This window comes from Aquarana catesbeiana, linkage group LG05, assembly GCF_042186555.1.
Source record: "Aquarana catesbeiana isolate 2022-GZ linkage group LG05, ASM4218655v1, whole genome shotgun sequence".
Taxonomy (NCBI): domain Eukaryota; kingdom Metazoa; phylum Chordata; class Amphibia; order Anura; family Ranidae; genus Aquarana; species Aquarana catesbeiana.
In genome coordinates, this window is record NC_133328.1 from 373979721 (window position 1) to 374123899 (window position 144179).

General features: G+C 43.5%; 1 protein-coding gene across 5 annotated transcripts; it reads left to right on the top strand.

Moving 5' to 3' along the window:
• The first annotated feature begins 7216 nt into the window (after positions 1-7216).
• On the top strand, positions 7217-85271 carry PRP4K (pre-mRNA processing factor kinase PRP4K). Of its 5 annotated transcripts, XR_012244482.1 has the most exons (18): positions 7217-7367; positions 30958-32124; positions 44634-44804; positions 54429-54587; positions 59271-59352; positions 59564-59771; positions 59883-59956; positions 60283-60373; positions 64931-65078; positions 66086-66223; positions 66305-66458; positions 68646-68760; positions 71767-71918; positions 73565-73651; positions 75612-77236; positions 77718-77788; positions 78514-78556; positions 85152-85271. XR_012244482.1 is itself a non-coding variant. In XM_073630983.1 (15 exons), the coding sequence occupies exons 1-15, from the start codon at positions 7333-7335 to the stop codon at positions 75813-75815; spliced, it is 2985 nt and encodes a 994-aa protein (XP_073487084.1). In that variant the 5' UTR covers positions 7217-7332; the 3' UTR covers positions 75816-77624. The 5 variants fall into 5 exon arrangements, 1 of the variants encoding a protein (XP_073487084.1); XR_012244480.1 differs by having other exon boundaries at positions 77718-78556; XR_012244481.1 differs by having other exon boundaries at positions 78514-85271.
• Positions 85272-144179: the final 58908 nt, after the last annotated feature.

Below are 144179 nucleotides of genomic sequence, written 5' to 3' on the forward strand. Positions count from 1 at the left end.
CCTTTCTGACACTTTTTGATTACATGAAAAAATTATTTTTTTTTGCAAGAAAATTACTTTGAACCCCCACACATTATATATTTTTTTAAAGCAAATGCCCTACAGATTAAAATGGTGGGTGTTTAATTTTTTTTTTTCACACAGTATTTGCGCAGCGATTTTTCAAACGCATTTTTTGGGGAAAAAACACACTTTTTTACATTTTAATGCACTAAAACACACTATATTGCCCAAATGTTTGATGAAATAAAAAAGATGATCTTAGGCCGAGTACATGGATACCAAACATGACATGCTTTACAATTGCGCACAAACGTGCAGTGGCAACAAAATAAATACATTTTTAAAAGCCTTTAAAAGCCTTTACAGGTTACCACTTTAGATTTACAGAGGAGGTCTACTGCTAAAATTACTGCCCTCGATCTGACCGTCGCGGTGATACCTCACATGCATGGTGCAATTGCTGTTTACATTTGACGCCAGACTGACGCTTGCGTTCGCCTTAGCGCGAGAGCAGGGGGGACAGGGGTGCTTTTTTTTTTTTTTTTTTTTTTTTTTTATTATTTTTTTGCTTTTTTATCTTATTTTAAAACTGTTCCTTTCATTTTTTTTTTTTTTTAATCATTTTTACTGTTATCTCAGGGAATGTAAATATCCCCTATGATAGCAATAGGTAGTGACAGGTACTCTTTTTTGAAAAAATTGGGGTCTATTAGACCCTAGATTTCTCCTCTGCCCTCAAAGCATCTGACCACACCAAGATCGGTGTGATAAAATGCTTCCCCAATTTCCCAATGGCGCTATTTACATCCGGCGAAATCTAAGTCATAAAATGCTCGTAGCTTCCGGTTTCTTAGGCCATAGAGATGTTTGGAGCCACTCTCGTCTCTGATCAGCTCTATGGTCAGCTGGCTGAATCACCGGCTGCATTCTCAGGTTCCCTGTTGAGACAGGAGAGCCAGAGAAAAACACGGAAGACGATGGGGGGGGGGGGGCATTCTCTCTGCTTGTAAAAGCAGTCTAGAGGCTAATTAGCCGCTAGGATTGCTTTTACATGAAAGCCGACCGCTGGCTGAAAAGAATGATACCAAGATGATACCTAAACCTGCAAGCATCATTCTGGTATAACCACTCAAAGTCGTGAATGCTGTACCTGAAGACAAAAATATGGCTAACAATAAAGCACAGTAAACGGTAAAGTATAAAAAACTGCATACCTGAAAAGCAAACATGATAAAACATAATAACAATAAAACATTGCAGAATAGAATACAGTAAAAAAGAGCAGAACAATAGAGAGAATAGAGAGAGAGAGAATAGAGAGAGAACAATAAAACGACAACTATTATTTTTTATTTTATATTTTTGTTTGTGTTTTTTTTTTTTACACTTTTTTTGTAACTGTACCTTTTGTAACTGTAACCGGTTCCAGGTTCGGGTCTCTCAAAATGCGATGGCATCTTGGGAGACCCTGTGAAAGTGTGTCCTAGTCTGTGCAATGCTGTACCCTACGCTAATACTCAGCTAGTGAATGGTAGCGTTCAAAACATTCACCAATGCAAAGACCAGGATTGTCAGGACAGGAGGGACAATAATAGCGGGTGTCACGCCTATATCCGCGCTTACTGCAGACACGACATCTTTTTTGGGGGGTTCGCTGGGTAGGGGTACTCGGGAGGACATAAAAATGCCTCTCATGCAGCCGACTGCATTTGGTTGGGGATGTGAATGGGGGAAGTATGGGCGCTGCAGAAGTGGTGGGTTCCCAATTAGGATTGGCGAATGCAGCAGGAAGGGCACTATGGGCACGACGGGCCTGTGTTTGTCTTCTTGGTGGCAGCGGGACACTACTTGTGCTTGCCACCTCACCAGCTTGAACTGCACTTATGGGACTCGCCACGTCACCAAGTGTTACTGCAGTGCTGGTTTGACTACGACCGGGGTGTACTAGGCCGCTGGCGCTTGCCAGTTCACCAAAACGCTACCAAAAAAACTGTTAACGATCGCAGGGATCAGGCCTGACTCTGCGAACGCTGCAGTTATGTGTTTAGTGTTTTGTAAGTGACAGTGATCGATCGATACTGCACTTGGGTGGGCTGGGCGGAGGGACAAAACGCAGGTGCTAGCAGGTATCTGGGCTGATCCCACTAACACTGCGTTTTTGGGAACCCTAAACTGCTGGGGATGCTAGTATAGATCTGATCGGATCAGATATTGATCAGTTCAGATACTATACCACTAAGGGAGGTGTATGCTGCGTGCGTGGGTGTTAGCGCTACTGGCACTAACCTGACGCTGCCTGGGGCTGGTGCTTGCCAGTTCACCAAAACGCTACCAAAAAAACTGTTAGCGATCACAGGGATCAGGCCTGACTCTGCGAACGCTGCAGTTATGCGTTTAGTGTTTTTTTAAGTGACAGTGATCGATCGATACTGCACTTGGGTGGGCTGGGCTGGGCCAGGCGGAGGGGCAAAACGCAGGTGCTAGCAGGTATCTGGGCTGATCCCGCTAACACTGCGTTTTTGGGAATCCTAAACTGCTGGGGACGCTAGTATAGATCTGATCGGATCAGATATTGATGCGTTCAGATACTATACCACTAAGGGAGGTGTACGGTGCGTGGGTGTTAGCGCTACTGGCACTAACCTGACGCTGCCTGGGGCTGGTGCTTGCCATTTCACCAAAACGCTACCAAAAAAACTGTTAGCGATCGCAGGGATCAGGCCTGACTCTGCGAACGCTGCAGTTATGCGTTTAGTGTTTTGTAAGTGACCGTGATCGATCGATACTGCACTTGGGTGGGCTGGGCCGAGCCGGGCGGAGGGGCAAAACGCAGGTGCTAGCAGGTATCTGGGCTGATCCCGCTAACACTGTGTTTTTGGGAACCCTAAACTGCTGGGGACGCTAGTATAGATCTGATCGGATCAGATATTGATCCGTACAGATACTATACCACTAAGGGAGGCGTATGCTGCGTGCGTGGGTGTTAGCAGTACTGGCGCTAATCTGACGCTGCCTGGGGCGACGCATATCACCGCCGGGCGATCAGGGGGCTAAATCTTTATTCGGTAATAAACGGCGGGTGCCCTGACACTATAAAAAATAAACAAACTAACCAGCGTCACCCGTAACGGTTATACAGTGATCAGTGGTGAAAGGGTTAACTAGGGGGCAATCAAGGGGTTAAAACATTTATTAGGTAGTATATGGGGGTCCCTGTCGCTATAAAACGCTGACGGCGAACCTAAATATTTACCTCACTAACTAGCGTCACCAGCGACACTAATACAGCGATCAGAAAAATGATCGCTTAGCGACACTGGTGACAGGGGGTGATCAAGGGGTTAAAACTTTATTAGGGGGGGTTAGGGGGGTACCCTAGACCTACAGGGGGCCTAACACTCACTGCCCTGACACTAACTGTCACAAACTGACACCAATACAGTAATCAGAAAAAAAAAAAAAAAAAAAAAAAAAAACCTGCTTGGTGTCAGTTTGTGACAGGGGGGGGGGGGGGTGATTGGGGGGGGATCGGGGGGCGATCGGGGGGGGGGATCGGGGTGATTTGTGTGCCTGGCATGTTCTACTGTGTGTGTGTGTGTTGTGCACTCACATTTCAGTCTTCTCTCCTCGGCCCGGAACGGAAAATACCGAGCCGAGGAGAGATGACATCATTTCCTCTGCCTCTGTGTACAATACAGAGGCAGGGAAATGATCCCATTGGCTGGGAGCGATCGCGAGGGGGGGGCCACGAATGGATGGCCTCCCCCTCACCTCCGATCGCCGGGGGACATTTGCCGACCGCCGCAGGCACCGGGGGGGGGTCCGATCGGACCCCCCACCCGCGGGCAGGCAAGGACGTACATGTAAGTCCTTTTGCCTGCCCGTGCCATTCTGCCGACGTATATAGTCGTGCGGCGGTCGGCAAGTGGTTAACCACTTCAGCCCTGGAAGATTTTACCCCCTTCCTGACCAGAGCACTTTTTGCGATACGGCACTGCGTCGCTTTAGCTGACAATTGCGCGGTTGTGCGATGTTGTAACCAAACAAAATTCACGTCCTTTTTTTCCCACAAATAGAGATTTCTTTTGGTGGTATTTGATCACCTCTGCAGTTTTTATTTTTTGCACTATAAACAAAAAAAGAGCGACAACTTTGAAAAAAAAGCAATATTTTTAACTTTTTTCTATAATAAATCTCCTCAATAAGCATATATTGATTGGTTTGCGCAAAAGTTATAGCGTCTACAAAATAGGGGATAGTTTTATGGCATTTTTATTATCATCATTTTTTGTTTTATTAGTAATGGTGGTGATCTGTGATTTTTATTGTGACTGCGACATTATGGTAGACACTTTTGACACTATTTTGGGAACAGCGTCATTTATACAGCGATCAGTGCTACAAAAATGCTAGGGAGGTGTTCTAACTGTAGGGGGGGATGGGCTACCACTGACTTGACAGCGATCACTGCTCCCGATCACAGGGAGCAGTGATCTCTGTCATGTCACTAGGCAGAACGGGGAAATGCCTTGTTTACATAGGCATCTACCTGTTCTACCTCTCTACACAGCAATCGCTGGCCACCAGCGAAGATCAAGTTCCCGGGCCTACCTGTGCCATTCTGCCAACGTATATCTGCGTGCGGCGGTCGGCAAGCGGTTAAAGGTAAAGGTTTTTTTATTCAGCAGTCACTGGACTGTGAAAAATTGGGTTTAAAATTGCACTGGCAGATTTCTGACAGCCAGGACAGTGCTACATGTTAGCTATCTTAGATAGAAGCAAAACAATGCCTTTAGCTGACAAAGATGGTATCTCCTGTTTTTATGTAGCACTGTCCTGACTATAAGAGATTTGGCAGTGCAGTTTAACCCCTTCCCGCCGACCAAACGCACATATGCGTCCTCGGCTTTCCGGGGTTATACCGGGATGATGCCCGCAGCTGCAGGCATCATCCCGGTACCGTTGTTTTCAGCGGGCGATCGGCTACCCGAATATAACAACCGATGCAGCTAAAAGCCGCTCGGCTGTTATACCGGAGGAGCGGGAGGGGACATCCCCCCCCTCCCGCCGCCTCCCGCCGCTGTTACCGGGCCTCCCGTGCGATCGGGAGGCCCGGTGTCCATTCGGGAATCTCCGGCGGCTGGGGGCGGGCTGGAACAAAGCTGTGAGCGGCTTCGTTCCAGCCTTCTAATTGTAAACGCGGAAGCGACGTCATGACGTCACTTCCCGTTTACTCGGCTGCCAATGGCGCCGAATTTAAAAAAGTACACAGTATTCAGAATCGCCGTTTTCGGCGATCTGAATACTTTGAAGTGTAAAGGAGGGATCGGGGGTCTTTTAGACCCCCGATCCCTCCATAAAGAGTACCTGTCACCACATATTACTGTCACAAGGGATGTTTACATTGCTTGTGACAGCAATAAAAGTAAAAAAAAAAAAAAAATGTTTAAACACAATTTATAAAAGTACAAAAATAAATAAAATAAATAAATAAATAAAAAAAAAATTTTTTAAAGCGACCCCGTCCCCGCGAGCTCGCGCAGCGAAGAAAACGCATACGGAAGTCGCGCCCGCATATGTAAACGGTGTTCAAACCACACATGTGAGGTATCGCCGCGATCGTCAGAGCGAGAGCAATAATTCTAGCCCTAGATCTCCTCTGTAGCTCAAACCTGGTAACCGTAAAAAATTTTTAAAGCGTCGCCTATGGAAATTCATAGGTACCGTAGTTCGTCGCCATTCCACGAGTGCGTGCAATTATAAAGGGTGACATGTTTGGTATCTATTTACTCGGCGTAACATCATCTTTCACATTATACAAAAAAATTGGGGTAACTTTACTGTTTGGATTTTTTAAAATTCATGAAAGTGTCACTTTTCCAAAAATTTGCGTTTAAAACACCGCTGCACAAATACAGTGTGATAAAAAATATTGCAACAATCGCCATTTTATTCTTTAGACTCTCTTCTAAAAAAATATATATAATGTTTGGGGGTTCTAAGTAATTTTCTAGCAAAAAATACGGATTTTAACTTGTAAACACCAAATTTCAAAAATAGGCTTAGTCATGAAAGGGTTAAACTCAATCTCTCCCAGTCACTCCTCGCTGACACATCACTAAGGCCCCTTTTAAACGGCGAGTCCAATCTGGTCTGCCTGTCAGTTTTTCAGGTGGACCTGATGGGAAGGTCCATGCATCCTTATGGACAGGCGGATGTAAACAGACTAGATTTAACCACACCCCCTTTAAGCCACACCCAATATTTAGCGTAATTGAAGCCACGCCCATTGTTGCCGTGGTAAGCCGCACATTTTTTAAACTTAAAGCGGTGTTCCACCCACACCGCCAAAAAAAAAAAATATTAAAAGCCAGCAGCTACAAATACTGCAGCTGCTGACTTTTAATACATGGCCACTTACCTGTCCCAGGGTCCAGCGATGTCGGCAGGCGACGCCGAGAACCCGCTCGGTTCGGTTAGGTGAGGGAATCAGGAAGTGAAGCGTTGCGGCTTCACTTCCCGGTTCCCTACTGCGCATGCGCGAGTCGCGCTGCACGTCCCAAGTGGTCCCCGCTCTCTCCTGGGAGCTGTGTGTTCCCAGCAGACAGCGCGGTCGGGACGGGAAGAGGCATAGACTCCCATGGGAGTCTATGTCGGAAGTGGGTGCAAATACCTGTATTAGCCAGGTATCTGCACCCCCCTCCCCCCTGAAAGGTGCCAAATGTGACACCGGAGGGAGGGAGGGTTCCGAAAAGCGGAAGTTCCATTTTTGTGTGCCCCGCCCCTAATTACCACACTGCTCCACCTACACTGTCTTTCAGCAAAAAAAAAAAAATGGCCCTAAATTTTTGGGGGAAATGTTGGCAACTATGCTGGTGTGAATGGGCCTTTGACCAATTCATACAATAAAAAGGGAGAAAGATAATAAACTTCAGCTACTTGTATGGGTTGTCCTTCAGGATTGTACACACTACAAGGGGTGTCAAACTCGCGGCCCTTCAGCTGTTGCAGAACTACAAGTCCCATCATGCCTTTGCCTGTGGGAGTGATGTTTGTAACTGTCAGCCTTGCAATGCCTCATGGGACTTGTAGTTCCGCAACAGCTGAAGGGCCACCAGTTTGACACCTGTAGGTTAACATGTAAACCTGCGCCCCCGGGCTTCAAAAAATGCACAAACATGTGTCATGTAAAGAACTAAATGAAAAAAAAAATGCCATCCAGTACCAACCACGGGAGGAAGTTGTCTGAGGAGAGCGGAAGTGACGTGTGGCCGCCGCTTCCGGTCCCGTAACCTCGCCTCCTCCGAAGCTGGGAACTCGGAGAGGAAAATGGCCGCTGTGGATTCAGAGCTGCGCGAGCCAGAGTAAGAACCGAGGGAGCGGGCACGGTGTGGGGTTGGCTTGTTTAGTGCGGCGTCCATATTGTGTGGGTGGCAGTATGTGTGTAGGAAGGAGGGTGCAGGGGCTCTACAGTTCACCTTCCCGGCTCTCCTGTAGACGAGGGGGGCCCGCACACGGTATAAAGGCGATCCCCTGTACACGGCCTGACCCCGGACAGAGCAGGGTGGAGCTTATAGAGTGCCCACACCTGTCACTGGTGTGGGGGGGCGGACTAGGTGGTGCCTCTGTCACGTGGTCACCCAGTGTATACTAAGGGCAGCTAATACAGGAGCGCAGTCTTCATGTGTGATCATATCATCTGTAAGCAAGGCTGATCCCTGGGGGACACATTTCTAGAGGTCCCACTCACATACGTTCTATCATACCCACAAAATACCATGCACACCACATGTGAGTGGAAGAACACATGTATTTCATAGGCCGGTGATCACCTCCAGGCGTCAGATGTCACCTTCCTGCTGTCACATCACTGTCTCCTGATTGGTTGTTGTGGATTTCTTCAGTTGAAGCATGACTATGTATCTGTCATCCTTTATCACTACTTATATCCTCTGCCTAGTAGTGGGGGACTTGATGTGCAGTTGCTTCAGCCTGGGTTCACACTTGTGTGGTGCGGGAAACCCGCATGTGACAGGAATCGCACCACATTCTTATTAAAATCGCATACCATTCTTGGCAGTGTGATTTGAGCCTATTCATTTGAAGGGCTCAGTTCGCACTAGAACTGCACGATTCTGGCTAAATGAGAATCATGATTTTTTTTACTTAGAAGGTAGATCACGATTCTCTTGGCGTAACATCATCTTTCACATTAAAACAAAAAAAAAATTGGGCTAACTTTATAACTTTACTGTTTTTTTTTTTTTTTTTATTCATTGAAGTGTATTTTTCCCCAAAAATTGCTTTTGAAAGACCGCTGGGCAAATACAATTTGACATAAAATATTGCAGAAATTGCCATTTTATTCCCTAGGGTCTCTGCTAAAATATATATAATGTTTGGGGGTTCCAAGTCATTTTCTAGAAAAAAATATTGATTTTAACTTAAGTGTCAGAAAAAGATTTAGACTTTAAGTGGTTAAACTTCCTGCATTTACTGTTAAAAACTTGGCAGACTGCCCAGATTTTTTCTTTACACAGAAGTTTATCCCTTTGATCTAAGAAGGAAGAGTTACAATATTTCATGTTGAAAACTTGGCAGACTGCCCAGATGTTTTCTTTTGACAGCTGAGTGAGCAGATAAGTCTCTCCACTTGTTATATGAAAGAATCCTCAAACTCTGCAATAGAGATTGTCAGGGGGGTTGAATCGAGATCACGATTTTTTAACGATTAATTGTGGAGCTCTAGTTTGCACCAAACGAAAAAGTTGTAGGTGGTTTTTTTTTTTTTGGCCACAATGTAATCGGATCTCATGGGTGTTCACACCCCCGTGATCCGATTCTTGCAATCGCTCTGTGTTTTGCGCGGGGTCATTTAACATTGAGACCGGTGACAGAGTTGACGTAGTGCATTTTTAATGCGGTGCGGGAAACGCTCCTGATTTGCTGCGTTTCCCACATATCTATGTGAACCTGGGGCTAAAGTGGTTGTAAACCTCTGACATGAAATCTGAAGAAAGCATATCCTTCTACAACAGCCTTTTTCAGGGTTCCTTCAGGTTTCTTTAGGGGTGCCTTTGGTAAAATGCCTAAAATTACTCAAAAGTTGTATACAAGCCAGTGGGTGGATCAAGCCTAGCTTTTATTTCCACAAAGCCACAGGTTTTTATTGTTCACCATTAAAGTGGAGGTCCACCGACTGCAGAGAAAAAATTAAAAACCAGCAGATCTACATACTGCAGCTGCTGGCTTTTAATAATAGAACACATGCATGTCCTGGAGTCCAGCGTTGTCGGCACCACAGCTGATGTTTCCATCAGCTGTCGGGTGCTGCCACCGCCATTGCGTGTAAGGGAACCCAACAGTGTAGCCTTATGGTGTAATGCCGGGAACCCTACTGTGCATGCGTGAGGCTCCGCTCCTCTCTCCTACTGGCCCGGCAACAGGGGGAGGAGGAGGAAGCCGAGCGGTGATGTTAATATCTGGGGCTGTGGCTCCTGAAAGAGCGGTGATGTTAATATCCGGGGCTGTGGCTCCCGGAAGACGGGTATCCTGTTGTTACCCCCAAAGGCGCCAACTGTGGGACCGGGGAGGGCGGGGGGGGAACAAATGAACGGAAGTTCCACTTTTGGGTGGAACTCCGCTTTAACCACATTCTAGCCGCCGGTGTCCTAACAACCAATGATGTAATTGGTTGATAAGGAGGATGTCGGGCACCTGCACAGCATCCTTGTTTGCCCTTTTCCATCAGCACTGGGGTCATATTAGCTGAGGGAGAAGAGAAACCCTGGAATACTAGTCAGTACCAGTTTGGACATGTGTATTTGCATAGGAAGAATAAATCACCTCTAATGTTGGGTGTCATACATATGTGGATGTTGCTGCGTTATGAAAAACTGTTATGCCTCGTACACACGGTCGGAATATTGATCGAACATTCCGACAACAAAATCCTAGGATTTTTTCCGACGGATGTTGGCTCAAACTTGTCTTGCATACACACGGTCACACAAAGTTGTCGGAAAATCCGATCACTCTGAACACGGTGACGTAAAACACGTACGTCGGGACTATAAACGGGGCAGTAGCCAATAGCTTTCATCTCTTTATTTATTCTGAGCATGCGTGGCACTTTGTGCGTCGAATTTGTGTACACACGATCGGAATTTCCGACAACGGATTTTGTTGTCGGAAAATTTTATGGCCTGCTCTCAAACTTTGTGTGTTGGAAAATCCGATGGAAAATGTGTGATGAAGCCCACACACGGTCGGAATTTCCGACAACAAGGTCCTATCACAAATTTTCAGTTGGAAAATCCGACCGTGTGTACAGGGCATAAGTCTGGCTTTTTACATTTGGAATGGGGTGCAGAATTTTGATGGACAGAAAAAATGTCAAGAAACACTGCTCTATAGTGTGTACTTGTCTCAATCTAGAGCGCTTAGATCCAGTTCACACAAGAACGTGGTGTGGAAAACCCATGTCCCATGCACGTTTCCCACACCGCATTCAAAACGCACTGTAGTTGTGATCTGCAGCGGGTGTGATCAAGTTAATGACATCCCAAATGCAGGTCACAAACACAATGCGTTTGCTCACACCGAATCACATGATACAGAAGTACCACGTGATCCGGGTTGCAGTGAGTTTCCAAAAGTAGTACATGCACTACTTTTGGTGCTGTGTGACTTCCGGCCCACTCAAAACGAATGGGCTGAAATTGCACCACACAGAACTGCATGTGAATCGCACATAAACAATGTATAATGTGTAGCCAGCTTAACTCTAAAGCCGTGTACACACGACTGGACTTTTCGACAGCAAAGGTCAGACGGAACGAATCCGCCGGACAATTCGATCGTGTGTGGGCTTCATCGGACCTTTGTTGTCGAAAAATCAGACGGACTTTAGAAATAAAACAACATGTTTCAAATCTTTCCAATGGACTCGAGTCCAGTCGAAAAATCAGTTTGTCTGTATGCTAATCCGACGGACAAACTGCGCAAGGGCAGCTATTGGCTACTGTCTATGAACTTCCTTATTCTAGTCCGGTTGTACGTCATCATGTTCGAATCAGTTGGACTTTTGTGTGATCGTGTATAGGCAAGTCCGTTGAAAAGTCCTTCAGAGTTCAGTCCATTGAAAGTCCGCTCGTGTGTACACGGCATAAGGCTGCATTCACACCTGAGCGTTTCAAAGTCGCGTTTTTGATAAAAATCTATTTAAACCAGATTTTTTTTTTTAAATTAAAAAAAATCATTGATTTATATCCACCCTGGTTGAAGGTAAATCTAAAGGAAATTTAACAGGAAAATTGTATAGTGTGTAGCCAGCTTAACTCTAAGGCTGCATTCACAGCTCATAAAACGCCCCAAAAAAGCCTGAAAAACGCCCAACAAGTAAAATCCCATTCATTTCCATGGTACCTGTTCACCTGTTCACCTGAAGCAAAATGCCTGAAAAATGCCCTAAGCTCAGAAAAAGTACATGAGATTCTTTGGGGCAGGTTACAAACGTTTTTCATTTTTTTACGTTGGTGACCCTTTGACCTGTACCAAATCGCGGTATAACTCATGACTTTGAAACGCTCAAGTGTGAATGCGGCCTTAAGGCCAAATAAATACCTGCACAAAGTGTCACGCTACAGCATAGAGTTGCCCTATGCGCAGCAAACGCTCCAAAATAGCTCCTGCACTTTTTTTTTTTTTTTTTTGCAGTGGGCATTGTGCATTTTTAATTTAACTCTTACCAGTGTATGAGGCGGCAATAAGAATTAATGGCACCACAAGTGCACATTGGTTTATGCATTTTTCGTGAAGATGTGCAGAAACACTGGTCTACGCATGTTCCCAGAACACCAAGGTGTGAACGGAGCCTAAAGCCTCGTACACACGATCCGATTGTTGGCCAACAGAGCGTCAGACTTTTGTCTGAAGGGCGTGTGCTTGGATTTTGTCTTGCATACTAACATCACACAATTGTCGGCCAACAAACACGAACGTAGTGACGTACTACGTGGAATTTCAACTCTTAAGCGCCACCCTTTGGGCACCTTCTGCTAATGTCGTGTTTGGTGAGCATTGATTCCGAGCATGCGTGTTTGTACTTTGGACTTTTGTGTGACGGACTTGTGTACAGACGATATGAAAATCTGACAACAGACCGTTGTCCGCCAAAAATTTACTAGCCTTCCATCCAACATTTGTTGGCAGAAAGTTGGACAACAATTGTCTGAAGGAGCGTACCAACGGTCAGATTTTAGGTAGTCTGTCATCACACAATTCCCTCCTGAAAATCCGATCATGTGTGCGAGGCTTTAGAGTTTATAAAGGGTCTTGCTTGTATTCAAAGCAGAACTAAACCATTGGATTCCACACTGTCGTATACTCGCCTAACTTTTTCCAGGAGCCAGGTTTTCAGCCTGTTTGGCTGATCGGAATGGAGTGTCTCCCATGGATGCTCACAGGAGTCATTTGTACTGGCACTGTGTACTTTCAGTAGAAGAGGAACAGGTAGGTATGTTTGCTTGATTGCAGAAGGTATGTTTGCTTGGTTTACGGGTTTTAAATATTGCTTACATTGAGCTGAATGACCCTAGGAATACAGCCCTGAATGTTAGTAACGCTTTGGAGCAGCATACAGCAGCTGTTTGTTTCAGGGTCTTGATTTTGACAGATGGCTGTCATCTGTGAATGCTAGGGATCAGAGTATGCCCAGTCTTTACACTTAATGGACAAAAGCACCAATGCGCATAAATTGTCAGGAGCTGTCATCAGGTGGCAAACTGCATGCACGTATAACATTTCTTCCATATTGAAAACAAAAGAAATAATAGAGTGCCTAGTCCTTACAAAGTGTGTAAGGGCTCATTCACACTAGCCCACATGGTAAAATGTGTAATGCCGCGTACACACGAGCGGACTTTCTATCCTACTTGGTCCGGCACACTTTCCGACGGACTTTGTCCGCCAGGTGCGCCGGACTTTAAAACAGACGGACTTGCCCACACACGCCGGGACTTTCCGGCGGGCTAAGTCCGCCCGTCTTTCCGACGGACTTTCGCCGGAGTTCCGGCGGACTTTCAGAATGAACGGACTTGCCCACACACGGACAAGTCCGTTCATTTTGAACGTGACTCAGGTGCGACGGGACTAGAAAAGGATGTCAATCTTGCCGCTTTTATCGGCGAGATTGACACCTTACTAGCCCCGTCGCGGGGCATACCAGGCCCTTAGGTCTGGTATGGATTATAAAGGGGAACCCCGCTACGCCGAAAAAACGGCGTGGGGTCCCCCTAAAATCCATACCAGACCCCGATCCGAGCACGCAGCCTGGCCGGTCAGGAAAGGGGGTGGGGACGAGCGAGCGCCCCCCCCCCCTCCTGAACCGTACCAGGCCGCATGCCCTCAACATGGGGGTGGGTGCTTTGGGGGAGGGGGGCGCCCTGCGCCCCCCCCCCCCCCCCAAAGCACCTTGTCCCCATGTTGATGAGGACAAGGGCCTCTTCCCGACAACCCTGGCCGTTGGTTGTCGGGGTCTGCGGGCGGGGGCTTATCGGAATCTGGGAGCCCCCTTTAATAAGGGGGCCCCCAGATCCCGGCCCCCCACCCTATGTAAATGAGTATGGGGTACATGGTACCCCTACCCATTTACCTAGGAAAAAAGTGTAAGTAATAAAACACACTACACAGGTTTTTAAAATATTTTATTAAACAGCTCCGGGGGGGGGGGGGGATCCTGACCGGGGTTCCCCTTTATAAGCCAAGAAGCCCAGAAGTCCGGACCTCCGCTCGCAATAGAGCTACATGAAGACAGCGGAGGGGCCGGCCGAAGACCTGCGACACCGGGAGAAGAGGCCGGAGAGCGGAGAAGAACCAACCGGACGCCGGGAGAAGATGAAGCGGAGGGACCCCCGAAGCCGGAAGAAGACCCCCGAAGCCGGAGGAAGATCCCCCCCCCCCCCGGAGCTGTTTAATAAAATATTTTAAAAACCTGTGTAGTGTGTTTTATTACTTACACTTTTTTCCTAGGTAAATGGGTAGGGGTACCATGTACCCCATACTCATTTACATAGGGTGGGGGGCCGGGATCTGGGGGCCCCCTTATTAAAGGGGGCTCCCAGATTCCGATAAGCCCCCGCCCGCAGACCCCGACAACCAACGGCCAGGGTTGTCGGGAAGAGGCCCTTGTCCTCATCAACATGGGGACAAGGTGCTTTGGGGGGGGGGGGCGCAGGGCGCCCCCCTCCCCCAAAGCACCCACCCCCATGTTGAGGGCATGCGGCCTGGTACGGTTCAGGAGGGGGGGGGCGCTCGCTCGTCCCCACCCCCTTTCCTGACCGGCCAGGCTGCGTGCTCGGATCGGGGTCTGGTATGGATTTTAGGGGGACCCCACGCCGTTTTTTCGGCGTAGCGGGGTTCCCCTTTATAATCCATACCAGACCTAAGGGCCTGGTATGCCCCGCGCTCGCCGCAATAGGAAGATTTGTTTTTCCTATTGCAGCGAGCGCGAGATGCAATACCATCCCCTCGTGTCGTATTTGGTCTGTCGGACCAGCCTACACACGAGCGGGCTTTCCGTCGGACCAGCACACACACGAGCGGACTTTCCGCCCGAAACTGAGTCCGACGGAAAGATTTGAAACTTTCTTCAAATCTAGGTCCGGCGGGCTTTTGGGAAGAAGTCCGCCGGAAAAGTCCGCCGCCGCCCACACACGGGCGGATTGTCCGGCACACTCTGGTCCGCCGGACCAAGTATGCCGGAAAGTCCGACCGTGTGTACGCGGCATTAGAGTGGTGCTCTGTGTTGTTACAACGTAAAGTAGGACTAAACCATTCTATCCCTAACAGCCAAGGAAGCTGCTATCTTAGCCTCTGTTTGCTCTACAGTTACAAAGGCTCTGCACATGATCAGCTATGACACCAGCCATTTGATGGCCTGACAGTTTGGTTTACAGCTAACGTAACCACACTAGTAACTGTAACAGATATAAAACTTGCCTTAAAGCTGAATTCCAGGAATTCAGCAACTTTGTAAAAAGTGCAGGCACACTGAGTTGGGCTAGGTTCACATCTGTGCAGGTGGTTCCTGCTGCGGGTCCACATCTGTTCCTGCAGCTGCAACCACCCGCACAGAAAAAAACATGCTGGATGCATTTGGGTGCCATTAATCCACTGCACTTGCAAATGAATATGCTGCTATACCTGTGTAAAACACGTCTCGCTGAGCCGCATATGTGTGAACCTAGCCTTAAAGGGGTTGTAAAGGCAGTGCTCACAATCGCTGCCGGCCCCTCTGCTAGAATAACATGTACTATACAGTGTATGCCGTTTTTTTAAATTCTTCTTCTAAATTCCTTATTGCTCCTCGCCAAGCAGCGCCCATTGCTGTTTTTCTTCAATGTATGTAGTACAAAGGAAGGGGCCAAGATATCCCTCTGACGTCTGCTGGGCGGTCATGTGACCTCCCCCTGTAGTGCATACATTGGAGGAAGACAGCGACGGGCCGCTGATCGGCGAGGAACATTAAGGAATTTAGAAGAAGAATTGAAAAAAACGGCATAAAGTGTATAGTACATGTTATTCTAGCGGAGGGGTTGGCAGTGATTGTGAGCAGTAATTATACTGCTCAGAACGGTGCTAGAAGGGGAGGGGCTGCTCACACACAGAGCTGACAGGTGGGGAGAGCCGAGAGAAGAGCTGCGGATGACGGAGACACGTAAACCGACCACGGTGTCAGGGCTCAGCAGCCATGATAAACTGTGGTCAGTTTACAGGGGGGAGTGCAGGATCAGCCAGGTATTTTAGATGATAGAAGGGGCCAAATGACACAGCACAAGCACTGTGCTGTTTAACATGCTTTAAAGAAACAGGATCCCTTTGTTACCCTAAAAAAAAAACAAAAAAAAAAAAACTTTTAAGTCCAAGGAGATTCATGGCATCTTTTCTCTTATTTATATCTGGTAGGTTTGTGACTGCCGGAGCATACACTGATGCTCGGGACTGTGAGAGAGGAGAAAGGCACACAAACTACTAGCTATGCCCGCCCCTCCTTTCTGCTGCCCATCCATAAAAACATTTGTCTTTTGAGAATTAGTTCACATAATACAAAGGCTTCTGTGATAGGGCAGGAGGAGGAGAGGGGCAGGCATAGCACTGACTCAAATGTTAACCGCTTGCCGCACTGCGGCTGTCATATGACGGCCACGCGGCGCGGCTCTCGTTCTGGCAGGGCGTCATATTTCGGCCCTCCATTTAAACAGGGAATGCGTGCATCCCTGTTCCTTCGGTGGCGGCGTGTCACAGAGACAACGTTCGCCACTGAGGGGAGTGAACAGCCATTGGGCATGGCTGTTTACCACGTGATCGGCCATGATGAAGTCACGGCCGATCACGGATGGTACCGCCCCACTTTGCACAGCGCATGATCTCGAGCGCGAACGTCGATGGCGGCCTGTTCCCGGGAACACTGCTCGTCACTGACGCTGGTAAACAGCCATTGGCCGGCGGCTGTTTACCACGTGATCAGCTGTGATCCTTTCACAGCCAATCACTAGATGTCAACAAACCGCGGTAACGAGATGTTACCGAGTTCTCCTCCTCACCGATCGTGTGTGAGAAGGAGATTGCAGTAACATCTCCTTACCGCTTACAGTGTACACCAATCACACTGATTGCCCCCCCAATAAAGAGGACCTGTCACAGTCCATCAGAGTACCTGTCACAGTCCATCAGAGTACCTGTCACAGTCCATATGAGTACCGAGTACCTGTCACTGCCCTTCAGAGTACCCGAATACCAGTCACCAGCCCATCACAGTACCCGAGTAGCTGTCACCAGGCCATCAGAGTACCCGAGTACCTATTTTGCAGCCCATGCCTCATAGAATATACATTGGGGTGTTTGCTTTCCAAAATGGGATCATTTTGTGGGCAGTTCCATTGTCCTGGTGCTCCAAGGCCTTCAAAAGTGTAATAGGTGGTTGGGAAATGAGATGTGTCATTTATGCTGGTAGAACGCCTGAAGGTGCTACTTCAGTGTTGGTCCTTTGTATGTGGTCAGGCTATGTTAAATTCTCACACATGTGGTATTGCCATACTCTGGAAGAGTAGCAGAATGTATTTTATGGTGTAATTTGTTGTATGTATATGCTGTGTGTGAGAAATAACCTGATAATTTGACAATTTTGTAAAAAAAAAATATTAATTTTGCAAAGAATTGTGGGAAAAAAATTACATCTTAAAAAAACTCACCATGCTACTTTCTTAATACCTTGGAATGTCTCCTTTCTAAAAGGGGTCATTTTGGGGGTATTTGTACTTTTCTGACTTGTTAGTGTCTCAAGAAATGAGATTCACCTGATGTACTGAAGGCCTGATCAGATGTGATCAATTTTCAGTGATTTGCACCATAGTTTGTAGACCCTATAACTTTCACAAAGACCAAATAATATATAACAATTTGGGTTATTTTTACCAAAGATATGTAGCAGTATAAATTTTGGCTAAAATTTATGAAGAAAAATGACTAGCAAAATGTTATGACAGAAACAAAGAAAAAGGCATTTTTTCACAAAATTTACGGTCTTTTTTTATTTATAGCACAAAAAATAAAAAACCCACTAGTGATTAACCACTAAGCCACCGCCCACCGTCATATGACGGCGGGACGAGGCTTCTGTTGTTCTGGGCGGATGTCAAATGACGTGATCGCCCTCCCGAGCCACTAGGCGGCGCACGCATGCCCGCTGCGTCGATCGGGACCCGGTGCGCGTGCCCGGCGGCCGCGATGTCCGCCGGGCACCCGCGATTGCCGGGTAACAGAGCAGGACCGTGGATCTGTGCATGTAAACACAGATCCACGTCCTGTCAGAGAGGAGAGGAGACCGATGGTGTGTCCCTTGTACATAGGGACACCGATCAGTCTCCTCCCCTAGTGAGTCCCCTCCTACCACAGTTAGAATCACCTCCCTAGGTCATACATTAACCCCTCGATCGCCCCCTAGTGTTAACCCCTTCCCTGCCAGTCACATTTACACAGTAATCAATGCATTTTTATAGCACGGATCGCTGTATAAATGTGAATGGTCCCAAAAATGTGTCAAAAGTGTCCAATATGTCCGCTGCAATATCGCAGTCACAATAAAAATCGCAGATCGGCGCCATTACTAGTAAAAAATAAATAAATAAAAATGCTATAAATCTATCTCCTATTTTGTAGACGCTATAACTTTTGCGCAAACCAATCAATATACGCTTATCGCGATTTTTTTTTTTTTTACCAAAAATATGTAGAAAAATACGTATCGACCTAAACTGAGGAAAAAATTTGTTAAAAAAAATAAATAAATAAATAATTGGATATTTATTATAGCAAAAAGTAAAAAAATATTGTGTTTTTTCAAAATTGTCCCTATTCTTTTGTTTATTACGCGATAAATAAAAAACACAGAGGTGATAAAATACCACCAAAATAAAGCTCTATTTGTGGGGGAAAAATGATAAAAACTTCATTAGGGTGCAGTGTAACATGACCGCGCAATTGTCATTCAAAGTGCGACAGCGCTGAAAAATGGCTTGGGCAGGAAGGGGGTGAAAGTGCCCTGTATTGAGGTGGTTAAAAACCACCAAAAGAAAGCTTTATTTGTGTGAAAAAAAGGACACAAGCTTCATATGGGTACAGTGTTGCATGACTAATTGTCATTCAAACTGTGAGAGCGCTGAAAGCTGAAAATTGGACTGGGCAGGAAGGGGGTGTAAGTGCCCTGTATTGAGGTGGTTAAAGATGCTGAGACCTGAAGGATCAGTGTCAGGCTCCCGGAAATAGAACAATAGCCATCTTCTGCGAGTGCAATAAAACTATCAGATGTAAATAATAGAGATAAGCCCGAGAGATGTCATGCACCTTGTTGGAGTTAGAGGAGTTCCACTCAAAAGTGGAACTTCCGCTTATCCATTTGGCACCTTTCAGGGGGGAAACGGGTAACTGTTTTTGACAGCTACTCTTGCCCACTTCTGGGAGACGGGGCCGCGGCCCCATCTCTCGGTAGTTCAGCTCCCTCCTCCACCACTGGACCAATTAGAAAATACAGCACGCTTCATGCATGCGCAGTACTCAACCAACTGTGAAGCCAAACTGTCCCTTAACCGGAATGGCAGGGTGCTGACATCGAGGGCTCCCTGGACAGGTAAGTGTCCATATATTAAAAGTCAGCAGCTGCAGTATTGTAGCTGCTGATTTTTAATTGTTTCGTGGGGGTGAGCTGGACCTCCTCTTTAACTCCATGGTGTGCCTTCACTATTTACAAAGGAGCTGAATTACTGGACTTCAGCTTTAAAGTGGTTGTTTTTGTAGTTTTTTTGGGGCTAAAATAATAAACATGTTATATTTACCTGCTCTGTGCAGTGGTATTGCATAGAGCAGCCCCAAACCTCCTCTTCTGGGTTCCCCTGCCAGTGCTCTGTTTCTCCTCTTTTATGTCTGCCCCCATGGCAAGCTGTGTACTATTGGGGCGCGCACACAGTGCAGCCCGGTCCCATCTCCTGCTTCTTCCCAACAAGATTTGATTGAAAGCAGCACCAGCCAATGGCTCCCACTTCTGCCTCTGTGTCCAGTGAGGAGAGGGTCAGAGACCAGCACTGCAGCAGATGGGCACAACGCTAGGTTGAGATGGGACTTGGTTAAGTACATTGGAGGGTGATACAACTACAGTACTGGGACATTTTTTACGTTAAAGTGGAACTTTAGTCAGAAAATTAAGTCATGCTAGATCACTTCAGACGGGCTCCTTTTGCAGGTATACCTACGTAATACGTTAAAAATAAATGCCTATACTGTTTAAAATCCAGTAATACACGGTCTCACCCTGCTCTGCACATGCTCAGTTGCTCTCCATTTTAAGGCACTGCTGAATTTGTAGAGGCTGATCTGCTGACAGCCTTGAAGCAGAATTAAACCATCCTATCCTTTACAGCCAAGGAAGCTGCTTCAGTTTGATCTGCCACTGCCATGGTGCTGCACATGTGATCAGTTATGAGACCAGCCATTTGATGGTTTGACAGTTGGTTGAGGACACAAGCAGAAATTACAGTTCGCAATCCCGGCATTTCAGGAATGTAACAGTTTTTTTGAAACATTTAAATTGATGAGTTTAGTTTCACCTTATGATTTACTGCTGTTCAGGGGCTGTGGGCTTCAGCAAAATGGCAGCCTCCAGCAAGAAGAAACAGGTGCAATGCTGGAGGCAATTTACGGCACTGACTAATTTTGGTAGCATAATTATTAACCACGTCACGCGTAACGACGTACCCGTACGTCGGTACTTTGACGCTAAATGCCGGGGATAGCTGCCATAACCCCCTGTATTTTTGAGAACGCCGTGCGTTTCTCTTTAAGATAAAAGTGGTCTCCGCGGCAGATTCACCGCAAGATCACTTTTATAGGTGGAGGGAGAGGTGCCCACCCCCTCCCGCCGCGATCTGGTCGTCTCCACCGCAATCTGGACCCACCGGTAGCGGCGGAGACGATCGCGTCCTTGCTCGTGGATGCCTGGCTGCCAGATGGCCCCAGCTTGGCTCCATTTTGCTTATTTTTTTCAAGTGACCTTTTTTTTTTAATTGCATTTTAGTGTAAATATGAGATCTGAGATCTTTTTGACCCCAGATCTCATATTTAGGAGGTCCTGTCATGCTTTTTTTTTCTATTACAAGGGATGTGCCTTGTAATAGGAATAAAAGGGACCCCAAAATTATTTTTTTAAAGCGTCCCGTCCCAACGAGCTCGCGCGCAGAAGCGAACACATACGTGAGTAGTGGGCGCATATGAAAACGGTGTTCAAACTACACATGTGAGGTACCACAACGATCGTTATAGCAAGAGCAATAATTCTAGCCCTAGACCTCCTCTGTAGCTCAAAACATGCAACCTGTAGAAATTTTTAAACCTCGCCAATGGAGATTTTTAAGGGTAAAAGTTTGTCGCCATTCCAGGAGCGGGCACAATTTTGAAGCGTAACATGTTTGGTATCAATTTACTCGGCGTAACATTATCTTTCACAATATAAAAAAATTGGGATAACGTGGAATGTATGTTCCTTGCTAAAGAACATGTTGTTTTTTTTTGTTTTTTTTTATCAAGTTGTTATGGGTAAAGTTCTACTTTTAATGTAGGGAATGCATTAAGAAAAAAAAGTAATTGAAACCAGTTTAAATGTAGCTGTTTTGGAAAACTGTTAAAAAGGGGGTTTAGCTCCACTTGTAATGACATTTAATTTAAAGTGGGGTTCCGGCCGGGAAAAAAAAAAAAAAACACTGTAGCTCCTGACTTTAAATAAGCACACTTACCTGTCCTGGGTGCCCGCAATGTCGGCCGCCCGAGGTCGACCTGTCCCTCGGGTCTCGGTCCCGGCACTGCCATCCTAACTAAGGGAAACGGGCAGTGGAGCCATACGGCTTCACTGCCCGTTTCCTACTGCACATGCGCGAGTCGCGCAGTGCTTTGTGAATGGGACGCGATGTCTTGTGGGACACACACAGTTCTCATAACACACCGTGCCCCATTCTCCAGAAGACAATGCGGGGAGGAGAAGACTGAACATCACCGTGCAGTAGGAAGAGGCAGATTAGGAAGACTGCCTAGCAACAGCCATTTCAAGTGAGTTAAATTTTTTTATTTTTTTAGGGATTTTTTTGATGCAATTTTTTTTTTTTTTTGTGGTGGACCTCCACTTTAAATCCATGCACGGCAGTGCAGTGACATACTGTGAATTTACTTCCCCACACATGTATGGCAGGAAAAAGGACACCTTGAAAACAACTGGTTTCTAATTTCCCTGGCTTTGAGGCTGCATTGATCTGGATGTATATATGGGCATGCAAGCTCAACAGAGTTGATGAACGAGCCTCAATAGTTTATTCTAAAAAAAAAAAACCTTCACTGTTGGGTTAAAATAGACACGGCCAAGTTCATGGAATATTCACTTATAACGTAACGCTGACTCCAGCCAACAATACATAATATGGCTAACCCTTTTCCAGGGCCACACCACCCTCACCAGAGTCTGAAGCTTTATCTAAAAATCCTTTGTTATTGCTGCGTACCTGTGACATCCAACCTCACCACTTGTCCTGGTTAACAATTGTAACTGGAGGAATCCAACATTTTAAAGTGATATTAAACCCAAAACTGAAAATGTAATACAGTATATTGCAGCTAACCAATCATTCGATGTAGTGGCTGCATTCGTTCGCTTTTCCCTCTGTTTTCACCTAGTGATCTGGCCAGTAACTTACCTTCTGTATTACACTCTGGATGAAGGAGCACAGCAGACAGCAGCATTGTTAATCTGGGAAAAGGGGAGTGTAAAGCCTCATACACATGATAGGACTTTATACAAACTTTCCCTTTGATTTTTGTACAAAGGGCGTTGGACAAAAGTTTGTATTCCATACACACGGCAGAACTTTTTCAGCCAACTTTCACCAAATCATGTGTTTTTTTTCCAGCTCTTTACCACCACCCTTTGGTCAACTTCTGTATTGTTGTCTAATATTGTGTCAATCTCGCCACTTTTATCGGCGAGATTGCCACCTTGCGAGCCGGGTTCACACTGGTGCGGGGATCCGACTTGGATCCCCGCCAATGCGAAGCACTGTGTTTGGTATGAATCTTGAGGGGGAACTCCACGCCAAATTTTAAATGAAAAACCGGCATGAGTTCCCCTCCAGGGGCATACCAGGCCCTTAAGTCTGGTATGGATTTTAAGGGGAGCCACTACGCCGAAAAAACAGCATGGGGGTCCCCCCAAAATCCATACCAGACCCTTATCCGAGCACGCAGCCCGGCCGGACAGGAAAGGGGGTGGGGACGAGCGAGCGCCCCCCCCCCCCCCTGAACTGTACCAGGCAGCATGCCCTCAACATGGGGGGGTGGGTGCTTTGGGGGAGGGGACACCCTGTGATCCCGCCCCCCACCCTATGTGAATGAGTATGGGTTACATCGTACCCCTACCCATTCACCTAGGGAAAAAAGTGTCAATAAAAAAAAAAACGCACTACACAGGTTTTTATAGTAATTTATTAGACAGCTCCGGGGCCGGATCTCACGGGGCATGCTGGGACTGTGACATCATAAGGGGGTGTGGTCATGTCATCCGATGACCACGCCTCCTTATGACATCACCGTCCTAGCATGCCCCGGGACTGTGATGTCATAAGGGGGCGGGGTCACGCCTATATAAGTCATTGCGGAACGCTCACACACCATTACAGCGGGAGAGAGCGTCGTGTCAACATCGGAAGAAAAGAAGAGGGTATAAGACCGGGCCACCGCTAGCAAAAGAGCGGCAGAAGATAGTGGAGGAGTCAGCAGAAGAACCAGACACTGGGAGAAGAGGCCAGAGAGAGCGGAGAAGAACCGGACACCGAGAGAAGACGCCGGAGAGACCCCCGAAGTCGGAAGACGACCCAGGAGCTGCCCAATAAATTATTTGTGTAGTGTGTTGTTTGACATTTTTTTTCCCTTAGGTGAATGGTTAGGGGTACAATGTACCCCATACTCATTCACAAAGGGGGGGGGGCCGGGATCTGGGGGCCCCCTTATTAAAGGGGGCCTCCGGATTCCGATAAGCCCCTCGCCCGCAGACCCCGACAACCAACGGCCAAGGTTGTCGGGAAGAGGCCCTTGTCTTCATCAACATGGGGACTAGGGTGGGGCAGGGCAGGCCACCCCCCTCCCCCAAAGCACCCACCCACCCCCCATGGTACGGTTCAGGAGGGGGGGGGGCACTCGCTTGTCCCCACCCCCTTTCCTGACCGGCCGGGCTGCGTGCTCGGATAAGGGTCTGGTATGGATTTTGGGGGGGCTCCCACGCAGTTTTTTCAGCGTAGGGGGTTCCCCTTAAAACCCATACCAGACCGAAGGGCCTGGTATTCCCCCAGAGGGGAATTCCCTCTCGCGCCCGCCGCAGTAGGAAAATTTGTTTTTCCTATTGCAGCCAGCGCGAGATGTACAGTACCCTGGCGCCAAGAACCAGCGCGATGGGATCGCGCTGGAAACATTCTTGCGACTGCATACTGTAGTTTGTACAAAAGTCCAGTGGTTTTGTGTGCACACGATCGGACTTTGCTCCATCTGACTTTTGTTCCCGGAAAGTTTGTGCGTTTGCATAGCCAACAAAAGTCCGATGGAAACAGAAAAAGTTTGTTCGACACACGGTCGGATATTGCTCCAAAACAGCTAATTTGCATGTTTGTTGTCAAAAAGTCCGATCGTGTTCACGGGCCTTTAGATGGACTAGCAGATTTAGATCTAGAAACGAACAAATTGAACCCAAACTCCAGTTTACACTGCAGTTACACAAGCAGTTTTTGGATAAAGGTTTTACATAAAAGCTGATCATTGTAAATAATTTGTTAAATGGTTTGTCTCGCCCTTGGAAAATGATACATCTGCAAAAGAGCTTGTTCTTTTAGCTGCTTAAGGGCCGCCCCATGTACATACACTGTGGCAGGGCAGCCCTTAAGCGCAAAATCACTAACCTGTGCGTGATTGTTTTCTTCGGCTCTGGGGAGCACGCACGCACGCACGCGTGCTGCTGGAGTCCTGCTGTGATTGGACACAGCAGGAGCCAATCAGCGGGTCCAGCTGACCAGATGTCCGCCGGAAACCCGTCCAATCGTTCCGATATAGGCAGATTGCCGTTCTGCTACGGTAGTAAGAAAGCCAGAGATCTTTTGTTTCTGCTAAGCAGGAACACGGATCTCTGTCTGTCTTCAGCTAAACCATCCTCCACACAGTAAGAAAGCACTCCCAGGTAAGTTAACCCTTTGATCTCCCCTGATGTTAACCCCTTCCCTGCCAGGTCATTAGTGCAGTGACAGTGCATTTTTTTTGCACTGATCACTGTCTTGGTGTCGCTGGTCCCAAAAAAGAGTCAATAGTGTCAGATTTGTACGCCACAATGTCGCAGTCCCGCTAAAAATTACTGATTGCTGCCATTACTAGTAAAAAAAAAATAAAGTCCACAAATCTATCCCATAGTTTGTAGATGCTATAACTTTTGGGCAAACCAATCAATATACGCTTATTGTGGTTTTTTTTTTTCCAAAAATTTGTAGCAGAATACATATTGGCCTAAACTGAGGAAATTGATAAAGAAATTAAATTTTTTTTATTGGATATGTTTTATATCATAAAATAAAAAATATTGTTTTCTTTTTTCAAAATTGTCGTTTCTTTGTTTATGGCGCGAAAAACAAAAAATGCACAGGTGATTAAGTACCACCAAAAGAAAGCTCTATTTGTGGGAAAAAAAGGACATCAATTTTATTACAGTGTCGCACGACCGCGCAATTGTCAGTTAATGCAATGGTCAGGAAGGGAGTAAACCTTCCGGTGCTGAAATGGTTAAAAAAAAGACTTACTGGCCAGATCACCAGACAAAAATAAAGGGCAAAAAAAGCCTAAAAAAAAACGAATGCAGCTACCACATCTAAGAATTGGTAAGCTGCAATATATTAAATGCTTACTTTTGGGTTTAATACTGCTTTAAGGACAAACATGTTTTGATATCAGAGTTGATATTTCCATTCAACAGCAAAAAAAAAAAAAAACCTCAGAGCTTCTAACTCTTTTCCTTTGAAAGTTAAAGTTTTGATTGGAGTTAAACTATAAGGCCATATTCACATAGGCACGCAAGCAATGTGATCTGGGAATTATCAATTTTAATCTTCCCAGATTGCTTTTTCCTGGGTTTAGATGTTCCTGCTTAGAAAGCGAGTTTAGCTACATTGAGACACATTAACATGCATTTAGAGCTTTTAATCAGATCCAACACATAGAACTCCTTTTTCTCTAAACACAGCTAACCTGCCTGCCCCTAAGACCCCTTCACACTGATGCAGTTTTCAGGTGTTTTAGTGCTAGAAATAGCACCTGTAAAGCACCTGAAAACTGCCTCCCGTTCTCTGCAATGGGTGCTTTCACACCCGGGCAGTGCACTTGCGGGATGCAAATGCATCACTAAAATGAGCAGCGCTGTACCACGTACCCAGTGTGAAAGTCTCCGCTATGCTCCGTTTCTGATGACTGAGGAAAACCCTACTTTTCCATCCATCATCGGATAAAAACAGACTCTACGGTCCTTCTTTATTCGATCCCACATAGAGGATAGCAGCGCTCTGACAGGTCGGTCCCTGCACAGTGTGCAGAGACCGACCTGTCATCCGCCTGCTCAGCAGGAATCGAAGGAGCGATCCCCCGCTGAGCAAAGCGGAGTCCGTACATGGACACATCCGTGTGGAAGGGCCCTTAAAGTTGAAAAATGCAGCAACACTAAAAGGTTAGTTTTGGCTTTTATTTTACGTTCTGTCCTGGGACCAATCCTATTTATTTTGTTCATAAACGACCTGGAGGATGATATAAACATCTCAAGCTCAGTATTTGCGGACGACACTAAGCTAAGCGGGGCAATAACTTCTCTGCAGGATGTGGAAACCTTGCAAGTAGATCTGAACAAATTAATGGGGTTGGCAACTACATGGCAAATGAGGTTTAATATAGAAAAATGTAAAATAATGCATTTGGGTGGCAAAAATATGAATGCAATCTATACACTGGGGGGAGAACCTCTGGGGGAATCTAGGATGGAAAAGGACCTGGGGGTCCTAGTAGATGATAGGCTCAGTAATGGCATGCAATGCCAAGCTGCTGAAAGCAAAGCCAACAGAATATTGGCTTGCATTAAAAAGGGGATCAACTCCAGAGATAAAATGATAATTCTCCCACTCTACAAGACTCTGGTCCGGTCGTACCTAGAGTATGCTGTCCAGTTCTGGGCACTAGTCCTCAGGAAGGATGTACTGGAAATGGAGCGAGTACAGAGAAGGGCAACAAAGGTGATAAAGGGACTGGAGGACCTTGGTTATGAGGAAAGGTTATGCGCACTGAACTTATTCTCTCTGGAGAGGAGACACTTGAGAGGGTATATGATTTCACTGTACAAATACCGTATGGGTGACCTCACAATAGGGTTAAAAGAGAATTTTATAAGACACATGGCCATTCACTTAAATTGCGTAGAGGGTTCTTTACTGTAAGAGCGGTTAGGATGTGAAATTCCCTTCCGCAGGTGGTGGTTTCAGCGGGGAGCATCGGTAGGTTCATTAGATAAGCACCTGAATGACCACAACATACAGGGATATACAATGTAATACTGATATATAATCACACTCACATGGGTTGGACTTGTGTCTTTTTTCAACCTCGCCTATTACGTTTGACTCTTTCGCAGGGTGTATAAAAATCAATCAATTTTTTTTAAATTCAGATTTTTTTGATTTTGATCAAATTTATTTTAATAAAATGCTTTGGGAGTAAAAATCTATTTAAAGATAGTTTTCTATTTAAGATACATTAATAATTTAGTTTATTCAGCATGAAATGGAGCTTAGTTATGTAGCATGAGGCTGTATATTCTGCAATATTTACATTTTTGTTAAACTCATTCAATGAATCCAAGCTCTGCAAGCTGAGATAACATGCACTGCATTGATGCATTCACACAATTTCACAGTAACCATGAGATAAAACAAAGTTCAGGAATATCCCTTTATCTCATTGTTTTGCAAATCTATGTACACTACAAACTGTATGATTGAACAAGTTCTGATATCGCTGTTTTAAAAACCTGACAACTTATTATTCTAAATAGGAGACCTTCATTTTGTTTGCAAATATTTAAAGATTTTAACTACTAGCAAGAGTTACTTACTCCTTTTTAAGGAGCACCTGTCATCTCAGATCCATCATGGCAGCGCCTGTTGGCGGGCATTCACTTACCTGCTGCCACCATGTCTCTCACCTTGTTGTGTCACTGCCGCATCACCAGCCGTGCCTTTATAGTGAATGGGACTGTCAACAGCGGGTCAGAGGAGGAGCCGCTGCAGGACAGAGATGACAGTTGCGCTTTAAAAATTATGATTTAAATTGAGTTGATTTAAATCAAGGCTTTTTACTAGTTATTTAAATCACTAGTAAACATTAAATTCCACCCTGCTCTTTCACACACCCCCCTTTTTTTTTTTTTTTGTACAGGTGTTAAAATACACATTTTAGACCCAAAGTTAAAATCCCCAAGCATATATTTTCTAAAAGCAGAGACTGAAAAATAAAATGGTGGTAGTTTGTGATTTTTACACTAAGGCCCCTTTCATACGGGAGCCGCCATGAGGCGGAATCTGCTTTCTCAGCAGGGGACCTATCCGATGATCCCTGCTGAGCACCAGACGGATGGCGGGTCCGTGTCTGCTCTGCTATGCAGAATACATATCTGCTATGCAAAGCAGACACAGTCCCACTCTCCTCTGTGGGGCAATGGAATGGAAATGGACCGCCTCGCCGTTTCCATCCAATCTGACAGACGGATGGAGAATAGGACCACCATTCTTCTGTTTTTGGCAGACAGGATCGCATGGTGGTGGGTGTCTGCGGGCATGTGTCTGATGACATCCACTGCTCCATAGAAGTAACTGGAGGGTCTGATCAGATCGGATTGCTCGTCTGAAAGGGGCCTAAAACCCTGTACACACTTTGACAAAAAATTGGGCGATTGATCAGCTGGTTCTTCTCTGTTTCACAGCAAGTTGTAACTGAAGATAGAAATAATGTACGAAAATTCTCGTATGACAAAGGCTTTTTCTTTTTTTATTGTTTCTGATCATGCGCAGTCTTTCGTATCTGATGCTTCTCATACGAAAACGGTACGCATAAATGAAAATCATTCAATTTTTTTTTTAAGATTCAGCAGGGATCAGCTGAATTTCGATCCATCTATGGCTGCTCCCGCTAGAGAAGAGTCAGTCTAACAACTGGCTTCTTTTGAACTGTAATGTTGGAAAATTTCCAATCAGCGGCTGCAGAGCTGATCATTGTATTCTGACAGTGATGGAGTCCTGTTGTTAGAATACAGTAGCACAACGTGGAGGATTCCTTCATCCACCTGTAATGTGTAATAATGTGTATTTTTTAAATTTTTTTTTTGATCAGCTGGCTGGTCAAATGAAACAATCCATCTATGGCCAGCTTTACACTCCACATTTATTTTAGTAGAAACTTAATTGTCACTGTGGCAAAAAGAGGGCATATTTACTTAAAAATTTGACAGATATTGTAACCTTTCCTTACTATATGAAAACTGAAAAAACATTTGGCTTTATATAAACTTTACTATTGTCATAAGTATTTTAGTCTTCTTTTTCCAGGGAGGGGTTGAAAGCAATCAGGTGCCTGCATAGCCACCGGATTGCTTCCATCTGACAGCTGTCAGTCAGCTTTTCAGACATACACTTGTGTAAAGTCCCATGCTGTCAGGTCTGTATGATTACAGACCTGGCTGTAAAAGTGTTAAACCAATGCCATTGGATACGCTATTTTTATTTTAATCCAGATACCTTTTTTATGCTTTACCCAGTTCCCTTTAATTCTTGCAGGTTTGTACATAGCACCGTAAAGCATTCTTTAAACATGGTGAAGATATTAACATGTCTCATTCCATCACATATCCCAAAAAATAAGATTATTTCGCATTTCAGAGCAGCGGGCAGGGCCATGCAAATCATTGCATTGCATCGCAATAAAACCAGATGCACATTCAGAACTGCTGGGGTATAGTGCAAATATAGTCTAATAACTGCATACAGCAGTTTGGAAAAATTAGATGTAAGAATACATTTTCTTTATGGGATATGTGATGGAATAAGAGAGTTACTGTGCTGCGTGCTGATTTAGGGGGACTGTCCTTCCCACTGTAATCTGTATAGTTATAATGTCTTGTTGGGTCCCAAACCCTGCCTTTAAAAGCCATAGTTTCCATACACTGCACTTATGATGGCCAAAAAGCCTGAAACGGCTGTATGAAGTTTGGAATAAATGGATTTTTAATATTCGGTTATATTTGTACTACACACCAGCAGCGTTTGATAAGCATCTGATGGGGTGATTTGCATGGCTGTGCTCACTGTCTTGAAAGATGAAATAATCCTCTTATTTTTGACGTGTGATGGAATAAGACATGTGAATACCCTGTACTGATTAGAGTAAGGCTTTTTTGATTGCTTTGCTCCCTTCTCATTGTAACTTTTGTGGTTATACATGCTATTTGTACATAACCATGAAATTTAATTAAAGTGGTTGTAAAGGCAGATAGTGTTTTTGTTTTTTTAACCTTACTACATTCCATGCTCTAAGGTAAAAAACCTTCTACATACAGCTCTCACTGCAGCCCCCCAACACTTACCTGAGCTCCATCTCAATCCAGCCATGTGCACTAGAGCCGAGGCTCTCCCAGTTCTCTTGCTCCTGCTTGGCTCCCGCTGCTGTCAATCAGAGACAATAAGGAAGGGGCGGGGCCGAGCCCCGCTTTGTGTGTCTTTGGCCCCTTTCACATGGGGTGGATCCGTCTGAGTGGAATTCGCCTGCTCAGTGGGGATCTCTCCGCTGATCCCTGCTGAGCAGGCAAATGACAGGTCCGTGTCCACTCCGCTATGCAGAGCAGACAAGGACAGAGCCCGCTTTCCTCTATGGGGCAGTCGGATAGAAATGGACTGCATTTCCATCCGATTGTCATCCAACCCGCTGGATGGATGGCGAACGTATCGCCATACGTATGTTTTCAGCTAATTTTGTTGGGTCTGATGCCTGGCGGTGTCTGCAGACATCCGCCGCCCCATAATAGAGGACAATGGGTTGAAAAACTGACCGATATGGGGTCACTCGGTGGTGGTGGTGGTGGGGGGTGCAGGTGAGTAGAACATGTTTGTTTAAAAAAAATTATATATATAATGCTTTACAATTACTTTGATATTTTTTAACAGCAGTTTTAAGTTGTAAGAGCAGTTTTTTAAGCTTTTAACTTGTTTAGCGGTAATGTAACTGAGATGTGTTGATCTTGCCTTACAGAATGGAAGATGGTGATATATCTGAAAGAAGCGTTGATGAAAATGGTGAAGTATCAGAAGAAGATCAGCCTCAGATTGTTCAAATTATTAAGCACAATAAACACAAGAAAAAGAAACACAAGCATCGGAGCAAGCATAAAAAACACAAACACTCTCCTGAAGAGGACAAAGATAAAAAACACAAACATAAACATAAGCATAAGAAGCATAAACGGAAAAATGATGATGGCAAAGATGACATTTTACCCTTAAAAAGAGCAGAGCTTGAAGACTTTGCATTGCTGGAGGACCTTGAAAAGCAAAGAGCTTTGATTAAAGCAGAGCTTGATAACGAGTTAATGGAAGGTAAAGTGCATTCTGGCATGGGCTTGATATTGCAGGGGTACAATTCAGGGTCTGAAGAAGGAGAGATTATTAATGAAAAAATTCGCAATGGCAAAAGAGTCTCCACCAAGTCAAACCTAAAAGCAAAACAGGATCTTTACTCAAAAAATACTTCTAAAAAAAGGTCTAGGAGCAAGTCCAAAGAGAAGACCAAGCACAGGACAGAAAAGAAAAAACCTAAAGCTAACTCTGAAGCTGTTAAAGAAAAACCACCTAGGAGTAGGTCCAAGGAACGGCGAAAATCTAAAAGTCCCTCTAAAAGGAATCGATCCCAGGAGCAGCCAAAAAAGTCACCAGCGTTGCGAAGGCAATCCGCTGAAAAAAATATTAGGTCTAAGTCCCCCCCTGAGGATAGAGTCAAAACAAGAGACAAGAAGAAATCGCCTGTAGCTACTGAAAACAGAGTAAAAGATCGTAGTAGGAAGTCTAAATCTCCTTTGCCAAGGCGAAGCAAATCCAAAGAGAGGAGGTCAAAGTCTAAAGAGCACAAACCCAGAAGGTCTGAGTCCGAGAAGGAAAAGAAGCTCCTTCCCAAGTCACCTTCAAAAGATGCCTCTTCTGGCAAGGAAAACCGCTCACCAGTACGCCGACCAGCCCAAAATTCAAGGAGTCTAACTCCTAATCAGCGTGATTGGACTTTAATGTATAATAGATCCCCACCTCCTCATGATAGGAAAACGAAACCATCACCCTCTCGAACACAGTCCTCTCCAAGGAGAGCAAAGAGCAAATCTATAGAAAGGAAAAGATGGGAACCAGAGAGAAGGCGCTTGTCTTCACCTAGGTAAACAAATTTATGCTTTGGTTACATTTATGAAAGTGGTGAATGACAATTTAACTTGACACTGGACACTTTACAGAGTAGTATATGATATGCTATTCCAGGATAAACTTGGCAGTCCCTGAAGAGACACCAGGGAAGTGATGTCACCCAACCAGCAGATGCAGTTCAGTCCATACTGAATTGTACCTGTTAATTGGATATCATTGGTCCTTCAGTGGCTGTTGATCCTCCATGCAGACCCACTGAGGGAAGTGAGGATGTGGTTTTCTGATACTCCAAAGCAGTGTTTCTCAACTCCACTCCTCAAGGCGCCCCAACAGATCATGTTTTCAGGCTTCCCATTATTTTGCACAGGTAATTTGATCAGTTTCACTGCCTTAGTAATTACCACAACTGTTTCATCTGAGGGAAATCCTGAAAACATGACCTGTTGAGGCGCCTTGAGGACTGGAGTTGAGAAATGCTGCTCCAAAGAACACCTGACTGAAAATTTTGATTTTGGGTAGAATTAAAGAACTTCACATATCTTCTTTAATTGAGAACTGGGCAACAGGATACACATCCTACATGAGAGCAGTCCAATGAGCAAATGTGACTGCTCCCATCTATATAAATTTACCAGCTAAGCTTAACGATTTGACATATGACATCCTCCCCACGGGCTGTGCTGCAGAGCTAACAGATCAGTGTACCAGCCCTTTGCCAATACCATGTGATCGCGGTGACCAGCCACAGCAGATCACATGATAATTGTACACAATGGATGGCTTCCATTCATGCCATTCATTGTGTACTATAGTGTTTATAGTGTATTAGTCTCAGTGATTACATGGTACAGACAGGGCCAATCACAGCCCATCTGTACCATGTGATTAGCTGTGGCTAATCACAATAGTAAACACTCAATGAATGGATTTCATTCAGTAAAAATGGTTGTTTATAACAGTGATATTCACTGTTAAAAGCAATCATAGTGTGCAAAAATAAAAAAAAGTACTCATCACCTCCCAATAGTAGTACAGTGTTACTACAGCGTCGCATGACCGCGCAATTGTCAGTTAAAGTGACGCAGTGCCGTATCGCAAAAAATTGTCTGGTCATTGAGCAGCCAAATCTTCCGGGGCTGAAGTGGTTAAAGTCCTATGTTTGCAGCTACAGCATCTTCTGGAGATCAGTCTGATTTCCAGAAGGGAGCTGTAGACTACTTTGCGGATGGAGGGAAGCATTTGGTTGGTGACAACTGTAGGTGGTTTCCAATGAAATGGTTGACATTATTAACCCCATCACTGCCACACATTTACAGTTGAGCAGTAAAAGGATGAAATAAAATGAACAGATTGTCCTGTCTGTAGAAAGGAATCTGCACAGGTGTAGAGATGTTCAGTCAGTTCTATTTACTGATCTGCAGTGGTAGTGCAGAGGCCGTCGTCCTAGTCCCTGGGCTCACCTAGTTCCTCTTTGAGACCAGGGACCAGCATCATTAGAAGATACAGAGGCTCTTTAGGATAAAGTGAGAATCTATAGTGTCAGGCCCATATAAATTACTGTCATGGAGAGTGCCAACCCTTAATTGAAATAGTAGGAAAAGGGAAATTGTATTGGATTAGGGCATTAAGTGGTCTCCTCCAGACAGATAAGTCATATTAATATTATATTGTTTATTGAAAAATAGACAATAGAAACATTAAGATGAAAAAATAGGGGAGTGACACATGCCCCTATACATAAAACCAATGGTGTGTATACAACATTTCGTACAGATATATTACATAGAAGTATTATAGAAAGGTATTTGAAGGGGCGGGACTTTGAGTGAAGCACACGGATGCAGTAAAGAAATGAATTAAGAAGTGGTTTATTAAATGAGTCAATTTTTTTAGAACATAGATTGAAAATACATTGCATATAGTATGTCATTGTTTCAAGATGAATCATCACATATAGATACATTATCATATTATAAAACAGTATTTTACAGATACACAGGTCACGTAATAACATGATTAATTGTATTGTAGAAATACTCATAAAAGTAGCTAGCGCATTAAAGCGTCATTAGAAATAATAGTGGAGATAAGATAAGTTGGAAAATAATTAAAAAAAAACTTGCATCTGGACTCTAGTAGAAAATGTAAGGCAGTATTTTACAGTTGCACGGGTCACATAAGGACGTGATTAATTGCAGTGTAGATAATACTGAAATCTGTAAAAGGATGCATTAAAGCATCACATTAGGAAAAAAGGAGAAATAATACTTGGTGGAGAAGAACGGCCGTAGTGAATTCATGAATGGGTGGTTGTAACGGTAGTTGTTAGCTCTACGCCTTTCGGGACCTTTAAGTCACTCGTCAGGAGCAAGACCGTAATAAACATCTGAGAAGATAAAAGTAATGGTGGGGACATTGTCATATTCAGAAAAGTGGGTGGGCAAATGCAGGGAATGTGCAACATCCCCTCACACATCCATGCATTTGTACTTACTACTTACATGCGTGTGATTGCACAGAGGGGGGAGCACAGCCCTGCAAGTCAACTCGGCCACTAATGTCAGTCCCGGAGCTGAGGGGACCTGTCCAGGCAGCATAAACCCGCAGCGACAGCATCCCTATGGTACAAGTGGAAAAGTGAGGATGAAGAATGGGTGAAAGAGGGAAAAAGAAATAAACTAGCCCCAATGTAGGGACCTGCTAAAGGAGGGAGGGCTAGTGGATGTAGTGCACAGGGAATGAAGGAGGGTGTAAGTGAAACATAAGGTGGAGCAGGAAGTGAAAAGAGTGGGAACTAGGTGAGGTAAAGGGGTAAAGTGCTGAAGGGGAACAAAGAAATAAAGAATAATGAAAAGAAAAAAAAGAGGAAAATGAGAGAAAAGACAAGAGACGAGGGGGGGGGGTGGAAGAGGAATGGGAGAGGGGGATGAAACTGGATGTGGTAAAAGGAAGTAAAAGGTAAAGGGTGAATTACCTGGTGCAGGTGAGATTGGGCCAATGTGCCAAAGGAAACGATGTGATAAGGGGAAGAGTGGAAGGTGCAGGTGCAGGTAGCAGTAAGGGGGGAAGCCCCAGCAGGGATAGCCAACCCAGACCGTCCCCCAACGTCATGCTACTAGGCAGGAAGGGGAGCGGGGGACACACCAGATGCCTGGCCGCCAAACCCAGCGTGTCCAGCCATGGGCGCCAACCAGAAATCCCCGCTGCTCAGGTGGTTAAACATGCCAGCTAATAAATAGGCGTCTCAGAGGCGCCGACCAGCTGACAGTCAGGCATGACGCTGACGAGCAGTGAGGGAAACCCCGCCCACCCATTCAAATACCTTTCTATAATACTTAACGGGATGGAGGATGGGATGTAGTCGGCCCCCCATCCTCATTCAAAGTCCCACCTTTTCATCCCTTCATTACATAGAAGTAGCCAACATGTTTTGAGGTATATGTGTCCGCTTCTTCAGGTCTTGCTTTCTTTGTAGCGATCTCAAAATCTTAAAACCGTCCAGGGTATCCAGATTAGAGGGAGACCAGAACAGGAACCACAACACGGGTGAAGACCATATAACCAGAGGGACAACCTCAATGAACTTTGGCTAAGACATATCCTTTACTTATATCAAAAGCACAGACCAAACTCTATAATGGGTTGGACTCGCAAAACACACATCCAAGGAGGATCCATTGTGATAAATTGTCAAGTCCATCCCGAAAAGTATTGTAAACAGGTATCACGTAGGATTCCCCCATGTAAAAATATAAAGAAGGGAAAATGTCCTTCAGTGGGATTCGCCCAGTGTGGAAGTGTTCTGGGTCTCCCAAATAGGGCTGCAACTAACGATTATTTTCTTAATCGATTAGTTGGCCGATTATTGTTTCGATTAATCGATTAATGGGCTAATAACCTTAAGTTTTGTGTATAATTTAGTTAAATATGTAAAGTTTTTAAAAAAAGGGAATTTATTCTTAAATATTTCTGTGCAGTGGTAAATATAAATAACCAACTATATGGTTAGGGAGTAAAATCTCTAATCCACTCTGAGAATAACAGACAGAAGAGATATACTGTATGTACTATTAGAGGTTGAATCTAGTAAATATCATCAGACTCAGATCAAATTTTTTTAAAAGAAAAAAAGTTAGACTGTTTTGCAGATTTTCAAACAGAACTGTAACATTATATGCTGGCCATAGAAAAACAACGTCTTCCTTAAAAAAAAAAAAAAAAAAATTAATTTTAAGAACGTTCATTCGATTTTCTAATCATTAGTGGGGTCAAATCGATGTTTGTTTTCAACCACAGTGATGGGAAAATTAAGAAATAATAGAAAACTTCTTGGTGAAAGAAATTTTCAGACAGTGTATGTGGTTTTTGTTTAGAAATTACATTCGTTTTAAAACCGAATGAATGTTAAAAGCAAGTGAAAATTTCAAACAACATTCTTTCATTCAACGAATCTACAAAGATTTTTCATTTGAATATTCTCGTCTGAAAATTGATCCGTGTATAGCCAGCTTGCAGTTTGCTTTTGATCTGTTTCTGCAGTGCTTTTTGCTGTGCGTTTTGATTTTTTGCGCACATGATTTTGCTGCGTTTTGCATTTTTCCTTTTTTTTTTTTTTTAATGCCCTTTTTTTGGCCAAATTTGTTGTTGGGCAAATTAAAAAAAAAACAAATTGCTGCAAAAACGCACTACATGCTTTCTGTAGCTTGTCCATTGAAGTATATTGAACCAAAAAAACACAGTTTTGCGTTGAAAAAAGTCCTTCATCCTTTCCAAATACGCAGCAGTTGAAAAGAGCATAGATATGAACGTTAAATGAACTGTGGTGCGTTTCTGCAAAAAGCACCAAAAAACACATGGATGGGAACCAGGCCTAAGACGTTTAGTAACATAATGAGGTTAAAAAAAAATGGCCCTTTATAGTAGGGCTGGGGAAAAAATCAATTTAAATCTTGAATCGAGTTGAGAGGTCAAATCGATTCAAAATTTAAGCAAATCGATTTTTTTAGATTTTTTTTTTTTCAGCATGCTGGTCCTGAGGTGCTGTGGGCATGAGTTTTTAGGCGAGGCCGCAGCTTCGGCCTAGTCCGCGGCTTTGGCCGGACGCCGCGGACTATGCCAAAGCCGCAGCCTCGCCTAAAAACTCATGCCCGCAGTGCCTCAGGACCGGCGCTGACACCACGCCAGTCCTGAGGAGCTGGCGGCAAGGAGTTTTTAGATGAGGCCGCAGCTTCGGCCTAGTCCGCGAGGCCGGACGCCGCGGACTAGGCTGAAGCCGCGGCCCTGCCTAAAAGCTCATGCCTGCAGCGCCTCAGGACCGGCGCGGTTTCCAAAGAAAAAAAAAAACTCGATTCAAATCGTGAATCGAGTTTTTTTTTTTTTAAGAGAATCGAAGATTTTTTTTTTTTTTTCTTTTTTTTTAGAAAATCTCCCAGCCCTACTTTATAGTAAAAAAAAAAAAAAAAAAGCAAATAATTGCTACTGTAAGGGGTTCATTTTTTTTTTTTTACTGTGCAACAGTGAAAGTAATATTTACAGTAGCGATTATTTGCTCTTTTTGTACTCTAAAGGGCTAATTTTAGTTTTTTTTAACCCCATTATGTTACTGGCCGATTAATCGATTATGAAAATACTAATCGATTAATTTCATAATCGATTAGTTTTCCAATAATTGTTTAGTTGTTTCGCCCTACTCCCAAATATCCTGTACAACAGCATAGAACTATGCTGTTGTGCAGGCTTAACAGTTTATCGTAATGGACCCTCCTTGGATGTGTGTTGTGCGAGTCAAACCCCCTATTGAGTTCTGTCTGTCCTTGTGATATAAGTAAAGGATATGTCTTATCCATAGTACATTGAGGTTGTCTTTCTGGTTGTATGGTCTTCACCCGTGTTGTGGTTCCTGTTCTGGTCACCCCTTAAACTGGATACCCTGGACTGTTTTAAGATTTCGAGATAGCTACAAAGAAAGCAAGCCCTGAAGAAGCGGATACATATACCGCGAAACATGTTGGATTCCTCCTATGTAATATATCTGTACGAAATGTTGTATACACACCATTGGTTTTTCTGTCCAGGGGCATGTGTGTGTCACTCCCCTATTTTTTAATCTTAAAGTTTCTATTGTCTTTTTCTATTTTTCAATAAACAATATAATATGTCTGTTAATCTGTCTGGAGGAGACCACTTTATATCCTAATCCAATACAATTTCCCTTTTCCTACTGGCTCTTTAGGATAGCTGAGTGGGTGAAGGAGATTATGGAACCATGCTGAACTGAGAATGAATGTGTAAGGCCTCCGCTCTGGGCACCTTTGGGTTCAGAATTGTTAGAGTGGCCAGATGTATATTGTCTCTGCTTGGGGTAGTGGCAGGGGAGCTTTTGTTTATTTATCTATTTATTTTTTTAATAGTATTGCTATCACAAGGGATGAACAATATCCCTTGTGATAGCTTGGGCAGTGACAGAGCCTCTTTATGCAAATATCAGGGGTCTTTTAGACCCCTGATCCTTCCTCTGCCCTCCAAGGCAGCTGATGAAACACCTATCGGTTTGATAAGCTACCCTTCCGACTTTTGTAAAAAGTGATCTGGCGGTTGTAGAGCCGCTCTGATTGCTTTTACAGTAAAGCCGATCGCTGGCTGATAATTGTACGCTGGACGGGAAGTGGTTAAATAGGAACTGAACTCTGGAAGCTGTACCCAAAATAAATCTGGCAGAAGGCAAATAAATAGTCACCTGTATTGCCTGTGGTCTTGCCCCTATTTAAAAATAACGGGTAAGTGCACTTACAATGCTGTGCAAAAATTTTAGGCAGGTGTGAAAAAATGCTGTACATAAAGATGGCTTTAACCACTTCAGCCCCGGAAGAATTTACCCCCTTCCTGACGAGAGCACTTTTTGCGATTCGGCACTGCGTCTCTTTAACTGACAATTGCGCGGTCGTGCGGCATTGCACCCAAACAAAATTGACATCCTTTTTTTTCCCCCACAAATAGAGCTTTTTTTTGGTGGTATGTGATCACCTCTGCGTTTTTTTTTTTTTTGCGCTAGAAACAAAAAAAGAGCGACAATTTTGAAAAAAACACTATTTTGTACTTTTTGCTATAATATCCCCATTTTTTTTTATAAAAGCACATTTTTTCCTCAGTTTAGGCTGATATGTATTCTTCTACATATTTTTTGTAAAAAAATCGCAATAAGCGTATATTGATTGGTTTACACAAGAGTTATAGTATCTATAAAATAGGGGACAGATTTATAGCATTTTTATTATTTGCTTTTTTTTTACTAGTAATGGCGGCGATCTGCGATTTTTATCGTGATTGCTACATTATGGCGGACACATCGGACAATTTTGACACATTTTTGGGATCATTGGCATTAATACAGCGATCAATGCTATAGAAGTGCATTGATTACTGTAAAAGTGTCACTGACAGTGAAGGGGTTAACTATGTTCCCTGGGAGGTGATTCTAACTGAAGGGGGAGGGGACTGACTAGAGGAATTGACCTATCATAGTTCCTAGCTAATAGAAACACATGATCTGTCACTCCTGTCAGAACAGAACAGGGAAGTGTGTGTTTACACACACTCGTCACTGTTCTGTGTCTCCTGCTCATGATCGCTCGTGGCCGGCGGTCATCGCGACCGGCGGTCACGAACATCGGCACCCCTGCTGTGCAGAGGGCGCGAGCGCCTGCCATCCCGACCCCGCGAGCCGACGTATAGCTGCGATGGCTCGCGCAGGGGAGCCAACCTGCCGCAGTATAACTGAAGCGGCTGGTCGAATCGGTTTAGAAATAGAAGTGTTAATAGTTTTATCGATTAACAAAATGAGATAAAAATAATAAATAAATGAACAGAAGAGAAATCTAAATCAATATTTGGTGTGTGACCACCCTTTTGCTTCAAAACAGCATCATTTCTTCTAGGTACACTTGCACAGAGTTTTTGAAGGAACCCAGCAGGAAGGATGTTCCAAATATCTTGGAGAACTAACCACAGATCTTCTGTGGATGTAGGCTGCTTCATATCCTTCTGTCTCTTCATATAATCCCACACAGACTTGAGGATGTTGAGATCAGGGCTCTGTGGGGGCAAATCATCACTTCCAGGACTCCTTATTGAAGATAGTTCTTAATGACATTGGCTGTATGTTTGCGGTTGTTGTCCTGCTGCAGAATAAGTTTTGGGCCAATCATGAGCCTCCCTGATGGTATGACATGATGAATTATTATATGCCTGTATTTCTCAGCATTGAGGACACCATTGACCCTCAAATCTCCAACTCCATTTGCAGAAATGCAGCCCCAAACTTGCAAGGAAACCCCACCATGCGTCACTGTTGCCTGCAGACACTCATTATTGTACTGCTCTCCAGCCCTTTGCAAACAAGCTGCCCCCTGTGGCAGCCAAATATTTTACATTTTAAGTTATCAGTTCAGAGCAGCTGCTGCCATTTTTCTGAACCCCAGTTCCTATGCGTTTGTGCATAGTTGAGTCTCTTAGCCTTGTTTCCACGTTGGAGGTATGGCTTTTTGGCTGCAATTCTTCCGTGAAGACCACTTCTGGCCACACATCTCTGGACAGTAGATGGGTGTACCTGGGTCCCACTGGTTTCCATTAGTTTCTGCCAGTTCTGTGCTGATGGCACTGCTGGCCATCTTCTCATGTCGAAGGGAAGTAAGCATGTCTTTCTTCTGCTGCATTAATTTTCCTTGGCCTACCATTGTGTATATGGTCATCGGCGTTGTCAGTGGTAGTCTCAGTGCTGAGAACTATAGGCAGATACTTCTCCATCAGGGAGGCATGTGATTGGCCCCAAATTTATTTTGTAGCAGGACAATGACCCTCATCATACAGTCAATGTCATTAAGAACTAACTTCAGCATAAAGAACAAGGAGTCCTGGAAGTGACGGTTTGGCCCCCACAGAGCCCTGATCTCAACATCAGGTCTGTCTGGGATTACATGAAGAGAGAAGGATTTGAGGCAACCAACATCCACAGATCTGTGGATAGTTCTCCAAGATATTTGGAACATCCTTCCTGCTGAGTTCCTTCAAAAACTGTGTGCAAGTGTACCTATAATAAGAATTGATGCTGTTTTGAAGCCAAAGGATAGTCACACCAAATATTGATTTTATTTAGATTTTTGTTCTGTTCGCTAACTTGCATTTAGTAAATTGATAGAAATAAACAATTAAAATATATATTTTTGAAAGCATTCTTACTTTACAGCATTTCTACATACCTGCCTAAAACTTTTGCACAGTACTGTATCTTGCTTGCTCCTGACCTAACTTATCCGAACCTCCCCCGATGCCAACTTATCGAGGGGTGATGACTGTGACCTTTGGAGATTGTGTACATCCAGCAGGTGAAAATCTCCCTCTCCAGGATGCACCTGTGCAGCACAGCCTTTCTGTGAGGCCATCTACCGGCTAGAAGTCTGTAGGGTTGTTGTATTGCACAGGCACATCCAGGAGAGGGAGACTTTTACCACAGGATGTAAACAAACACTTGAGGCTGCTGCTGTTGAATTTTGATAACTAAGAATCTGTGGGGGGTGGGATTGTGTAGGTGAGTTTTTAAAAGGGCAAACACTTTACTCAAATTTTTATATCTTTTTTTTTTTTTTTTTTCAGGCAAATAGAGCTTTTTGTTTATGGTTTTTGTCTTTTTTCTTTACAGTATAAAGTTATATATAGTTTATATAGTAAAGGAAAAAGACCAAAAATGGAAAAAAAAAATTCTCTTGCGCTTGTGTTAAATAAACATTATGTATACAAATGCTAAGACATTTCGAAAACCCCCAAAATGACCCCTTTGAAAAGTAGGAACGCCAGGGTGATCTTCACCTTTTTGCCACAAATTTTTAGCAAATTTAAAAATATGCTAGTATGTAGGTGGGCCTGGTGGTGCACTAGATACAGTGCATCAATAAATGTACAGGTCCCATACAGAGTGAGGGAGAGGTGAAAATTATTATACAAATCATAGACACAGACTAGAAATGAAGCTTCCAAAACGCCCTATGTGTAAAATTATGTGATTTAAAAAAAATAAAAATAATCATTATTATTCCTTTAAAGAAAACCTGGTACAAGAAAGATACAGTTGTGCTCATAAGTTTACATACCCTGGCAGAATTTATGATTTCTTGGCCATTTTTCAGAGAATATGAATGATGATACACAAACTTTTCTTTCACTCATGGTTAGTGTTTGGCTGAAGCCATTTATTATCAATCAACCGTTTACTCTTTTTAAATCGTAATGGCAACAGAAGCTACCCAAATGACCCTGATCAAAAGTTTACACAGTTCATAATACCGTGTATTGCCCCCTTTAACATCAATGACAGCTTAAAGTCTTTTGTGGTATTTGTGGATGAGGCTCTTTATCTTCTCAGATGGTAAAGCTGCCCATTCCCCTTGGCAAAAAGCCTCCAGTTCCTGTAAATTCTTGGGCTGTCTTGCACATTTGAGATCTCCCCAGAGTGTCTCAATGATATTGAGGTCAGGAGACTGAAATGGCCACTCCAGAACCTTCACTTTATTCTGCTGTAGACAATGACAGGTCAACTTGGCCTTGTGTTTTGTATCATTGTCACGTTGGAATGTCCAAGTACGTCCCATGCACAGCTTCCTGGCTGATGAATGCAAATGTTCCTCCAATATTTTTTGATAACTTAAAGTGGAGTTCCACCCCCCCCCCCCCAAAAAAAAAGAGTAATGTGCTTAAAAAAAACAAAACAAACATTTGGAGAAATTTTTATTTTTTTTTAACTCACCTCTAAATGGCTGTTGCTAGGGGGTCCCTCGTAGTCTGCCTCCTTCGGTGCCTGGGCTGGTGACATCACTTCCCTCGGCGCAGGAAGGGAGATCGCCTCTCCCCCTCCCTCTTGTCAATCATCTGGGACATGCGACCGGTCCCAGATGATTACGGGGCCAGTGACTGGGCTCGCACATGCGCAGTGGGTGCCGACTGTGAAGCCACAGCCAGGCGCCCACAGTTAAAATGCCGGCGCTGCCCAGCGGAGGGGGGGTGGACGAGCGGGGCTTCGTTCCCCCGCATCGCTGGACCTTGGGACAGGTAAGTGTCTGATTAAAAGTCAGCAGCTGCAGTATTTGGGGCTGCTGACTTTTAATTTTTTTTTTTTTTAAATGGGAACCCCACTTTAATGCATTCATTTTGCCATCAGTTTTCACCAAATTTCCTGTGCCTTTGTAGCTCACACATCCCCAAAACATCAGCGATCCACCTCTGTGTTTCACAGTAGGAATGGTGTACCTTTTGACTCCTCTCCAAATGTAGCATTTATGGTTGTGGCCAAAAAACTCAATTTTGGTCTCATCACTCCAAATGACTTAGTGCCAGAAGGTTTGAGGCTTGTCTCTGAGCTGTTTGGCGTATTGTAAGTGGGATACTTTGTGGCATTTGCGTAGTAATGGCTTTCTTCTGGTGACTCGACCATGCAGCCCATCTTTCTTCAAGTGCCTCCTTATTGTGCATCTTGAAACAGCCACACCACATGTTTTCAGAGAGTCCTGTATTTCACCTGAAGTTATTTATTTGTGGGTTTTTCTTTGCATCCCAAACAATTTTTCTGGCAGTTGTGGCTGAAATTTTAGTTGGTCTACCTGACCATGGTTTGGTTTCAACAGAACCCCTCATTTTCCACTTCTTGATTTAGAGTTTGAACACTGCTGATTGGCATTCTCAATTCCTTGGATATTTTTTTTATATCCCTTTCCTGTTTTATACAGTTCAACTACCTTTTCCCGCAGATCCTTTGACAATTCTTTTGCTTTCCCCATGACTCAGAATCCAGAAACATCAGTGCAGCACTGGATGAAAAATGTAAGGGTCTGTCGAGTCCAGAAATGCATTGACCTTTTATACACACACACTAATTACAAGCAAACAGATCACAGGTGAGGATGGTTACCTTTAATAGCCATTCAAACCCCTTTGTGTCAACGTGTGTGCATGTTATCAGGCCAAAATCACCAGGGTATGTAAACTTTTGATCAGGGTCATTTGGGTAGTTTGTGTTCTCATTATGTTTTAAAAAGAGTAAATACAGTTGATTGATAATAAATGGCTTCAGCCAAACACTAACCATGAGTGAAAGAAATGTTTTTGTGTTATCATTCATATTCTCTGAAAAATAGCCGAGAAATCATAAATTCTGCCAGGGTATGTAAACTTATGAGCACAACTGTATGTGGGCTGACATTGCTTCCTTCTAAAAGCAACAAATATGCATATAATAAGGTTTGACATTACTTGCTACATGCTTGTTCTGTGGCAATGTACATTCTCAAGAGGACATCCGCAATGACAGCTTGCATTATTTTCTCTCAAAAGGTTTCATTTTACTCTTTCCTGAATTATTTATGCACAAAGCATAAATAAGCTGTGCCTAAAAAATGAAAAAATAACTATGTTGTCCATTTTTGCAGTTTTTTGGTAACTGTGTTTATTGTTCATAAAGTATTAGTTATTTTTATTTAGATCACGAGCCAGAGATGAGGGGCTTACAAGACATGATAGAACAAAAGAAACTAGCCCTCCTCGGTGGTCTCCGAGAAGGCGTTCAAGTAGGTCACCTCTAAGAAGAAGATCACGGTCACCTATTAGGCGTAGTAGATCTCCTCGTCGAAGGAGCAGATCTCTTCACAGAAGGTAAGTTAATTGTGCAATTGAAAAGGCAGCAGTTGGTTCTGATTTCATGAAATTTGAGCTGGGCACATATATCTGCAGTGTTTTCTTAACTCTCTTCAAAGCCTTAAGTCTCCTGCTCTGTTCTTCTGTTATCATCATGATAACTTCTGACAAGTTCTCCATCAACTGTGATAAAACCAGGCAGAATTTTGTGTCAGGGAGGGTGCTATAAATAGTTTAGCAGAGAGCTGGTCAATTCACAGCACAGCTCTACATTGTTACGTCCTTTTTCTGCCTATATGGAGAGGTGGTGTGTGCGCCTTTCCTCCAATCGGCTGTCTCGCAGTGTATGGCAAGAATCCACACCCACAGATGAATCGGGAAGAGAAAGCTCTAACAGGACGTGCACTTTCTAAACAGTATATAAAGATGAAGGCCGCAGATATACATGTAAAACTTATGTAGTGAGATTTGTTTCATCTCTGTGTATCCTCTGAGGCTGTTCACTTCACTGGGTTTATGTGAGGGTTTACATCCACTTTAAGATGATGCTAAACAAGAAACTCCCTGCCCCAGCAGCATCCTGCTGTACAAGAAAGGAGAACTGCATTGTTATACTGCCAGTGTCAATAAACAAACAGGATTCCTTGTTACCATTGGAGTGATCTTTCTCAGACTCAAATTGGCCATAAATGGATTGAATCGTGGCTGGTTCAGCAGGGACTAATCTGCCATCTCTATTGATCGACTTGGGTGCAACCAGCATGTCAGATTTTAAGCACGCGATTATTGCCAGTGGCTATAGCTGCTAGCAGTAATCACTGTGTTCTTCTGGTAGGGGTGGCTCCCCCCGACGCTGGGAGAACACAATGGCTCAGTGGGATTCCTCTAGCAACACTGAGTGTGTTAAATGGGGATTGAGCAATTTTCTTTCTTGCAACCTGTGGTTGTAGGAAAGAAAATCTCATAATTTATGGCTTGCTTCAAGCCTGGTACACACTGTTAGTTGTTTACGTTCAACCCAGTAGGTTGAATGAAAAAAAAAAAACCTGTCGGTTCCGGCCAGAGCCGATGTACTTATCATCTGTTGTTAGTACTGCAATCTCCCCTGCTGTTGTGTTCAGGCAATCTGCCAGAACACTCCGATCAGCGCTCCCAGCCATTGGTTGAGATCGCTGATCGGGAGTCAGAGGGGATGTGATTTTCCAGCATGCACATTCGACAGAAGCCAGCTTCTGTCGGACCGGCTGGCATACACACCGGCCAAATGTTGGCTGGTTTTTATTGAACTGGCCGACATGCGGCCCCTGTGTACATGGTTTTACTCATACACAACCAAAAGAATTATCCAATCCTCTCCTGCTGTGACAGCAGATTATGTTTTACCCCAGCAAATTTTCTCAAATCGCCTTTTAGGACAGCCTTGACGAGAGCGTAGCTCCACCCATTTTCCAAGAAACACATGCAGCTTTAAAATCCCTCCTCTTCCACCATGACCTCAGTTATTGTGTTTCCTCCGCCATAGTGGAAGCGCTGCAGGAACCAGGGGGAGCTGTGCCCTCTCCAAGGGGAGGCTATTGGCTCACCTCAGTATGTTTTCTTCTCATGACCATCCCAGCTCCCCTCCCCCCCTCCCAGTACAGGCGCTAAGAGTGTGTAGCTTTCCCCGCATGTCGGTCCCGGACGGCGGGCGACGTCATGTCCCGTGACGCGGCTTCCTGTATTAGCGTGGCGACGATGGTTCCAGTCGCCTGGAACGCAGAGGTCAGGGAGCGGGTCCATTGGCTGGTGTTTCCAGTTCCGGACCCTCGTGGATGATGTCGGGACCGGCAGAGTCAAAGACAGACGGCTTCTGTCAGTTCCCCGCTGCGCTCTCTGCAGAAATGGATGAGAGAATGACCGCCTCGGCGGAAGCAGGCGCCTCAAGCACTGGCCAGGCCCAGCTAAAAAGGGGTACAGTAGTGCCCCCATCTTCTCATTATGGGCTGTGTGTTTCATGTCTGTGCATCCCTGTGGGGAGCCTTCTGCTGCAGGGTCAGAGCTGACTCTGCTCTGACCCTGCAGCCTGGATGGGGGTTGTTTCTTTGCTGGGTCTGACACCTTTCAGGGCACACTGATCCTGTGTTGGTGGAGGTCTGTCTCACTAGAGAGATAGCGGTGTACGGCTACAATGGTGAGATTTGTGGCAAAAGCCCAAGTGTAGAACCAGTAGAGCTTGTTGAAGAGGAAACATCCCAACAATGCAAGGATCTGTTTTCCTATGTACAAGAACTTATGAACTCCTTGAGCTCGATCAGATCTCTGCTAGTCAAAAGCCCGACAAGCCAGGTTGAACCCCAGCAAACACCGTCCAGCCTCCCCGAGCATCCACCTCTAGGGCAGCTGAGGCTTTTGACTCAGGGGATGAGGGAAGAAGTACTTTGCCTTCCCTCAGGGACTTGGACGAGGAAGAGGAGGAAGATGATAGCCAGGTGTCCAGGTATAAGCTATCGCTGGAGGAGGCAGATGATCTCTTAAGAGCAATCTACACAACTCTCAAAAGAAGGTTCCCCTTTGAAGAGAAGGAGACTAAGGTTTGGAACAAGAAACCCAAAGTAGACGCCGCATTCTCACAAGTATCCCGTCACACGGACCTAACGTTCGAAGATATAGGGGTACTAAAGACGCGATGGATAAGAGAGCGGATTCCCTCCTGGAAAAAAAGAGTGGGATTCCACATCTTCCAGTCTCAAACCCACTATGGCCTCCATGGTAGTAGCAAGGAACCTGGAATGCTGGATAGAAAAACTTAAGGGTCACGTAGAGGCAGGTACACCACTCACTCAGTTACTGGAATCCTTTCCACTGATGCTGAAAGCGGTAAAGTACATGGCTGATGCATCAGCAGAATTAGTAAAGATGTCAGCAAGATCTTCAGCGCTGGTGAACTCAGCTAGACGTGCTATCCAGCTGAAGACTTGGACTGGTGATACAGCATCCAAGATAAAGTTATGCGGGTTGCCCTTCTCAGGCGACCTACTTTTTGGTCCAGATAGGAAAAAATGGTATGTATTGCGCTAACACCCCAAAAGGATTATCAAATAGCAGGCAGCACAACACCAAACAAGTGCAAACCAAAAACACATATATAAAAATTATGTGCAGCGCTCAAAAATGAATATGCAAAATGATTGAAGTAAAATGTGAATGACAACAGAGAATAGAATTATGTACTTGAACACATAATTACACATTCTCAATAGTGTAAATGACCATAAACAATATATGAAAAAGTGACGTGAAAAGTCAGTATGTAAAATATAAATGACTACAAACAATAAATTGTAATTATATAAAATAGTGACGTGAATATCACAGGAGATCCAATGTTCAGCAAGTCCATATATTGTCATACAAAAATGAATATGACGTGAAAAAAAGTCCAGAAAAAATAGTGAGGAGAGGATGACTTCTTAACCAAGAAAGGTATTTCCACGTGACATCAATATTATGTGAAAAACAGCAGTAAAACCACCACTGGTTGTAAGAGGACTCAAATGGGCTTACGCTCAATGAGTCAGTAGGGCTTGTGGTGTAAAACATCAATGCATGGAACATCTACTCGTCGAGCCCCGCGGATGCCATTGCCTTGGTTATTCTGTACATTTTAAGCGCTTTATATACACCTACTAAATGCGAGTGTTCTCTATTAGATTAAACGTATTAAATTTTTTTACTGGTTCACACTATGTGGAGTCTTTTCTTTTCTGGCTATACTGTTTAACTGCATGAGACGATCTAGTATATCACGCTGGCCATTTCTAAGGATTGCTCTTTGTGTTGATCTCTGGATGGAAGGACCACCTTCCACTCTGATTCTGACTACAGGCATAGATGTTCCATGCATTGATGTTTTACACCACAAGCCCTCTTGACTCATTGAGCGTAAGCCTATTTGAGTCTTCTAACTCCGGTAAGCCATCTTACAACCGGTTGTGGTTTTATTGCTGTTTTTTCACGTAACATTGATGTCACGTGGAAATACCTTTCTTGGTTTAGAAGTCATCTTCTCACTATTTCGTTTATGGACTTTTTTTTTCACGTCAGATGAATTTTTCTATGAGAATATATGGACTTACTGAACATTGGATGTCCTGTGATATTCACGTCACTATTTTATATAATTACATTTATTGTTTGTAGTTATTTATATTTTACATACTGACTTTTCACGTCACTTTTTCATATATTGTTTATGGTCATTTACACTATTCAGAATGTGTAATTATGTGTTCAAGTACATAATTCTATTCTCTGTTGTCATTCACATTGTACTTCATTGATTTTGCATATTCACTTTTGAGCGCTGTACATAATTTTTATATATGTATGAAAAGACGGTCCTGGACAGAACAGCCGACAAGAAGAAAGCATTTCCTTCCAAAAAGAAACAACCACTCAAAAAGAATTTTTGTGCTGTTCAACAGCCCCACAAAAATAGGGACCAGGAACAGAAGAACTGCCGGGGGACTTCTGGGCTAATGCCTTGGACCAGGAAAGAGCGCTATGGTGGTCCAAGGCATTAGCCCGGAAGTTTTCAAATTGGTGAGAACTAAGGGCCATCTTTCTCGGTCTCCTTTCAACAGATTGTCAGGGGCCAGCATGTGCAAGTACTCTCGGACAATTCAACAGCGGTAGCTTATGTATTGAAACAGGGAGGAACCAGGAGCAAAGGGTTCTTAGAGCTAGCCTGCCAGTTGTTTACCTGGGCAGAGCGAAACATGGCATCACCGACGCGACCCATCTAAAGGGGTCCCAGAACCTGCTACCAGATCTGCTAAGCAGAAGGAGAGTGGTAGAAGCAGAATGGAGTCTAAACCAAGAGGCCTTCCTGAAGGTCACCGACGTATGGGAACAACCTCAAATAGATCTGTTCGCAAGCCAGCAGAACGCAAAAGTGCGGATGTTTTTTTTCACTTCACCGGGAAGATCAGGCCATAGGTATAGACGCATTCACCCATCCCTGGCATTATCAGCTGTGCTATGCTTTCCCTCCCTTCCAGTTGATACCGCTGGTCCTTCGGAAGTTCAAAGCGGAAAACACGAATCTGACTCTTGTCACTCCCTTCTGGCCGAAGAAGCCCTGGTTCGCGGCTCTGCTAAATCTAGCCGCAAAACCTCCCTGGAGGCTACCATACTGAAAAGATTTCCTAACACAGGGGACCCTGAACCATCTGGAAGCAGATCGACTACAACTGACCGCTTGGTTTCTGAAGAAGACCTCCTAAGAGCCTAGGGCCTGTCAGAAAAGCTAGTGAATACTCTGCTCTCCAGTAGGAAAGAAGTTGAGACGGGCTATATATCTTTAAAGTATGGAAAAAGTTTAACTCCTGGTGCTCTTCTAAAGGTTTTCAGGTCAAAAGTATAGCTTCAGTCCTAGAATTCCTCCATGACAAAATGGAGAAGGGGCTGGCAGCCAGCACCCTTAAAACTCAGTTGGCTTTTCAATTTTTTTTTTTTTTTCTTTTTAAAAGACTATCCAAATAAGTTTTCATTTCCAGATTTCTTTTTTTTAGGGCTTTTGCACGGAACAGGCGGGTAGCCTTTAAAGTTTTTCCCAGCTGGGATTTATCTATTGTGTGTTGCTGGGTCTCATGAAGGCTCCTTTTGAACCCCTGCAGGAAGCATGCTTAAAAGATATAGTTCTTAAGATGATTTTGTTAGTGGCCATCATGTCAGCCAGAAGAAGGATCAGTGAGCTTCAGGCCTTGGTGGTCACAAAACCCTCTGATGTTTCTTTCAGATCGGGTAATTCTTCTAACAGATCTGGTATTTCTACCCGAGGTTGCCACACCTTTTCACCTCTCACAAGAGACCATATTACCCACTTTCTCCTTAGCTCCAGCTAATCCAGGGGAAAAGCTTTTCATACTCTGGATGTAAGGAGATTCCTGCTACATTACCTAAAAGTCACCAAAACATTTTAGGAAATCGAATGCTCTCTTCATTATCTTCTCAGGATCCCGCAAAGGGGAAAAAGCTTCCAAGAGCACTCTAGGTAGGTGGTTTAAATGGGCAATCATGGAAGCCTACAAAGCTAAGGGAGAAGTACCGCCTTCAGGTATAGCTGCCCACTCTACAAGATCAACATCAGTTTCCTGGGCTGAAAGAGCCGGTGCTACGCCTGAACAAATATACAAGGCTGCTACCTGGTCCAACTTCTCTACGTTCCTCTGGCACTATAGGTTGGACCTGCTGTCCTCTGCAGATCAAGCCTTTGGCAGGAAGGTTCTGTGGGCAGTAGTCCACCCTACCGTAAGTTTCTCGGTTATCCTCTCCAAGGCTGTCCTGAAAGGCAATTTGAGAAAAATGTAGCTAGACTTGCCGGTGACGGTATATCTAAGAGCCTTTCAGGACAGCCGTTACTACCCTCCCTGTTGTCTTAGAAGTGTTTAAGTACCTGTCATGGTTGTGTTGGTGGTTTTCTGTGCTTTGTTTTCCAGTATGTCAGAGACCACACAATAACTGAGGCCATGGTGGAAGAGGAGGTATTTTAAAGCTGCATGCGTTTCCTGGAAAATGGGCGGAGCTACGCTCTCTCCAAGCCTGTCCTAAAAGGCTCTTAGAAATACCATCAACCGTAAGTCTAAGTTTTTCTCTCAGTTCAGTTAATAAACAGTGCTAAACAGTATGAACTGAACAGAGGAAAAGTTTGCTGTAGTGAAATACGATCCGAAATCTGTCACAAAGTGGTGGTAGTTTTAGTTGTGCGCCAGCCTGAAAGTAAAAGAGTGCTCCAATGGTAATAAGAAATCTTATGTGCTAAATAACTGAATCAGAGAGGGAAAAAAGTAGGCTGATTACTCTAACAGCTTCCCCCTACCTTTCCTATTTTACAGGGTGTCAACAGACAGTGTTAGGGAAAGGAGAGCAGCAGCTTTGCTTGTATTACTGCTATGCTCAGTGCTGTCTGTGTAGGAGTTGGCCTTTAACCACTTCCAGCCCAAGGACGTCATATGACGTCCTGGACTTTGAGTGGGGTTATCTGAATGATGCCTGCAGGCATTATTCAGATGTTATCTTTTTTGGCCGGTGATTCCCTGCACCGTAAGAACAATCATAGCAGCAGTTCAACCGCATGATTGTTCTTGCAGGCGGTGTGAGGGGGTTCAAATCACACTTGTGAGGTATCGTCGTGTGCGTTAGAGTGAGAGCAACAATTCTAGCCCAAGACTTTCTCTAACTCTAAACTGGTAACCTGTAAAAAAATTTAAAGCGTCGCCTATGGAGATTTTTATGTACCAAAGTTTGGCGCCATTCCACAAGTGTGCACAATTTTAAAATATGACATGTTAGGTATCTATTTACTCGTTATAACATCTTTCACATAATACAAAAAATTGGGTTAACTTTACTGTTTTTTTTTTTTTTTTTTAATTCTTGAAACTTTTTTTTTTCTCCCCAAAAAATACGTTTGAAAAATTTTTGCGCAAATACCGTGTAATGTAAACAGTTGCAACTACCTTCATTTTATTCCCTAGAGTCTCTGCTAAAAAAAAGCATAATTTTCTAGCAAAAAAATTATGAGTAGGAGAGGAGTGCCAGAATAGGCCCAGTATGGAAGTGGTTAAGCACCCAAACAGCACTGCTAACTCAAAGCTAGCAGTGATGTCAGAAGTGTTACAAAGGGGCAGTTGAAGTGCCGGTTCACACTAGACGCGGCACGACTTGCAGGTCGCCTCACCGAGGCGACCTGCACACGACTGCCGGGGCAACTTGCAAGACGACTTCTGTATAGAAGTCTATGCAAGTCGCCCCCAAAGTAGTACAGGAACCTTTCTTCTAAGTCGGAGCGACTTGCGTCACTCCGATTAGAACGGTTCCATTGTACAGAACGGGAGGCGACTTGTCAGGCGGCTAGGTCGCCTGACAAGTCGCCCCCGTGTGAACCGAGCCTTACAACCAGCACATAGCATTGATCGGTCTTAAAGGTAAGAAATAGGTGCCTTCTAACTGTCAGAAATCAAACAATGCAGCTATTTTGAAGGATACGTGGATCAGAGAAGGAAAAAAAGCAAGTTTTTTTGTAGATATGTGGACATGAAAATGTTTATAACAAATTAGTTGTGCTGGAGTCCTTTTGTCCTTAAAATGGAACTTTAACCATAACAGTTTGATAAAAAAATGTTCCTTTGCAAGGAACATAGATTCCAAATTAATAATTATGCTACCAAAATTAGTCTGTGCTGAAAAGTGCCTCCAGCATTGTTCCTGTTTCTTCTTGCTGGAGGCTGCCATTTTGCTGAAGCCCTGAGCTCCGGAACAGCAGTAAACCATAAAGCAGAACTAAACCCATCGATTTAACAAATTAAAAAAACAGTTACATTCCTGGAATGCCGGGATTGCTAACTGTCACATTTTCCTGTGTTTTAACCAAACTGTCAAACATCACATGGCTGGTGTCATAACTGATCACATGTGCAGCATCGTGGCAGTTGCAGATCAAACAAAAGCAGCTTCCTTGGCTGAAAGGATTTAATTCCGCTTAAAGGCTGTCAGCAGATTGGCCTCTTCCAACTCGGCAATGCTTAAAAATGGAGATCAACTGAGCATGTGCAGAGCAGGGTGAGACATTGTATTACTGGATTTTAAACAGTATTAGACACTTATTTTAATATTTTCCATAACTTTTCCTGCAAAAGGGAACAGCCTGAAGAGATCTAGCAGGACTTAATTTTCTGACTAAAGTTACACTTTAGGTAATATGTTAAAGCTAAATTACAGGCGTGTCTGTTTTTGCGTAGTTACATTGGGCCAGCTTGGACAAATATAAATATATATATATATATATATATATATATATATATATATATATATATATATATATATATATATATATATATTACATACCTGGCTGACCCCTGTGGAAGCAGAAAGTCACTGTCGTAGCCTCTACTACTACAGTGATCCTTTCTGTCCTCCAGGACCTGTGCCAAGTGGCTTCCTTACTGCATAGTTACCATATGGGGTCGTGTACTCAACACAAGCGCCATTCAGAGGGCGCCTTATTTATTTTATGTATTTATTACAGGTGCTTCTATAGCGCCGCCAATCTATGCAGCACTTTACATATATAGTACATTCACACCAGTCCCTGACCTCAAGGAGCTTACAATTTAAGGTCCCGAACTCGCATACATTTACATGCTAGGGCCAATTGAGACAGGAGACAATTAACCTACCAACATGTCTTTGAAGTGTGGGAGCACCAAAAGGAAACCCACGCAGGCACTGGGAGAACATCCAAACTCCGTGCTGGTAGTACTATGGCTGGAATGCAGACCAACTACCCTAATGCTGTTAGGCAGAAGTGCTAATCACTTAGCCACTGTGTTGCCTTGCATTTTTCTTGGTGAATGCAAAGGGTTCCCTTATTGGACCAAACAAAGAAGCTGGGCAATTACTGTGCATTTGAGATGATGATGATTTCATACTGCTGTGTAAAAAGTGTAAGTATAAAATGACTTGTGTCCCTGTTGCAATAATAATTGTATTTTATTCAGCTGGCTGCATTTTAGGTCCACAGCTTAAATATTGCTGTCCAAAATTGCAAATAAGAATAAATTTGCTTCCTGTCATTGCTTCCAATTCTGGCGTGTCTTACAGAGAGAGAGGCAGAAGAAGTAGATCACGTCTCAGAAGGAGGTCGCGCTCCCGTGGTGGCCGAAATCGCAGAAGGAGAAGCAGGAGTAGAGACAAAGAAGATAAGTTTAAAGGAAGCCTTTCTGAGGGAATGAAGATAGAACAAGAGTCATCTGATGAAAAGTATGAACAGTTTTATAAATAAGCCATTTGCTACCTGAGCTTAGTTTTATGTTGTTTTTTTCGTACATGAGACTCTTGTGTATGATATTCTAAAGAAGTAGAGACTGTTCATTTAGCAATGTGAAAGTTTTCTGAGCTTTGTAAAAAAGTGACGCTATGTCCACTTCTTAGTCGGCCATTTGTGAGCATGAAAACACACCTTTTTTTTGTGTTTTTTTTTTTCATTGCACATAATTGGGTATTCTGAGTCAACACAACTTCACCATATTTACTAAGCTAACTGAACAGTCTGTTCTTTAGTAACTCAGTGAAATAACTTGCAATAAAAGGGTCTTAGTGCCTCCCCAGCACTTTGTCCAGTATGTTGGCCAATGGCCATGGCTGGAGGGGAAGTCATGTGAGTGCTATCATTATCCAGAGAGCAATACAGGCAGAGACACTAATTTACTAAAGGATTTGAGAATGTTCACACAATAAATTGTGTGAATATTACAGCAGACTTTCACCCATTAACAGCCTTAATATCGCCATATGTACTGTATACATATGACTTTGTATTGAGGGGGTTATACCAAGATCATTGCATTTACAATCATGACCCTGTTATCAATCTTTTCAGCCGGCGATTGTGTTTTTTTTTTTTTTTTTTTTTGTTAAGTGATTTAACCGGCTATACAGCCACCTTGGCAAGCTTTTGAGTAACACCCCCCTGGGACCCTATAACCTTACACCACTCTGTGATCCTTAGCTTTGTGCTAGTGTCTGATGGACCTCTTTTACTTTGTGGAAAAATCTGCTTCACTAGTTTATTTTTGAATTCTTCAATCAACACCTCACTCTTCTAATGTCTACACAAGCAGTGTATTCAAATTGGTGCAACCTTGGTAAAAGTGAACTCAGTGTATTCAGGTAACAGGCTATCTAGATGACCTTTTTCTGCAGGACTCCTCTCCTGGTCAGTTGTCAGGACAAATTAACTTGCTGCAGCCTTTTAGTTGAGTGATTACCTTCTTTTCATCTGAAGTACTTGCGTCTTCCAGAAAAAAGTGAATTCTTTCTCTAAGAACTCATGTTCAAGGGGCAGAGATCCAACTAAGATTTTCCATGAGAGTTCTAGGCCTAATGTAGTCTTCTTTGAGGCAATTGCCTTTCGCCCAATTCCATTCCTGAGCTCTCCAGCAAAATATTTTGTTGCCATTCTTCTTATTTAAGAGAATTCTTCTTTTTATAAATTCTTTATTTAAGGTAAACATGCAAAAACACAGAGACCACACCGGTCACATCACAATAAAGCAGATATTCCCCCTAAGAGGATTCTTCTATCAGGACACCTTTGCAGCCCTATGTGTTTCCCTGGGACCTTAATTTGTTTCTCTCTGCCTCGCAGATACCCACCCTTGAATCCATCAGAGACATTCCCCTTGAGGCTCTTGCAGGCAAATTAGCCTTTTTAGGTATCTATCACATTTGTCAGATGTGTGTTTCTGAAATAGCTGCCCTTTCCTGTAAAGAGCCTTTCCTCATACTTCTCAATGACAAGGTTGTCTTAAACCAAAGATAATTTTTTCTTTCAGAGTTCCACCTCAATGAGGACATTTTACTTTTCCAACTTTGTGCCCTGCTCCAAAGAAATCTATATTTCCTGGATGTAGTCAGAGTCATTAGAGTGTACATCAAAGCTGCTGCTTCCTCCAGACAAACAGATTCCCTGTTTGTCCTCTCCTTGGGACCTTGCAAGGGTCGTTCTGCTTCAAAGTCCACTGTTGCAGGTTGGATAAGAAACTTGAATACAACAGTTTATGCTCATAAACGGAAACCTTTTGCACTTTTTTGTGCCCTTACCACCAGGTTTTTGGGAGTTTTCTTGAAATTTCAGCACCGAGTCTGTAGCCCAACTGTGTAAGGCCACCATCGGGTTTCAGTTTATGCTTTCTCAGTTTTATCAGATGGAAATATAGTCTTCTGTGGCTATTGCTTTTGGCTGGAAGGTTCTCACAGCAGCACTTTGACTTATTTTTTGGTTCCTGTTGGCACAGTTTTGTTGGCCTAGTTGTTGTCCACCCTTCAAACTCATTGCTTGGGGGTGTCCCACGGTGTGTGAATATTTTGCCTGTGTCCTGTAATGTGTCCTGTAAATGCGTCAAAACGTCACTTCCGCCCATACCTCTTAAAGGACCATCTTTGTCATTTGGAAAAAAAAAATGTTATTGCATTTTAGTGTAAATGAGGTCTGAGGTCTTTTTTTTCCCCAGTTCTCATATTTAAGAGGTCCTGCGATGCTTTTTTTCTATTACAAGGGATGCTTACATTCCTTGTAATAGGAATAAAATTTGACGCGCCCTGTCCCTCCGAGCTCACGTGCAGAAATGAACGCATACGTGAGTAGTGCCCGCATATGAAAACGGTGTTCAAACCACATACGTGAGGTATCGCCGTGATCGGAAGAGCGAGAGCAATAATTCTAGCCCTAGGCTTCCTCTGTAACAAAACATGCAACCTGTAGAATTTTTTTAAACGTCGCCTATGGATATTTTTAAGGGAAAAAGTTTGTCGCCATTCCATGAGTGGGCGCAATTTTGAAGCATGACATGTTGGGTATCAATTTACTCAGCGTAATGTTATCTTTCACAATATAAAAAAAATTGGGCTACTTTTTTAATTCAAAAAAGTGTATTTTTTCCAAAAAAAGCACGCTTGTAAGACTGTTGCGCAAATACGGTGTGACAAAGTATTACAACGGCCCCCATTTTATTCTCGAGGGTGTTAGAAAAAAATGTGTAATGTTTGTGGGTTCTAAATAATTTTCTAGCAAAAAAAAAAAAAAAACTGTTTTTAACTTGTAAACAACAAATCTCAGAAAGAAGCTCGGTCCTTAAGTGGTTAAACTGACTTCATTCACAGACTTAAAGTGGAGGGCCACCCTGGAAAAAAAAAAATTCCACCAAAAAAAAAAAAAAAAAAAAAATTTGGAAAAAAAAATTTTTTTATACTTACCTAAGCCCTTGTTGCTAGGCAGTCTTCCTATTCCGCGGCGTGTTCTGCTCCTCGGTGAGCGGCCCCGTTGTCTTCTGGGAACTGTGTGTGTTCCCAGAACACCGCGGGGCCATTCACAGATCGCCGCTCGCGCGTGCGCAGTAAGAAACTGGCAGTGAATCCGCACGGCTCCACTGCCTGTTTCCCTTGCCTAGAATGGTGGTGCCGGGACCCGAGAGCCGAGGGACGGGTCGGCCTCGGGCGGCCGACATCGCGGGCACCCAGGACAGGTAAGTCTACTTATTTAAAGTCAGCAGCTACAGTGTTTGTAGCTGCTGACTTAAAAAAATGTTTTAGCTGGCCGGAATCCCGCTTTAAGTTCAACCCTTTGATCTGTAAATGAACAGAAAGATACAGTGTATCTTGTTATCTCTTTCAGCAGCTGAGCAATGTTGTTGATAAACATTGGGCTGCTTTTTTTTTTTTTTTTTTTTAAAGGACAGCTGTGAGCAGTTGAATGGCTCTTCACTTTATACATGAATCGTGGAGATGCTGGATGATCATGCGGGGTTTGAATCAAGATTGCAATCTTTTAACAATTAATCGTGCAGCTCCACTTGGCATACAGCACACAGGCCACCCTCCATTTCCCTTTGTTTCCTTAAATTTAATTTTGGTTGATAAATAATCAAACTAAAGTTTCTAGAAATGGGGTTGGATTATAAGGGAGACATCTTAGGGAGGGCATGGCTTCAAAAGCTTGCCAGTGTCCAATCACCTGATTCGCCTATAACCCATGGTGTTATAAATATGTTGCTTGTGTCCTGAACAAGATGTAGAATTTATAGCCAAGTCAAAATTCCTTTTTCTTTTCCAATATTTTTATTCAGAATTTTTTCAAAAGATATAAAATCCAGTTCGACATTTCTTTTGTTTAAAGTATTGGAACAAGTAACAAATTATTTATAAAAAAAGGGTTACACAACATATTATGAAGTTTAACATGTCCTTGTCCTTACTATAACACTATATAGCAAGAAGTCCAACCTAAATAATAAAAATATAAAACTTTTACTCAGAGTAGAACATGTAAAGGATGAGCTTTTCTCCGATAAATTCCTTAACGTACTTCATGTGTAGTGTGGGGAGTCGCAGGAGGAGGATTCTCTCTCCCCAACCCCTCCACTTGGTGTAACCTTCTAATTTGACCTCAAGATGAGCCCTGGGGCCTCAATTAACCCATGACGCCTCCGAGGTTGTTTTGTAGGTAAAAGGAAAGGAAGAGAAAGGAATAAGAGGGTGAATAAGTAGAAAATAAGAAAGAGAGAAAGGTGCACTCCGGTACCGGAAAGGGAGATTCCTGGATCATTCCCAGCTCGTTATGTGTTTGAAATTATATTTTATCCATGGGTCCCATATTCTTTGAAACAAAACCATTTTATCATTTAAGATTGCAGAAAGACGTTCATTTACCATGATCCATGACAATTTAGATTTTAGTAAATGAAAGGGAATCGTTGACAAAATTCCTTTTTCCATTAATGCAGGCACAGTTTACGTTATACACTCTTGCCAAACGAGGACAAAAATGTGATTATTAAATGCATTGCCTGTACTGTTCATTCTAAGATTATAGTTTTAGTAAGGACACTGCTTCACTTTATTTGGTCGGAGTGCCCTTTATTCTAAATTGGTACTTTTTTTTTTCAGTCTAGAGGATTTTGATGTTGAAGAAGAAGATGAAGAAGCCCTTATTGAACAAAGACGACAGCAAAGGCTGGCAATTGTAGAGGTCAGTGTGAAACGCCTAGGGCATGGGAAAAGCAGGTTTACTTATCTAATGCATGTTTTTTTTTTTTTTTTTTTTTTTTTTTTTTTTTGCAAAATAGAAAATAGCAAAGGTGAAATAACCATTTTAGGCACACTCTAATCTAATGCATGTCAGTGCTGTGAATTTGAATGCCTTTTTTTCTAAAATTTGTAATATGTGTTTTTTCCTCTAGAAATACAGATATCTAAATGAAGACAGCAATTTATCCGTGAACTCTGAACCAAGCAGTCCCCAGAGTAGTTCTAGCAGTCGCTCTGCTTCTCCTGATGGCATTCTTGAGCGTGTTGCAGCTGATGTCAAAGAATATGAGAGAGAGAATGTTGATAACTTTGAAGCTTCTGTCGAGGCAAAACACAACTTAATGACAGAACAGAATAATGGTAAGAGAGAATTGGCGTGACATGTACATATTTCTGTCATTAGTTGCTCTTCATTTTTCAGCAGAATTTTTCTGTAATGTTACATTTTTTTTGTATTTTTTTGCTCCATAGGAAGCCAACAAAAGAAAATAACAGCTCCTGACATGTTTACAGAATCTGATGACATGTTTGCTGCATACTTTGATGTAAGTGTTTATGTATGAGGATACCTTTTGTGACCTAAATAAATTGCATATGTTCGATATTACTTTAACTAAAAGGTCTACAATCAACATGCAATTATTCTCTCTTTATACTGTATCCCATCACTAATGCAAGTTAAGGCCACTACATATTGTCCGTCAGATACTTTGAGTTTGAGTATGTGTTGTGTTACTTGTTGGGATATTACAATCATGTTCCCTTTTATTATTATTATTTTTTAGTCAGTCACTGGCTTTCCTGGCAGAGTTGTCCTCTGCAACCTGTTCTTGCTGTCTTGACATCTTGTTTATTAATGCTTTGTTTTCAGAGTGCTCGTTTTAGAGCTGCTGGTATCGGAAAAGATTTTAAGGAAAACCCCAATTTGAGAGATAATTGGACAGATGCTGAAGGCTACTATCGTAAGTTGATTTTTAGCATTGCCTCACTATTGCTTTTCACTTAAGTTGTGTTATATGTATAGACTAAAAATATATGTCCAGTTGATCTGTTGCTTTAAAGTGTTACTAAACCCACAACAGTAAAATCAGTCTGTTTATGCAGCATGGCATGCTTGTTATACTCACTGTGGAACTTAAGGGGTTGATCCTCTGCATTGTGTAAAAAGGCTTTTTTATCCTGTATGCATAGATCCTTCCCTCCTGCACTGTCTATCTGGGGAAGGCCAGCTAACACAGGCAGGGTAGCCAACCTGCACATGCTCAGTTGTGTCTTTTATGCTGGAGAGAACATTTACTTGTTCTCAGAGCTAGCCAGGTCACATGATATTGACAACACACATGTAGGCGTGTATACAGGCTGTATTGGAAATCTCCTCCTACCTGAACTCTCAGCACTGGAGAAACTGTGCAGTTTATCACGTAACCGTGATATACAATAGTGGCATTGTTTTAATGTAAAAAGATTTATAAGCTGTAGGCACTGTGGGGGGCGGATGAACTATTTTCAGATTACTGGGGTTAGTAACCCTTTAAGTGTGTTCCACCTTAATCATATTAAAGTGGAACACTGGCATTTTGTAAAATTTCAGGCAAACATTTACATTTGCTGAAGCCTTCTGTGTGTTCCTTTTGTGTATTCCTCCTTGACTTATTTGCTTTCACACCCAGCTGAGTGACATCATGAAAACTGAGAGGATGAAATGTTTTCCTGATTATATTTTGTGCTGCTGGGTATGCTACTTGTGCACAGTTGATCTTGCCCATTATTAATGAACGAAGCTGGGTCTAAGATAACATTTACAGTTTTCAATGCCAATATGTTTAATTGAGAGAAAATTTGGGGGGTTTGTATCACAAGTCTAGTTTCATTACATTGTTCAGAATTAGGTTTGCCATCTCATCCCTTTAAACCCGAACACACATGAATTACACAGGTTCTGAGACTAATTTAGTGCAGATAAGGCATCAGGTGAGTTTAATTAGCACCTTAATCAGCCACAGAACCTGTGTAATCAATATGTGTTTGGGTTTAAAGGGATGAGGTGGCAACTCTATTCATAATAAATATGTTGCTCTAAGGCTTCATTTAGATGTGCGGTTTGGGGCATTCAAACTGAGTTTTTACTGCCTGCCAACCACCCCCTTAAGCTGCAATAGGCAGCAGATGGGAGTGCTTACATGCTGCTGTTGCAATGTTTCTCGAACATGACAAAGTTTATCCAACATGTAGCAATCGGTCGGTGGGAAGTCTGCTGAACGCTACACATTCAAACAAATAAGGCCCCCCAACAAAGTACTATGCACATGGTTGCAGTGCATTTGTTGGCAAAAATGGGATGAAGAGGCATCTTATTGTTTCCTCACCTCTTGTTCATTGCCTTTGAAACTTGATCCACACATCTGAATCTACTCTAAGGCCTAATGTACACTGCTGCTGGTAAACGAACTTTTAGGAGCAGTTGGGCATTTTTTTCAGCTGCCCCTGAACTCTCCTCTGTTATCTTATCAGTACATGTATAGTTTATAGTCTTTTCCAGGCAGTTGAGTCTAGAAGCATTTTTTGAAATGCAAAAGTATGCGCTCAGGACAGATGTTCAGAAGCATTTGAAATGCGAAATGCCTGTAACTGCTTGTAAACTCATGTAAAAGCTGTAACCTGAGTTTAGGTACATTTTCGTTTATAAGTGTTTCTAAGGCTTAGGCCTCATGCACACGAGACGCTGTTAAACGTGCGTTCAGAGGCATTTGGACACACTTTTTCAACTGCCCCTGAACCCATTCAATGTTATTGTATGTGTCCATGTACACAGTCTCGTTTTTTGGCGTTTTTAGTCAGTTGTGTTTAACCTCGTTTTTCCAGAAGCAAAAAAATGGGTTCAGACGCAAACGTTTTCCACCTTTCAGACGCCAAACACGGCTAAACGCCGGTAAAGCGTTTAGGTTTATAAGTGTTTTTAAAGGAACCCTATTTTTTGAACCAGAAAACACAGAAATATGGTAAACTGCAGCAGAGAATGACATTTTGCGACCCGAATTTGAGGCCCCATATCTTGGGGCCACTTGGTGCTAGGAACCCCAAATTTGGTGTGCAAACACAGTGGAACTAGCACTACAACATATCTAACTAGTTAGGGTTCCTAGCACCAAGTGACCCCGAGATAAGGGGCCCCAAAATCGGGTCGGAAAATGTCAAGCACTTTTCTGCAGCAGAGAATGACATTTTGCGACCTGACTTTGGGGCTCCATATCTCGGGGCCACTTGGTGCTAGGAACCCCAACTGGATATGTTGTGGTGCTAGTTCCACTGTGTTTGCACACCAGATTTGGGGTTCCCAGCACCAAGTGGCCCTGAGATATGGGGCTTCAAAAAGGGGTCGCAAAATGTCATTCCCTGCTGCAGAAAAGTGCTTGGGGGGGGTTTTTGTTATCTTAATTAAACGCTTCTAGACGCAAACGCGGTTAAACGCGGCATGCATGCACGGCAAAACGGGCGTTTCTAAATGCTGGTTTCAGCTTTTAAAAACGTGTTCAGCAGAGTTTGCACCGACGTCCCGTGTGCATGGGGCCTCAATGTACGCGGGACGTTTTTACAACCTCTCCTGAACGATTTAACTTGACAGATAGTAACCCACGTTTAAAACGTCCATCTTGCCGCGTTTACATGCCACGTTTTTGTTTTTTTTTTTCAAAATAGCCAAAAATTAAAAACCCCTATAAACTAAACGCGAGTTACCGCGTTTATCCATGTTTGGCGCTTGAAATGCCTCTAAACTCCGCGTCTGAACTCATTTGCTTTCCAAAAAAGGCCTCAACTCAACTGCCTAGAAATGACTATAAATGACCCTGTGTACATGTACTGATAAGATAACATAGAGGAGAGTTCAGGAGCAGCTGAAAAAAATGCCCATTTGCTCCAAAACGTCCATCCGTTTAGCAGCAGCAGTGTACATAAGGCCTTAAGAGGAACATGTAAGAAACACAATTTTCACCACATGCTGTTGCCTGCAGGGGGGGGGGGGGGGGGGGGGTTAGGGGGGGAGGAGACGGAGAGACAGACAGACAGACAGACGGACAGAGAGAGGGGCAGAATGGCTGAAATAGTTAATAATTTACATGTTTTCCCTGCATTGTAGACATTTTGGAGGGTCTCCTGAGGTTATCTTTAAAAAAGCTTCTAACCTGTTGATAACTGCTGCTAAACTCAGTATGTAAAAGCTGTTAGGCTGGGACACTGAGGCAAAGTCCTCTGATTCTTTTTTTGACACCTTGAAACCGGCGTTTAAAACACCCGTTTAGCCGCGTTTGCATGCTGCGTTTAGCCGCGTTTTACCGCGTTTGCATCTAAAAGCGTTTAGTTAAGATAACATCATAAGACCCTCCCCAAGCTCAAAAAACAGTATTATTTAACTATTTTAGCCATTTTGTGAGACCAGAGCGAGTAGCAGTAGCTGATAGAGCAGCAGTGTACTTGTATTTAGCTTGCCACGCCGCCTGCTACAAGTTACGGATTGTCACTTGCCACACGTTGCAGATTGTCCACTTGCCACGTCACCTGCCACAAGTTGCGGATTGTCAACTTGCCACATCACCTGCCACAAGTTGTGGATTGTCCACTTGCCACGTCACCTGCCACATGTTGCAGATTGTCACTTGCCACGTCACCTGCCACAAGTTGCGGATTGTCATTTGTTTCCTCACCTGCCACAAGTTGCAGATTGTCCACTTGCCACGTCACCTGTCACAAGTTGCGGATTGTCATCTGCCACATCACCTGCCACACGTTGCAGATTGTCACTTGCCACGTCACCTGCCACAAGTTGTGGATTGTCCACTTGCCACGTCACCTGCCACAAGTTGCTTGTTCAAATCTAACAACATATGGGTCAAATTCCAATTATACTTCGGATAACAGCAATGCTAGTGGTGTATGGGATTGGATCAAGGGCTCATTAGGGTATATAAATGGTCTTTGAATCATTGCAAGCAATTACAATTTTTTAAAAATTTGTTGAATGGTTTTTCATCATTTGCCATCATTTTTTAATGTAAAAAAAATAGGGCACCTTTAAAAACGCTTATAAACGAAAACGTGTCTATACGCTGGTACCGCGTTTGGCGTCTGAAACGTGGAAATCTTCGATGTCTGAACCCAATTTTGTTGCTTTCTAACGCTGTTAAACGCAACTGCCTAATAACGGCAATAAATGAGACTGTGTACATGGTCACATAGGATAACATTGAATGAGCTCAGGGGCAGTTGAAAAAAGTGTCCAACTGCCTCTGAAGGTACGTTTAGCAGCATCCTGTGTACATGGGGCCTTAAAATGGAGGTTTTTCACTGTCGTTTATCAAGGCCTGAGAGTATAATGGCAAATCTTTTACTAATCTGCGTATAAATGTTTTGGCTTATAACCGAATAAAACGTTAACAAGCCAAACTGACCAACTTTTGACAAAAGCTTGTTTAGATTTTTCTGTCTAATATGCCTAATCATTGTTAACTATTCCCCATATCTAGGTGTAAACATAGGTGAAATATTGGAGAAGCGATATAATGTCTATGGATATACGGGTCAAGGAGTTTTTAGTAATGTTGTGCGTGCTCGAGATATGGCCAGAGCTAATCAGGAAGTCGCTGTCAAAATCATCAGAAACAATGACTTGATGTGAGTTTTCTTCATTTGGATTGTGATAAACATTATTTAAACTAAATTGCTTTATTTAGAAATGAATCATATGATTTATAGGTATGGATCTGTAGTTATTACACTCCATAATTATTTGCCTTTTTTGGTTTTATGTTGCTTTTGCATCCTGTGCCTGTTTTCATTGTTGCAGGTTTGTATACTTAAAGAAAATTACTTTGAAATAAATATGTGCTCATACTAAACATAAACTCTCTTCATCTTTAGAATCCTGCTATGCCCCACTTCTGCACAATTGTGCAAATACTGTCTTTGTAAAATCTAAATTTGCATAGCTTTGTACACGCCCCTCTCCCCATGCGACAATGTTTAGGTACGCTAATTCTTTTACTTTTTACATTTTCTAACGAATGTCCGCCAGTTTATCCTATTTTTTTTTTTCCTTATCTCAATAAAGAAGTAAAAGTCAAAGTATTTATATCCAGTGGTTAGAGACCCAGATAATCTCCAAATACATGGTTCATAGAGAAAGTCCAGAGAAGGGCAACAAAGCTAATAAAGGGACTGGAGGACATTCGCTATGAGGAAAGGTTACGAGCACTGAACTTATTCTCTCTGGAGAAGAGACGCTTGAGAGGGGATATGATTTCAATATACAAATACCATACTGGTGACCCCACAATAGGGATAAAACTTTTCCACGAAAGGTAATTTTATAAGACATGCCGCCATTCACTAAAATTAGAGGAAAATTGATTTAACCTTAAACTGCGTAGAGGGTTTTTTACTGTAAGGATGTGGAATTCCCTTCCACAGGCGATTGTTTCGGCAGGGAGCATCGATAATTTCAAAAAGCTAGATAAGCACCTGAATGACCACAACATACAGGGATATACAATGTAATACTGACATAAAATCACATAGGATGGATTTGATGGACTTGTGTCTTTTTTCAACCTCGCCTACTGTGTAATTATATTACATGCTGCTTTATTTTACTAATGTATTAATCTGTTATCCATCCACAGGCAAAAAACTGGCTTGAAAGAATTGGAGTTTTTGAAGAAATTGAATGATGCAGACCCAGATGACAAGTTTCATTGTTTGCGGTTGTTCCGGCACTTTTACCATAAACAGCACTTGTGTCTTGTATTTGAACCACTTAGGTAACTGTTTACCTTCAGATTTCTGACCATGTATTGTTGCATTTTTCACAATGCAAGCAACTACTTTATTTTATTTTTCAGTATGAACCTGCGTGAGGTTTTGAAGAAATATGGTAAAGACGTTGGCCTGCACATCAAAGCAGTGAGGTCATACAGTCAGCAACTATTTTTAGCTCTAAAGCTTCTAAAAAGATGCAATATTCTGCATGCTGACATCAAACCTGATAACATTCTGGTAAGAAAGTTTTAGAACTTAAATCTGGACATTTATATATATATATATTTTTTTTTTGTAGTGCTAAAAGCTAGAAGAGCCAAAATGTTTTTTGTAGATAGAATGACAAAAGGTTAGAAACTCCTTGACTTTGTTGTCCTTTGCTGGAAGTTAGGGAAAATCTCCCCAACTTGAGCACAGCAATAACCTGTCTCCACTTTCATAGCTATATGTAACATAAAAATGTTTTGTCTGGCCTTCACAGGACGGAACCAAAGTTTCACCTTTTCTCATTGCAACCACTATGATACTCTTCAAAGTACTGAAGCAAAGCCTGAGGGCATGTGTTTAAAGCAGCACTGTATGTTTTATAAATGTGCCAATGTGTTTATTTTTTTGCAAGGGTTTATACTTGCTTTATAAATCGTCTGACTCACGTTCTGGATGCCTAAACACAGAATTTCTCTTCTCCAAGCCTCTCCTGCCCACTGCCAGTCGAACCCCGGGTACTAGGGGCAAAACCGGTTTTAGAAAATAGACCATTGTCTGCTTAAAGATTCCCTTTAAAAGACCCTCAGTCACTGCATGTTCACAAAATCTCTATTAAATATCAATTTCCTTTCTGTTTATTTAAATTTATATTATTAGGTATACACCGATACAAGTTTTTTCAGAGTGAGTACGGTTTACCAATGCATTTCCTCAAGTACTCGCCGATACCAATTACAGATACCCATTTTTTCATGCGGTGCGATTTGAGCCCATACAAAATTAATGGGCTCAAGTCACACTGCATGAACCGCATGTGATTTGAACAGGAATGCTGTGCGGTTCCTGTCTGAATCACATGCGGTTTTCTGTGTCTCTCCTGTGTGAAATCAGGCTTGTCATAGTGACTTAAAGGGGTTGTAAACTGGGGGGCAGTCACCAGCCCTCCCCCCTTGCTTACCTGAGCCCCTTTATCTCTTCGGCGGGGACGCGCTGTCCCCCTCTCCACGGGGTCCAGGCTCTTGATTGGATAGATTGATAGCAGCGCAGCAATTGGCTCCCGCTGCTGTTAATCAAATCCAGTGATGCGAGCGCTGGGGCCGAGTCTGGCATTCGTGTCTGTGGACGCAAATGCTGGACTCGGGAGCTTCTTGGAGGAGCCGCCGGGGGACCCCAGAAGAGGATGTTCAGGGCCACTCTGTGCAAAACAATCTGCACCATGGAGGTAAGTATGACATGTTTGTTATTTTTTAAAAAAACAATCCTTTACAATCACTTTATGCCAATGAAGAAGATCATTTTTCTTCTCCCAAGCCATTGTGGCAGCCCGGATCGTGTTTTTCAAAAGATGGACATCTCTTTCAAGATACAAAGTCCATATCGCAACTGAGCATTATTTGCCTGATAGACCTGGCCTCCAGCTCCACACTGCACTTCCCAGTTGACTAGGTAGTAGAACTGAAAACATGGAGGGAGACATAGTGAATAAAGAGGCTTTGTATGTCACCTTTGCTTTCCTATTCTGTACCACCGATTAGGACAGTGGGGTCGGTTTCATGTCTGACAACCTGCTCAGTTTGTTGAAGTATGAACCCTGTGTAAACCTAGGCTGAAGTCACTATGACAACCCTGAGTTCACACTGGAGCGGTGCGGAAAACCACCGCATTCCTGTTTAAATCAAATACCATTCTTTGCAGTGCGGTTTGACCCCAATTATTATTGCGTTATTTGTCCGTACAGGGAAAAGCAACATGTTCACTTTAATTCTTGCACCTCCAGCTACATCACCTTTCATTTTCTACTTCATCTTTGTTCAGCTGCCAGGAGCAAAGAAAGAGCCCTGTGTAAGCTCCAAGTGGCTCCAGTCAGAGCTGGCACAGGGCTGAGGACTTTTCTCTTCCAATATGACAACGATGTGCTAATCGTCAAGCCTCAGAACTTTCGCATGCTTCTTCACACCCATAAGTATCTGGTATATTTTTTTGCTTCCAGCTGCTAAATGTAGTGAAAAAGAAAGAGATTAATATATGCTGCTAGGGAGGGTGAAATCAAAGCACACCTGTTGCTTTGCCCTGCATGGGCAAAAAACGCACCTGCTTTAAAGGAATTTCTGTGAAGAATTTCTGCATTAAAAAAAATAATAAATAGAAACGTATTATAATATTTGAAATATAGGACATTGAACATCTTTCTGTTTTTTTAATTTCCTTGATATTAAGGTAAATGAATCCAAAACCATCCTGAAGCTTTGTGATTTTGGATCAGCATCTCATGTGGCAGATAATGACATTACACCATATCTTGTCAGTAGATTTTACAGAGCTCCTGAAATCAGTAAGTACTGATGTTCCCTTGGTAAACATTTCTTAAAAAGTAAATCTTTTTTGCACTATTCTGTAAATAAGGTGGGGCATATGGAATACATTTTCTGTTTTCTAGGTCACTTTCAACAATTGCCTTGTATTTTTCAGTATACAATATATTAACTTATAGATGTAAATCAGTGGTTCTCAACCTGGGGGTCGAATGACGATTTGCCAGGGGTCACCGGATCCTGGGCTGTTACTGGAGCCCATGTTGCTCTCCCAGCCTTTTCGCGACCGCCCAGCAGGACCCCATCTCCCGATTTCGACATAGGTGTCAATGCTACGAGACACCACAAAGTCTGTAACACTACCTGTAATAAAGTTGTTGCCATTAAAAGCTCCCACTACAGTTCTCAGATCAGCAGATGACCTTGATCAAGAGCACCTAAGTTGGCTGATCAGAACCCCCCCCCAGCACTGCCACTGATCCCATCCCCCACCAGCACTGGCACTGCCTCTCATCCCAACTCCCCGCCGGCACTGCCACCCATCCCATTACCCCCCCACCAAGGAGTAAGAGAAGGAATAATAATAGACAATACATGGAAGGGAGAGGAAAAGAAGGGGAGGAACAAAGAAAAAGGGAGAGGAAAGAATAAGAGAAAGAACAAGAAAGATGGCTAGAGAGAGGGATGGGGGAAAAAAAAACAAGAAATTAGGATAGAGAGGGATAAAAGGAGAACAAAGAGAAAGAGTGGTACATCCTAAAATGTACCATAAGGGGTTTTGATACTGTACGAGTGGAAGGGACCAAGGTGTCCTTTTATGAAAGTGCGGTAAAATACCGCTTTTCAGTTCTCAGGCATTCTCAGAGGAGATCGCTCTCCTCTGAGTGCCTGTTTATGAAAGTGTGTAGATCGCTTCTCATGTTGAGTTGAGGAGCGATCTACAAACGCCGGGAACTCCTGAGAATGGCTCCTCTCACTGTAATCTCGCGTGATATAGCGGGATTACAGTATGAGGAACCATAAAATACAAAAGTTTAACACAAATCAGCACACATTATTCCCCAACATATTAATAAAATAATAAAGTTAAATTCCCCCTACACAATATACATTAACCTAATTATAAAAAAACATTGTTTTTATCAATATTTATAGACCATACATGTCCCTATTTAAATGTGAATAGTGTATAGTAAATGAATGTAATGCACATATATAATGCAGCTATACACCATTCATATAAATGCAAAATACATTTATAATCATTAAAAAAATAATTTTAATAAAGTATACAAGTATAAATATTTATTAATAAATTAAAATAAAATATATTTCATTATAGATAAACATAAAAATTGATAAACTGGTGCGATGCGAGAACACTGCGAATCCACTGCGGATTCCCGCATCGCACCGACTCGCATGTCAGTTCACACTGCCATATGCGAATCACTGGGGAGTGTCAATACATTGTTAACGACACCCCCAGATCAGCTTGCATATCGCACTGCGAACTGACAGTTCAGACATGAATCGGATCGCATATGTGTGAACACACATGCGATCCGATTCTGGTCCGAACAGAAAAAAGGGTCCTGTGCGTGTTTGCACCGAATGCGGTGCGATATCAGCCATACTATCTGTACAGCTGATATCGCACCGCACAGACATCGCATGTAATGTGAATGGCAGTGTGCTGCGAATAACATGCGGTGCCTGTGCGATGTCCGGCATCGCACAAGTGTGAACTGGGCCTAAAAGTTAACAACACCCCCAAATCAGTTCGCATATCGCAGTGCGATCTGCAAACTCGGACAGTAATCGAATCGCATGGGTGTGAACACCCATGCGATCCGATTCTGCTGTGGACCAAAAAAAGGGTCCTGTAAGAGTTTGGTCCGAGGGCAATGCAAATTTAGCAATACTGTCTGTATGACTGAAATCGCATCGCACAGAGATCGGATGTGATTTTGCACTGCAGTGCGGTGCAAATCACATCCGATCTTGGACACTGCAGCAGTGGGAACTGGCCCTAAATCATATTGCATTTGCACCAAAATTGTGCAGGACCCTTTATTTGGTCCGCACTGGAATCGGAACGCATGGGTGTGAACACCCATGCGATCCAATTCCTGCACCATTACATAGTTCGCACTGCGATCTGTGAAATGATCTGGGGGGTGTCATTAACTTTACATTGACACCCGCAGTGGTGCGCAGATGTCAATGTAGGTGCGATGTGAAAACCCGCACAGGAATCACGCTGGTTCACGCATCGCACAAGTGTGAACCCAGCCAGAGACGTGAACATCTAAAAAAATATATGTGTATATATATATATATATATATATATATATATGTGTATATATATATATATGTGTATATATATATATATGTGTATATATATATATATGTATGTATATATATATATGTGTATATATATATATATATGTATATATATATACACTATAAATTCCTATCCTGCTGGTTTTGGGGTGTGTAATGGTGGGTAACATGTGCTCTGACTGTTTGGTGAAAGAAAGAAGTCAAAAGACTTCTTGCTTTCTCCAGAATATCAGCCATTTTTAGGCTTCTCACTCTGATTCTCCACTTCTGAAATGGTGAATCAGAAAGTGAGAATTCTGCCACAGATCGCCAGTGAGGTGCTGAGATCGCACCTTCATAAACTGGCCGTTTCTGTGAAGTCAGTTACAAATTCTCGCTGTGCTGAGATAATCAGCGGAGAACATGTTACTTGTAATGAGCTGAGATCAGCGGTGAGACTGGGGATCGCCGCTGATCTCAGTTTCATAAAAGGACACCTTAGGAAGCGCTAAATGTCCATGGGTTAAGGGCGCAAATTACTTGTCTTGCCTTGGGTGCTAACAACCCACGCTACGAAAATAATTTTACTGTTAGGGGTGCCCACAGCTTGGGAAATTTTATCAAGGGGTCACGGCACTAGCAAGGTTGAGAACCACTGATGTAAATGCTTCTGGATAATAATTCTGCTGCTTTTCCTGCAGTAATTGGCAAGATTTATGATTATGGAATAGACATGTGGTCAGTTGGTTGCACATTGTCTGAGCTTTACACTGGAAAAATATTATTCCCTGGAAAAACCAATAACCATATGATAAAATTAGCCATGGACCTAAAGGGAAAAATGCCAAACAAGGTATGTAACTGCTACCGCTTTTAAAAATCATGTAATCTTTAATATTCCTGCATAGCTTGTGCTTGAAAACGGCCTTATGAAACTGTACAGTTTTTCATGTTTTGAAAATGTAGGTATAACTATATAGGGGTAATTATAAAGGATAGGTTAACCTTTGGAACATGTTGCATGTTTCCCCCTTATTTAGGCTGGAACATGTAACCTGTTCCAGCTCCTGCCTTCTCTCCTCCCCCAGTCCCCCCTTCGGGGGGATCTTCTCCACACACCCGCTGTCACAATTTTAAAACGTGACCATGCGGGGCTCTGCCCACATGGTTGTGTCATTCATTCACAGACTTCTGTGTACCATTGTCCTTTGCCAATGATGGCTTGTAGTTCTCAATTAACTGCGAGGGCACTGGTAATTGCTCTCATAGTCCATTTATTCCTCCTGCCATTCAGTGTATTAAGAGTCTACAGGATCTAGGCACCGCACTTGTCATTTGCTAAATGCGGGTGCAATGTCTTACCGGCTGCACACTAAAAAAAAAAAAAAAAAAACACTTTTTTTTTTTTTTTACCTGCAAAAAGATGTGCTTTCATTATTTTTTTGTAACAGGCGAACTTAGCTTTTTAGGTTGAAAGTACCTCATTTGCAGTTTGCTGATCCCATTTGTTTGACTGGTAGCCACAAATGTGCTCAGTACAATTTTTTTTTTTTTTTAAAGCAGATGTTTCATCCTCTAGGGAGCAAATAAACTGAAAGTGGAAATATCTAAAGATTCACTAGTGTAGCATCTTCAAAACAAAATTATTTCTTAAACAGCATGTTTGACTTTGAAACTTTAGGCAGTATTAAACCCAAAACTGGCTGCATTTTTTAAAATTTTTTTTAGGATTTATTCCTTTTATTTTTTCCTAGTGATCTGGCCAGTAAAACATCCTGTCTTAGGGTAGCTGCTATATCTGTGGAGGACCAACTGAGTCACCCTTGGACAGTAGCACTGCTTGGAGAGGGGAGGCTTAGATGAACTAGTAGATTTAAATGGACTTTACATAAGTGAGTAACAAATTAAAGCCTTACTCCAGCTAACACTTTTTTTATATTTGGGACACCCTCACTTCCTGTTTTGGGTCACTATGTCGTCAGGGGCGACATAGAAATAAAAATGCGGGAACATTTTAACGTTTTATATGAAAGCCCCACCTGCCCCCAGTACCCTTTGAGTCTTATATGTATTTGTCCCCCAATCCAGCAAGATACTACTGCCTAGATTTCCACCTGGTGGTTTATTACAAGCCTGCCAGGCTCACTTGTATAGATCTATGAACGTCATTGTACAAGTTTGCCCACAGGGCTTCTATCTAATTGTGTGTAGAGCACATGTGTGAACCTTGCCATTAAGGCTAGGTACTCTAGATAGGTGTGTGTGTATCCAGAGACCATCGAGTTCATAAGACTGGGAGGAGGGTCTGCTGGAGCAGTTGTATTTTAAGCCATTTCTACTCTGCCACAAAACCTTTGCCCCCAACCCATATTTTTGAAAGAATGGGTTGTTGATTGCAAGTGGAACAACTATATATTATTGATATTGCTCAAATTTGAATGTTTTTCTTTACTAAGTTTTAGTAAGTTTTTATCAACCTTTTTTGTGTAACGTTCACAGATGATTCGGAAAGGTGTATTTAAGGACCAGCACTTTGATGCAAATCTTAACTTCATGTATATTGAAGTTGACAAAGTTACAGAAAGAGTATGTATTCATTTTACTTTTTTCTTGTATTCTACCTGAATTTAGTTTTTTTTAAAGAGAATTGAGACCTGTTTTGCCCAGCGGATTCCTGTTGATTAAAAATGCAATTTAAGCTCCACATATGGTACTGTGGAAACATCCATAGTAGTATGCATTTCCCCATTCTCATTATAGATGTACCAATACATTGGCCGCTAAAATTTATCGGCCAAAAATAGGGATAGAAAAAAGACGCTGATAATGGCCACTGAAAATGTGATGATAATGACCGAAAATAAATTCATATTCGTTTAAATTCATGATATTAATTTAAAAAGTTAAATCTAATACAATTATTTATAAAAATATATATATTTTTTTTTTTTAACATAAAGTTTATTTAAAGTTTCAAACAAAATGAAACAAAACCTTATATTGCCAGGTTATAATGTCGTACAAACATACATCAAAATTCCTTTTTTTCACATATCTGTGTATTCACAAGTATTAGCAGCAATTATACTAATAGGTAATCACCAATCTTATGTCTTGTATCTCCTAAACCATCGCATAGATGAGGAAACAGAGATCTATGGGGGGAGGGATATATTTTTTTAAAGCTGTCCATTTCGGTTTCGGGTTTCAGCCAAGTGCATCCTGAATTTTCCATTTGGTGCACCACTAATTCTCATACTTCATAGGGGAAATCTGGGTAAAGGATATTGCACTAATGGCTGGTTCACACCTATGCTTTTCATTGGTGCTTTTTGCAGAAACGCACTATAGTGCATTTAACATGGTTTCCTATGGGGCACGTTCACATTCATGCTTTTTTTTTTTCAGCCTTTGAAATTTTTGGAACGGGCCAGGGACTTTTTAAAATGCGAAATGGTGCATTTGTGGTTCTACAGACTTTAATGGAGAAGCTGCAGAAAAGCAGGTTGTGTGTTTTGCGTTCTTTTTAACACCTTCCTCTATGGTGACTAGGAGTACCCTAGGGGCAAGAGTGAAAAAAAAGAATTAAATAAAACAAATTATTCTAACCCTTCCTCACTCTATCCAAAACTAAGGAAAAAAAAAGTCTATTAGAGATACTCTAAGTAGCAATGCTAACTATTTCTCTGCACTAATTGTAGAATGATGGCTGGGCTGTGGTTTTACCGTTCTGAGTGGTCGTCATGTGATGTCCTCTCAAAGTGCCGCTCAGCAGCTCGATCTGTCACCGGCTGTGTACACTGGGCACAGCCAATGACTGATCATTGTATCGGCTCGCTGTCGGTACCATGTGACCAATCACAGCAGATCGCATGACAGCTGTAAACAATAGATGGCTTTCCTTTATGCCGTCCATTGTGTTGCTAGATGGGTTGTGTTTGATACTGTCTGTACCATGCGATCACATTGACCAGTCACAGCCCATCTGTACCATGTGATTTAGCATTGAGCAGTCAGTGCTAGAGTACCCTGTATTGAAGTGGTTAATCTGCACAACAAATTGGCCCAAATAGAAAAAAATGAAAAAAAGCATGGAAAATAAACCTGAAAACGCTTGTGCAAAAACGCGAAAAGCACTACAGAAACCGATCAACAGCAAACTGCATAGGTGTGAACCAAGCCTAAGTATCGTGTCAGTTGTCTTTATTGCACATGAAACATTATTTCAGTTATGTCTTTAAACCCAACCCGAAGGGAAACAGTGCTGTGAATTTTTATTATATTAAAGCCCAAACTATATATATATATATAAAATATGGTTTTTCCTCTATGGTAGCAATTATGGTGACTAGGAGTACCCTAGAGGCAAGAGCGAAAAAAAAAGAATCAAATAAAACAAATTATTCTAACCGTTCCTTACTCTATCCAAAACTAAGAAAAAAAAGTCTATTAGAGATACTTTAAGTAGAAATGCTAACTATTTCTCTGCACTAATTGTGTGTGGCTTTTTTTTTTTATTTTAAACAAACCTATTCCTGCTTTCCAGGAAAAAGTTACAGTCATGAGCACTATTAACCCAACAAAGGACTTGTTGGCTGATTTAATTGGATTGCAGAGACTTCCAGAAGACCAACGTAAAAAAGTGCACCAATTAAAAGACTTGTTGGATCAGATCCTAATGCTAGATCCAGCGAAACGAATAAGCATCAATCAAGCACTACAGCACCCTTTCATCCAGGAAAAGATCTAAATGTGGGAAATGATTTGACTAGATCACACATCGGGATTGAAGACCACCTACAGCAGCCTGTTAATGTATATAAACATATAAATATTTCCCTTGCAAAGTTGAGGAAGCATGAATCGTTCAAGAGTATATTTTACTTTTTATCAATAAATTGTGATATATGTACTTTTTTCACAGTAGAAATGCTTGTAAATTGGCTGAATTGTACTCAAGAGTACAAATGCAATTTCCTTTGAACATTATATTTGGGGAAAGAAAGTTGCAATTTAATTGTTGGATGTTAATATTTTATTTTTAGCGGTCCTGGCTCATTTTTCTTTTCTTTTTTTTTTTTTTTTTTTAAACTTTTGTTTTGAGAAAACATGACGAGCATAAATGCTGTTTATATTCACGTTTTCCTAGGTTGTGTGCGCAGGCCTCAGCAGCATGCTCTTGGTCTATTCAGTGCCGAAGGGAGGCCTGTTCCTTCTAGAGCCTGCCTGCAGGGATGGTCTCCTCTTTTAAAGCAGGTTGTGTACAACTTACAGTACACTGAAGGTAAGCTAAACCCATCAACATTGTTGGTATTTTAAAATGTTGTTGTGTAAATATATATTGAGACCTTGGTAACTAACTGTGGCAGCTTTCTGCCTCTGCATGTTTCACAAGTGACCTACAGTTTTGTTAGTTTGTAATGTTTTAATTTGGACAGTACTTGTGGCAGTTTCAATCCACACTTTCTCTCCATTCCTTTCTAGTGGAATGTGCGCAATTGATGGAAAGGGGGTGCCTTCAGTGTACTGGATCATAAATATGTTCCTTTTTTGTCTTTATTTTAGTCCAGTAGATTCATTAAAAAAAAAGTTCTATATAAAATGTGAAACAATCTGCAAAGGTTTATGGGTCAGTCTATCCACAACTGATGATTTAGTTATATAATGAGACAGCGGTGGGCTAAATTATCCAAAGACTTCATAAAGCTCCCGTGGCCGTTCTTTCCAGGGCTTTTGGCCTTGCACTATTCTGCTATATTCGCTTTTTAATAGAACACATCTGGGGGAAGGGAGGCAATTAACCAGCAGTGCAGAGACTTCAGATATAAGGAACTGTTGCAAGATATCATTTTCTAACATCTAAAGACAGGACTAATATCAGTTATGGGTTGACTGATGGTTTAGAGCCTGGGTAACATAATACATCCTGTCATGTTTAAACATCTGTACAAAGAAGCATTCTTAAGGTTCTGTGTATTGAAAAATGTAATTTTTTGTAACTGAACAGTAAGCAGAGGGACAGCCATTTTGTCAGGCGAAAGGATTCCCTGCTAAATGTCTATCTGAAGTGTTTTCTTTGTTCTTTGTTTTCACTGTTTGTGATCATATTGTCTTTCAATACAGGAATAAACTCTCCACTCTTGAACAAAAATCAGCTGCTTTTTAAAAGCGGTAATTGCTTCTTTACCTTTTTTCTCTTGTAAATAAATCTTTTTGTTAAACCTTCAAATGTTCTTTTTGCATAAACATTTGACTCACTTATTGTAAAGTGAAGGTGGTTTTGCTGCATGTACAGTGACCCATGCAGATATCTGTATGTTTTCAGTATGCATCATTAGATAATAAAGTCTTTTGTGAAAAAGGTATCTGTAGCCATTTGTAAGATGTCTATTTTGATTCATAACCGATAAAATGGGAAATGCCACTAATGATTGAAAACTCCATTTATTTCAGTAAGTAGAATGTTTGCTGTCTTTGGAGACATAGGTCACCTTTGAATAGTTTCCAATGATTCTCAACTTTATGATACCAAATAAATTTTTAAATCTCATACTCTCAATCTGTGTTAGAGTGATTTTTTTTTTTTTAATGCTTGTGGTATTAACTAATGTTTGTGCTGTTTTCTCACTTTCCCTCTTGATGGTGCTGAAAGGAAAATGGAAAGCAAGACAAGGCTTCCCAACGGCTGCTTTGCTGAGACACCATCTTCACCTCCCTCACAAGGTCATTCTTGACAGCATGTGTAGATAAGCATATAGAAACATTGCAAAAACAATAGGTGTATCCAAATGAACAATTTCTTATTATTTAGAAAACAAAATCTAGAAAAGTATATAGAAACGTTGCAAAAACAATAGGTGATTCCAAATGAAGTAATTCATTTCTTATTTAGAAAATACAAATCTCTTTAAGCTCCCATAGCCATGCAAATAGGCATAAATGTTAACGGTTCAAGTGCTGTGGTTTTTTTTTTTCCTTTGGGCTTGTCTTTTTATCACTTGTCCTCTGCTTTGTGCAGTTTGAGTGCCACAGCATGCCATTTTGATAACAGATGTGCTTTTAGATAATTGGACTTACTAAGTAAGCTAATGCTGTGCAAAGAGCAATGAAGTGTGCCAAGTGCAGCAAAGCATAGTAACCAATCAGATTTCAATTTTCTGAAGCCTAATTAGTGAGGGATGACTTATTTTGCTTGTTATATTGAGTACTTTATTTTGCACTTATTGAGCACCTTAGGGGTAGTCAAATGGGCTTTTCTGGCCAAGTGAAAAATGTGAGCTGATGTGTCTTAAATGCACAAGGTATTACCTTTTACCTAAACTGTGCTAAAAAGATAGTTCTTAAATGCAGGAAGCAATCGCCCATCTAATCACATGCAGATTTATCTGCCGTTTTTTGTAGTCTGCGAAAGAATAAAGTTGCTGGTTAACCTGTTTCTTTTGTTTTAGATGCTGTTTCCAAGATGAAGACGACAAGATGACCTCACCCAAGGTTTCTGATTTATGAAACAGAAATAATGCCTTTGGATTAAAATAGTCAATTAGTTTTATTTTGGTTGCATGTATGATGGTAAAACAACATCCATGTGTTTAAAGCTAAACCCAGAGCAAAGCAGATCTCTGGCAGACAGTTAGATCTCTACATACCTTCAATGGTTTCCCCCGTTATGGTATAGGTTATTTAAAGTGGTTTTAAAGCCTAAACATTCCTTGCATTAAAGTGGATGTAAACCCGATTCATAAAAATTTGAGCTGGGCACATATATCTTGTGTCTCTCCTAAGGTCCCTTTCACACTGGGGCGGTGTCGGCGGTAAAGCACCGATTTTGTTAGCGGCGCTTTACCGTCGGTAAAATCGCCCCGCTAGCGGCCAAGAAAGGGTTAAAAACCACCGCAATGCGCCTCTGCAGAGGCGCTTTGCCGGCGGTATAGCCACGCTGTCCCATTGATTTTAATGGGCAGGAGCAGTGTATACACCTCTCCGAAGATGCTACTAGCAGAACTTTTTTTCCCTTCCTGCTAGCGCACTGCTCCAGTGTGAAAGCCCTCGGGGCTTTCACACTGGAGACACAGCAGCGGCTGTTTCAGGTCGGTTTGCAGGTGCTATTTTTAGCGCAATAGCGCCTGCAAACCGCCCCAGTGTGAAAGGGGCCTAAGACAGGAGATAGAAGTGTGTGTTGGGGAGGTTGCTATAAATAAATTAGCAGTCAGCCTGCCATCTAAGAGCAGAGCTGTGCACATTCCTTTCTTCCTTTGCCTATAAGGAGTGGGGGTGTGTGCCTTTCCTCCAATCAGCTGTCTTGGCTGTATGTCAATAATGCACTCCCAGTGCTAACCAGGAAGAGAAAAACTTTTAACACGAAGAGCACGGGCAGATCTACATATAAAACTTTTATATAGGGAGATTTGTTTCATATCTGTGTATCATCTGAGGCTGTTCACTTCACTGGGGTATATGCGAGGGTTTACATTCACTTTAAGGTAAAAAAATGTTTAGGCGTCAATTCTGGCCTCATTCTTCCATTGCTTCCGAGCACTAAAAAACTTTTTCTTACTGTAATTTCTGAAACCACTACTCATTCACAATAAACATAAGCACTTGCCGACTGCCCCATAGCACATTTAGTGCTGCAGGGTGACCGCGCTGCGCAGAATCACGCATATATACGTGATCCTGCACTTTTGGGTTTCGGGCCCGAGCTTGCACCAGGGGCGGGAAGTGCCCGCTGTGATTTTACACAGCGGAAGCTGATCAGGTGTCCGCCAGCACCCGCTGATCATTCGGGACACTGACAGAATGGCAGTCTGCCTATGTAAACCAGACAGATTGCCGTTCTGTCAGTACAGAAGGCATGGAACCTGTTTTTCTGTGAATTAGAAACATTGATTCATGCCTTCCACTACTAAAAGCACCTCCCCCACTACACTGAAACATTAGCTAGGCACACAGTTACCTTTGATCGCCCCTGATGTTAACTCCCTTACTGCCAGTGTCATTGGTACAGTGACCGTGCATATTTTTAGCACTGATCTATATTCATGTCACTGGTCCCCAAAAAAGTGTAATTTAGGTGTCCGATTTGTCTGCCACAATATCTTTGTCCCTCTATAAGTCGCTGATCACCGCCATTACTAGTAAAAAAAAAAAAAAATCTCATAGTTTGTAGACACTATAACTTTTATGCAAACCAATCAATGTACGCTTATTGGGTTTTTTTTTTTTTTTTTTTTTTACCAAAAATATGTAGCAGAATACATATTGGCCTATAAATTGATGAAGAAATTAGATTTTTTACATTTTTTTTTATTGGATGTGTTTTATAGCAGAAAGTGAAATTTTTTTTTTTTTTTTTTTAAATTGTGGGTCGTTCTTTGTTTATAGCGCAAACAATAAACACTGAGGTGATCAAATACCAGCAAAAGAAAGCTTGATTTGTGGGAAAAAAAGGACGTACATTTTATTTGGGTATAGTGTCGCATGACCACCGAATTGTCACTTAAAGTAACGCAGTGCCATATTGCAAATAATTGCCTGGTCAGGAAGGGGGGTAAACCTTCCGGAGGTGAAGCGATTTGTAAAGGTAAAAAAAAAAATGTCTATATTTACCTGAACCTCCTTTTCTTGGGTCCTCCGCTAGCACTCCTGGCCCCTCTTTGTCCAGTGCCTCTATGGGAAGCCCCCCTCTCGTCACTGCCTTTGATTGACAGCACTGGGAGCCAATGGTTCCCGGTGCTCAGCAAAGCCAGTGAGACCTGGAAGTAAGGGGAGAGAAGAGCTGCAGATGTGCACAGCGGATCAAATAAGGGCTCAGGTAAGTAAAAGGGATTGGGGGGGGGGGGGAGCGACGCTGATGCCTAAATATTTTATATCTTAATGCAAGGAATACATTAGGGTAAAAAATGTTTAGGCTTTAGAACCACTTTAAAGCAAGAGAGTACAAAGGGGGTGGGAAATGGAGGAAGAAGCATCTTCATGAAGAGGGAGAATACTGATCTTCTTTACTGTAGCTAAGGACTCAGACTGTGTAAGCAGGAGTGCAGGAAGTGTAAAAAAAAAACAAACTGTGATGTTACACTGTCAGTGCTATAAATTAGTCACTCAAAATAATCAGTCAGCAAGTGACAGCACGGGAAGTTGGAGATGACAGAAGAGAGAGGTAGGGAATGTTGAACAGCAAGAGGGTTCTAAACACTGCCTTGCTCAGGGCTGCTGGCATCTTGAGTTGCCAGGCAACTGGCATCTACAGACTGGAAATGGGCAGATTGAGGGGCCGTGAGATGTCTTGTTGAGTAAGGCAAAGTGTGCCTATGTTTGCAGAAAGCTATGTAGAGCCCCCTGGTAGAATCCTGAGTGAGACCCTATGATGACATCACAGGCATATTAGAATATCTTTACAAAGGAGCAAAGTAAGTAGAAAAGTAGGTTAGATTCAGTGCATAGGTTTGGAAAGGTAGGCTTGAAAAAGCAAAATCTGTAAGGTGAGCTTACACAGGACGCCGTCCTCACCCCCCAAAGTCCCGCTGACCTGAAGCGCAACAATCTCCCGCTATGAGCCCTTGTATAGCCACCTCACTAGTCCGGGGCTTAGAAAGGAGGTACGTATAGGAGCATTCTAATTGGTTGTCGCCATCACATCAGAACCTGCGTAGCCTGTCCTGTCACCACGGGCGAAGAAGAGAGAAAGCCGCCGAGGATTTCAAATCCCCTGACTGGTAAAGCGGCTGTACGATCTATCAGAACTCCAGGTTAGCGGGACCAGGTACGATGGGGAGGGGGGGTCCAGTATAATTTCATCTTACAGATTTTCTGTAAAGGTGAACTTGCACTTTAAGCTTTAAGAAAAGTGAGCGTTTACTTCTTCATTCATAGTTTTTCAACTTTCACTGGAACTGTCTTAGGGGAACGATAGGCAAAAAAATGTCTTCTTTTGTGGAAATTTCCCTTCACTTCCTGCCCTATACCCAAAAAGGAAATCCCTGCAATTAAAGGGAATTCTTTGGGGACCCCCAGGTCACCAGAACTAGGGTCTCCATTGGAAGATTTCTCCTCTTTTTCTGGGGACAGCCCAAAATTTGGAATTTACTTTCACTTTCAATGATAATGGTAAACAGGACAAATAGAGAAGGCAAATCTCCTTAAGGGGTCACAGACAGCAATAAAAACTGGCACGTGTTCTAATCCCTCTGCACTCTATCCAAAACTTTAAAAAAAAAGTTTTGCCTTTTACACCCTTAATGACCAGGCCATTTTTTGCGATACGGCACTGCGTCGCTTTAACTGAAAATTGCACGGGTGTGTGACGTTGTAACCATTCAAAATTGATGTCCTTTTTTTCCCACAAATAGAGATTTCTTTTGGTGGTATTTGATCACCTCTGTGGTTTTTATTGTTTTGCTCTATAAACAAGAAAAGACCGACAATTAAAAAAAACAAAACTTTTTTTTACTTTTTGCTATAATAAATATCCAAAAAAAAAAACATTTATCAGTTTAGGCCAATATGTATTCTACATATTTTTGCGTTAAAAAAAATTGTAGCGTATATTGATTTGCGCAAAAGTTGTAGTGTCTACAAAATAGGGGATAGATTTATGGCATTTTTAATTATTAATTTTTTTTTTCTTACTAGTAATGGTGGTGATCAGCGATTTTTAGCGCGACTGCGACATTGTGGCGGACAGATCGGACACTTTTGGGACCAGTGACATTATTGCAGTGATCAGAACTAAAAATAGCCACTGATTGCTGTATAAATGACACCGGCAGGGAAGGGGTTAACACTAGAGGGCGATCAAGGGGTTAAGTGCTCCCTAGGGAGGTGCTTTCTAACTGGGGGGGAGTGGACTGACTGGAGGTAGAGAGAGATCGTTGTTCCTGATCACAACTTAGCCCCTGTATTGTAATTGTGATTTTCATATAATTAGTACGGTTTTCGTACAAAAAAAATTGTAAGAGCAAGACTACTCATGCTTAAACAAAAGAATACATACAAAACTATTCAACACATTACATCACTTCTGAAGTTGCAATCTGTCGTATGAGAAATTTTGTATGGTGAGTAACCTCTTCACTTTAGACATGAGACTAGCATGCAACAAAAAAAAGGATAAACGGTTGGCCAAAAATCTGATCGTGTGTACGAGGCTTTAGATACAGGCACACTGTTTTCTGTGGTCATTGTAAGACCACAGCCCCCGCACATCTCTCCTGCCTTCACTGGCTGCTGGGGAAAGGGGGAGGTGATGTAATGCCGTCTAGCATGCTTGCGTTTCGCTGCCTTGAAAGTGCGGATGCACTACAGCAATGTAATTTCCTACAATGACGTACATGTAGATCTGTAAATAGCTAAGAAATAAACAGCGATCACATAACCTGCAATTTAGCAGCCAGAAAAACTCCACAAATTTATTCATGGATTAATGTTAAAGTAGAACTATAGGCAAAACTTTTTTTTTTTTTCCATTTTGGATAGAGTATCGTAGGGTTATAGCCCCTGTTAATTTATTTTTTGCCATCTGTGTTCCATTAGGGAAATTTAACCTTCACTTCCTGTCCCATATCCAAAACAGGAAGTGAGAGGAAATTGGATTTGTCTGTTGAAAATTGTTTTTATATAAAATTGATGAGGTTTACAACTATTTTAAGCCCTAATTGCCCTTTAATGTTCGTTCATGGAAAAAAAAAATGGACTAAGTCATTTTTCTCCTTCCCTGATGTGCGCTGACGAGACTGCGCTGATAGGCGGCACTGATGGGTACAGATTGGCAGCACTTGTGGGCACTGAACAATGATCAGTGCACAGATGATCAGTGTAGATGTTCCCAGTGTGTATTTGCCGGTTAACGACTCTGCTGTCCTCACGCGCGCTGTCAGCGTGAGTAGAGGACTGCCGATAATCAGCAAATACTATTTACACTGTGATTGGACACAGCTGGTCACGTGTTAAAGATGGACACAGCGATTACAGATCCCTGCCGATGCGCGCCGCAGGTGGCACGGGGGCAACAGGATCAAGTCTCTTCGGCTATAGCACGGGCGGGAAGAGGTTGATATTCTAAACTGGAAGTATGAAACATTTTTGCAGGTTGCGGAGCTGAGATTTAAATGTTCAGTTTTTGTAGAACTGCCCTATTCTTGCTGTACAATTAAATGTAGTTGTGAGGAATGTTTCTATCCTTTGACTTAGTCAGAACATATTAGAAATAAGAGACTTGCTGCTAAAAAAAATGGTCACCTACTGATAATTTTGTCCTCTTTTGCCTATAAGTCAAACTGCTACACAACAATGGAAAAGAATGGCATTTTAATGTGGCTAAAGGGAGTAATTGTGGATTGTTTATAAGCACTTCTTTCCATAGATCAGCCTTTTTCTACCGGGGTGCCTTAGAAAAATACCTAAATATTGTGCTAAATTGACCAAAAATTGTGTACAAGCCAGCGGGTGGATCAAGCCTGCTTTTATTTTATTTTTTTATTTTTATTTTTTTTTTGCACAAAGCCATAGGTTTTCATTGTGCACCATTATAGGGCTTGGGCACTGTGCAGACCAGCCGCTAGTGTCCTAACAAACGCTGACATAATTGGTTGATAAGGAGGACATCATCACCTGCACAACATCCTTGTTTGACCCCCCCCCACCCCTCTCTGTTAGCACTCGGGTCATGTTAGCTGTGTGGGGAAGAGGAAATGCAGACGAAATGCTGGAATACTTTTTCAGTACCAGTGTACAAAAGTTTGTTTGCTTTGAAAAAATAAATCGCCTCTAACGTTGGGTGGTGTCTTATGTGTGTGGATGTTGCTGCATTATTTAAAAGTATTAGTTTTGTTTTTTTACATTTTAGAATTGGGTGCCTTGAGATTGTTCATAATTTTAAAGGTTGCCTTGACTGGGAAAAAAAAGGTTGAGAAACCCTGCCTTATATTACGATGTGCCAAGCAATTTGGAGACCAAATTCAATTTACAGTATAATTCAAGGATAAATAGTAAAATCAGCACTGAATTATGTTGCATGTTTTGTATTTTGCTCAGTACAGTTAGTTTCATTAAAAAGAAATAAAATTAAAACTGCTGTTTTTTTCTCCTATAGGGTAAGTTCCAGATTAATAACCGATTGGATACTTTGGCGATTGCTGGATAATAAAAGCTTTTGAATCCTGTCCCAGAATAAAAAGTACTCTCCAATAAATATTTATTATTTTTTTGTCTACCACTTGTCCTGTTTTTAAATCGGCAGTGATACCGGTTAGTAAAATGTTCACTATACTGGCATTAGAAGCACACAATCCAATTGTATGGCTCCTGGGAAAAAAAAAAAAAAGATCTGGTGCTTAGGAAGTAATACACAACATGGTGTATGGAGTATAGAATATTACAGCAGTGTATAGAGCAGGGGTCTCAAACGGGCGGCCCTTGAGCTGTTGCGAAACTACAAGTCTCATGAGGCATTGCAAGGCTGACAGTTACAAGCATGGCTCTTACAGGCAGAGGCATGATGGGACTTGTAGTTCCTCAACAGCTGGAGGGCCACCAGTTTGAGACCCCTAGAGTGATGTGTAGTGTATAATGCATAGAATAGAGTGGTGGAAAATCAGGTACATGTTGTATATTACAACATGGAGTTAAGTATGCAACTGTAAAGTAGAGCAGTGTGAATTATTGAGCACACGGTATGTAAGGTACAGCACAGAGTACAACATGGAGTGGTGTGGACTAGGTGAAACAGTGTGGAGCATATTTTGTACAGAGTAGAGTATGTAAACACACAGTGTAGTGACTGGATAATTGCACAGTTTACAATATGCAACAGTGTAGGATATGTAAAACACACTGCAGCATGAGGTATACAAATAACCTCGCTTTGTAATCTAGTACAGGATGTACTGCACAGTGTGCAGAATGGAGCTATGTGGAGTATAGCGCATACAGCACAGTGACTACTAGAGCAGTGCATGTAATGTACAGCATAGTGTACAGATTTAAGCATAAAACAAACAGCATTGTTTGGAGGTATGACCATTTTGGGTTCAAAGTCTGTATGATTGCAAACATATAAAGTATATTTGAATGGATTGTGTATGGAGAGGCATACAAGAGGTAGGAACTAATGGTGGAAAGCAAAGAATGCAGCAGTACTTCAATTTAGGATGGTGTAGAACAGTGAGCACATGAGGATGTGGGTGGGAGTAAGGTAGGAGAGGGCAAAAGATCTTAAACACATAGCAAAGCAGCCCAGGTACTTATGGCCAGAGGAAATGGTAAGGATCTGGAAAGGAGCCAGGAGATCAGGAAAAGGGGTAGATAAGAATACCCACAAATCAGGGGCAAGAACATAGATGGGAGAGAGGAGTCCACAATAGCTTATCATGTATAGGACGTTGGAATAAAATTTGTCAGGGGAAAATAGATTGCAGTCAGTTGTACATTCCCCTCAGTAAAGGATGATGCCAAGACTGAGCTGTCAGGACAGCAATGGAGTTTGCAGGTGAAGTCAGAATCAGGTGTTGGATGAGCTAATGAGTGCAGCAGGCTGCTGCAGTTTAGAGAAGCAAAGAAGTGGGTACAACAAGAGACAACAAAGCAAAACAGAATGGTAAAGTTGTGCACTAAGCAAACACGCAGAGATGCTGAACACATGGCAGAAGGGTTAAGGGTAACAAATAAAAACTAGTACTAGCAAGACTACTGTATAACAGAATGCAGAACCAAAGAGAAATAAAGTGTATTAGGAAAGCAAGGAATGCTGAGAGGTGACCAGGACCCACACTATGCAGGAAGGGAGATGTGGGTACCTAAAACTGGAATGTTAAATGGTCTGTGAGGATGACCAGAGGATAGTGGAGACTGGGCTGTGCATGTAGACATCAAGGACATTGAGTAAAGAGCCATAAAGCTGATTGTAAAGCAGTGAGTGAAGTAAGCTGTGAAACTGCAGTGGTGAGGGTTAAACACCTAAACAGAGCAGATATGCCAGGTGCCTCTGCATAGAAGAATGGGGGTCAACTGAGTTGCAAAGATGCAAACTGGGGCTTGCACACAGAGGCAGAAGAAGGGTGAGAAATCCTGAGGACATGTACAAAGAAAAATGGTGAGATGTTTGAGGAGCTGCACATGAAAGACAAAGTTGTGAGAGGTCTGAAGAGCTCATAAAGAAGGATGGGAGTTTGAAATAGATTTTCAGAGAGATGTCTGTAGAGCAACACAAGGGGAAGGGTTGGAGGTCTCAGGAGCTAACACAGAAGGCGGGTTCGAATTTTAAGGAACATCACACAGAAGAGAGTTTTTGAGTAACCGTATACAGTAAGTCCTAACCGCTTGCCGACCAGCCATCACAGTTTTACTGCGGCAGAATGGCACGGCTGGGCGAAACGAGGTTACCTTACGTCGCTTCGCCTTTTGGCCACTAGAGGCGTGTGCCCGGAGGTGATGCGAGTGCCCGGCGGGCGTTATGACCACCAGGCTCCCGCGATCACTCGTGACAGAGCGAGAACCGGGATCTGTGTGTGTAAACGCACAGATCCCGGTTCTTTCAGGGGAGAGGAGACAGATCGTGTCTTCATACTATGTATGAACACCGATCTCTCTCTCCTCCTAGACCGTCCCATCCCCCCACAGTTAGAAAAACACATAGGGAACACTGTTAACCCCTTGATCGCCCCCTAGTGTTAACTCCTTCTCTGCCAGTGACATTTACACAGTAATCAGTGCATTTTTATAGCACTGGTCACTGTATAATTGTCAATGGTTTCAAAAATGTGTCCGCCATAATGTCGTAGTCCCGATAAAAATCGCTGATCGCCGCCATTACTAGTAAACAAAAAAAAAATATTAAAAATGCCATAAATCTACCCCCCATTTTGTAGACGCTATACCTTTTGCGCAAACCAATCAATATACGCTTATTGCGATTTTTTTTTTTTTTTTTTTTTACCAGAAATATGTAGAAGAATGCATATCGGCCTAAACCTGAGGAAAAAAAAATTTTTTTTGATAACAAATGTGGGATATTTATTATAGCAAAAAGTAAAAGATACTATATTTTTTCAAAATTGTCGCTCTTCTTTTGTTTATAGCGCAAAAAATAAAAACCGCAGAGGCAATCAAATACCACCAAAAGAAAGCTCTCTTTGTGGGAAAAAAAGGACGTCAATTTTAATCGGTTACATAGTCGCATGACCGTGCAATTGTCAGTTAAAGCGATGCAATGCCCCTCCCTCCCCACCCCCCCTGCCTGCCCCCCTGCCTTTTTTCCTCTGGGTAATCTTGAATGATAAGGTGGTTTAGGATATTCCTATTCTCTGGAGTTCTGTGCCATATAGACTGCCCGATGTTTGTTGCAGAACCGTGACACAGAGTGAGTTTACAAATGACCTGTCACCTGTGTAATATACCTGGTCTTTCCCTAATGCTCACCTAAACTCTGATGATGTCTAATCAAGTACCATGTATTTTACCTATGTTATTATTTACAAGTGTAATGTGCTATTGTCTCAATAAACATTCCTTCTGTTAAAAAAAAAAAAAAAGATGCAGTGCCGAATGGCAAAAAATGGCCTGTCATTGAGCAGCCAAATCTTCCGGGGCTGAAGCAGTTAAGCTACATTGGTGCCTAAATCTTTTTGCTAGTGAGAGGATTAATCACGGTTGTCACATATGCAACGTGCTGATATTAATGCGATTCCAACTAGAAAACTGAAAAAAGCAGATAATTTCCCTGGGATGAGAGGTCTAAGGCTTTTCACAAAGAGGGGGTGAGTAATGGGAGAAAATTAACTTGGAGAGAAAGGATGAGAGGTTCTCAAAAGTGTTGATGAGCGGTACAAAGAATGATGAAAGATGCCAGGACTTGTACAGGAAAGGTCAGAGGTCCCAGGAACTGATCACAGGAAGCTGTGATTTATGAAATGCCTGAGCACAGTGCATTGAGGAGTTGAGGCGTTCCACCCAAAAAAGTCTAAGAGGCTCTAGCAGCTGTACATGGAGGAACATGAAATACAGAAAGATAAGTAAGGATTCAATCTGCCCATTCAGATTGGTGAGATGTCATCCCAGGTACTACTGAAAGTCCAAAAATGGAACACTTAAGTGCATGTTACACTATAGCATGGTAGGTATCTGAAATTATTATTATACACGATTTATATAGCGCCAACAGTTTACACAGCGCTTTACAATGTAGAGGGGGACAGCACATTTACAATACAGTTCAATACAGGAGGGCCCTGCAAAAGCACCAACAGTTTACGCAGGGGTTTACAATGTAGAGCGGGGACAGCACAATTGCAGTACAGTTCGATACAGGAGGGCCCTGCTCGTGGTATTTTCTAACACAAATATGGCCGCATACCCATGAGGCGATGTTTTGCCCATGAGTATATTGCTATGCTTAAGCACCAAGCCAGAAATACAGTATGTGATCTCCTTGCGAAAGTCAATGGCCGAAATATTCAACATAATGCAGGCATTCTGCAAACATGCTGTAGGCTAATTGAACACATACTAAATTACTTGTTTACAACTGTCAAACCCACGTCTAGAGAAATAAATGGCCCACTGTGTTAGAGGGAGTTTCTTGCAAAAACATAGAAACAATCATAAGAACAAATTCTTTGATACAAAGCCAAAAATACAGTGGGGACGGAAAGTATTCAGACCCCCTTAAATTTTTCACTCTGTTATATTGCAGCCATTTGCTAAAATCATTTAAGTTATTTTTTTTTCCCTCGTTAATGTACACACAGCAGAAAAACACAGAATTGTTGACATTTTTGCAGATTTATTAAAAAAGAAAAACTGAAATATCACATGGTCCTAAGTATTCAGACCCTTTGCTCAGTATTTAGTAGAAGCACCCTTTTGATCTAATACAGCCATGAGTCTTTTTGGGAAGGATGCAACAAGTTTCTCACACCTGGATTTGGGGATCCTCTGCCATTCCTCCTTGCAGATCCTCTCCAGTTCTGTCAGGTTGGATGGTAAACGTTGGTGTTCCAGTACAGTTCTGTGTAGAGATGCACCGATATATTGGCCGCCGGAAACTATCAGCCGAAAATAGGGTTATCTGCGTTTTGCCGATAGGAAAAAAGGTGCCAATTATGGTCCCTGAAAAAAGTTTGCAATTTTGCCGCATTTGTACAGTGATTTTTGCCACGATTTCCATAGGGCAAGTGACTCAAATGCAACACGAGAGCATGCGTTGTCAATGAATTTCAATGGAGAGGTGCGTGTATATATATATATATATATATATATATATATATATATATATATATATATATATATATATATATATTTAAAAACTGCCCATTTCTGTTTTTGGCCAAGTGCATTCTGAATTTTCGGTTTCAGTTCAGAATTTTAATTTCAGTGCACCACTAGTTCTATGCAGAAAAAAAAATGCTGCATGTTCTACTTTTTTTTTCTGCACTGGAACTGACTGCACTGGTGTGAACTATGCCATTGGAACCCATGTAACCTACTGTCTATGCGTATTTGATGAAAAAAAAAAAAAATCATCTGGTGTGAACCAGCCCTTAGCCTTTAGGACCAGTTTCAGTGATGGTTTATTTGTTAGATAGTGTTTTGCACATATTTTCTGGATTATGGCCATCATTCATAAATGAAAGAACAAAAAAAAATAAATATTGTGTATTCTCAGATCCAGCAGCAGTGAGAGCTTTAAGGTGGTAGTAAACCGCACCAAAAAAAAATTGGGCCCCCTGGGCAGTTTAAGTCATAATGTGCTAGCATGCATCGCACACTAGCACAGTATGACAGACTTACCGCCTATCAGTGTCCTTTAGTGCTGAATATCCATGAAGGAGAAAAATGATCTGTTTGCTAAATTTTATAACAGAAACTAAGAAAACAATATTTTGGTCTTTTTTTCCCACCAAAAGAGAGCTCTATTTGTGTGAACAAAATGATATGACATACGTTGCCATTCCAGTGCTCCTTGCTACAAAGACCAGTCATAGGTGGAGGCAGTGGCCACTTTTTTGTTTTTGAGTCCCGAATTTTAATGGTTCAAAGAATGTCAGGCAAAATGGTCAACCCTCACGCATGTTCACCTCATCAAATCTGGCCCTCTTTCTTTCTCCACTTCTGCTATTTTAGTGCCATCCTTCCAGGGGGATATGGGGTTCCAACATCCCTAATAGAGCATCTGTCAAGAGTGCAGGTACAGTAGCTGGCTAGGAAACTGAAGTAGGCCACCACAATCTAACAGCCTAAGCTTGTTTGGATAGGTACTCCCTATCCAATAGGAAGTACTTCCTATGTCTGATATACATACAACACACTACAGGCGGTCCCCAGGTTACAAACAAGATAGGGTATGTAGGTTTGTTCTTAAGTTGAATCTGTAAGTCGGAACAGGTACATTTTTTAAGTGTAGCTACAACCAAAAAAAATATTTTTAAGCTTTTGGGATAGCATAGGGAAGGGTTAACACCCCTGTAATGTTTGTTTTGCTGTCTGTGCCCCTGTTCAGAAGATTTCACCTCACTTTCTGTCCCAATGACAATTGGATTTTGAAAATTTTGGGTTGTCGTGGAAACAAGGATTGGTGATAAAGCATCAGGGTCGGTTCACACTGAGGCAGCGCGACTGCCTCAGGCGACCCAGGACACGACTCAGCGGCAACTTGTAAAACGACTTCTGTATAGAAGTCAATGCAAGTCGCCCCCAAAGTAGTACAGGAACCTTTTTCTAAGTCGGAGCGACGATTAGAACGGTTCCATTGCACAGAACGGGACGCTACTTGTCAGGCAACTAGGTCGCCTGACGAGTCATCCCAGTGTGAACCAAGGCTCAGTGGAGACACCTCTTTCCCATAATAACTCTTACAGGAGTGAATTTCCCTTCCTAGTGGTAGATTTCCTCCCACTTCCTGTTGTCTCCCTCCGTTTGTAAGTAGGAGTCGTTTGTAAGCCGGATGTTTAACTAGGGGACCGCCTGTACCAGAAAAATGGGACAGATGATATAATGGTATATACAATTTTAACACTTTATTCAATGTGTAACAAATATTAAAAAGTTGTTAAAACTATATGCACAAGTTAGCCATCTGAAGATATTATTCATATGGCTTTGAGATCCACTTTAAAGGGTCAACGCGTTTTGTGGGGAAGCCCGCTTCATCAGGACCTCTGCTTTTAGTACAAGGATACTGTAACAATATACAGTACATAGATGATCATTAGATAACTTTGCACAGAAACATCTCATTGGATAGCAGTCAAGTATAGAACAATTTCATATGCATCATACCCACTCCAAATATAGAAGAGGATGGAGTATAGCATAAATTAAATCAGTAATATATCTATACATAGCCTAAGAAGCTCAAAAAATAACAATTTCTTTATCACCTTTGTGTACTCATAAGGACAAAGTTGGTATACGACTGCCAGGCCCGTGGGGAGAAACCAAAACTCAAAAATGCTTCACATCCAACAAGGAGTTTGTGTATATATATATATATATATATATATATATATATATCCGTACAATAAAGTCTAATATTTAAAAACACTAACAACCAAAGAACCAGACAAGTTTGTCTTCCCCATCCTCTTCTATATTCGGAGTGGGTATGATTCATATGAAATTGTTCTATACTTGATTGAGATCCAATATGTGATATACGAGTATGAGAGATTTCTGTGCGCAGGTATCTAATGATCACCTGTCTACGTGTATTGTTACAGTATCCTTGTACTAAGACCCAAGGTCCTGATGAAGCGGATTTCCCCACGAAAAAGGTGGATCCTTTAAAGCGGATCTCAAGTCCATATGAATAACTTTGGATGGCTAACTTGCGCAGATGGTTTTAAAAGAGTTTTAATATTTCTTACACATTAAATAAAGTGTTAAAATTCTATATATCATGATATTGTCTGTTTATACTACACCTAAGGAGGTATACATAGAGTTCCATCTTTCTGGTAGTTTGTTGTATGTATTATACAAGGGATGATACCCCTAAGGGTTAAGCTTTAAACACTCCACCCCCACACACAAAATATTTTCCTATGTCTGATATGTGAGCATTGTGAATATCACTCGGAGCTCAGCTGTGGCAGTAGGTGAACAAAGCATAGAGATACTGAAGAAGGCATGAGACCAGGGATGTGCAGACAGGCGAGGCAGAGCCCTCTCCTACCATGAACATTAAAAAAAAAAAAAAAAAACACCTTGAGGGTCATAGCTCAGCGACTGGGGTCACAGAGAGACCCCAAACTGCTGAGGTCCTACCCCACCACTGGTCAAAATTTGGGGCTCCTATCCTCTATGGTTCTGGAGATACGGGGCTCCTTGCACATCCTGTCAGAAGCTATATACAGAGCAGCCAGTTTAAATACAAGCTGGCACACTGTTTGCAGCAGACTGAGAGGATGAGCTCACAGTGCCTCTCCTCACTTCTTGTCCATTGAGCTCAGTGCCTCTGACAACTTGGGAGTCTTGGACCAATGTTAAAGTACAATTGGCCCAAGCTGTCCAATAAAAATGCTGCAGTGGAGGCATGCCTCTCACTGCAGTGTCATAGAAGGGGCATGTGTCTAAAAGACACATGCTTCCTTTCCTGCTCTTTTAACTACAAGGAAATAAACATAGGTTTATGGGTATAAGATTTACCCATAATCCCATGTTTTTCTCACAGGTAAGAGGGAGAATGAGAATTTGCTGCTGCTAAAAAGGTACAAGCTAAATTATATATTATGCTATATGTTATAAGATAAATACTAAATTATTATCTATTTACTGTGAAATTACTGGTTTGAAGTTATAACTTCAAACTTCAGTAATTTTTCCATAAGCCACCTGCTCGAGTACAGTTTTTGAAAATATAGTATATATATATATATATATATTGTTTTAGCAGACACCCTAGGGAATAAAATGGTGGTCATTGCAACTTTTTATGTTACACGGTATTTGCGGTAATCTCGCAAACGCATTTTTTTGGGAAAGAAACTTTCATGAATAAAAAAAAAAAAAAACAACTTAGGTTAGCACCATTTTTTTTTTTGTACACTATGAAAGATGATGTTACGCTGAGTAAATAGATACCTAACATGTCATGCTTTAAAATTGTGCACACTTGTGGAATGGCGCCAAACTTCAGTACTTGAAAATCTCCATGTTTAGAGTTACAGAGGAGATCTAATGCTGGAATTATTGTTCTCGCTCTAACGTTCTCAGCGTATGTAATGTGTATCTGGAGCATATAGATATGTGGTGGGCATAAAGATTCTAAGGAAGATGCAGCCCACTAGTTAGGAGCTGAATGCATTTCTGGAAGGATTATCAGTCTGCAGCCATTTTAGCAGGGGCAATTCTTGAGCTCAAGTTGAAACCAGTGGTAAAGAATTTACATAAAGATTATTTTTTTATTTTTTTTTTGTTCAGTGTTTTTATTGAAAGGAGACAAAAAAATTGGAGCATAACAAAGCAAAAACACATAGGATGGTGTATTAGTACACCGTACAATAGAACTACAGACAACAATTGACAGTTTAAAAAAGTCAGACCACGCAAATCACTCTGCAAACCGTTTGAAGGAGGTTGGGGGATAGTTCAATATAGCCTCAGTCTGCTGCCGTTATCTTACAAATGCGTACAAAATAGACAGCAAGAGAAGGTAGCAAAGGGAAAATAGCGTAAGTGTAATAACATATATGTCAATATAGAGGTTAAGGGGAGGCAAGGGTAAAATTCCTTTTGTATAGCAAACAAAGTGGTTTACTGTACTCAACGAGAGTCATTGTTTAAGAAAAAAATAATAATTAAGGGATATAAGCTATAGAGTTGTTAGAAATATAGTAGGTGGAGGAAAGTCCAAAGTGTCTGTATTTGAGTAAAAAAGGAGGAGGGAAAGGAAGGCGGTAGCAGGGTCGAGATGGAGGGGGAGAAGAAAAGGGGGGCTAAGGAAAGAGGAGAGGGGAAGGGCGTTGGAAGGAAAACCCCAGAAATCAGCCGGAGAGAGGAAGTATGTAGGTCAGAAGGATAACTATAGATATGAGCCAAGCATTGATGTAAAACAATGGAGTTTTTATTGAAAAGTGATAAATAGGTATAACAATATATCAATATAAATTGTGAGCTCGAGTGGGGAAATACCCATACCAAATACAGACAATAGCAAACATAGAGGTTATACATAGCATGTGATAAAGCCATTGCACGCGCTTTGACCCATGAAGTTTGGGGTCTCTTCAGAGGATGAGTTTGCACTGAGTTTGGATGTACCCCTCGATCAGAGCCTCCCCACATAGCAGCCAGGCCATCCAGTGTGCCCAAATGTAGCAGCACCCCGGAAAGAGGGGAACAGGAATCCACTTGATGTGGCTTGCAAGGAGTCACACGTACAGTTGCCTCCCCACCAACACGCCACAAGGGAGGTGGGGCCAGAACTCCTGCAAATAGAGAGGAGAGTCTGGCCGTCCAAGAAAGAGTATGAGTTCTGGCCCCAACTCCCTTGTGGCGTGTTGGTGGGGAGGCAACTGTACGTGTGACTCCTTGCAAGCCACATCAAGTGGATTCCTGTTCCCCTCTCTGGGGTGCTGCTACATGTGGGCACACTGGATGGCCTGGCTGCTATGTGGGGAGGCTCTGATCGAGGGGTACATCAAAACTCAGTGCAAACTCATCCTCTGAAGAGACCCCAAACTTCATGGGTCGAAACGCGTCAAGATTGTTGTGCAATGGCTTTATCACATGCTATGTATAACCTCTATGTTTGCTATTGTCTGTATTTGGTATGGGTATTGCCTTCAATTTTAGCATGTATCATTGCTTGAATAATTTTATTTTTCTGGTACAATGTTTTTATTGATGCGAAAGAAAACCGGATGTCAAATTCCCAAGCAGGGGATAGAAACAAAAACATAAAGATTTTCATGCAAGAACATGAAAAAATTGTACTGTAGGATTTAAACTAAAAACCAACAGTGACCTTCAGGCCGGGGCCAACATGAGATGCCTGAGCCTGAAGACCCATTAGCTGGGGTGGACAGGGGAGCGGCTATGTCTCCAATAACAGAGTGAACACAACCAAACTAAGCACAGGACAAAGAAATGAACAAAACACAAAAAAATAACAAACACACAAAAAAAACAATGGGAGGAGGGAGGGACAAAGCGACGGGCAAGAGGCTCGGAAATAGAAGAAAGGGGTAGGAAGAGAGACGAAGAAGAGGTAGAGAAAGGATGTTTCCCCAGGTTGGGGATGGGGACAAGGTCATGTTAGTTTGAGAGGCCTAGGCTGGTTGGGTGTAGAGTTGGAAACACATAGGGCCACCACAGGGCCCATACTCTGAGAACTCTGGCATGGGAGTCGTAGAGGATACTGGTAATTTTTTTTATAAGAGTCGTCAAGCTGCTCTTCACCTCTGAAAATGATACAGCCGGCTTTTTTCAGGCTCTTGCTATTGTGCGCTTAGGTGTGATAAACAGAAAGGTAGCTAGTTTCTGCTGGTAAGAGAAGAGGCCCAGGATTGGACAATGGAGCGATACAAGTTTAGGGTCCTTGTGGAAGGTATGTGGAAGAAGGTAGACAGGAGTCTGAAGACCCTTGACCAAAATCCCATAAAGTGGGGTCAGGACCATCAAATGTGCATTTCATCTTCTTGCTGACCACACCCCTGGAAGCATCTATCACTATGGGATGGGTTTTATTTGGCCATGTGGGCTGGAACCCAGTACCAGCGAAGTAGGACCTTATAGACGGCCTCCAACGTGGCTGTGTCAAAGGAGCATTTCACTATGCTGGACCAGGCTTTACTCCAGTCTGCAAGGTCAATGTGGGACAGGTCTTGCTCCCATTTGAGCACATGGGAGAGGGAGGTAAAGGTGCTGTTGGCGTGGAGTGAGGAGTAAATCACAGAAATAGTGCCTGTTGCACCTGGACAGACAGGTACGTTCGAAGGCAGTCTTTTGGTACGGGAAGTTGTCGTGACGCCCGAGGGAAGTGATCTGTTGCCGCAGCTAAAGATAACGAAAGAGTTTGGCTGATGGAGTTTTGTTTGTCTCTTGGATCGAGGAGAATGATTTTATTTTTACAACTAAAATGCATAAATTAGGAGTCTTCGATGCTTTTGCTATTATTTGCTTGGCTGCTAACCTGCAGGAGTAATTTGAATTGTCGAGAGGTCAGATTGGATGGTTTCATGTTGAGGAGGGCCACTGTGGTATCGGGGAAAGATTATTGTCAAAAAGGTTGCATATAATGTTAAATATAGTCGCCCAAAAAGATATAGCGACTGGGCAGTCCCATTAAATATGTAAGTGTGTTCCGGGGGTAATACAGCCTCGAAAGCAGTGGGGAGAGTATTGCGGTAAATATTTCGCAATACTAGCGGGAACTACCCTGTTTCCCCGAAAATAAGACAGTGTCTTATATTAGTTTTTGCTCCCAAAGATGCGCTAGGTCTCATTTTCAGGGGATGTCTTATTTTTCCATGAAGAAGAATACAGTACACATTTATTGTGCCATTTTTATTGATTCCCCCCCACCCATCTGATCCTCCTGTGCCATTTTGATTCCCCCCCCCCCCCCAAATCCACCCTGTGTCATTTTAAGTGAGTCCCCTCCCCCCACCCCTGTGCCAGTGGACAGTGGATTATTTAGTCTCTCCCCCCTTCACCAGACATTCCACCCCCCCTTTACCAGACATCCCCCCACCCCTATATCAGATTTCCACCCCCCACCTCCACCTCAGTCACCCCAGTGTATCTGTGCCGGCCAGATTCCACACAATGTGCCCGACTCCTGCCCCACGCGACTCACTCACTGTCTAATTGTGAGTCAGCCAGACTCCGTCAGGGCAGAGCGAGCAGAAGACGACAGCTTGTCCTGGCGGCGCGGGCCCTCTGATTTAAAGAGACCTCGCACTGCCTGCACAGCTCCGGCTGCGCTGTAGCCAATCAGTGAGCTGCGCGGCGGTGCCCGCCACCACAGTCCAGAGGAGTCAGACGCTTTAGGGTAGCTTCGGGGGCCTTGTTATCGGGGTGGCCTTATTATCAGGGAGGCCTTATTATCGGGGGGATGCCTTATATTACAGCGAGAAGCAAAACTGGAAGTAGGTCTTATTTTCAGGGGATGTCTTACTTTCGGGGAAACAGGGTAGATAACAGCGGGTCAAGACCTTGTAATTTGGTTTCCAATGCAGCAATATTCTGGGAGGAGGATTTGGTGGCTTGCCAGATAAATGTCCAGTCGACTGGGTCTATTGTAATACCTAAGTCTCTTTCCCACTTAATGGTATATGGAGGAGGAAAGTTAGAAGAGGTTCCTAACAAGAGGGAATAGAGATCAGAGATCAGTCCTCTTTTATGCGGGTCGCTTTTGCAGTTCCGTTCAAAGAGAGAAATGGCTGTGGCGGAAGGGTCATTAGAAATAAGTGGAGTGAAAAATGTTTTAGTTTGGGGGGCGTGACCGGAAGCGGAGGCAGGTGTGGACATTGATGTGAGATGAGAGAGTGAAAATGCTCTCCCTCTTCCTCTCCCTTCGCTTTTCCTGAGACTAACCCTCTCCCCCCTTCAGATGTGTGGGCAGACTAAGAGCTGGTGCTCCCTGTGAGATGCAGCCTATGGCAGGGGTAGTGTGGAAAAACACACGCTGATATCACGGCTGAAAGCTGCGGAGGAGTTTAGTACATCATTTCCCCCCTCTGCTATCTCCTGTCTGACAGACACACGCTGCAAATGGAACAGCTTGATTAAAGGTGGACAGTGGGGATGTGAGAAGACCACCCCCCTCTCTGAACACACACTATGGCTCTATATCCTGGCAAGAAAGATAAAGTGTGGGGAGTTTGTTCCCCCATCCTTTGAACTTCTTCTGATATCAGCACTGCGGCTGGATGAGATAATTCTATTTACCTACTTGTGGGAGGAAGGGGAAGGAGCCTGTATAGAGATGGTGCTAAAAAGTTTTTTTCTTTTTTTTTTTTTCTAATGTGTGCTGTCGGAGAAACAATCACTCAGCCTCTCTTGTATTATGCATTGAACTACTCTTGAAAATCATTTTGAGAGCTGTCGGGACAGTACCCTTACTAGACATTACAGAGCATTGAGAATTAAAGGGCTAATCCCTGCAGTACATGCTGCCTTGCTATGCTGCCTGCTTCCCCCCTGTGTTTTTTTCAACAGCCAGATTTAAGGACTAAGGATTGTTTGTTTTTGTCTATAAAACCGAGAGCGCCATATAACGGCATGTTAATCTGTAACAGAAATTGAAGATCTACATGTGTATTGGCAGCGGCAGATGGTAAAACTGAAAAACTGTCAGCGCACCATTGGAGGATACTAGAGAGGAGAGGCGGAGGAAACCACCAGAGTACACGTGGAATACAAAGGTTATTCGTGACTGTGAAAACCGGGTTCAACTGACTGGTCCTCCCCGCCCTCCCCGTCCTATTTCCCTACTTTTCGGCCATAAAGGCAAACAGCATGACTAAAAAGAAGGGAGAGGAGCATTCATCACAGGATAACACTGGTACTTCGGTTACACGTGCCGCAAAGGAAAAGGGGAGCCAGGCTGCGGCTGCAGCCAAGTTGGAGAAATTTGCTCACACTCCTGGAAAGTCACCTAATAAAGAGGTTACGCAATTAAGTGTAAAAGCTGTATCCGGACCCTCCCAGGATAAAAAAAGCCAAGGCCAGGGCCAAAAAGCCACTACATCAACGGGCACCAAGATGGCAGGTAACCGAGGGGCAGAGGGGGAGGGGCCTGGTAGGGGCCTAGTCGAAGATGAATTTTTCCCCTTAAAAAAGGAAATTAAAGAAATGAGAGAGTTAATGGACTTTCAGGCCTTAAAGCTGGATGAGCTCGAAAACAGGGCACGTAGAAGCAATGTACGAGCAGTAGGATTCCCTGAAATGGGTGAAGGCCCTCACCCAGCTGAATTCGTAGAAAAATGGATCAGGGAGACATTTGGGGAAAATTCTTTTTCTTCTCCATTTGCAATTGAGAGAGCTCATCGAGTTCCTGCCAAGGCACCCCCATCAGGTGGATACCCCCGGTCAATCTTTTTAAAATTCCTAAACTACAAGGATAAAGAAACTTTGCTAAGAAAATCCAGGGTGATGGGGAACATTTTATTCAACGGTATCAGGATATCATTCTACCCAGATTATTCTCCAACAGTACAGAAGCGGAGGGCAGAATTCGTAGGAATCAAACGCTCTCTCCAGAAACATAATATTAAATATGGCCTATTATACCCGGCACGCCTGCGAGTAACGGCAGCTGGGGGTACGCATGTTTTTGATACACCAACCGATGCGGCAAGATGGTTTGAAGAAAATCAAAAGAACGTATAGAACTGCTGAGCCATTAGCATAAAAGGGATGGTCTTGAGGGTTGTTGGGGGGGGGGGGGGGGGGTATCTGTATGGTAGAGTGAAAATGTATGCTGCAGGCAGTATACCTGTGGGGATGTTTTTGAGTGTTTTGATGGAGATGAGGGGGTTGTAGAGGGTGGATTAACAACAAAAAGAAACAACACATAACACATGGGCGGAATGAGTGGGTAGAAGGGGGAGGACAGGGGGGACTGGTCACGTATAAAACCTCAGGGATTAGCCCAGATAGGCAAGTACAAGAGGGGGGGAGGGGGGAAGCAGAGATGGTGAGGAGGGTGGGAGTTGGGTGTGGAGGGGGGGCACATTTTTATTGTTATTCACATAAAATTTCATGCACAAGAGAGTGAAGAGGATATAATGACAATGCACAAAGACACAAAAAAAAGTATGGAGTGGTTTAACGCAAAAAAAGACACTTATAATAATACACTTCTTTAAAGAACAAGTAGTGGTAAATGACACATATATGAGTATAGAAATGGGAGAAAACTCCAAAATAATACAGTGTGTTCTAAGAAAGGGGCATAATTCCCCCGCCCCAGGCCATCGCACCCTACTCCCCCAGGTACATTATAGAAACCGCTGGGATGCAACCTAACACTTTCACGTTAGCCTCTTGGAATGTCAGGGGGCTCGGGAACCCCGTTAAAAAAATGGCGGTTCTCTCCATACTTGAAAAAAGGAGGGTGGACATGGCCTGTTTACAGGAGACCCACCTAACGAGAGATACCAACACAGGTCTTTATGGTAATAAATACCGGCTTCAATACCACTCGGTTTACTCCTCATATTCTAGGGGGGTGAGCATATTGGTAAGAACTGGGGTGCGTTTTATTTGTCGAGATATCAAAGTAGATACTGAGGGACGTTACTTGTTTATACACTGTCAGATAGAAAACAAATCATATATAGTTGCCAATTTGTATATTCCTCCTCCTTTTAAAATGGAGGTCTTATACAAACTGGCTGAATTTTTGCAGGATAAGGAGGATCTACCGATCATTGTGGTTAGGGACTTTAACAAGGTTCTTGATAAAAGTAAAGATAGATTCCCGCCCGGGAAACAATCTGACAGTGTTATGGAGGGATGGCTAAACCAATTTATGGAAGAGATGGGAATGTGTGATATTTGGAGAACCCGTAATCCAATGAGTCACCAGTATTCATGTTTTTCTAGCTCATACAAAACACTATCAAGAATTGATATGGCATTTGGAAATGGAGATATGCTACAGCTTGTAAGAAGTATGCGACTGGGGGAGTGTCGGATCACTAACCATTAATAGTTACGATTCAGTTTGAGGGTCAAAAACCCCCGAGAGAGTGGAGTATAAGTCCATTTTGGCTGGAGTTAATGGGGGATCCAGGAGAGGTAATATTAAAACTAAAGGAATTTGTAGCAGTAAATAAGGGCTCCACTACTGCTAGTATTGTGTGGGACACCTTTAAGGCCTTTTTAAGGGGGTTAATAATACAGCAGGTTGCAAAGATCAAAAGGAAGTCTAGGGAATGGGAGGAGGTGATTGGGAGAGAAGTTAGAGAATTTGAAAAACAATATGTAGAAGATCCAACTTCAGAAAAACAAGCTAGGTGGTGGAAAAGTCAACAAAAATATAAAAATGTTACTAGCCTTTTTCAGAGCCAATCCGCTTTCTCAGATGGAGAGGGCGAAGGTCATATGCTTGCCCGGCTGGTGAAGACTAATAACTCCCCATCAGTGATTGCAGCAATTAGGACTCCTAGAGGGAAAATCACCTTCTGGACTCCTGAAATACTGGACTCTTTTACACAGTATTATACAAATACAGGAGAAAAGACGAGAGATGGATTTCTTTTTTGAGGGGATTGAGGTACCCGCTCTTTCAGAACAGGGGAAAAATGAATTAGACTCTCCTATAACGTTAGAGGAACTATACTGTGCAGTGGCTGGGATGGCAAACCAGAAGTCCCCAGGCCCAGATGGTTTACTCACTGAAATTTATAGGCGATATGGTGAGGTGATGCTCCCGGAAATGTTACGGATGCTAGAGGAAGTGGATGCAGGGGGGAGGATGCCCACCTCGATGTCAGAAGCTACAATTGTAGTCCTGCCAAAAGAGGGGAAAGACCCATTGGAGACCTCATCATATAGACCGATATCATTAATATGCTTGGATGCTAAAATATTGGCAAGGGTGCTCGCGGCCAGGCTGAACAAGTATATACAAAATATTATACACCTGGATTAATCCGGGTTTATCCCCAACAGAGCTACCAGCATTAATATAAGGCGGGTATATCTCAACCTCCAGACCCCGAAGCTAGGTAGGGGCTCGCGAGCTGTAGTTTCCCTGGATGCCGCTAAGGCATTTGACAGCCTGGAGTGGGACTATCTGTGGCGGGTCCTTGAGGTATTTGGGTTCGGACCTAATTTTGTCGGTTGGATAAAAGCCCTCAACATGGTGCCAAGGGCCAGAATAAGGATTAATAATATCCATTCTGACCAGCTTCTGCTTGAGAGGGGAACATGACAGGGATGTCCCCTGTCACCCCTGCTATTCGCCCTGGCAATAGAACCATTAGCAATTGCGATTAGATCTGCAGGGGGAATACAGGGATTTAAAAGAGAGTCAGGGGATGAAAGGATTGCATTATATGCAGATGATATCCTACTTTTCCTGGGGGACACGGATTCATCCCTAGCTACAGTTATGAGTATTATAGAGGACTTTGGGCAGTTCTCAGGTTTAACAATCAATTGGGATAAATCCACCTTGATGCCTGTAGATACAGTACCAACTTTACCGTCTTTGGCTGGGCAACTGAGGGTGGTGGACAGGATGAAATACTTGGGAATATGGCTAACAAAGGACCCCAATTAATACATAGAGGAGAACCTCGCCCCCTTGTGCTAAGGTTTAGACGTAAGTGCGATATCTGGTGCCGCCTCCCCCTGTCAGCAGCTGGCAGAATTAATTTGATCAAGATGATCTGAATGCCCCAACTGCTGTACCAGTTACATAACTCCCCGGTTTGGATCAGAATGGACTGGTTTAAGAAAATTGAAACCCTGTTTAGGGAATTAATTTGGAAGAAGAGACAGGTGCGAATAGGCTTACAGATATTGCAGTTATCAACAAAAGAAGGAGGAGCGGCAGTTCCACACCCCCGTAACTATTTCTTAGCTGCCCAGTTGCAACATCTAAGGGGAGGCAGTATATTGGGGGACAGGAACATAAATATACGACTGATGCTGCAAGGAGCTTTGCATAATAACCTGGTTGAGTCCTTGCAGGCAAACTCTCTCGCGCCCAGGCCCCCTACACTAAAATGAATGTCCAAGGTATGGCAGGCAGCTAAAACAATTATGGGATATAATGAGGTATCAGATTATGCCCCGATTTGGGATAATAAACATCTCCCAGAGCTGATCCCGGTGGGTAAAATAGAAGAATGGGAGGTCTGCGGTATCAGAAAACTCGCTCAACTATATAAAGGGAATATTCTGAAGTCATTTGCCGAATTGAGGGATGAGTACGGTATCCCAAACCACTCATTTTATCAGTATCTCCAAGTTAGACACGCCCTGAATGCTCAGTTTAAAACACAAACAGTGGAAGGGTGTAGATTCCCCCTTATACAAAAAATAGTTAACTCTAGCTCGTCCATCTGATATCCGAGATATATGAACAAATATGTGGGAAAATAATTAATGGGGAAAGAATGGCTAAAAATAATAATAGATGGAAGGAAGACCTGGGAGAAAAAAATCACTGAAGAACAATGGAAAAGGATAATGGAAATGAGCTCCCAGGTGTCAGCCTCCCTCTCACAAAGAATGTCACAATTATTTTTGTTACATAGAGCTTATTACACTCCAAAGAAGCTTTTTAGGTATGGATATAGAGCGGATGATAAATGCCCAAGGTGTCAAGGAACAGGTGACTTAATCCATATGATGTGGAGGTGCCCAAAGTTATTTAGGTACTGGAATGCTATACTTGAGGAAATTAATAGGACCTTTGGGATTAAGCTGGAGATGGATGCTACATTATGTTTGCTGGGGAAAATAGAGGTAAACAGTATATCTAAAAATATCAAAATGACAGTAACAAGATGTCTATTCCAAGCACGAAAGATAATTGCTCAAAATTGGCAATCCGCAAGGCCCCCTACATTGAAGAATGGGGTAAGGTGATGGATGCCAATGTATGGAGGGAAAAAGTGGTATTTACAAGGCAGAAGAATTTGGATAAATTCTTAAAAATGTGGAAGCCCTAGTTGGATAAAATAGGGTGCCCACTATAAAGGAGAATAGAGAATATACCTAAAAAAAATGTGGAGTAGGAGCTGTAGAGAGGGGTGAGGAGAGGACTGGGGTGGGGGGAAAGGTGAGGGAGAAAGAAAGGAATAAAACACTATACTTAATGACCACATATAATGAATAATGTGTATAGAGAGGAAGGTTTATAATGTACTGGGGGTGGGGGGGGGGAGGGTTGGAAGAAAAGGGAAAAAAAAGGGAAACAGTACTAACAGAGGGCATGGAATCACGATCAGGGTAGCACATACATTTTTCATTGTCCCTTTATAGGGGACAATTTCCCAATATGCTGTATAATAAATCACTCCCTCTATCTTTTGAAAGAGTCTGAGCAAATAGTAATGGCTTACAATAAGGTATAGATAGGTAACCAATTTCGAGAACTGGTGAGGTGATGTAAATATGGTTGACAAAACGGAAAATTCCTGTCAAAATACTTACCATAATTTTCCTTTCCTGATGGACTCCATGGCAGCCAACGTGTGGGTTTAGTCCCGCCTCTACTACCCTATAGGACACTACTCCCATAAATCTTTGCTCCTCACCAGCAGCCGTGTTCGATACCTAGCCTACTCCAGCCATTTGGGAGGAAACTCCTGCTGCCATGGAGTCCATCAGGAAAGGAAAATTACGGTAAGTATTTTGACAGGAATTTTCCGTTTTCCTGACAGACTCCATGGCAGCCAACGTGTGGGAAATAACGCGCCATACACACCCGGGTGGGCAAATGCTGAAAAAAACAAAGATTTATTTAACACCGTCAACCGACAGTACTTTAACACCAAAATCAACTGAAGATAGAGCAGCTGGCTCAACACAATAATGAGACATAAAGGTATGGATCGATGACCAAGAAGCCGCCCTGCAAATCACTTCAGGTGCAACATGACGTGAGGCTGCCCACGAGGTCGAAAGACTTCTAGTTTTTTTTTTTTTTCTTTTCTTCTTTTTTTTTTTTTTCTGCCACATCAGTGTTCGTTTTCGGGGGGTGCAAGTTTCACCTTAACGGTTCAATACTTTCCCGACTCGTTACTCACATCATGGTGGCTTTGATACCTTTTGTCTCTTGTTTTTCTTTCAATATTACAGATCTCTTTTGTAGCTATCTACTTATTTGTAGCATCAAACTAATCTATCTAATTTTTAATCGTAGATCTGAACTTAAACCCCATTTAAACCCCCACTAATCAAACCCCCTACCCTTCCCCTCCCTCCCCCTACCTCAGCCTACTCCTTCTCAAAATCCTATATTTCTTCCTCCGTACTCCTTCATGTTAACTGAATCCCCCTCCCACAATGGACACCACTTCTGCTGCCTGTTCCTCTATCCATCTCGTTGGGTTCCCCCCAGCAAGCTCTATTGGGTTCTCAAGACCTCTAACACCCTTGGTGAGCTTTTAAATTTTTGCCACTTCTTCCATTTTTCCTCGAACTCTTCCCATTCCGCTTCCTCAGTACACCTCAAATACTCTAAATTCTGGGTTTCATTTATTTTGTCGTACCATTCTTGTATTGTTGGACCATATTTCTCCTGCCAATGGCTTACAAGCAGACTCTTAGCTGCGTTCAACATTTGGGGGACTAGTGTTCTCAAGTATAATTCAGTTGGCATTCTAAAGCCGTGGAATAGACATGCCCATGGATCATCCGACACTGCTATTTGGGTTATCTCGCCAATGATTTTCCTGATATCATCCCAGAATTCCCTTATCCTTGTGCAGTGCCACCAAACATGTGCCATTGTGCCCAATTCCATACATCCCCTCCAGCATAGTTGTGAAATTTCATTCTGGTATTTAGAAACTCTATCTGGGGTAATATACCATCTTGACAAGCATTTGTAATTTAGCTCAGACATTTTATAGTTTACCGAAGTACTGTGAACTCGTTTCAGTAGGGTTGTAACCTCATCTTCTTTACGTTTTGATTTTAGTTCTAATTCCCATTTTTTGATGTATGCTGGGATGTCTGTTCCCTTCAGATCCACTAGTATCCTATAGGTTTTTGAAATCCCCTTCTTCCCATCTTGACCAACACAGAGCTTCTCAAACGGTTTGAGGTTATCCATCATTCTAATTGGTTGGGGGAGCGTTTCAACAAAGTTTTTTAACTGACTGTATCTCCACCTGTTAAGGGTCAAAAGGTCACTTTTACTTTTCAGGTCCTGAAATGAACATAGTTTACCTTTCTGCATAACATCCTTTAGCTGAGCTCCTCCTTGCAGTATCCATCTCCCACTTAGATTCTCCATTCCCGGTGCAAAAAACTCGGTGTCCCTCAGAGGGATCAAAGGGGAGTTATACTCCCATTTTTCCCTCCTGTGCAAATTATCCCATATTTTCAGAGTATGTCTAGTGATACTATGTGCCTCAAAACAAAGTTTCCTATAATGTGAAGGTATCCAGATAACTTTACTTAACTCTACTTTACTGATTGTATTTTCCATTTTTACCCACCTCTTCTCTTTATTTCCTTTTGCCCAGTCTATAATTCTAGATAAAGTGATTGCTTCGTGATATAATCTAATGTCTGGTGCTCCCCACCCCCCTTTCTCTTTATCCCTTGCCAAAGTGTCGTAACTTATACGTGACTTTTTTCCCCTCCAAATAAATTTAATAATAAGAGAATGCAGTTTTTTAAGATATACTTGTGGAAGCGGGATTGGTAACATCTGCATTTTAAATAGAATCTTTGGTAGGATTGCCATTTTAATAATATTAATTCTTCCCCCCCATGACAGCTGTCCTCTTGTGATTCTATTCAGCTCCCTCTTGATCTCATTTAGGAGGGGGATGAAGTTAGCCTGAAACAGTAACTCTCTATTCCCTGTTATTTTTACCCCAAGGTAGTTTATCTCCTTTTTTCCCCATGAAAATGGGAAATCTTTGTGGGCCATATGATCTTTTTTGTCAGTCTTAATTTCTAATATTTCAGATTTAATTGGATTAATCTTAAAGTTTGATATTTCTCCGTATTCTTTCAAAGTTTTTAGCAGATTAGGAAGAGTTATTCTAGGTCTAGTAATATACAACAAAATGTCATCTGCAAAAGCAGCCAGTTTGTGTTCTTCCTCACCATCCGAAACCCCCGAAATATCCGGGTTGAGCCTTATCCGTTCGAGCAAGGGCTCGAGCGTCAGCACAAACAAAAGGGGGGACAATGGGCAGCCCTGTCTTGTTCTGTTTGACATTTTAAACGGTTCTGACAGCGTTCCATTGACCTTGACCTTTGCTGAAGGACATGTATACAGTGCCTTTATCCTTCTGATCATAATTGGTCCGAATCCTATTTCCTCCAGCACACTCAACATGAAGCCCCAGTCTACCCTGTCAAAAGCTTTCTCAGCATCTATTGACAGGAGTAGACCTGGGGCTCCGCTGTCTCTCATTTTTTGAATTACCATAAGGGTTCTGATCCCATTGTCCCGTCCCTCCCTACCCGGAATGAATCCCGCCTGGTCTGGGTGTATCATATTATTTAGAATGTGCTTCACTTTCCCTGCCAGTATTTTCGCGAACAGTTTCGTGTCTGCGTTTAGGAGCGCTATTGGTCTATAGCTAGAACAGAGAGTACTGTCCTTGCCCTCCTTCAAAATGATGGCAATAATTGCTTCTGACGCCTCTTTTCCCATCTCCCACTTCGTGCCTATCCCGTTCATGTATGTACAGAGTTTAGGAATTAGGAGATCTTGGAACCTTTTGTAATATATTACTGAGAAACCATCAGGCCCGGGACTTTTCCCTGCTGACGTCTCCCTCAAAGTTTTTTTAATTTCCTCTTCCGTAATGGGACCCTCAAGTAAATTATATATATCTTCTTCTATTTTCTTTAAACTGAGTTCCTGAAAGAAAGCTTTAGTTCTTTCCCTTTTTTTTTCTATCTCTCTTTTTGAGGTAGTGCTGTTGATCGAATACAGTCCCTCATAGTACTTTTGGAAAACTTTGGCAATTTCTCCTGTTTTATATTTTACCTCCCCTTCTAAAGTCTTGATTTTCTCAATATAATTGTTGGACTTCCTTTTTTTTAGGATCTTTGCTAGGAACTTCCCCGGTTTATTACCTCCCACATATCTCTCTTTCTTTAATAAATTGTACGTTTCTCGCGTGTCTTGTTCGATTAGGGTTCTCATGGCCTCTCTTTTGTTGTGAAGTCTAAGGAGCACCTTCTTCCCCCCCTCCTTTTTATGGATCTGTTCAAGTTCCTCTATTTCACTCATGATTACAAGTTTATCTTCCCTTCTCTTTCTCTTCTTTTCCGCACCTACCTTAATCAGGATCCCCCTGATATAGGCTTTGTGGGCCTCCCATATTATTGACTCTGAAACTTCAGCTGTTTCATTAGTTTTAAAATAGAACTCTAGTTCCCTCAACACCAAGTCCCGTATCTCTTTATCATTTATTAGTTCTTCATTTAACTTCCAACTAAAGCTCTTATTATGGGTCTGTCTCATGTTTACCGTCAAACCTACAGGCGCATGGTCAGAGAAAGTCACCACCCCAATCTCTGAGCGAACGATCTCCTCTAACCTGCAATGCTCGATCAAAAAGAAGTCCAGTCTAGAATAAGTCCCATGTACGGGGGAGTAGAACGTATAATCCCTACTATCAACATGTTGCGTCCTCCACACGTCCACCATTTGGCACTGGTGCATTTTCTTTCTCACTCTACTGACCCAGACCGAACTTGCCCCCCGCACATGGGACGATTTATCCTTCTCCGGCTCTAAACACAGATTAAAATCCCCAGCCATTATAACTAGGCCTTCCTTGAATTCGATAAATTCTGCCAACCTCCTGATCATAAAATTATGTGGGTTTTTGTTTGGGCCATAAATGTTTGCCAGTGAACATTCAACACCATTGAGTTTCCCTTTTAGGAACAAAAACCGACCCTCTTGGTCAGTCCTTCTCTCATGTAGTTCGAACCTTACTCCATTGGCAAACCCGATGGCTACTCCTTTTGCGCGTGGAGTGGGTGAGTCCCCATAGAACCAAACTGGAAAGTCCTTGGAGAAGATTTTTTGGTTCCTCTCCAGGAGAAAATGAGTCTCCTGAAGAAACACCACATCAGCCCCCCGGAATTTCAGTTCCTGCAGAATATTAATACACTTCACCCTTGCGTTCAAACCTCGTACATTATATGAGATTATTTTAATATTGCTCATCTATCCTACAGAAGTTCTAACCTAGTCCCTGCAGCAGAGTGGTGTCCGGGGGATTCAAAATTCAAAATTAATCGCTGTACTTTCCTACCGGCCCTCCACTCCTTCCTATTCCCCCGACCCGTTCCCTCTCCCTCCCTCCAACCTCTCCCAATACCCACCCCGCTCCCCCTTCCCTCCCCTTCCCCCATGGGGATATTAGGCCCTCTCATGGCCCAAGAAAAAAACCGTGGCTCCTCCATCTCCACCCGCCCCTTCGGTTCTCCCCCTGAGGTTGAGATCGGACTGGGCCGCCCCTTTCCCAATGCTCCCCCTGATATTAGGGGGTGCCCAAGCCTGGTTAGTCCCCCCCACCCCCACCCCTCCACCCCACCACCCCACCACCCCCACTCCCCCCCATCCCTCACACACCCCCAGATCTTAGTTTAACCTTGTTTGGCTTGGTCTTATGTCTGATCCATTACGGTTTTCTCGTTTTAAATATTGGCCTCCAAGCCTGCTGCATCCCATGAACTTCTACGTCCCCAGTTTTAACCCACCAACCCGGTATTTCCACCAGAGGAACCTCTAATCGATCGCAAAATTTAGCTGTTTCTTCTGGGAATCTTAAAGTGGCCGATCTGCCGTCTTTACGACCAGTAAGGCAAGCTGGGAACCCCCATGAATAATGGACATCATGAACTTTTAACTGTTCAAGGAGTGGTTTTAGTATTCTTCTCCTAGCTAGTGTTTCTGCTGCCAGGTCCGGAAATATCTGCAACTTTGTCTCGCCGTACTTCACTGGGTGGTTCTTTTTCAGATTTTCCTTGACTTTCTCTTTGTCGCTGTACTTGTGAAATCTTGCGATGACATCTCTTGGGACCTCACCCTTTATTTCTGCCGGTTTTCTTATCCTGTGTATTCTCTCGAACTTTATTTTTTTCACATTCTCCGGAGTGTACACCATTCTCCCAAATATTTCGTCCATTACTTCTTGTAGGTCTTCGGTTCCCCCTTGTGGTTCCGGCAAGCCCCTGATCCGTAAATTCTTCCTTCTACTTCTATTTTCCTGGTCTTCCGCTCTGTAACGTATATTCCTCTGTTCTCTTTGTAGCTCTTCCATCTGGGATTTAAGTTCCTTTATCTCTTCATTTTGTTTATCCATCTTTGTTTCTGCTTCTTCCACTCTTTGCAACATATGATTCATCTCTTCTCGGAGAGAGCCTATTTCCCCCTTTATAGTTACTTCCAGTTTGGCAAACACTTCCGCCATTTCACTTTTAGTGGGGAGTAGTTTTTTTTGCTGGGGTTCCATTGTTCCCTCTTCAGTTATTTCACTGCTTCCTATGTGGATATCTGCCTCTACTGTCTGTCTTCTTGTCCCTATCCTAGGGGTGCACTCAGGTGTTTTGATTTTGGTCTCTTTTTGTTTGCCTGGACTGTTCTTGCCGGAATCCTGCACCATGTACTTTCTAATGGTTCCCGGGCTTGCACTTGTCCTGGATGGGTTAGCAGTGTTAGCAGACGCTCCTTTCGTGGTTTTACCTTTCATTTCTTTCCTAGAACTGCTCTTGAATCAGGCTTTTTTGCTCCGGCCGCCTACCGTGTTCCAGGGGCTCACTTCTAGGTCCCAGGGAGCTCCTGCTTCCTTTAACAGATCTGACCCAGGCTTAAGATATCTGTCAAAAGAGGGCTCCTGAGTCTCTAGACAAACATCTCCACCAATCCTTGTTCTGGGAACGGTTAAAGAGTCCGGCCCCAGAGGACCCTTTTGCTGAGGGCCCTTATTCGATCTCTACGTGTTGATACCGCAAACCCCCGACTAGATTGGCCACCAAAATAATTTATTCGACTTAATTACTGCTGCTTAGCGACTAAACAGCCCACCACCTCCCCTCTGTATAATTAGGGCCGTCTTATCCAAGTGGTTCAACGCCCTGACAGATAATTTTTGTAACTGTCCCCCTTTTTTTTTCACTGTAGCCCTGGTCCGGCTGGGACAGGGTGGTAAATCCTGTCCCCCCAGCAGGGTACCCCCTCCCAAGCGTTCAGTCCTCTGCTCTCACAGGAGCGATGACCTCCTCCCCTGGGCTATATATTAGCAGTGAGGGATGAAAAATATGTTGATAGCACAAAACAGCCTTTTTACTCGGAATGAATGTTTATACAACCAAATCCACAATTATACTCTATGCATAGATATGTATCACAGGTGTTCCTTGGTGTGTGGTCAGACAGATTTTCCTCTATACACAACTTGAGTTACAACAATCCTCTTTTTTTTTCTTTTATATGGATAGAGCTAGTCCCCTTTCCGCCTGGTCCAAAGATGTTATATTATATGTGGTCATGAGGTGTAGGTTTAGATATAATTTACTAAAACGTCCCCGTTTTTTTTTTTTAATTATTATCTTTTTCCTCTGGGGGCACACCCTCTTAAACGAAACCTTCAGACCGTATTTATACAGTGTTTAACTGTATTATAGGATACATCATCTTCACCAGGCCATATGCAATCCACACTATCCACACAATCCACACATATAAGACAGAGTAGTCAAACCAAAGATACAGCATAAACTTATATTACTTGCCCGTCTTCCTCTTTCTCCGTTCTGTTCTGGAGGCTGTTATTTTTCCTTTATTACCTTCAATTTTCCCCCTTACTGGGATAAAACTGGGGTTAGCAGCACTTACCCCTTCCTGCGATTTCCAGGCTCTCTCCTCTAGTATTTATTTTTTATTTTATTTTTTTCCTGTTTTGGTGTTTTTTTTTTTTTTTTTCCTTTTTCCTTTTCCTTTTTTTTTTTTTAAAAGTCCAATCCTTTTTACCTTAGCCCAGAGCCCCCCACACTGGGAGCAACGTATTTCTCAGGCGGGTTTAAGAGAGGCAGCCAGGGGACGGGTGCACACAGCTCCCTGCCGCTTCGGTTCCTTCAATCAGCCGCGCGGCGTCTCCGTAGCAACGGCATTCCTGTGTAGACAAGAGGTGAACGAAGAGGCAGCGGAGGCTGGAGCAGGCTACGGGGAGACTGTAAACCGCCAGTCTTCGGCGGAACAGACGATGCAGGCAGACGGCCAGGAGGTCAGCTCCCCCATAGGGAGATACAGCGGGGCAGGGGGGGGGGGGAGACGAGCAGCAGAGCAGACGGGAGAAGGGACGCGCCGGCCCTAGCTATGCATAGGTCGGCGTCTCAGGGAGGGGATCCCAAGCCTCCTGGGCTCAGCATCGCGTCAGGTGAGCTGCCCACATCCGACTCCTCCCTCTGATCAACTCCTGGAAAGACTTCTAGTTGAGTGCGCTGTTACCGCCTCAGGAGGAGCCAAGCCCTTCTCTCTATATGCCCATTGAATTGCCTGTACAACCCATGCAGCAATGGATCTGACTGAGGCTCGGAGCCCCCTGTTCTTCCCATAGAACGAAACAAAAAGATAATCCGACTGACGGAAGGGAGCCATTACTTCTAGATATTGTTTCAAGGAGACACCAACATCGAGTGGATGTATTTCCAAATTTCCGGCAGATCTAAAGGTAGGAAGTGAGATCTCTTGGTTCTCATGAAAGATTGAGGCGACCTTAGGGTTTGACCCTAGCATCGGAATTAGAACCACTCTGTCCGGAAAAAAGGTTAAGAAAGGTTCCTTTGATCTTAAAGCCTGGATTTCGGACACCCTCTTTGCCGAGGTGATGGCAGTCAAAAATGCAGTTTTGATAGTAAGCTCTCTGACAGACAGTGGTTTATCGAGTTGTGAGAAGAACTCAAGAACTAGAGGAAGATCCCATTTGGGGAATCTGGGGTTCCTTTGAGGCCTCAGGCTAATTGCTCAAATTGTTGAATAAGGGCAAGTGTGGCCCACGACACCCCAGTAAAGGCTGAGATTGCTGAGACCTGTACACGAAGTGAACTGACAGATAAGGGCAAATCCAGGCCTGATTGCAGGAAACTCAAGACGTCCTGAACTGCAGGTGTGCCACATGACTTAGCTCTAGAAGATGTATGGGTCGAGAATTTAGTCCAAATTCGCTCATATACTGTGTTAGTGCTTCGTCTTCTTGCATTCAGAAGTGTGGGAATATCTTCCTTAGGGCAACCCAGTGCTTCCAACCTTCCCCTCTCAAGAACCAAGCCCTCAACTGTAGGTGAGCTGGGCACGGGTGAAGAATCGTGCCTTGGGAGAGTAGATCCAATCTGGTCGGAAGAGGAACTGGTTCTAGGAAGCTGAGGAGTGATAGGAGAGGAAACCAAGGCCTGTTGGGCCAGTAATGAATTATGGCTATTATCCCCACCTCCTCCCACCTGAGCCTCCGCAGGAACTGGAAGACAATAGGTGTCGGAGGGAAGGCATATGCTCTGTGAAACCACCAACGCTCTGTCAGTGCGTCTATCCCGTAGGCTTGTGGATCCCGGAACCTTGCGTAGTACCTTGCTAGCTTCTTGATGCACGGGGAGGTGAAGAGATTGACTTCTGTAGAGATCCCCAATGTTGGGATCCATTTGAACACATCCTCGTGGAGAGACCACTCGTTGTTGTCCAAGTGGACTTGTAAGAGAAAATCCGCTTGGACATTGAGAATCCCCGGAACAAATGTTGCCGTTAGGTTGACCAGATTCTTCGGAGCCCAGACCATTATTGGTTCCACCTCTTGTAGCAGAGACAGGCTTTTGGTACCCCCTTGTTTCCTTATATAGGCTACTGCCGCTGTATTGTCCAGTCTGAGTAATACAGATGCCCCTGTTTTCAGATGGCGAAATGCCAACAGTGCCTGGAAGGCTGCACGTAACTCTAGGATATTCAACACCAATCTCTAAGCTGGAAAATCCCAGGGGCCTTGAGCCACTTCTGTTAGGCAATGAGCACCCCAACCTCTGTCACTGGCATCTGATGTCACTGTGATCCACGTGATGGGAAGGATGGAGTGACACTTGCATAGATTTTCTCTTTGAAGCCACCAGAGGAGGGAACCCCTCATGGTCTGAGTGATGTAAATGCGCTGATTTTTGCCGCCCGACCATTGAAGAAATCCCTTCTGGAAAGGATGCATCCTCCACTGAGCCCATTTTACCATTGGTATTGTGGACACCATGGTGCCATGATCCTCAGACACTGGAGGGCATGGAGATGAGAAGAGGAGAGAGCCAGGCGAATCCTGTCTCAAACTATTGTAACCTTCTCCTCGGGTAGGGAAATTGTGCCTCTTACTGTATTGAAGAGGGCTCAGAGGAACACCAGGGACTGAGAAGGCTCCAACTGGCTCTTCTCCAGGTTCAGGAGCCATCCGAATTCCCGGAGAGTTGAGATGACTTGATCTCTGTGTTTCAGGAGACAATCTCTGTCTTGAGCCAGTAGGAGGAGATCGTCCAGGTAGTGATGAAGACGGATCCCTCTGGTTCTCAGTAGAGCCACAACAGCCAACAAGACCTTTGAGAAGACCCGTGGAGAAGTCAACAGACCGAAGGGAAAGCATGTGAATTGTAAATGTAGTTGGCCTATGGAAAAACTGAGAAAGCGTTGGAAATCTGCTGCTATTGGAACGTGAAAATAAGCATCCTTGAGGTCTATAGAGACGAGCCAGTCTCTTGGTTGGACTGACTGTTGAATTGTGGACAGGGTTTCCATTTTGAACCTTTCCTTTTTGATGAAACGGTTGTGGTGCGTCAGATCTATGACGGGTCGCCATGCACCATTCTTTTTCTGGACTATGAAGAGAGGAGAATACATCCCCATGCCACGTTGGTCGTCTGGGACAGGAATGGCCGCGCCTTGATCTAATAAAGATTTCACGTAAGCTGAAAGAATTTGCCTTTTTTCTTCTGTGGCCGGAAGAGAAGTGGGGATACACCTGAGCCTGGGAGCACTGCTGAAAGTCCAGGTGTGACCTGAGGAGATCGTTCTGACAGTCCAAAAGTCCTGGATCGAGGCCGCCCAAACATGCCGAAAGCGGAGAAGACGAGCCCCCACCTGGCCTGCCTGGGCGGGCCCAATCTCAAAAAGGCTTGGTCAGGTCCTTCTCACCCGTCGTACCTCTCTTAGCAGTTTTCTTAAAAGATGACTGTCTAGCCTTCCAAGATCTGGAGAACTCACGGCCCGGCCTGTAACTACGTGCTTCCTTGGCACGATCCTGGTTCTGTTTCCTTGGAAACGATCTTCTTTGGCCTTGTAACCGCCTGTCCTGAGAAAGGAACCCCGACTTACCTCCGGCGGCACGGGTTATGGCACTATCCAATTTATTGCCAAAAAGAGAGGACCCATCGAAGGGAATACGGCACCATACCTGTTTTGATGCTGGGTCTGCCAGCCAAGGACGAAGCCATAGGGCACACTTGGCGGTGACTGCAGACAACATAACCCGAGCCACCAGGCGGATAATGTCAATTGAGGCCTCCCCCAGGAAAGCTGATGCCAACCTCAATCCCTGAATAGGTGAACTCTTGGCCACTTCCTCCGAGACATTTCTAAGTGTCTCATCCACGTTGTCTGACCAAATCTCCATAGCCAGAGCCAAGGCTGGTTTACATGCCATACCTGCCGTGAGATAGATCCGTTTCAAATCAGAGTCTATCCGTCTATCCAAGGCGTCTCTGAACGAGTCCCTGTCTTCCAGAGGAAGGGTCATATTCCTGACCAACCTCATCACAGCCGCATCCACTAGAGGGGCAGACTCCAATTGCTTAACTTCATCTTCCTTGAAGGGATAAAGCCTTTGTATTTTAGAGAGAAGGGAGTTCTTCTTCTCTACCTTTCCCCACTCGTCCGTGATAACTTCATCTAATTCAGAGAAAAAAGGAAAGTTGACACGTTCCTTCTTCAGCTGCTTGAAGTATTTCCTCTGTTTTGCAGGGGCCGTCACTGGCTCCTCCCAGTTTAAAGTTTCCTTTATGGCTTTAATCAGAGGAGGAAGCAAGTCAAAGCCAAATCCAGTATAAGGGTCTTCTCCCTCAGAATCACTATCCGAGGAGACAGCAGACAGATGACTGGGTAAAGAGGACTCCCAAGTGTCCTGAGCCTGAGTATCCCTCACTGGTGGGCATGGAGGCTCTGTAGGAGAAACATGGAGTTGGCTGGACCCTATCTCTTTCAGACTCTCTTTAACGATCTTTTCCACCAGAGACTTCAGTTGCTGGTCCGTACCACCTCTTTCACCTGTTGCTTTTGCGTAGCAGGTATCACAGAGGGATTTGCCTATAGGAACCTTTGCCCTACACCCCCAGCAGGCTCCTTCGGCTGCATGACTGGAGTGAGACTTGGAAGGGCGAGATGGTTCCCGGCTACGGTGTCTCGATTTCCAGGAGGAACCGTGATGTCCAGATCTGGAAGAGGAATGCCGGTGATGCGATTTAGAGGAACCACTTATGTGTGAACTACGTTGCTGAGTAGACCTAGAAGGGCTGACAAGAAAAAGACAAGGTACATCTGTGTTAGTGGAGACAACAGATAACTGATGTCCCACAACCCCCCCCCCCGCAGGCAAAACCCAGGTAGGACCCCCTACCATGTACCTGTTGCGAGGGGGCTGGCTACAAGCAGGCGGTGAAGCGTCCATGCTCCTGGAAGGATCCATCAGGGCTGAAAAGACAAGCAACCAATCAAAAAAGAGAAACGCAGTAAAGGACAGGCTAATAAACCTGTCCTTTAGAGGCTTCCTTACCTGACACCAAAAATCCAGAGCCAGGGGAGGACACTGCTAACAGTCTGCAAGCATTCCCAAGCTTGCAGACTATTTTCTCTATTTAAAAACTGGCGCCCCTGTGACGTCACGTCTGCATCAATCATTTCGCTAGTGCGCACGCACAGTTACCGCTACGCGCGTGCACGAACCAAGCCTCGTTCTTGTGCCAGATCCACGCATGCGCAGAACGGCCGCGAGAACAAAAACCAGGAAGCGAACGGCGGCTGGAATGCAGAAGGAACCAGCCGCCATGCCTACCAGCCACACTGTACCCGACATCGCGGTGGGAGAACACAGGAAAAAACAAATAGGAAACAGACATAAACAGGGGAAGGATTTCACAAAAACTGCTGCCATTAGAAAAAAAATAAACGGAACAAACTCACCACTCCTGCTGCGATTGAGACCAGGCCAAAGGTAAGACAACACAGACCGGACTTTTTCTGGGCAACAAAGGCCACCCGCTAGTAGCTAGGCTGTATGACCAACGCGCGGTTTGCCCGCCAGTGGCTAGGACTACACCATCATCAGCGCCTCTTCCATATGCCCCTTCCATACCCTGCTAGTAGCTAGGGCTTATTGGAATAATGCGATTCCTGTTCCATAAGGATCGCTCAGCCAGATCTGATCGCAAGAAAAGGAGGGGGTTTTTAGGGACTTTGAGGAAATCATGACCTGGTAAGGTCACCCATTTCCATCCCTAGGGACTTTATGTGAAACCATGACCTGGTAAGGTCATGCGTTTCCATCCCAATCTAAATCACAAAACAAGGGGAATAACTAGGAGGAAGGTTGGGACTTTAAATGAAGCATGTGACAGCAAGAGGGTAATAGGATGAACATAGAGGAATTTATTGGCATAATATGCAAGCATACACGTTGTAACCGTAGAGTACATACAGTCAAACAATACATGCATAATTAAATAAGTAAAAATATATAATTAGATGAGGTATAACATACATTGTAATGTTCATACAATTGATAGATAGATAACAAGGTACAAGGTTAAAAGGTTGAATAATGATGACTCAGGATACCATATTCACAAATTCCCTAGTGCACCACAAGCAATTTGGGTAACATAGATATTAAAACGATAATGCCTGCTGGACCTAAGGCCTCATTGAACCTGCGGGGGGAGTAGAATAAGATAAAACTGATGGGGACAGATAGGACAGTAGAACACGGCAATTGATGGCTCAACGCGTTTCGTGGCTTCCATGCCACTCGTCAGGAGCAAGCACGTGTAAATCTAGAAAAATATGGGGATAAAATGAGCAAAAGAAAATTAAGAAACAAAAAACAATGGGGGGGGGCGTGGTATACAGCCCCCGCTGCTGATATGAGGATATGTACTCACTACGAGACTAGGCACTGATAGATAGGCGGCGGGACCCCGTGAGCCATCCAGGTAGGCCCAACCGGGAGCCGAGGCGGGGAGCCCCGCAGGGACGAAAGCGGGCGCCAACCAGGGCAGGCATGGGGACCGAGGGTACCTGAGAAGGTGAAAGATAGTGGGGGTGAGTGAGGACAATGTTAGGGGAGAGGAGATAGGGAAGGAACACCGCAGCCATATTGTGAGAAGTAGAAAGAAAACCAGTGGGGATATAGATAGGGAGGCAGTGGGAGTGGGTAGGGCGTGAAGGACGAGTCAAGGACAACCAGTGCAGTGACAGCCAAAGGGGAGTGAAGGGTGTACCTGAGGAGGAAGATTGGGGCCCCAGAGGGGGGAGAATTCCCAATTGGTGTGAGGTCGGATGTGCGGAGAGCCTCGAATGCCCAGACCGCCCCGGAGAGCGTCCATATAACGCCGTCGCGGGGCCGCCCACCAACGTCACGCCGTGTAGCAGGGGGAGGAGCACCGCAAGTCGGACAGCTGTCCGGCAACGGCACAGATACCTCCCCCATAGCCCACGAGTGTGGATACAACAACTGCGCATGACGGCGCCAACAGACAAAGGCATACACGTTGTAACCGTAGAGTACATACAGTCAAACAATACATGCATAATTAAATAAGTAAAAATATATAATTAGATGAGGTATAACATACATTGTAATGTTCATACAATTGATAGATAGATAACAAGGTACAAGGTTAAAAAGTTGAATAATGATGACTCAGGATACCATATTCACAAATTCCCTAGTGCACCACAAGCAATTTGGGTAACATAGATATTAAAACGATAATGCCTGCTGGACCTAAGGCCTCATTGAACCTGCGGGGGGAGTAGAATAAGATAAAACTGATGGGGACAGATAGGACAGTAGAACACGGCAATTGATGGCTCAACGCGTTTCGTGGCTTCCATGCCACTCGTCAGGAGCAAGCACGTGTAAATCTAGAAAAATATGGGGATAAAATGAGCAAAAGAAAATTAAGAAACAAAAAACAATGGGGGGGGGTGTGGTATACAGCCCCCGCTGCTGATATGAAGATATGTACTCACTACGAGACTAGGCACTGATAGATAGGCGGCGGGACCCCGTGAGCCATCCAGGTAGGCCCAACCGGGAGCCGAGGCGGGGAGCCCCGCAGGGACGAAAGCGGGCGCCAACCAGGGCAGGCATGGGGACCGAGGGTACCTGAGAAGGTGAAAGATAGTGGGGGTGAGTGAGGACAATGTTAGGCCTACCTGGATGGCTCACGGGGTCCCGCCGCCTATCTATCAGTGCCTAGTCTCGTAGTGAGTACATATCTTCATATCAGCAGCGGGGGCTGTATACCACGCCCCCCCATTGTTTTTTGTTTCTTAATTTTCTTTTGCTCATTTTATCCCCATATTTTTCTAGATTTACACGTGCTTGCTCCTGACGAGTGGCATGGAAGCCACGAAACGCGTTGAGCCATCAATTGCCGTGTTCTACTGTCCTATCTGTCCCCATCAGTTTTATCTTATTCTACTCCCCCCGCAGGTTCAATGAGGCCTTAGGTCCAGCAGGCATTATCGTTTTAATATCTATGTTACCCAAATTGCTTGTGGTGCACTAGGGAATTTGTGAATATGGTATCCTGAGTCATCATTATTCAACTTTTTAACCTTGTACCTTGTTATCTATCTATCAATTGTATGAACATTACAATGTATGTTATACCTCATCTAATTATATATTTTTACTTATTTAATTATGCATGTATTGTTTGACTGTATGTACTCTACGGTTACAACGTGTATGCTTGCATATTATGCCAATAAATTCCTCTATGTTCATCCTATTACCCTCTTGCTGTCACAGATCTGATCGCAGTGGAGAAAATTAATCTTCGGGTAGGAAGACCATTTAGCTTGGTCCTTCGGAGGAGGACAAAAAAAGAACACGGCTGCTGGTGAGGAGCAAAGATTTATGGGAGTAGTGTCCTATAGGGTAGTAGAGGCGGGACTAAACCCACACGTTGGCTGCCATGGAGTCTGTCAGTTTTTTTTTAATTGTATTAGCCTCTTGAGAGGCGGTGTATTTATATGTATGAAAAAGCATAAAAATAAAGGAGTATAAAAAAATGTTTTAGTTGAAGGTAGCAGAAAAGCTCAGAAGGTGGTAAAGCATAAGTTTCACGAAATGACTGAAACGGTTTAATGCCCGTGAGTGTCATAAAATGATGGGCTTTGAGAAGACCAGCCGCTGACCAATTAGAAAAAGATAATGGGGAAGACCATGCATGGTAAAATGTGGGATTGCGTAAAAAGGAAAGTAGAGGGTTGTGTGAAGATTTAAACAGCTTTTAAGACAGTCCCAAAGAGTAGGAGAGTGACATGTCACCGTGTTACTTAATGACCGACGGTCCAAGGAATACACCCAAAAAAGGTTTGAAACAGAGAGGGGATCACAGTCGACAGAGATTCCATTTCCATGGAGGCATGATATTTCGGTAGAGAGGCTAACTGTGATGCATAGTAGTATTTAGGGAAATTGGGGAGGCCTAGGCCCCCTTGTAATTTAGGGGTCCATAGGGCCTGGAGTGTGAGGCGAGGGCAGTGCGAGCCCTAAATGTCGAAACACGGAGTTGTAGTTGGTGAAGGTAATAGGCTGGTACAGGAGTGGGTAGAACTCTTAAATAAATCTAAAATCTTCGGCAAGATGGTCATCTTGACTGCTGTGATCTTGCCTAGCCAAACTAGGAGTAAAGAAGACTGTTTGGACATCAGAACAGAAAGATGAGTTAACATAGGGGGATAATTTGCGGAGAATAAATTATTAGGATATGCAGTCAGTTTTATTCCAAGGTAGGTGAGGTGGTTAGAGGACCATGAAAAAGGGAGGACTGCTTTCAGCTGGTCAAGGAGGGTGGGGGGAAGAGAGACATTGAGGGCAGAAGATTTTTGTGTGTTGACCTGAAGACCCGAAATTCTAACCAAATTGATCTAAGAGGTAAAGTAGTTGGGGGTAGAAATAAGGGGGAAAGACATAAAGAGTAGGACATTGTCCGCAAAGAGTTTTTGGTGGTGCCCACCGAGTTCCAGTCCACGAATATTCGGATCAGGAGAGCCAAGGGTTCTATGGCCAATGCAAATAGGAGGGATGAGAGTGAGTAACCTTGCCTGGAGTCCACCTTTGATTGGTTTAGATTTATGGCCTGCGTATCAGACATGTGCCCTGGGATTGTTATATAGGGACAAATCCAATGTTAGAAGCCCCAGCAGCGTAGTATAAAATGTAAGTAGGCCATGAGACTGTGTCAAATGCTTTTCTTATACCTAAGGATACAAAACAGGAAGGTATTTTATGAGAACGTGCTGCATGGGCCAAGAGAAAAGGTTTAAGCGGCAGGAGAGCATTTTTGCTAATAATTTAATGTCGAGGTTGAGGAGGGAGATGGGCCTATAGTTGGAACACGATGTATCATCAGTATGGGGTTTAGGTAACATAGTTATGACAGCTGTCTGGGTTTCAAGTCAGAAGGTTTGGCCTTTTAGGATGGAGTTAAATGTATCAACTAGTAACGGGGAAAGGAGATTGGCAAATTTCTTATAATAAGTAGCCGAGAGGCCATCTGGGCCAGGACGTTTACAAGGCTTTTGATTTTTTAATAGCTGCCAAGATTTCCGTACTAGTGATGGGTTTGTCGAGCTCCTCGCATTTTTGAGCTGGGAGTTTGGGGAGGGATATTCAGGTGAGTAAGGAGTCTGCTTGAGAGGGATAAAAATGGTCAGGGGCATAGTAAAGATGTGTTAGGTGTCTTAGGAATTCCTGAACCACTTTTAAGGGGTTGCTATAATAATTCTCTCTAGAAAGTTTTAAGCGAATCGGTTTTGATGTTCGGCCAATCCTACGTAGGGCTAGGGCCAAGAAGATATTGGACTTATTCGCTTTGGTATAAATCTTGTGGTGGGATTTGCAGAGGGATTTTTCTGCAGAATCGGTGAGAAAGAGATCAAGTTCAAGTCTAGTCTTGTCAAGTAGTTGTCTAGCAAGTGGAGTAGGATCAGTTTAAAATGCCTCATGAGCCTGTCGAAAGGCTTAATTTAGGTGATTGTGAAGGCGTTGTTTCTCCTTTCGGAGATGGCAGGCTAAGCTAATACATGTACTGGGTATCACAGGTTTATGCGCTTCCCAGACCGTCCGAAAGGAAACCTTAGGTGTTGAGTTAACTGAAATATAATCCATAAGTACTGTTGCTATTTTCAAGCAATGATTAGGGTTAGAAAGTATACTGTCTTTTATTAGACATGTGCATTCGTTTTCGTCCGAATGCATTTTCGTCCGAATTTCAGGTATTTTCGTTATCGTTTTAACAAACGATAAAGAAAGTGCAGAGTCCGAAAAACGAAAGATCCGACATAAACAAATGCTTTATTTTCGTTTTCGTTGCTACAACAGTTCGATATAGATAGGAGATTCGACATGATGATGACAATAACAATCTGTCCATCAAACCTGTGGTCGAATGTGCCTAACCTTAGCTCTATTAGTCCAAGATTATTCTACACAGAGAGAAAAGATTCGACGTAGAGAGGAAAGATTCGACGTAGGGGAGGAAAGATTCGACGTAGGGGAGGAAAGATTCGACGTAGGGGAGGAAAGATTCGACGTAGGGGAGGAAAGATTCGACGTAGGGGAGGAAAGATTCGACGTAGGGGAGGAAAGATAAATAAAAATAATGATGATGATGAATGTTATTGGCTGATTGTAACCAAAGAGGAGGAGCAGTAAAATAGCTAGAACTAAGTACACAGTACTTTGGCTTATGGTGTCTGTTGAAAGTTCTAAGAAGATTCGACGGAGCAGGTAAACTATATGGCGTTGCACAGTTTAGCTGCTCCGTCGAATCTTCTTTGAACATTCGACAGACACCATAAGCATTCAATGACAGATTCGACCTTAATTAGGATTTTCGGACGAATGCAATTTTTAACGAAAACCGAAATAAATAAAAACGAATTTCGGGAGTAACTAAATAAATGTATTTTTTGGACGAAAACGAAATTCCGAAACGAAATATTTCAGTGTGCACATGTCTATCTTTTATACACCATGTTGGGTCTTTGGAGGTAGGTACCAAGGAGGACAGACTGCACTGTGATCAGTCCGTGGGAATGGGTGAATGGCCGAGGAAAGAAGTAAGGGAGAGGATCCAATAGTAAAGAATATGTGGTCTATCCAGGAGAAAGATTTGTGTGGATAAGACTAGTGTGTGTGTTGACATCTAGCGGGGTGATGTTCGTGCCTTTAGTCTATTAAGCCCGGAAGATTTTACCCCCTTCCTGACCAGAGCACTTTTTACAATTTGGCAAGACTGCGCGATTGACTGACAATTGTGCGGTCATGCGACACTGTACCCAAACAAAATTTGCGTCCTTTTTTCCAACAAATAGAGCTTTCTTTTGGTGGTTTTTGATCGCCTCTGCGGTTTTTATTTTTTGCGCTATAAACAAAAAAAGAGCGACAATTTTGAAAAAAACTATTTTTTACTTTTTGCTATAATAAATATCCCCAAAAATGTTTTTAAAAAACAAATTTCTTCATCAGTTTAGGCCAATATATATTCTTCTACATATTTTTGGTTAAAAAAACGCAATAAGCATATATTGATTGGTTTGCGCAAAAGTTATAGCGTCTACAAACTATGGGAAAGATTTATGCCATTTTAAATTTTTTTTACTAGTGATCTGTAGTTTTTAGTGGTACTGCGACATTGCGACGAGCAGATCGGACAGTTTTGGTACATACTGCGATCGGTATACTATAAATATGCACTGATTACTGTGTAAATGTCACTGGCAGGGAAGGGGTAATCAAGGGGTTAACTGTGTGCTCCCTAGGTGTGTTCTAACTGTGAGGGGATTGGACTGACTAGGAGAGGAGAAAGATTGTTGTTCCTACTTAGTAGGAACACACGATCTGTCTCCTCTCCTCTGGCGGCTCTTAAAAGGGAAACCCGTATATATACGGATTGCGCCCAGGAGAGCCATTGTGCTGCAGTAAATCTGCGTGAGCCAGTCGGGAACCAGTTAAGGAGAAGAGGTGTAAAAGTTGTTGGTAAGTTACTTTGGAAGCATTGGTAATGGGAGTCTGTGGTGATTTGTCTAAAAAAGGGTATAGGATAAGGTTAGAGTCTCCACAAACAAGAAGTGATCCGCGCTTGTGAGAGTCTATGACCGATAGGTGGGAAAGGAATGGGAGAGGGTTTTCGTTGGGGGCATAATAGGACACAAACACGATTTCAACTTCCAATAAAAAGCCCATCAAAATAAGGTAACGACCTTCGGATCTTTGATTTCCACCATGGGTGTGAAAGTGGTGTTGCGGTTAAGGGCTATAAGGACACCTCTATGCTTAGTAGAGGCTGAGGCTGTAAATACTCTCCTGCAGGCATACCACATGGGCTTTAAGGGATGCAAAAGATCAAAATGCTTTAGTCTGATTTCGCGAAGTGTTGAACCCTTGTACATTAAGGATGAGCACGTTTAGGGGACCCATGGGGTAAAGTAGGCATGGAATAGAGAAGTAAGGCCCATCTGAAGTCTCTCTGCAGCTGAAGTCTGGGGGGAAGAGGTAAGGCGGAGAGAATGGAAAAGAAAAAAAGGGTGTTAAAGGTGAAAAGAGTACAAACTTGAGAAAAGCAGCCAGATTCACAGCCCAAGGGAGGCCACGAGAGAAAAAGATTGTGTCCAGCAGACTGTGAAAAAAAGCTACATCTGTGGGACAAAAAAATTGTCCAAATGGAGTCCAATTTGTGGAACTTATGGACAGTTGGGGGGACACAGTGACTCTCATGGGGACCACACAGCTGTAAAAAATGTGTCAGCTGTTAGACATGGCCGATCAGGCCGGTCAGAGCAGGATACGGTGGGATGAAAATCAGGGGGGTTCAAAGGAGCTAGGGAGATAAATTGGGGGGAGTGGTAAGAGTGGGTTGGGTGGGGAGTAGGGGTGGAAAAAAGGAATGGAGGGATGAAGAGAGCTTGAGACGTGAGGAGAGTAAGGCACAAGGTAATGAAAAGAGAAGGAACCCCTGAGGTTCAAAGTTGAGCCGATAGTAACCAGGCTACCTACACAGGAAGAGAAGGGCATTCGATTCAGAGCAGTTCCATTAGCTGCCAATAAGGTCAAACTGCACATATGGTGGTTAGAAAAAAAAAGGGGGGGTCTGGTACTGTGGAACCAGTAGGAATCAGGTTGTGGAGGGCAATGAACGAGCTACTCACCTAACGTAGTCAACATTAAGTAAGAACAAACAAAAAATACATTGTAGGTAATAATAATGCCTTATGCTGTGTTGTTAAGGCAAGAGCAGCAAAGTATGCCAGAACAATAATGAAATGTATTATTAACATAGTACCCTGAGCACTCAGGACAATACGCGTGTATATCGCTATACAGAGACCAATACTGGGGACTAGGAGAGAATCTGCAAAAATTGAAAGCGTTCCGAGGGGTCATGGTGAAAAACTTACATTAAGAAAAAAACAGGACCAAACAAAAAGCATCTGAAAAGTAATGTTGGTGTTGCAGTTTGAAAAACATAGTTTACTTTAGGAGATAATTAACGTGCCTCCAGTCGAGTTAGCAGTAGTAATTGGGATAGAATAATGCCACAAGACAGGTGTGGGGGTAAGGTAATGATGGCAAAAACTGTAAAAGGGACAAACTGGGTAAAAGAGAGGTGAATCCATTGGAGTGGGCAATGACCAAACAAAGACCAAATAGGTGTAAGGCTGGGTTCACACCTATGCAAATTGGATGCGGGTTTCTCTGAAGTGGCCCGCTTGTGGGAGCCTAACTGACCACTGGAACCAGAAGTGGATTGAGATTTCTGTGGCGAATAAGAGGCAGATTGACGACTAGAGTTGTCCGGTGAAGAGCTGGGTGGTGGTAGTTGTGGAGACTGAGGAGTGGCTTGAAAGTAATCTGTTTTTTGTTCAAGGTCTGCTGTACGCTGTCCTAATTCCCTTATCTCACAGGACAGCCTGATGTGGTCAGATGTCTGCTTTAATGCTCTTGTGAGCATCTTCTCAAATTGTTTAAGGAGGTTTGGAGGTGCAGAGCCAACCTGGAAAGTTGGTTGCCGAAGCTTTGCAGAGCATGGTGAGCCGTGATAGATTTTGTTTTGGGCTTCTGCTTCTGCCGGGCGGGAGTGAGGACCATCGCCTGGTGTGCAGGAGCCTAACCAGAATGTGTGGGAGTGGCAGGTATGTGGTATTGGGCTGGATGTAAGCAGAGGATGGCTATTTGTTCTCCCATGGTGCGGAGCCTCAGACCGACATGTCTGGTCCTAGATAAGGATTATTTTAACCACTTGCCAACCGCCTTCCGCATATATACTGCGTCAAGGCGGCTCGACTGCACAGACCAACGTCCCGCGGCAATCGGATTAGTTTCAGAACTGATCTAGGCCAATGATTTCTGACCTGGACCTGCTAATTGGTCCTGGTGAATGAAAAGCCTCCTCTGCCTATGTAATGTAAACACAGGTAGAGGAAGTGATGTCATCTCCCCTCGTGGAACCCTTTTCGGTTCCAGCGTGCGGGGAGTAGACATCTACATCTACAGTGAGTACACCAAGCACTACACTGACACCAGGACACTTAGGCACACTTTTAACCCTCTGATTGCCCCTTGATCGCCCCCCCAGTTATCTCTTTCACTCCCTATCACAGGGTCACCAAGTGCACCTTTCAGATTTTTCACTGATCACTGTATTGGTGTCACTTGTGACACTAAACAGTGTTAGGGCAGTTAGTGGTAGGCCCAGATAGGTTTAGGGTACCCCTATATATTTCCTAATTAAGGATTAACCCCTCGATTGCCCCAGTTAACCCTTTCACTCCCTGTCACTGTGTCATTAGTATAGTGTACAGATCTCTTTACTGATCACTGTATTAGTGTCACGGGTGACATCAGTTAGGTGTTCGTGTCAGCGTCAGATTTTAACCCTTTGATTGCCGGTAGCACTAACACACATGCACACACCATACACCACCATTAATAGTATAGTGTCTGAACGGATCAATATCTTTGATCTGATCAGATCTATACTAGTGTCCCCAGTAGTATAGTGTTCCCAAAAACGCGGCGTAGGCAGGATCAGCCCAGACACCTGCCAGCACCTGCATTTAGACCCTCTGCCCAGCCCACCCAAAGTGCAGGATCAATAGATCACTGTCACTTTACAAAACACAGCACACAACACTGCAGCATTAGCAGAGTTAGGCCTGAAAAATTGTTTTTGCAGCGATTCAAGCAGTCTCTGATAAACCAGGTGCCTTTTTTTACCTGTGAGTCACACTAGCTATACCTGTAAATTTAGTGGCCAAAATGTCAAACAAAAGGTACACCAGTGAAGAGGCCTACAGGATACTGAGCATGACAGATGAGAACGCAGGGGAGGCCTCACTGTCAATCACAATCTGATTCAGGCTCACTATACGAACCTGTAGAGAGCAGCAGCACCCTGACAGATAGCTCTGACGACACAGTGGAGGTCCCTGCTAAGGTTAGGCGTACCCGAACCTGTTCTAATGTTGCTGAGGTGCAACAACCACATAGTTCTCATATGCAGCAGAAAGCCAGTACTAGTGCCGCTCAACCTTCTGGTGAACTGGCAAGCACCAGCAGCCTAGTACATCCTGGTCGTAGACAAACCAGCACTGCAGTATCACTTGGTAACGTGGCAAGTCCTATAACTGCAGTTCAAGCTGGTGCGGTGGCTAGCACAAGTAGTGCCCCGCAGCCAACGAGAATTCAAACACAGGCCCGTAGAGCCCATAGTTCCCTTCCTGATGCGCTTGCAAATCCAGATTGGCAGTCCACCACTTCTGCAGTGCCTTTACTTCCCCCATTCACTGGCCAACCCAGAATCCCAGAAGAAGAAAGTGGAAACAGCATATTTTACTTTCTTTGACTTTTATGAGCTTTTTTTTTATCATGGAAGATCTGTACAGATCTATTGTGGACCAAAGCAATTTATATGCTAATTTATCGCCGCAAATCCACCCTTGCCAGAGAATTTGGCTGGAGACCTATAACGGTTCCCAAATTTAAGACCTTTCTGGGCCTATCCCCTCTCATGGGCATTACTAAAAAGAGTGAGTTGCGGTCATATCGGTCCACTGACCCAATTCACCATATGCCCGTGTTCTCTGCTGCCATGGCCAGGAATCGATACGAGCGAATTTTGCAGTTCATGCACTTCAACGACAATGAACTCTCTTGTCTTCGGGGTGACCCTGAATACGATTGGCTCCACAAAATTCAGCCCCTTGTAAACCACTTCAACCAACAATTTGCAGCCTGGTTTATTCCTCATCAAGATGTTTGCATTGACGAGTCCCTGATTAAGTTTTCTGGCCACCTTATGTTCAAACAGCCTCTCCCCAGCAAGTGTGCCAGATACGGGGTCAAGATGTATAAGCACTGTGACAGGGCAACAGGTTAAAAAAATTGTTTCCTGGTTTATGAGGGAAAAGATAGCGTGGAGCCCCCCAACTGCCCAGACTACATAGGGAGCAGTGGCAAGATTGTCTGAGGCTTGGTGTCACCCTTGTTCGGAAAAGGGTACCATTTATATGTGGACAACATTTATACAAGCATGTCACTTTTTAGACACCTCTTTCAATTACAAATTGGTGCATGTGGCACTGTGTGATCTAGTCACCGAGGCTTTCCCTAATGGCTTGTAGATACCAGACCTAGACTGGGGGAGAGAGCTTGAGGTCCAATGATATGCTTGCAATGAGATGGAAGGACAAATGGAACGTTTTCGTTCTGTCTTCCATTCATGCATACACGGCAGTCCAAATTATGGCGACTGGTGTTGAGAAGCCCCTCTGTGTCCACGAATAGAACCTTAAAATGGGAGGGGTGGACTTCAACAACCATACTTAGTTGCCCGTAAGGCCAGATGCTGGTACAAAATGTGTCTGTATACTTACTCCAATTGGCTCTTTCCTAAAACTCCAGGAAGAGATCATCACAGCTAGGGATGAGCTTCGAGTTCGAGTCGAACATTGGCTGTTCGCAAGTTCGCCGAACAGCGAACAATTTGGGGTGTTCGCGGCAAATTCGAATGCCGCGGAACACCCTTTAAAAGTCTATGGGAGAAATCAAAAGTGCTCATTTTAAAGGCTAATATGCAAGTTATTGTCATAAAAAGTGTTTGGGGACCCAGGCCCTGCCCCAGGAGACATGGATCAATGCAAAAAAAAGTTTTAAAAACGACCGTTTTTTCAGGAGCAGTGATTTTAATAATGCTTAAAGTCAAACAATAAAAGTGTAATATCCCTTTAAATTTCAGACCTGGGGGGTGTCTATAGTATGCCTGTAAAGGGGCGCATGTTTCCTGTGTTTAGAACAGTCTGACAGCAAAATGACATTTTGAAGGAAAAAACTCATTTAAAACTACCCGCGGCTATTGCATTGCCGACAATACACATAGAAGTTCATTGATAAAAACGGCATGTGAATTCCCCACAGGGGAACCCCGAACCAAAATTAAAAAAAAAAAAAATGACGTGGGAGTCCCCCTAAATTCCATACCAGACCCTTCAGGTCTGGTATGGATTTTAAGGGGAACCCCGCGCCAAAAAAAACCAAAAAAAATGGCGTGGGGTCCCCCCAAAAATCCATACCAGACCCTTATCCGAGCACGCAACCTGGCAGGCCGCAGGAAAAGAGGGGGGGACGAGAGTGCGGCCCCCCCCCCTCCTGAACCATACCAGGCCACATGCCCTCAACATTGGGAGGGTGCTTTGGGGTAGCCCCCCAAAACACCTTGTCCCCATGTTGATGAGGACAAGGGCCTCATCCCCACAACCCTGGCCGGTGGTTGTGGGGGTCTGCGGGCGGGGGGCTTATCGGAATCTGGAAGCCCCCTTTAACAAGGGGACCCCCAGATCCCGGCCCCCCCCCCTGTGTGAAATGGTAAGGGGGTACAAAAGTACCCCTACCATTTCACTAAAAAACTGTCAAAAATGTTAAAAATGACAAGAGACAGTTTTTGACAATTCCTTTATTTAAATACTTCTTCTTTCTTCTATCTTCCTTCATCTTCTGGTTCTTCTGGCTCTTCTGGTTCTTCCTCCGGCGTTCTCGTCCAGCATCTCCTCCGCGGCGTCTTCTATCTTCTTCTCCTCGGGCCGCTCCGCACCCATGGCATGGGGGGGAGGCTCCCGCTCTTCTCTTCTTCTTCTCTTCTTCATTTTCTTCTCCGGGCCGCTCCTCACACATGCTAGCATGGAGGGAGGCTCCCGCTGTGTGACGGCGCTCCTCGTCTGACAGTTCTTAAATAACGGGGGCGGGGCCACCCGGTGACCCCGCCCCCCTCTGACACACGGTGACTTGACGGGACTTCCCTGTGACGTCACGGGGAATGCCACAGGGAAGTTCCGTCATGTCCCGTGCGTCAGAGGGGGGCGGGGTCACCGGGTGGCCCCGCCCCCCCGTTATTTAAGAACTGTCAGACGAGGAGCGCCATCACACAGCGGGAGCCTCCCTCCATGCCAGCATGGATGCGGAGCGGCCCGGAGAAGAAAATGCAGAAGAGAAGAAGAGAAGAAGATGAAGAAGAAGAGAAGAGCGGGAGCCTCCCCCCATGCCATGGGTGCGGAGCGGCTCGAGGAGAAGAAGATAGAAGACGCCGCGGAGGAGATGCTGGACGAGAACGCCGGAGGAAGAACCAGAAGAGCCAGAAGAACCAGAAGAACCAGAAGATGAAGGAAGATAGAAGAAAGAAGAAGTATTTAAATAAAGGAATTGTCAAAAACTGTCTCTTGTCATTTTTAACATTTTTGACAGTTTTTTAGTGAAATGGTAGGGGTACTTTTGTACCCCCTTACCATTTCACACGGGGGGGGCCGGGATCTGGGGGTCCCCTTGTTAAAGGGGGCTTACAGATTCCGATAAGCCCCCCGCCCGCAGACCCCCACAACCACCGGCCAGGGTTGTGGGGATGAGGCCCTTGTCCTCATCAACATGGGGACAAGGTGTTTTGGGGGGCTACCCCAAAGCACCCTCCCAATGTTGAGGGCATGTGGCCTGGTACGGTTCAGGAGGGAGGGGGGCCGCACTCTGGTCCCCCCCTCTTTTCCTGCGGCCTGCCAGGTTGCGTGCTCGGATAAGGGTCTGGTATGGATTTTTGGGGGGACCCCACGCCGTTTTTTTTTTTTTTTTTTGGCGCGGGGTTTCCCTTAAAATCCATACCAGACCTGAAGGGTCTGGTATGGAATTTAAGGGGAACCCCACGTCATTTTTTTTTTTAAATTTTGGCCGGGGTTCCCCTTAATATCCATACCAGACCTGAAGGGCCTGGTATGGAATTTAGGGGGACTCCCACGTCATTTTTTTTTTTTAATTTTGGTTCGGGGTTCCCCTTTGGGGAATTCACATGCCGTTTTTATCAATGAACTTCTATGTGTATTGTCGGCAATGCAATAGCCGCGGGTAGTTTTAAATGAGTTTTTTCCTTCAAAATGTCATTTTGCTGTCAGACTGTTCTAAACACAGGAAACATGCGCCCCTTTACAGGCATACTATAGACACCCTCCAGGTACGAAATTTAAAGGGATATTACACTTTTATTGTTTGACTTTAAGCATTATTAAAATCACTGCTCCTGAAAAAACGGCCGTTTTTAAAACTTTTTTTTGCATTGATCCATGTCCCCTGGGGCAGGACCCAGGTCCCCAAACACTTTTTATGACAATAACTTGCATATTAGCCTTTAAAATTAGCACTTTTGATTATTCATGTTCGTGTCCCATAGACTTTAACGGTGTTTGCGTGTTCGAACGAACTTTTTTCCTGTTCGCATGTTCTGGTGCGAACCGAACAGGGGGGTGTTCGGCTCATCCCTAATCACAGCCCTTCTGTTTCCAGAAGGTGCTGTGGCCCAATTTCCCAATCCAAGTACAGTGAGCCGGCTGCATGAGAGGCATTTTCCGGATGTCCTCCCTGGTACCCCTACCCAAACAGCATCCCAAAGAAGATGTTGTGTCTGTAGAAAACACAGACATAGGCGTGACACCCGCTATTATTGTCCCTCCTGTCCTGACCAACCTGGTCTCTGCATCAGGGACTGCTCTGTCACTACCACATACTAGTGGAGTATTAGCATAGGGTACAGCACAGCACAGTCCTAGGGCACACTATCACACAGAGTCTCGAAAGATGAGATGGCCATCACATTTTGAGAGACTTTCAGCTGGAACGTTCAAAGTTATAATAAAAATGTAAAAAACATAAAAAAAAAAAATTATATAAAAAAAAGCCATAAATAGTAATTTTATTGTTCTTCTCTCTCTATTGTTCTGCTCTGTTTTACTGTATTTTATGCTGTACAGATAATCCTCATTTAACAACTTACCTGTTTAACGACCACTCATCTTACGACCAGCTCTCCCCACCCGTATGGCGCTTTATACATCATTGTATTGTATAACACAGTACAGTACAGAATTTTTGTTTGTGTTCTGTACTTATGCAAATTAAAACAACAACATTATTGAGCTGGAGTTTTGTGTTTAGACCTTTTTTTTCACAATACAGTACAGTAGTTAAGAATGCTTAAAATATTGATTACTTGTGGCTCCTCGTTTAACGACCTGGTCGTTGGAATGGAACCTGGTCGTTAAGTGAGGAGTAACTTTACTGTAATGGTTTATTGTTAGTGTCTTTTATCATGTTTGCTTTGCAGGTATGTCATTCTACTGTTATACTGCACTGTTACTGTGTTTTATTGTTAACCATTGTTTGCTTTGCAGGTATGCCATTCAGCTGCAGCACAGATTTATTTATTTTGACAACAACAGGGTTTACTCTCACGATATGTAAATCCGTGACTCCAGCACTATAGGAGGTGATTTCACCACCAAAGTTAAAAAAATAGCATATATGCCAAAGCATGGGGGCAGGGAAGGACATTAGGGGCGGATTGCCCTTATGCTTCGGCATATATTTTTTACTCTTTTATTGACACAGATTGCAATAATAAAAAAAGTTGTTTTATTGAGTTAATGTTTTATTGATACTGTGGTTTATTATTACCATTGTTTGCTTTTCAGGTACGCCATTCAGCTGCAGCACTGATTTATTTATTTTGACAGCAAAAGGGTTTGCTCTCACAATACATATATCCGTGACCACAACTGTAGGAGGTGATTTCACCACCACCATTAAAAAAAAGAGCATATATGCCGAAGCATAGGGGCCGGTCGCCCCTATGCTTCGGCATATATTTTTATTCACTTTTCTTGGCAGAGATTTCTTCTATCATAGGGGATATTTACATTCCCTGTGATAACAATAAAAATGATAAAAGAAAAAAAAATGAAAGGGACAGTGTAAAAATAAAATAAAAAATCAAAATAAATGATAATAAAAAAATTAAAAGCACCCCTGTCCCCCGTGCTTGTGTGCAAAGACAAACGCAAGCAGCGGTCTTGTGTCGTATGTAAACAGCAATTGCACCATGCATGTGAGGTATTCCCAGTGAATCGATTGAGGGTAGTAATTGTAGCAGTAGACCTCCTTTGTAAATCTAAAATGGTAACCTGTAAAGGCTTTCTAAAATGTATGTAGTTTCTCGCCACTACACAGGTGTGTGTAATTTTAAAGCATATCATGTTTGGTATCTTATGTACTCTGCATAAAATCATCTTTTCCTGACAGAATCCATGGAAGCCTACGTGTGGGTTAACCCCGCCTACTCTCCAATGCTATAGGACCCTATTCCCATAAGTTTGAGCTCACAGCCAGAGACTGCGTTCCTTTTTTGTCCTCCTCATTGGACCTACAGCATAGGCACTTATGTTTTTTCACATGATGTCCAAGACCAAATGGATAAGCCCTGAGCAGGTCGGAGTCGGACATACTATTCAAGCGGTGCAAAAAGCCCATGGCCCAGCCATGGGCAGGTGAGTGGCTTCAGGCATGTATGTTCCAATGGTGGGGGACAGCCTGTGTATACCCAGGAGGAGACATCTTGCATGGTGCAGTCGGCTGGCAAGGTCTGGAGCCCTCAGCAGAAATCCTTCCATGTTTTTTCTATGTTGTTTTGTCTATATCCCCTGCTGTTTCTCTCCCTGGCTATAGTTATGGCCTCTCATGGTTCTGCATTCCAGGACGCTGTTTCTCTTCTGGGTAGCGGCCGCGGCGAGCTTCCGCGCATGCGTGAATCCATGGGGGAACCCAAGGCTTGGTTCGTGTATGTGCAGCTCGACAGGTGACCCGGCAGCCGCGCAGGCGCTTGACGTCTGATCCCTGCAGCGCAGGTGTCTGACATCCGATCCCTGCAGCGCAGGCGTGAGCGGGATGCGGCGGTGACATCACCAGGGTTGGGGATTTTAAAAAGGCTGTCAGCCCCTGGCTCTGTGGGATTTCCTGCAGGCAGTGTGCGGCAGCTTCCCCAAGCTCAGGACGTCTGGCATCTGGTAGGCACCAGCCAGGACCATGGTTCACAGGGAGTGGCTGCTCTTAAAGGCTCTGTTTCCTCTGTTTCCCTACTCCTTTCTTTCTCTTCAGCCCTTCCAGGTCAGATCACCAGTTCGTGGCACGGGACGACAAAGACCTTGTCAGGCCGCAAGGTCAGCGTTCTTCATCCAGGTTCAGACGCGACTCCCCGTCTAAGACCCATCAACAGAGGGGATGTTCCCATTCCTCCGCCAGAAACTGCACCCACCGCCATGACAGCCACTCTAACCGCAGAGCCTGCTGGGGATGTGGGACACGAGTCCCCGAGGGCAAACCTTTATGCCATCCATGCTATGCCCAGGTGGTTGGGGAAAAAGAAACTAAAAACCAACAAATGGAGTTTCTAGTGAAACGTATGGTGCAGCAGTCCCTAAAGGAATGGGGTACAACCCACACGCGGAGCCAGTCCACCACTATATCAGGCTCCCTGGCTGATGAGGCCCAAGAGGATCCAGGCCTATCCTAGCCTTATGATGCATCTCCTGGGTCTTCAGACAGCGAAGTGGAGGGAGATGAGTTTTCTGGAGGCTTTGACTTTGCCCTAGTCTCACCACTGATTAAAGTGGTCAAAGAGACCCTCAAATGGGAAGATCCTTCCACTCCCCCAGCTAAGCAAAGAAAATTCTTTAAGCACTTAGGGAAGGAGCGCTCTAATTTTCCACCCCTGTTAGAGTTGAAAGACATTATTGTGGAGGAATAGGGTAAAGTGGACAAGAAGACTTCGCTGTCAAATAAAACTGCAATACTCTACCCCTTCAAGGCAGATGTCGTGAAGCACTTGGAAAATGCTCCCCTGGTAGACGCGGCACTGATGAGACTGGTTAAGCATGTTGCTCTTCCTCTGGAGGATGCTGTGTCCTTCAGTGATGGGCTTGAGAGGAGAATAGATCAAGATCTCAAGAGAATCTATGGGCTAGTCGGTATGGCCTGCAAGCCCGCCTTGGCCCTGGCGGCCATGTCGGAGGCAATGGAACCGTGGACAGAAAATAAATGTGGATTCCGTGCTTAGGGGCATCTCAGAAGAACTGGCCAGGGGTTTGGCTGTCCAAGAATTGAAGCTAGCAACGGCTTTCATCGATCTTATTCGCCCGTTGGCCCGGACTATGCTATCCTCGGTCACGGCTAAGCAGGCCTTATGGTTGTGACCTTGGCTCACTGATCCAGCATCCAAGCAAGTCTGGTGTAGGATCCCCTTTGAAGGGCCCTCGTTTGGCAACAGGCTGGATAGCGCCATAGCCTGGGCCACAGGTAGAAAGTCGGGCTTCTTCCCCCCAGGATGGGCACCTGTTTGGCCAGAAGAGGCCCCAGCAGAGAAGACGCAGCACTGAGCATTCAAGGGAAGTGTGCTCCTACAGGCCGGCTGGGATTTCAGAAGGAATTGGAGGAGGGGCCAGACTTCCTTCCAAAAGTCTGCCAAAAGCCAGGTGTCCAGTGGACGTGAACCGGCTAAGTCATTTTGAAATTGGGCCCACCCAGGTAGGTCGGGTGAGGGCATGTTTGCTTTTCTTCCGGCACACCTGGGTGGCCTCAATCTCGGACTACTGGACCATCAGGACGGTCTCCTCAGGCCACACATGGTCCTTCACCAGTACTCCTCCCCTCAGGTTTGTTTCTACCCTGCTACCGCGGTCAGAAGAAAAAAAGCAGGTACTACTGTCCTATGTGGATTTGCTGATGTCACATGGAGCCGTGGTGCTTGTCCCAAAAGGCGACGAATTCCAAGGGGTGTACTCCCTCCTCTCTTCCAAGTGTTAAAGAAAAATGGCTTATGGCACCCCGTGATAGACTTAACCTACTTAAACAAGTTTATAAAGCACAAAAGATTCAAAATGGAGACTCTGTCTACCATCCAGCAAGCAATGCAGTCAGACGACTGGCTAGTCTCAATTGAGATTATTTAAGCCTATTTCCATGTGCCTGTAGCAGAAGAATTTCACAAATACCTCCGGTTTGCGGTCAGGCAAAAACATCTACAGTTCACCTGCCACACTTTCGGGCTGAAAACGTCACCTCAGGTTTTCTCGAAAGTTCTTCTGGCCGTGGTGGCCCTCTTTAGAACAAAAGGAATATGGCTGTACCACTATCTCGACAACCTTCTGTTGCTATTTCAAGACAAGGAGCATCTGCTGATCCACAGAGCTCAGGTCATCACCACACTTCTCGGCTGCTAAACCGAGAAAAAAGCCATCTGGAACCAGTACAGCGCCTGATATACCTAGACGCCCAGTTCGACACTGTGGAAAGTACCATTTCTCTGCCCATGGAGAATATTTCGGTCATACGAGAAAGGGTGTCACGGTTCTAACATCCTCACGTCTGAGGGCCTCACAGTGCCTCAAAATCATTGGCGCAATGATCTCTATGACCCCTATATTCAAATGGTCTCTGTGGAGGCTATGCCCTTTCCAGACAGGGTTTCTCCAGCAATGGGATTCAGGAGACAGTAACCAACTTATTCACATAACAACAGTAATGAGGAACAGCCTCTTCAGTGGCTACAATGCAGGAACCTGCTCACGTGCCACTCCATCGCCCCTGCTTCGTTGGTCATGGTCATGACAGACGCTAGCGGTGTTGGATGGGAATCCCATTGCAGGTCAGAGCTGGCACAAGGCAGGTGGGATGCCGTCTCTAATGTCCTGGAACTGCAGCAGCATAGTGTGCCCTTCAGGCCTCTCCTGAAAGGGGTATCAGTTTTATTGAGAATGCACAACACCACAGTGGTCTCCTATGTGAAGAGACAAGGGGGGACTCGGAGCTCCACCTTGCTCCAAGAAGTCGAGCCTATCATGTCATGGGCCCAGAAAAACCTGGCCAATATCTCTGCAGTTTTTGTTCCCAGAGCCCAGAATGTCCAGGCGGACTTCCTGTCTCACGTGAAACTAGACAACAACGAATGACCCCTTCACGCGAAGATGTTCAGGTGGACCCTGTCCTTGAGTGTCGATCCCGAAGTGGACCTGTTCGCATCCCCCTGCAATTTCAAGATCAGGAAGTATTACACCCGGGGCTGGTGCAGCCAGGCCTTTGGAGTAGATGCCCTGACAGATCTGTGGAGCTTCAGCATATGCCTTTCCTCTGTTCCCGGTCATTCTCAGATTTCTGCAAAGACTCAGAGCGGAAGCAGTCGAAATGGTGGTAATAGCTGCTTACTGGCCAAACAGGCCATGGTTCCCCCTCCTGACCCAGCTCAGCTTTCGAGACCCGGTACCTCTTTCCGTCAGGCTGGACCTTCAATCTCAGGGGGCAGTCCTGCACCCTTGCCCAGCACTATTGAGACTGATGGTCTGGTTCTTGAGAGGAAGAGGCTGGAAACCCTTGGCTGTGCGTCAGGTGTAATTTCCACTCTCATGAGTTTGAGAAGGGCAAGCACAAATAAGGTCTACTAGAGAATATGGGCCAAGTTCATGGAATTTTCATCCTCTACGGGAAGGTCATACAGATTCAGAAATTCAAGACATCCTGGAGTTCTTACAATCTGGTCTAGATCTGGCTCTGTCCATCAGCTCCCTCAGGGTTCAAGTCTCAGCTCTGTCAGCCTTCTCATGGGCTGTTCACCCTCAAATCCGACAGTTCTTCAGAGGGGCGGCAAGACTCAGGCCAAGATTCCCCAAGTGGGATCTCCCTCTTGTTCTCGACTCGCTTTCTGTACACATTACCACGGGAACCGATTCGATTTCTATCAAAGATCTTTCCGCAAGAGTCACCTTCCTCGTGGCCATCACATCAGCCAAGAGGGTCTCTGAGATCGGGTCTTTCGGCCATAAAGAACCATTACTGACTTTCTTTCTGGACCAGGTGGTCCTGATCCCTATAGAAAAACACCCGAATCGCGCTAATGAGTGATAATAGAAATTGATACGTAATCAGTGATGGATAAACCAATAAATATAGCCTTATTGATTTATGACTTTATGCTCATTAATAAACCTTAAGTGCACATGTAAACAAATAAAAAGAAGAAAAATGCCTCTCAATATATGATGAATAATCCACCCGTGCAAAACACAAATTGCAAAAGTCCATCCATAAGAAATTCTCCATCTATTTATGCAGCGAGAGATGTGAGCCACCACCAGTATAGAAGGGGTTGCTTCTTACCGAACACAAATGATCCCCCATTACAGAGGATCATAGCAGGCATGTCAGCTGTATAGCTCCCTTGCTGGACTGCTGCGGCTGTGCCTCAGATCATCAAAGGGACCCGATCAGTGCAGTAGTGGGTATTGCATGTAACACAAAGTGGGAAACCCCGATCGTGTAAAACCTTTTTAATTTATTGGTGTAAAAATTCAAAGACACACTTACATAGAACATCTGAAAACAAGCCTAAAGTCCGTTGTGTCGACAGAACACACACGGACAAACCCGTCCTGCTGGAAGAGAACACACAGTCTGGAGGTGACGTCAGCGCGTCGTCCTGCTCCGCCCTACGCATTTCGTGATAGGTCACGTCATCCAGGGGCACGGGCGGCGCACTGCGTCACCTCCCTAAATACCAGGAACACCGTACCAAGCCTCGTTCTGAGCCATGGACCACCAATGAGCATCCAAATAGTGCCGGATGGACCGCAAGCCCAGACGAGGAAGGCCGATGAATATCAACATATACTGTCACTCCTAACAAAAATGGTCAAACACAATACACCAAAAGAGTCTCATATCACTCTAATGTGTCCTGTAACGTACAGGGCACAAACAGAGTTCCGAAACGCCTATGCACATTAAATCAGCACCCAGCGGAAGGCATCCAGTATTACTGGTGTACATAAAAGTCCTATAAAATTATTTATTACACATGAATGAAAATAAATTAACTATTTTATAACAATCCCTGTTGACAAAAAACCTTTATAGATGTGACAAAAACATATCACAGAATTGCCAATCAAAAATCAATGGAAACTGATAGAACACATATAGTGTCAATCACAATTAAAAAACATATAAATGGAATAAATCAGCTGTTATGGGGTGTCTGATCTATATTTGGTTTCAATCAATCGACGGCCCACAAAAAGACCAACATTCTCAGTGGTTTAATAAAGAATAAAAAATAAAATATAAAAAATTAAAATAAAAAATAATAAAAAGTCCATTAGGATCCTACCTAAAAAACTAAGCCTGGAAATCCAAAAATCCCTTGATAGCTGCCATTATAGACCTTGGTTAAGGGCAGTTCCTTATGGTTAGTATGCACGTCTGAGGCGGAATTGTACTGAGGTTGACACCTTTGACAACCAGGCAGCTGTCCTTACCAAAAGATTCATCGATAAGGGCTATGATGATGATGTTCTGTTGAGAACGCTTAAATCTATACGTGAGAATGATAGACTGTTGTTCTTGAGGGATAAACAACAGGATGAGAATACCACTCTTTTTTCTTTGTCATTTATTACGAAGTTCTCGACACAACACAAGAGTGTTAAGAGATTGATTCGTAAACTTTGGCATATTTTAACCAGTGATCAGATCCTTGGGACTGTATTACCAAAGAATCCCCAGGTTGTGTTCAAAGGAGCTTCCTCGCTTGGTAATAAGATTTCCCCCACGGTCCAGGACCCACTGAGTCTGGATAGGAATTTTTTTCATAACCTCACAGGTTATTACAGATGTAAAAAATGCCAGGTCTGTACCGTTAATAAATGTAGAGACAGAAAAATCAGCCAGTTTATTTCCACTAGCACCTCTCGTACGTATGAGGTAGCACCATTCATAACCTGCTCGTCTGAAGGCATGGTCTACCTTATACAGTGCCCATGTGGTTTACAGTACGTGGGGAGGACCAAAAGGGCACTGAAGATTAGACTGACCGAGCATATAAATAATATTAGAAGGGGTTTCGACAAACACCCAGTTTCACGGCATTATGACGAGGTACATGCTAGGAACCCCTCTAATACATTGTATATGGGCATTGATAAGTACAGACCCCATTGGTGGGGTGGGTCATTGGTCAGGGAGATATCTAAATGTGAAAGACTCATATCTTATGTCCCATTTGGACTCAATGTTGATACCGATGTGAATGCTTTTATTAATAATTCTTGAGCACCCATCGGTACCACGGTCCTTGGTTGATTAGGAGATAGTGGGTGAGGTTGTTTCGAGCCCCTTACATTTAGTTCCAGGAGTCCCCCATGGTAATAACGCCTTGACCCATGAGATTGCCTCTGGACTATCTTTTATATTTTTGATATTTTCATTTTCTTAGTTTTATATTATTTATCTTTATATGTTTGTGACACTAGTCATAGCTAGTTCAGGAGTTTCTATACTAAAGGTCGGGTGTTTTTAGCACCTTTCAAGAGTGTTATATTCATGAGTTAGGATTTATCCTGAGCGTAATGACATCTAGGTTGTACATTTTTGTTTTCACCACTAGATGGCAACAACTCCCAATGTGGTTGTGGCCCCAAGTGTCCATATTTTTGGATTTCCGGGCTTAGTTTTTTAGATAGGATCCTAATGGACTTTTTATTATTTTTTATTTTAATTTTTTATATTTTATTTTTTATTAAACCACTGAGAATGTTGGTCTTTTTGGGGGCCGTCGATTGATTGAAACCAAATATAGATCAGACACCCCATAGCAGCTGATTTATTCCATTTATATGTTTTTTAATCGTGATTGACACTATATGTGTTCTATCAGTTTCCATTGATTTTTGACTGGCAATTCTGTGATATGTTTTTGTCACATCTATAAAGGTTTTTTGTCAACAGGGATTGTTATAAAATAGTTAATTTATTTTCATTCATGTGTAATAATTAATGTTATAGGACTTTTATGTACACCAGTAATACTGGATGCCTTCCGCTGGGTGCTGATTTAATGTGCATAGGCGTTTCGGAACTCTGTGCCCTGTATGTTACAGGACACATTACAGTGATACGAGACCCTTTTGGTGTATTGTGTTTGACTTAGTCTGCTTTATACCATGTTTGTTAGGAGTGACATTATATGTTGATATTCATCGGCCTTCCTCATCTGGGCTTGCGGTCCATCCGGCGCTATTTGGATGCTCATTGGCGGTCCATGGCTCAGAACGAGGCTTGGTACGGTGTTCCTGGTATTTAGGGAGGAGACGCAGCGCGCCGCCCGTGCCCCTGGATGACGTGACCTATCACAAAACGCGTAGGACGGAGCAGGATGACGCGCTGACATCACCTCCAGACTGTGTGTTCTCTTCCAGCAGGACGGGTTTGTCCGTATGTGTTCGGCCGACACAAAGGACTTTAGGCTTGTTTTCGGATGTTCTATGTAAGTGTGTCTTTGAATTTTTAAATAAATTAAAAAGGCTTTACACGATCGGGGTTTCCCACTTTGTGTTACATGCAATACCCACCACTGCACTGATTGGGTCCCTTTGATGATCTGAGGCACAGCCGCAGCAGTCCAGCACGGGAGCTATACAGCTGACATGCCTGCTATGATCCTCTGTAATAGGGGATCATTTGTGTTCGGTAAGAAGTAACCCCTTCTATACTGGTGGTGGCTCACATCTCTCGCTGCATAAATAGTTGGAGAATTTCTTATGGATGGACTTTTGCAATTTGTGTTCTGCACGGGTGGATTATTCATCACATATTGGGAGACATTTTTCTTCTTTTTATTTGTTTACATGTGCACTTAAGGTTTATTAATGAGCATAGAGTCATAAATCAATAAGGCTATATTTATTGGTTTATCCATCACTGATTACGTATCAATTTCTATTATCACTCATTAGCGCGATTCAGGTGTTTTTCTATTTTTGATTGGGTATATGTGTGTCATATATTTTGAATTGCAGATTTCACGATTATTGGTTCACGGCATATTGCTTTCACTTTTTAGCGCAGTTTTATTTTTTTATTTTTCCTCATCCCTATGCTCGGTTCAAATCCTAAAGTCACGTCAGTGTTCCATGAGGATCAAGAGATAGTCCTGCCTACATCCAGGGCTCCAGGGGCCGCAGATGCTCACCCACTGTATATAGGAGAAATACTGAAGGAATATGTGCAAGCTACTTCCTCCTTTAGACGCTTGGATCATCTGTTTATCCTACACTCTGGGAGTAACAAGGGGAAGCGAGTTTTGGACCAGAACAATTGCAGCCTGGATCGTCCAAACCATCCAGCAGGCTAATAAGGCTAAGGGCTTGGCTCCTCTGGAGGCGGTGACGGCACTTTCAACCATGGGCATGGCGACTTCCTGGGCAGCGGCCCAACACGTGGCTCCAGATGTCATCTGCAAAGCGGCCTCATGGGCCTCCATTAATATTTTCATGTGCATTATTGCATAGAACATGCATCCTTATCGTCTGTAAACTTGGAGAGGAGGCGTGGTTAATTCACACATAGGCTGCCATGGAGTCCATCAGGTAAGGAAAATTACGGTAAGTATTTGATAGAAAATTTTCCGATTTTTTTACCAAACATTTGGGCAATATAGTGTGTTTTGTGCATTAAAATTAAAAGTGTTTTTCTAAAAAAAAATGCGTTTGAAAAATCGCTGTGCAAATACTGTGTGAAAAAAAAATGCAACACCCACCAATTTAATCTGTAGGGCCTCTGCTTTAAAAAAGATATATAATGTCTGGGGTTTCAAAATAATTTTCCAACAAAAAAAATACATTTTTTCATGTAAACAAAAAGTGTCAGAAAGGACTTGGTGGTTAAATTGGTTAGAAGAGTGGGTGATGTGTGGCATAAGCTTCTAATGTTGGGCATAAAATGCCAGG

What these genes read in the sequence shown, in the direction of transcription:
- PRP4K (XM_073630983.1), top strand. Translation starts at nt 7,333, where the DNA reads ATGGCCGCTGTGGATTCAGAGCTGCGCGAGCCAGA. An exon ending in CAAGAGTCATCTGATGAAAA is followed by an intron (nt 54,588 to 59,270) that starts GTATGAACAGTT and finishes TTTTTTTTTCAG; the next exon opens with TCTAGAGGATTTTGATGTTG. An exon ending in TCAAACCTGATAACATTCTG is followed by an intron (nt 66,459 to 68,645) that starts GTAAGAAAGTTT and finishes CTTGATATTAAG; the next exon opens with GTAAATGAATCCAAAACCAT.